Source organism: Peromyscus leucopus, chromosome 23, assembly GCF_004664715.2.
Source record: "Peromyscus leucopus breed LL Stock chromosome 23, UCI_PerLeu_2.1, whole genome shotgun sequence".
In the NCBI taxonomy this organism is placed as follows: domain Eukaryota; kingdom Metazoa; phylum Chordata; class Mammalia; order Rodentia; family Cricetidae; genus Peromyscus; species Peromyscus leucopus.
This window is the reverse complement of record NC_051082.1, coordinates 46,231,156-46,375,334: the sequence shown is the minus strand read 5'-3', so window position 1 is coordinate 46,375,334 and position 144,179 is coordinate 46,231,156. Positions and strand designations below refer to the sequence as shown.

Genomic DNA, 144,179 nt, shown 5'->3' with positions numbered 1-144,179 from the left:
ACCAGGAGGCAGAGCAACCAGCAGGAATGGGCTATAACCTCCAAAGGGTTATATTGCTTCTAATGACCCATTGCTACCAGCTAGACCCCCTCTTAAAGGTTCCACAGCCCCCCTCTAAATAGTGGAAGCAGTTGGTGTGCAGCAGTTCAAAGCATGAGCCTGCTGAGGACAATTTAGATTCTAATCCTAATATAATCCTTCCTTTAATCTCTCAGATGCCTTAAACCCTCAGTGTGGAGACAAGATTTGGAAGACAAGATGGCTTTGGACTTGACCTGGCTGGGGCCATGAGGAAGAGATAAGAAGAGATCACAGACAAACGTACAGAAAAACTGGGCACGGTTGGCTGTGCACTTGGATGGAGCCATGGAATGTAACTGGAAACACATTTATGATAAACAGCATGGATGCGGAGGTGGGCGAGCTGATCTTGGTTCAGGTCTCTGTGGAGGAGCAGTCCCAGGCTGCAGTCATCAAGAAGGAGGGAGCTTTTGTGGTTGATGCTTTCTGCACATGCTCTCAACATCCGTACTTGGACCAGGGGAATACACATCCGCTCTGGACTTCATCAGCTTCCCACAGCAAAAACAGCAGTCAGGGAAAAGTGAGTCATCATTATCAGCAGATGTTCGCTTCATGTGGATATGTAATCTAGCTTGCCTTGTGATCATCCAGCCTCAGTGCCCTGCCCCAGTGCTGGATCACAGGTGGACATTACCAGGCCTGGTTCCGTCTTTTCTTACCACCCCTTCTGCCTTGGGGTTTCTATTGTGATAAAACATCATGACGGAAAGCAACTTGGGAAGGCAGGAGTTTATTTCATTGAGGGAAGTCAGGGTAGGAACCCAAGGTAGGAACTGAAACAGAGGCCATGGAGGAACATTGCTCACTGACTTGCTCCTTGTGGCCCACTTAGCCTGTGTTTTAAATAACTTAGGTGTATGCTGGGCAGCAGTGGCGCACGCCTTTAATCCCAGCACTTGGGAGGCAGAGCCAGCTGGATCTCTGTGAGTTCAAGGCCAGCCTAGTCTGCAGAGCGAGATCCAGGAGAGGCACCAAAACTACAAGGAGAAACCCTGTCTCAAAGAAACTAACTAACTAACTAACTAACTAACTAAATAAATAAATAAATAAATAAATAAATAAATAACAAAAACCTTAGGTTCACCTGCCCAAGTGTGGCACCACCCACAGTGGGATGGGCCCTTCCACATCCCAGTTATTAATCAGTAAAATGTCAGAGAGACTTGACTACAGGCCAGTCTTGTGGAGGCTTTTCTCAGTTGAGGTTCCCTCTTCCCAAATGACTCTAGCTTGTGTCGAGCTGACAACAAACTAACCAGGACACACTCTCTCTCTCCTCTACTTTTCTCCCTTCCGCTCTTCTTTCTTCTCTTCCCTCTCCTTTGAATAACCCACAAATTGCTCATGTAGACCCAAATCTTTCCCTCTATTTTCCTCCTACTGTAAAATCCTGTTTTTCTTGTCTGAAGCACCCTCTCGGACAGCCTCAGGGTGATATTCAGGCAAATATCTGGACTTCCGGTGATGCAGCAAGCGACACAGACACCAGCCATCCTGGGAGCTGGGTGCTCTTCCACCTTGTTCTGCCTGAGTGATGCATTTTTCAGATCCTCGACGCTGTCCATGGTGTTTGTTATTCTGCACGAGCTGGTTGCTGCCCTGGCTTAGCCAGTCCCATGCATCTGCCTTGAGTTCTGGGCACTCACCACCTCCTTCTAGTGGTTTCTGCTGCAGCCTCCTGGGAAGATGCTGCCCTGTCTAGGGGGCTGCTTCCAGTATCTCCCAAATTACAAACACTCTGGGATCCCAAATGGACCTGTGTTAACCCTTGAGCCTCCAGCTCTGTGAGGGTCCCACCCATGGAATAAAAATGTTTATATCTTCCTATATTTTATTCCAGTCCTTGGAGCTGCATTAGCTCCAGACTCTGTGTTGGCTTAGGGAAAGATCTGGGTCTACACGAGCAATCAATCCTTCCAACTTCTGGAAGGTTTCTCTTTGCAAAGTGCTCAGGCTCAACCTTCAGAAGGAAGAAATGCAGATGATCTCTGGTCTCTTAGGCAAATAGTTTCAGCTTCAAATATGTGGATGTGTGTAAATATATCTAGCTGTATTTGAAAGAGTTCCTTCCATATATGTGAACTTACCATTTGAGCATACACACACACACACACACACACACACACACACACACACATGTTCCCAAATAATCATAAGGGCACCTAGATAAAAATTTTTACCATTTGTTCCTTTTAGAATTTTAGTTTTGCTATGGTCCAATATACATGTATGAGCATATATATATATATATGTGTATATATATATAATAGTTTATAATGAATTCTGGGTGTGATATAGTCTTTTAATGTATTTAATGGGCAAAATTTCCTTATATCTTCAACATGACCATTTTTGAAGAAACTGTTCAGTGATCATGTTGGAGTGAAAAGATGTCCAAATCCCATGTGATTTTGTGAGGTACATAGTAGGGTTATGTTGAGAATGATAAAGAAGGATGCTTCAGAATTCAAAAACTAGCAATCGTCAGAAAGATGCAGGAGGGGTGCTCAGCTTAAATATTTTCACATATCCTGCATCAATTACACCTTTGATACTGATACTCGGGCCAGAGAGTCGGCTCAGTGGAGTAAGCCACTTGATGCTAAACGACTACCTGCGCTTGACCCCCAGAACTCAAATGGTAGAACCCATTCCCTCAATCTCTCCTCTGACCTCCATGTGCGTGTGGTGGTGTGTGCATTACATTCAATAAATGCATAAACGTTTTCAACAATCAAGACGAAAATGAATCTCTTGCTTATGTTACCATTTATACAGTAATTTCTCTGCCCTTTGATGTGATGTGTGGAGTTATGCCTTCTTGTGAGCAAGTGGAGGGAGAGATGAAAACTGCTACAAACAACAAAGGGATTCATGTGGCTTCGTAGAAAGCTCATTAGATTAATCTCGGTTCTTGGGGTGATGACCTTTGGAAAGTCAGCCCCAATAACCTGTCGCATAGAAGAATCTGAAATTCAAGGCTAAAGAATAAAAGCATCGCACACATTACTTATTCGGATAAAATGTGAGGAGTTTTTCAGGTGCGTGGTGGTGGAGAGTGAATGTACCCACACCTTCAGTTAGCACTGACTTGGTTTGTTTAATAATCCTCACTCTTGGCAGTGAGAGAGAGGATGCTTAGTTACTTTAAAGACCTGGGGAATAGCAGTAAGATCTTTATTAACACAGGCATTTCTGGCTTCCTGTGTTCCTTCCTTTGATAAGCTCATTATTGCCTTATTGGTCCAGCATCCTTTTCAGGACCGTGGACAGCTCCACCTCCTCCTCACTCTTCCACTGGCAGAATTTTAGAGGAAAACAGACCTGAAAAGTTAACTCTTTCCATCTCCACTTGCCAGAACCGTTGGCCTACACAAGCCACATGCTGACAAAGTAAAAACACAGTCTCTGTGGTGATGTAGTGTAGTCCCAGGAAAGGATTATTTAAAACAATCGGGGTTAAATTCGCTCTATCTTAATATCTGTGTGGATTAGCTTTAGCTTCTTTGTTCTGTAAGATGGGTATAAAGGCATCTTCTAGGCGCAATTTTGAGGTCATATATAAGGCAGATGAAGTGTGTAGTTCAACTTGAAGATAAATAAACAATTCATAAGGGCTGGAGAGATGGCTATGAGGTTAAGAGCACTGGCTGCTCTTGCAGAGGACCTGGGTTCAGTTCCCAGACCCATATGGTGGCTCACAGCCATTCATAACTGTAGTTCCATGGAATCTGATGTCCTCTTTTGGCTCCATAGACACTGGGCACACACACGGTACACACACATACATGCAGACTAAACATCTAAACACATAAAACAAAAATAAATAAATCTCTTTATAAGTTAACAAAATAAGAGTTCCATAGATGATAGTGTCTGGGCTAATGTTTGATCTGCATGCACCTTGCAGAGAGGCAGCCACATAGAAACTGAGGGTGATCTGTGGGAGACCAGCTCCAACTTTTTTACCCCCAGGCTACTCTTGAGGAGAGAGGAATAAGAGACTTAGATAGAAGAATAGAGGAGAGAGAAAAAGACAGAAACACGGGACAGCTCAGAATGACCTGGACCCCTATCCACCAGCCCCTTCTGTCTCTTCTAAAGGGCTTTTTATAGGAATGCCAATGAGTGGAGAAAAACCTCCCCCTAACTCAGCCAAGTGCAGACCCTTCCAAACACCTGGTGACCTTGCACGTGGTCAAGCCATCCTCTAATGCAGCCCCGCTGGGTGGAGCAAGCTCAGATCTCACTAGGAACCTTCGTTGCTCCACAATGATCCAACGCAAGTGAGTGGTGAATTCCATGGGTTCAAGTCCTAACAACGAAGATATCTCACACGATTACCCTTTGAACAAGAGTGACAAAGACAGTGGTTTCCCCCTCAGATCGTACTATTTAAATATTAACAAAACTGTTTCTACATAGCTGGGCTATTTGAACCAAGACCTGGCCACCTTGGCAAGCTAAAGTCTGTATTCCATCTTTTCTAGACTATACCAGTTTCTCCCTTTCTATGTCCATCTCCCAGCCACAGACAGTATTAACATCACAGGCGTCCATTTTCCTCCACTTTGTGCAGGGTGCCGTGTGCCCAGTTCTACATGAGAAGGCAGGCACATACCTGGCTTTCTGAAGCTCCCATCTGAAAGAGAAGATAGGCATGAAATAAACAATTGCCATGAAGTGGGTGTGTTTGTTACAACAACTTTCCTGTTGAGAGAAGTGAAAACTGACATTCACAAGGCCACAAGGACTTGTGCAAAGTGGAAAGAAGTGGCATCAGAGATCTTGAGCCAGGCATGGTGGCACACATTCTTAACCATAGGTAGGTGAATCTCTGTGAGTTCAAGGCAAGCTTGGTCGATATAGCAAGTTCCAAGCTAGTTAGGGCTACACAGTGAGACCCTATCTCAAAAAAACAAAAACATTGCCATCCTAATAGCCAGAGGTTGCCACTGCACTGTATGCAGAATGGCCAAACCATCCCTTCATAAAATGAATTGCTAGAATTTTCTTAGTGCTTAGTTATTCATGTTTGGTCTGTGTATTAGAGTTCTCTAGAATAACAGAATATAACAGAATAACGTTATAGAATGAATATCTCTCTCTCTCTCTCTACACACACACACACACACACACACACACACACACACACATATACACAGACAGACAGACAGACAGACAGACAGACACACATGGGGGGTGTATTAGAATGACTTACAGGCTAGTCCAATGATGGTTGCTTATGAATGGAAGTCCAAGAATCCAGTAGTTGTTCCATCCATGAGGCTGGATATCTCAGCGGGTCTTCAGTAGACACTGGAATCCTAAAGAGGTAGGCTCTAATTTAAGTGAAGGAATGAACTTGCTAGTGAGGCAAGAGCAAGCAGGCAAAGAGCAAAAGCTTCCTTCTTCCACGCCCTTGTACAGGCTTCCAGCGGAAAGCATGGCCCAGATTAAAAGTCAGACTTCACATGTTGAAAGATCTGGATTAAAGGTGTGTTGTCCCTCCTCAAAGATCCAGATTAGAGGTGGATCTTCCCACTTCAAATTAAACAAAAAAAAAAATCCATCACAGGTGTGTGTTGTGGGATATTTTTACACTTTGTACACTGTGCGAAGATATATTGCTGTGATTAGTTTAATAAAGAGTTGAACATCCAACAGCTAGGCAGGGGGTATAGGCAGGACTTCCGGGCAGAGAGAGGAAGAAAGAGGAGGAGGCAGCGGGATCTAGGCACCCAGGAGAAGTGAGACACATGGAGAAAGCAGAATGGACAGTATAGAGATAAAAATAAAAAGCTGTGAGGCAAAACACGCATTAATATAAACGGTTTAATTTAAGTCATGAGAGCTAGTGGGACAAGCCTAAGCTAAGACTGAGCCTTCATAATTAATATAAGTCTCCATGTCATTATTTGGGAGCTGGCTGGTGGGACAGAGAAAGACTCGTTATAGTTGTGCTCCTACATTTTGAAGTTTTAATTAATTCCATAAGTAGTCAATTTGGCAATCAAGAATAGTTACCGCACTCCACCAGGGATGGACATATCAGAATTTTCCTTAACTAACGTATGTTATTTCTATGTTATTAGCTAACATAGAAAGATGAAATCTTCTAGGGGGAGATAAAATAGACATCATAAAACTCTACTCAATCATGCTGGAATGCACAAAATGTTCAAAATGCAGAGTATTTTGGTTTGGCTTTTGATATTTGAACTATAAAGGGTGAACAAAGCTTGCTGAGTAGCAGATTGGCAAATAAAGATGTGTGTGCTTGTCCCCTGTTGTGGACTGTGGCTGTGGTGGCTTTCATGCCCCAGGATAACGAATTGTCACCTAAAACTGTAAGTCAAGAAAACCTTTCTTTTTGTCAAGGTATTTTATCACATCAACAAAAATTATACTAGAACACAAAGCCACCATATATTAACAGAGGGAAGAATTCATCAAGAAGATATAATAATTGTATATTGGGGCTTCAAGTTTCATAAAAGCCAACACTAATGGACATGGTAGGTTTTGTAGGTTCATACACAATAATGATGGGTGATTTCCATACTGTGACCTCATCTCCAGATAGGTCTTTCAAACTAAACATTAACATAGAAAACACAGAGGTGAACAGTGTATCCAACAAACAAAGAATACACCTTCTTAGCAACCCAAGGAACCTTCTCTAAAATAGATTACACTATAGGCCACTAATGAAGTCTTACCAAATGCAAAAGAATCAAAGAAATTTCATATAGCTTATCAGATCTTAGTGAAATGAAACTAGAAATAACAGAATATAAACAAAAAATATAGAGAGAAGTTTACTTGGAGACTGAACAAAACACTCATGACTGACCAGTAGATGGTCATTGAAAACATAAGGGAGGACATTTAAATGTTCCTAGAATCAAATAAAAATAAAACTATAACTTAACAGAACCTTTAGGATAGAATTAAATCAATTCTAAGCAAACCAGTTTATAAATTTGAGTGCTCTCTTTAAAAAATACTGGAACTAACAGATAAACAGCCTAATGATGTACCTCATGTTTGAGAAAACTAAGAACAATCCAAACCCTAGACAGCAGATGCAAGAAATATTAACAATCATGACAGAAATTAATAAAATTGAGACTAGAGCAAAAATACACAGAATAAATCAAATAATTAGACATGAAAAATATAACCAAGCTTGACAAATATGTCTCTAATTAGCTAACAGAAAAAGAAAGACCTAAATTAATAAAATTAAAGATGAAAATGAAGATTTATTAGTTTCCACTGAAACCCAGTCACTGGGGAGTACTTTGAAAACAAACTTTAAAAACCTAGAAGTTCTGGGAAAACTGCCTGAATTCATGGACGTACATGATCTACTAAATGTAAACAAAGAGAATATAAACAGCATAAACAGATCCACAGTCATCAATGTGTTTGAAGCTGTAATATAACATCCCTCAAAGAAAAGCCCAGGAGCAGAGAGATTCCCCAATGATTTCTGCCAAACTTTTAAAGAAGAGTTTAACAATGTTCCTCAAAATGTCCCATAAAATTGAAAGGCACTCCAAGCTCACTTTATGAATGTAGCATTATTTTGATATGGATAGAGACATGGCTAAAAAGGAAAACTATAGATCAAATTTCCTGGTGAACGTAGAAACAAAAATCCCCAGTAAAACTCAGATAAATAACACATTAAGAAAACCATAGAGGCTGGGAGGTGCTAGCGCACACCTTTAACACCCAACACTCAGGAGGCAAAGCCAGGCAGATCTCTGTGAGTTTGAGGCCAGCCTGGTCTACAAAGCGAGTTCTAGGACATCCAGGGCTGCACAAAGAAACCTTGTCTTGAAAAACTAAAAAAAAAAAAAGTCATACAGCATGACCAATTTTAGTTTCATTTCAGGGATGCAGATTTGGTTCAATCTATGCAAATCAAGAAGGGTGCCACAACACAGGAGTAAAAGTCACACGACTTTGACATAATTCTGCATCCCTTTATGGTAAGAGGATCCAAGGGCATTAGGAGAGAACATAGGTCAACATAATAAAAGCTGCACAGGTCAACGCCATAGTCAACACGGTGCTGAACAGGGAAAACTAAACCCACGGCCTCTGAGAGAGAGAAGGCTGAACCACTCACTCACTTCTCCACTCTTCCTCAAGGCAGCACTTGAAGTCAGCTAGAGGAACAAGAGAAAGGAAGTAGAGGAATGGGAACAGAACAAGGAAGAAGTCAAACTTGCCTTTTTGCAGACAACATGACCCTGTACTTAAAAGACCACAAATGCTCTCAAGATGCCATCAGAACACCCACAGACCTGAGAAGCACACTCAGCAAAGGATCAATTCCAAGTATGAAAAACAAACAACACATTTTCCGAAAAAGAAATCAGGGGGAAACTCCACTCACAATAGCTCAAGAACAAAACACACCACACACACACACACACACACACACACACACACACTCCACACATAAAACAAAACCACCTAGGAATAAATAACCAATGTTAAAGATCTTTAAAATGAAAATTTTTAACACATTCAAAGAAATTACCAAAACAAAAAAAAAATTTTAAAAAGATGCTAGGCAATGAAAATATTCCCCATGTTTTTGGATTGACAGGATTAATATTGTGAGAATGGCACATTACCCAAAGCAACCTACAGATTCAATGCAATCATTGTTAAAATTCCAATAAAAGATAACCATGAAAATGTCACTGTGAGGAAGCCCATCTGTACACTGCCTCCTTCAGTGCTTGGGGTGTTCGCCTGAGAACCGCAAGCCAAACTGCCATTCATCGCTCCAGAAGAATTTCAGGACCAGCAGGTATAGTGAAGAAAGGTTGGAAACTGTGCCTCAGCATGGCACTATGATAAATAGAGGCATTCAGAAGAAAGCAGGACATACCCAAGTGGAGGTATGTGCTCACCAAAGGAAAGAAGAAAGTAAGAGGTCCCCAAATGTGAATACAGGCTCCTTATGTGACAGCAAGAAATTAATTGTCTTAGCATTAGCCACAGACACCCTGCTGGTGACTGTCACATTACATCTCAAAATGTTGCTAAGACATTTCTTTCTTCTTCTCTCTTTTGACAAGAGAGGTCTGTGAGATGGCTCCAGAGATGCCTTTGGTGGGATTATAATCTGATGGGATAAAACCAGAAGCCACTAGGGTTGTGCATGGACTTACCCTGGAAATGGGGTTTCTGATGAGATTCCTGGAAAACTGCAGGTTTATGGATGGAACAGGAGAAAGTCTCCAACAGTTGTTAATTACACTGGGGTTCTTGCTCTGCTGCTGGCAAGGGCTTCAGATAGATTCACGAGTGGAGGTCTTCTCTCTGAGTCTCTTCCCTTGACCCCCAACTTTGCCTGCCTTTCTATGCTTCCCCAGGAGCACAAAGGACCCTGGATCTCCAAGGCTGTCATTATGAGAACGAGCAGCTCGGAAGCTATCGTAGCACCCGATCTCAAATTATACTGCAGAGCTATTGAGACAAAAGCAGCATGGCACTGCGCAGAGGCAGACACACAGACCCATGCAGCAGGAAGGACGACTCAGCAACAAACTCACACAGTGACGTCTTTCGACAAAGGTCCCCAAAGACATATGTTGGAGAAAGAAACCAGCCTCTCCAACAAACGCTTCTGGGAAAGTTGGGTTTCCGGATGGGGAAGAATGAAACTCGACCTGTATCTCTTACTCTGTATGAAAGTCAATTTAAAATAAAAACAAATAAACAAAAGAACCTTTAATCTGAGATACGTAATTGGTCAGGACTGTGAATCAATTCCAAGGACTGAGACTAACATGAGGTAGTTTGCTCTGACTCTGTAGTCTTCTAACTCTCCACAGCCACGAAGTTCTAACCCACCAGTCAATCCTGTAGAATCTTTGACACTGGTGGGCTTTGTTGGTTTCTGGAAAGTTCAGTTCACATGTCTTTAACTGGCATATTGGGAATTAGTAGCCCTAGCCTACTGGGCTGCCCAATAGCCACCTTTTGCTCTAAAAGCTTGGGTGTCACCTCTCTAAGGCTCATACATTCCTGACACAGGAACATGTCATTATGTCATAACAGAAAAAAATTACATGTTCTCTTCTGCAATGGCATTTCATGGTGAGATAGCAGGACTTTGATCCCTGGCCACGGGTCACTCACTCTAGCACATCATCCCCTCTGCCCTAAGCCCCTGACTCAGTGAAGAGACAACTTCCTTTTCCTCTCAGGAAAAACCTGGACCAGTTTGGGGTGACCCTGGATGGCAATTGACATAATATTCCTACCAGATTTCAAGTAAGTAAAACAGAAATCCTGCCTGTTGATGTTGACCTTGATGTTGACCTTTGGCAGCCTTGGGCCCAGCATTTTAATGGATCTACTTAAAATGGATCCTCTTTTCTTTGTTCTCATTTCCTGTTTGGGGCTTCATGCTGGAGGCCAGGCCAACCCTCGACTTCACTATGACATCCAGGCAATCCTCCTGCCGCAGCCTCACCAGAGCTGGGGTTACAGGTTTGAGCCACCATGTCCACTTCCTCTTTCCTTGCGAAAACCCTTTTCTGCCAATCATGAGATTGAACATCCGTGGGATTTGCAGAAAGAAGTGGTCAGCTGAGGTATATCCAGTCACTTTAATGTGCATCTGCTCCACCCTGGTGCTGCCCACGAACAGAGAAGGAAGGAGTCCCGAGAACTGTCACAGGGGTGATAATTGCTCCTTTGCTGTGTTCACAGGAGCCTGAGGCTGCCAAAGGCAGCTCTGGATGGTGATCAGGATTCGACACCAAGATCAGCATCAACAGACAGGATTTCTGTTTTAGGTACTTGAAATCTGGTAGGAACGACTATGCTCATTGCCATCCAGGGTCACCCCAAACTGGTCCAGATTTTTCCTGGGAAGGAAAAAAGTCTCTTCATTGAGTCAGGGGCTTAGGGCAGAGGGGATGATGTGCTAGAGTGAGTGACCCTTGGCCAGGGACTAAGGATCTGGAAAACAGAAAGGTCAAGCTAACCGCATTCTAATTCTACTGCATGAAGATAACTCAGAAAACAGAGAAGCCCCAGGAAATGAGAAACTAAAAATCTAGTTCCAAGGACAAGCTGACTCAGCCATTGTTCAACCACCCCTGCCACAATGTAACAATGTAAAAATATTTCTGTTAAGAGATGTGCCTCAAGAACTGGTTAAAGCTGCATGCTTATTGACCCTGGCAGACAGTCCAGGAACTAGAGGCAAGTGTCCAGATTCCCAGCATCAGAGATTCCAAGGCCATGTCTCCTCCGGGCCCTATATGGAGTTTATAGTGATGACAATAAGCAGCAGTCCAGTTGATGCAACAGCACGAGGTTTTTTTTTTTTTTTTTTTTAATTGAAGCTTCTGTACAGAAGGGCAAACTCTGCTCCAAAGAGCAAGAGCCGCATCTTACTGCAGCCCCAAGGGGGCTTTTAAAGGAAAAACCCACAAAAGCCATAAGATTACAATTCCCATACAATTTCGTTTCACAAGATCATGGTCTGGGTACAGAGTGATCACAGAGGGGGTACAGTTACGTCAACAGGTACATTTTTCCTGAAACCTCAAAAGGGGGATATCAGGGCGGGAGTGGAGTTTACACAAAGGTCACAGTGGTCCTTCCTGGAACACCTGCAACTATCCCAGTCACAGTTGAGCTCATCTCTTAACAGAAATCTTTTTACATTGTTACATTGTGGCAGGGGTGGTTGAATAATGGCTGAGTCAGCTTGCCCTTGGAACTAGATTTTTAGTTTCTCATTTCCTGAGGCTTGGGGGGTGTAAGCCTGAAGGGTTAGGGTCTTTTATCACCTCACTCCCAGGTAGGTGACCATGCCTACTTTGGAGAGGAAAAAAAGCCAAAGCATTTCTGACGCTCTCAAAACAGTAAAGCTGGGGTTCAAATCATTTGAAACATAAAATTCCATGTCCTGCGTTCTTTCCTAGCCCAAGTTTTCATAAAGCAAACCAAGAAAAATCAATATGGGGAAAAGGAAGTGGCCTTTAACAACTGTCTAGTCATAATGTGGAACCGTGTACTTAGTCTGTCAAGAGCAGAATTTTCAAAGTAAGCCCGGGCATTTCACAATCTTTGTTTATACTTGATTATTTGACAAGCTCAAGGTTGCCTGGAAACAACTAGCCGGGAAAAAAATGAAAAACTAATATCACACTTTTTTAAAAACACAGAACCTTAATTGAATTTATTACTCGGATAGGAATTCTAGTGTCAAAATTCTAGTTTTACGTGACCCTCGGAGAGTTAGCTTATTTTTGTACCGACCACTTGTATTTGAAATGACTTTGCAGGAAGCTAGAGAGATGGGCTCAGCAGTTAAGGGCACTGGCTGTTCTTCTTCCTGTAGATCTGGGTTCAATTCCCAACACCCACACGGTGGTTCACAACCATCTGTAACTCCAGTTCCAGGAGGTTCGATGCGGTCTTCTGGCCTCCGTGGGTATTAAGAACACAAGCGGTACACAGACACACGTGTAGGCAAAACACACATACATACAAAACAAAATAAAGTGTTTGAAATGGTACTGCAATGCACAAAGTATTGAGACCCCACAGGCCTCACTAATGCTTCTCAGTCTTCCTGCTAGATAGCACAGGCATGGTGCCCGACATCAACTCTTACCTTGATGTGCTTGCCACCTGGTTGGCTAATGGTGTACACGCTGCTTGATTTAGGGTTGGCATCCCAACAGACCCATCACGAATTAGAAGTACGTTAAATCGAAAATGGAGCTAAGACCCCTAGTGTAGTGGGTAGCCATTCCAGCTTTGGTCTGGAAGTTCCAACCCCCATTGAGGTTTTGGTAACTATCACGCCCACAAGGAGGGGCGAAGGGAGGGCCTGAAGACCCGAGATCTGGGACGTGCTGTCTTGCTGCTGGGAGCCTGGACGCTAGAGATGGACGGAGAAGAGTTCTCCAGAGAACATCGTCGAACTACTGCTGCGTCTTTCCCAGAACCCTCAACCTACCTATTCCTTCATTTGTAAGTTACGCCATTAAATAAATCTCCTTGTAACTACGTGGAGTGGCCTTGATAATTTCACCAATACCCTAGCATACGGAAAGTTTGAATGCGGCGACACTGCAGGATTGTCTGTGTGACTTGCTTCTCCTCTGATCACATGGCTAGCTGGGTCCTCCTAGCATCAAGGGAGAGGGCCAGCACGCACACTTCTAGCCAAAATTGCTTGGCCCTGTTGTTTGGGCCTGTGGTAGCATGGCTGAAGCTCAAAATGAAGTTGTGTGCTGCTGCACAAGGTCAGAGAGTGAGAGGGGAAGAACGGTGTCCCAGGATCCCCCCATGACCTCTCTCACCTCCATTAGGTCTCACCTCCTAAAAGTTCCGGCCACTCCCAGTAGCACCAAAAGCTGATGACCGAGCCTTTCATACAGGTCCTTTGAAGGAATGCTTAAAATCCAAACCACAGCAATAGCCAATATGTACTGCTCTTACAGATTTATACATTACACACTTATACATATTATAAAATAAAATAAAATCCAAAAGTCACACCACAAAAAGCCAGAGCCCAGCTGTATAATGGTCTAAAAAGAAGGTTAGCGGAGTAATTGAATTTGCAGAGGAAATGAGTATGTAAGGAGAAAGCTTACAGCACTTGAAGGCTAGTAGGAAACGTAAGGTGGAAGAATGGGCCAGGAACATGGCAAAGAAAGGAAGTGCTCAGCCACGGGTGAGCTGGGGACAGGGACATGGGTGAGCGTTTGGGACAGGGCATGTCGATGGGCTGAAGTGTTTCTGGAGGAGAATAGAGGATACGCCTGGAAGGTTATGCTAGGACAAATCACGGTATACCAGACAGGGCATCTGAGATCCTGACCCCTACCTAAGACAACCCTGGAGAGATTTGGAAACAGGGGTGCTGATGAGGCTTGTGATGCTGTGGGATGACAGGCAGGAGGACTCATGAGGAAGCTGTTGTGTCATGGGGTTGAGAACGCAGCTTGACCAAGGCAGAGGCAACGCGAACACAAAAAGAGAGATTGGACAAGACACAGTGACCACTGCAATCATGTGTGAAGGGCTCCTGTGTGGTGCCGGTGAAGACATGGCTGGGCCTTACTTGCATTTGGAGACTCCTGAGACAGACAGTCAAGGAGTTGGGGAGGGCTGGGAAGATGACTCAAGAGATGTCACAGTTAGCTTCAGTTGTAGACTTTGACATACCTGGGAACCTTCGCTGGGGATTTGCCTCTATCTGATTGGACTGTAGGCACGTCTGTGGGGCATTTTCTTGAGGGCCAGATGTAGGAGGGCTCAGCCCACTGAGGGTGGCACAATCCAGAGACAGGTGAGCCTAGGCTGTATAAGAAAGGTGGCTAAACCTGAGCAGCGAAATAAACTATAAGCAGTGTTTCTCCACGGTCCCTGCTTCAGTTCCTGCCTCCAGGTTCCTGCCTTGAGTTCCTGCCAAGGCTTCCCCGGATGATGGACTGTAACCTGTGAGCCATATAAACCCCATTCTTTTCCAAGTTGATTTCAGTCGGTGTTGTAGTGGAGCAATAGAAAGCACACTAGAACAGTGGGGCAAGCATTGGCCATGCCCTCATGAGCACCCGAGTTTGGATCCCTGAACCTACATAAAGGTGATGTAGCAGCATGCATGTGAATCCCAGCACTCCCACAGTGAGCTGGTGGTGGAGACAGACACACTCACCTGAGCTCTCCCAATACCCAAAGGTAAATTGTCCCAGGAAGAAAGTATTTTACTTTTGAAAGAAACATTACATCTGCGTGTCCTCCGAAAAAATATTGAAATTGGTGTTGTCATGTGCTGGCCTGGGGAGGACTGAAGGTGCTATTCTTGCCACAACCTGGGGGATAATGTAACACGGAAAGTAATTTGGAGATAATCAATTTGCAAGCAGCGCTCTGGTGTCTTTCTTTCACACTCCAATGCTAACACCTCCCACTTGATTGTGGTAGTGAAGGAAGTAATTTCCTGAGAGCAGACAGCTGCCACCCAACAGTACAGGCTGATTCAGATGAGCGTGGGTCCACAGAAACTCATGCTCATGACATGTCAGTCTAGCATAGAGGTAAGCGGCACAGGGACACCCCCAGCCTGTCCCTACGGACAGGCGCTCAACATCTTACTCATCTCAACTTCCTCGCCTCTAAAAGGAAGTGAATACAGCACTGGCCCAAGAGTTTCAGTAAGACTACCAAATAAATCAATCCAGGTCAATTATGTTAACTCCTCCTGGACCACTAGAGTAGAAGCATCCAGAAGGCAAAGATGTTGTTTTGCATACTAACCTGGTGGAGCAGATTCTCTGTCACCGGGCTGGATAAAAAGCTGTTCTACTCAATGCATGCTGACAACAGATGGTGACTGAGAAGTCACGCTCTCCTTAGTGCCTCCTAGTACGCAGGTGCTGTTAGAGTGAGTTCAAAGATTCATCCTGAGTCACTCATGAATAGCAACACTAAGCCCATGAACCCGCCCTGTCAGAAGGCTTCCTCCCATCTACCTTACTGCATCTGTGGAATTATTTTACAGTTTGTGTGTGTGTTTTCCACTATAAAAACATAACTAGGCTTCTGGGTAGGATGGTAGATAGGCGTGTCTTCTCTGAGAGCCTTGAACATATCTATCACGGATATCTTGAGTTCATTTTCTTGGATGCCATCTCACTTGTTTTCCTAGGGAACAGTATTACTCAAGGATTACTAATGTTTGGAGGAGACACACTGTCTTGGGGTGTGTGTGTGTGTGTGTGTGACTTGTTTTTTGCTATGGGACTTGGGTGTCTAGAGCTGGGGTGTTGCTTGGTGTCAGGTCCAAAGGAAACTCCAATCCCTCCAACTCTAAAAGGCAGTCCATGCATCCAGAAATGAGCTCAACCTGGATTGTAGGAAGATTTCTGGGGGTTAGGTAAAAGCCAGCATCCCTCAGGAACTTGTGACACCAGCTCTTTTGTGATGAAAGGTGTGATTTCCCTCCCCTCTGGCCAAAGGGGCAAGTGGCCCCATTGACATACACCTGTGCTGCATACCAAAGCCCATGGGGCCTCCAGGTGCCCTCAGTCCCTTCTCAGAAGTACCTGTTACACGTTTGAAAGCCTGGTAACCTGGCCCTCCTCACTTCCCCGACTTCCCTTCTCTGAGGTACCCAATTGTTGCTAGAGTTTTCCTGCCTGGCCCACAGTCAGGACAAATCTCTCTCACCTGTCAGTCCCACAGCCACTCAGACCCAACCAAGTAAACACACAGAGACTTATATTGCTTACAAACTGTATGGCCATGGCAGGCTTCTTGCTAACTGTTCTTATATCTTAAATTAACCCATTTCTATTGATCTATAAGTTGCCACGTAGCTCGTGGCTTACCGGTATCTTAACATGTCTTTCTCATCATGGCGGCTGGCAGCATCTCTCTGCCTCAGCCTTCCACTTTGCAAAATTCTCTTCTCTGCTTGTTCCACCTATACTCCCTGCCTGGCTACTGGCCAATCAGCATTTTATTTATACAGAGAGATACCCACAGTACCCATTTGTTCTCTTCACAGCAGCTAGGTTTTCCCCTAACCCAGCTAGTCTCGTTATTGACTCTTTTACCTTAACTTACTCTCTCTCTTATTCTCTTACTCCATCCTGATGAGCCGGGGCTCTCTAGAGAAACAGAACTTATAGGGGATTTATCAGAATGACTTAGAGGCTGTGGTTGGGCTAATCCTATGACAGCTGCCTATAAATGGGAGGTCCAAGAACCCAGTAGTTTTTCAGTTCATGAGACTAGACGACTCATCTGATCTTCCGTGTACACTGAAATCTGGAAGAAGTAGGTTCTAATGCCAGTGAAGGATAGGACTTGCTAGCAAGAGTGAAAGCAAGCAGGCAAAGAGCAAAAGCTTCCTTCTTTCGTGTCCTTACATAGGCTTCCAGCAGAAGGTATGGTAAAGATTAAAGGTGGATCTTTCCACCTCAAAGATGCAGATTAGAAATGGGTTTTCCCACCCCAAATGATTTAATTAAGAAAAAAAAACCTCACACAAGTATATCCAATCATTTGGGGTTTAGTCAACTTGTCATACAATCATATCTCCTTATGTCATGATTAATTTCCAAATGAAGCCAGGCAGTGGTGGTGCATGCCTTTAATCCCAGCACTCAGGAGGCTGAGGCAGAAGGATCTCTGTGAGTTCGAGGCCAGCCTGGTCTAAAGAATGAGTTCCAAGACCCTGTCTCAAAACACAAAGAAACAAAAATCCAAATGAAAACAATAACCATGTCATAATTTCGCCTCACATGGTACAACTATTCCGTGTACAATCACACCTGCTATGCTCTATTCTCTGTCTCTTGCTATCTCCACTATCCTCTCCCACTCTCCTGGTTCCCTGCCCTGGCCATGTCCAGGCTGTTTCTGCTTCTTTCTGCTCTGGACCCTTCCAGATGCCTCTGGCTGCTTTCTTGCTCATATCTACAATAAAAACGTTAACCATATCATGGAGTGGTGATGTTAGCAATTGTGTTTTTTTTCTTTTTTTTTTTACTGTGCCCCCTCACATACAGTTGGATCTCTCCAACTCAACAGTCTAGGATCACTGGGATGGTGCTCAAGGCAGTCCTGGGGTGATTATGTGTTGATGTGTGATTTTGGTACCAAAAAATGGTTCCACCTGAGCTAGGACTAGGTGCAGCTTCTGAATACAGGAAGGAACCCTCCACAGAACTAGCAGGGTCTTGCTATAGGACACTCACATGGCTCCAAGCTCAGGCCTTCAGATAGTTGTGACATGGGTTTTGGGGACTGAGGGGTGTGGAGTGTGGGGACCTAGGGGTGCTAGTTATGGAAGGCATACACAGTCCTGTACACATTCTTCAGATGGTAGTAGCTCAGGGTCACAGCAACCTGATTTCTGACAAAGATGCTAAAATCCACATTGGAGAAAAGACAGAATCTTCAGCAAGTGCTGGGGAAAACGGACATCAACACGTGAGAGGATGAAACTGGGTCCTTATCTCTCAGTGGCACAAAACTCAACTCCAGGCGGATCAGGTAGCCCAACACAGGCCCTGAATCTGTGGGAAGAAAAAGTAGAGAGTACACTGCAATTTACAAGCTCTGGAAAGGACTCCAGTAGGACAGGAAACAAGACCAGCAATCAACAAAAATGAATTAGTATGAAACTAAAAAGCTTCTATGAAGCAAAGGGAACCATCACTCAGGTAAAGAGGCAGCCTACAGAATGGGGAAAAAAACTTTGCCATCTACTCATGTGTCTCAGTTAGGGTTTCTATTGCTGTGAAGAGACACCATGACCACGGCAACTCTTATAAAGGAAAACATTTCACTGAGATGGTGGCTTACGGTTTCCAAGGTTTAGTCCATTATCATCATGGCGGGGAGCATGGCGGCTGGGAATATTGGGCAAACCGAGGTGTTGCTGCAGAAGGAGCTGAGGACTCTACATCTACAAAGGCAACAGGAAGTAAACTGAGATACTGGGCGTGACTCGAGCATATATGAACTGCAAAGCCCACTTCCACAGTGACACACTTCCTCCCACAAGGCCACACCTCCTAAGAGTGCTACTCCCTTTGGGGGCCATTTTCTTTCAAATCACCACAACATGTGACAAAAGGTTAGTGTCTATAATATACAAAGAACAACACCAAAAAAAAAAAAAAAGGCTAAAAAACTAAACACCAATAAAACATCTCAATTAAAGATTGGGGCAGAGGACTGAATAGAGGTCTCAAAAGAAGATCTATAAAAGGCTGATGATCATTTTTAAAGTGTTTGATATCCTTAGCTATCCGAGAAACACAAATTAAAACGACTTTGAGATTTCATCTTACCCCAGTCAGAATGGCTAAGATGAAGAAAGCAAATGCTGGCGAGGCTATGGGGAACGAGGAGCCGGTAGTCACTGTGGGTGCCATGCAAACTGGCGCAACTACTATGAACATCAGTGTGTGGGGGGGCCCAAAAGCTAGAAATAGACCTATCACATGACTCAGAGATGCCACTCTTGGGTGTATACTCAAAGGATGTATTTCCTACTGCAAAGCTCCTCCATGTTTATTGCTGCTCAGTTCAAACTAGCCAGAAATGGAAACAGCCTAGACATCCAATCAACTGTTGAATGTGAAGAACCAAAGCACCTCCATTTTAAGCAAGCCCCTGACCCCAGTTTGAAACAGGCCTGAGTTTCGAATTCTCAGAACTGCTGATATCAAGTTAACCATCTGGTAGTGACTGGTTAACCTTGGAATGTCCCAACCCGTGGGCAGCCGATGAAAAAATGCTGACAAACAACCACCCACCCTAGCAGTAAGATGAAGATTAGGTTTCTGGAAAGTCCCTGGAAGGGAGCCAATCAGAATCGTACCCTTCTAGCACCCCTAACTGATGTAACCTTGTGGCTTTTGCCTTTAAAAGCTGAGCTTGCAGAGGGGCGGGCACCTCCTCCAGCCTCCACTGTGTTGATGGCTGGACGGGGTCCCTGCCTAGGCTTGTATTAAAGCCTTGCTTTTGCATTCCAGGAAGCTTATCTTCGATGGATCTGGGCACAACAGAATGCATAAGAAAAATATAGCATACATACACAACAGAATTCTATTCAACTGAAAAAATGATTCTGTGAAATCTGCAGGTAAATGGATATAACTAGAAAAAATAAACAAACAAAACAACAACAACAAACCCCACAATCATTCAGCGGGAGGTAACACAGAAAGACAAATACTATGTGTTCTTTCTCATACTTGTATCTTAGTTTCGAATCTTTATATTTCTGTGTTTAAATTGAAGTACCTATAGTGTTATGCCAGATTGTGACCCCAAAGAGACCACTGAAGACCGAGGATGTCCAGAATGCAACAGCAAGGTTTATCTATAGATACAAGCCTAGACAGGGAACTCATTCCTACACCCAATACAGTGAGGCAGGGAGGAGTTGCTCTTTCTTTGTGAGGCTAGCTTTTTAAAGGCAAAAACCGCAAGCCCTTCAGAGCAGTTGGGGAGGGGGGTTGGGGTTTGGCATGGGTGTAACTTGGATTGGTTTATTTTTATTTTTGAAGGTCTCTGTTCTCTTTTAATTGAGTGAGAGTATGTAACCTTTGAATTTACTGGTTGAGGTTTACAATTATCATTTTGGGGGCTGTCCAGGACAAGTCCCAGGCTTTGTCCTTGAGCCACCATGGGGGCTGGCTGGCCTTGCATGTGCTGACTGTGGGGGCTGACTCAGTGGCCCAGGCTCTGTCCTTGAGCTGCCACAGAGGCTGGCTGGCCTAGCACGTTCACACTGACCCATGCACATTGCTCTAAGTTGGTGAGGGGTCCCAGACAGTAAACAACTGGCTGAACTTTGAATAGTCAGAGTTTGTGCAGAAAGGGAGCTACTGCAAGGACTATGTCTTTTGTTCATGGCCCTCCCAGAAACTGCTTGCTTAAGTCTCAGGAAACTGAAATTGAGGCCTGATCTCTGAGAGAAGACTGAGCAGCCTGTTATGGCATCTGCTTGGTCCTTTCAATAGGAACTAGAAAGAGGCTGAATTGGGGGAGGGCTTAAGGGAGGGGGACTAGTAAAACACAGGTATTGTGAAGGGGGAATGTAATAATAGGGGAAGAGGGTAAGTGAGGGTGGGAATGGGAGACTAGGTCAGAAGGGGGGTGCAGGAGGCATAAACAAAACTAAAGATGTTCAAAATCATCCATGGAAACTTACTGGAAGCTTCCGTTGTGGGGAGAGAGGTGGCACAGATGCCCTGCAGCTGGAGTTGGAGGCTGCTGTGAGCCACCTGACTGTTGTGGAATGTGACTTTAACTATGTGAAGATGTGTTACAGTTGTTTGTGCTACATTTGTTTAATTACGTAAAGATGTGTTGCTGTTTTACCTTGCCTACCTGAGGCCCCTGATTGGTCTAATAAAAAGCTGAATGGCCAATAGCTAGGCAGAAGAGGGATAGGTAGGGCTGGCGGACAGAGAGAATAAGCAGGAGGAATCTAGGCTCAAGAGAAGAAGAAGAAGAAAAGGGAGAAAGAGAGGGACAGCCCAGGGCCAGAAGCCAGGCAGCCGCCAACCAGACATGGAGGAAACAGAGAAGTAAGATATATAGAATGGTAGAAAGGTAAAAAGCCCAAAGGCAAAATGTAGATAAAGAGAAACAGATTTAATAGGAGCTAAGATAAAGCTGAGCATTCATAACTAATAAAAAGTCTCCATGTCATGATTTGGGAGCTGGTTGGTGGCCCAAAAGGAAGTATGCTATACCTGATGTGGGTGCTAAGAACAGAACTTGCGTCTTCTCAACAGTAGCAAGCAGTTTTAGCAGCTGAGTCACCTCTCCAGCCCATTTTAATGACTGTCATTGTTCTGAACTGACCTACAGGCCAGCAAGGCATTGTGTCTCTCCTGTAGACATGCTAATGATCTGGTGATTTACTTTTATTGCCCTGTACAACAGGCTCAATCTCCCTGGGGGTCAAAGAGCAAGAGGCTTTTTCTGTCTCTCTGAGTGGAAAAGGCTGTGCTACCAAGAATCACTTATGAGGCATGCTTTGTCATCCTTAGAGGATTCTTTCTCTGTGTGGTCAAGGAAACAAATGCCATGCTTTTTAGGCCGAGGCCAAGACTCAGCCACAGGTTTTTGGGGGTGTTTTGTTTTGTTTTTTGTCTTTTACTGTAGGAATAAGAAACTCACACATACACTGTGTAGGGTCCTCAATACTGTTCCCCTTGTTAGGAATGGATCTGCGATCTCCTCCAAAAATGACCACACAGTCCAGGATATCTCAGCAAAGTTTTACTTCTGCAGAAGAGCCCGAAGTTGCATAGAATCTGGCAAGCAGGGGCTGGAGAGGTGGCTCAGCAGCTCAGAGCACTGGCTGTAAGGATTATGTCCTTAATCACGTCCCAGCCTGAAAAGCGGGTGTGCTCTCTCTATGCCCTCTCTCTTTCTGCACTCTCTCCTTCTCCCTGCTCTGCACGTGTTCCCTCTCTCTCTCTCTCTCTCTCTCTCTCTCTCTCTCTCTCTCTCTCTCTCTCTCTCTCTCAATAAAGCTCTGGAAAGGTAACCATGGCTCATGACTCTTCTGTCACCAATACATCCAGCATTCTCCTCAGTCAGCATGGCCAATGCGGGTGGTGGCCAGCCACGAGCGCTGCCGCTTAACCAACACTGGCTGCTCTTGCAGAGGACCTGGGTTCAGTCCCAGCACCCACACGGCGGCTCATAACCTTCTGTAACTCCAGTTCTAGGGGATCTGATGCCTCTTCTGACCTCTGCTGGCCTTGAATGCATGTGACGCCCAGACTTACACTCAAGGGCACACACATACACATAAAATAAAGTAAATAAATAAATAAATACTTAAATCAGTCAGCAAGCACATCCAGCAGGAGTCCCACCGGGCTCAAGGGGCCCCATACCTCATTCTGACTGCCTCACACTCTTCCAGGATTGACTCAAAACAGTCCAGTTGCTAGGGAGACTGAAGTTTGAGTTTATATTTTTGACTTCAGGAAAACGCTGAGTCAGGAGGGATTCTTGACAAACGATTTCACAAACTTCTTTAAAGACAGAATTCCCTGTTGTATTTACCTCGACAGAGAAGACAGTGCATTTCATTTAGACTTCCCACACCCTTGCAGGTTTTTGTGTTGGCGGAGGGCATTGGATGTGCTTCACAGTCTCCAGTGCTAACCCATGCTCAGAGGGCTCTCAGGTACCTGCAGACACCTGAGAACCCTGAGTTGTCCCCTGGCTGGTCTCGGAGACCCCTCACAGTGCAGTCTGGTGTGGGAAATCTCCCTGCCCTTCACGGTTTCTGTTTTTCAATTCCGGAAGAAAGGCAGGGAGGAGATCCATCCCTCTGTGACCCCTGTGTGCTGGTCTGGGCACTTCCTGTCTCTCCTCTGACCCTCTTGTCCAGGAGGTTGTGATCACTGGTTCTAACGAGGCCTCAACTGACTCTATGCAGGTGACTTTCTTGCTGGGGTTCTTCCCCTGTCCAGGTAAGCTGCCGCTCTGTGTCACTACACCTGTCTCTCAGGGTCTTCATTTAAGATGCTGAAAAAGCAACCTGGGATTGGCACATGGCTTTCAACCTCAACTTCTGCCCCCAGTGACATACCTCCAGCAAGGCCACACCTCTTCAATCTACCCAAGCAGCAGCACCAAAGGGGCCAAGTATTCAAGTGCCTGAGACTGTGGGGGTAGAAAATAGCTCATCCAAAGTGCCACAGATGTCTTCCCGAAATGGGCACATGTCAGCAGTGTGACAGGGAATGAGGTGAGGCTCTATTGATCTCTGATCTTCAGGGGAGAAGCCCCCACAATTGCCTTCATATCACATTCACTAACCCATTTGTCTGCAGCCACTTCTCTGGGTTCCTATCTTCAGCTCTGACAAGATGTCCTCGGGAGCTGTGAACATCCACTTCTCCTGAGCAGTTGGAATGAGCCCTCACACAGGAAGCCGAGCAGAGATGAACCAAGGGACTTTTTGAGAGTCCTCAGTGCCTTGAAGAGACACATGAAGTCATGATCCAATTTGCTGTGTCTTCTGAACGTATACTGTGGACATTATAAGTTGGAATAGGCTAATTTGAGGATGAAAGTGGAGGCGCTGTCTTACTCTGTGTGAATTGAGTAGGTACTAAGCTGTGCACATGTTTACACACATACACGATAAGTCCCTACTCTGTGTCACACAGCTATCGTATTTTTTCATTTGGTCTCACAGGTGCTTGGTCACAGTGTGGCTATATCTGCTTTAAAGATGAGAATACAGTCAATGAACAATGACCCAGTGTCCTGTAGTTGGCCAGTGATTAAACTGGAAATGCAGTCAGGTCTTTCGTACCCACGGCCCAAAGAGTACTGATGGAGTGCCAGTGGGATGCACAGAGACTCGAGAAGGCGCGGTCCTTAGGGTAACAGGTTGGACTGGAAAACTGAGTCCCCTCTGTCACCTGTGCTACCCTACCCCACATGACTTGGGGGGAGTCCTCTAAGGTTTGGGGTGCTCTGTGAAGCATATTTCATGGGGTATCCTATGTATGTGATTTTGTGGCACTGATTGCTAATTGCATGATGGACTGAGTTCTGGAGAAGATGCTCCATCCAATCCAACAGCTCAGACATTTGCCAAAAAAAAAAAAAAAAAAGAACAGGCTCTGCCCCGACAATGAATCCCCTTTAACCACATTATAGCAGAAATTGTTGGCCTCTTGACCTGGGACTGGACTGGCACATCCCAGTGCACCTGAAGGATGGTGATGCTGTTATTCTGGAATGGGGCAAATATCCTTCCCAGGAGAACACACACACACACACACACACACACACACACACACACACACACACACACGCGCCATGTCATTTCATTTTGCTGTTCTTTGCAGCCCGAAGCCCCCTCTCTCCAGACTCTGTGCTTTTAAAATTCTTTTGCATCCAACAGCCACTACAGAACTGTGCTAGAGAGGGGATACAAGGTGATTGCTGGTCATATTACAGAGCCCTGCTGGCCAGACAGATGGGCTCTCTCATCTCCCGAGAGCCTGAAGTCTGGCAGCAGATAGGGGGTCTGAGCTGGCCACCCAGCCTCTTGTCAGCCTTGAGGTGGTCGAGTCTAGAACTTGCATCTGCCTCCCAGTTGAATAAAGCAAATAACATCCTGCATTTCCAGATAAATGTATGTGCTTATAAAGAAAAAAAAAGAATGTTCTGTGATGGATACAGGTATGGAAATAGGTGCAGCTTTGGTTTCCAACATGGTTCCATCAGGACCATCTAGCTTCGCTCAGCTTCAGGCAGGCACCTGGGAGAAGGGCTCTGTCTCCATAGTTTAATAAATTCTGCCACTTGTTACATTACTGCCATATTACAGGGCTTTGAAGAGGGGGTTGAAATACAAAGCATCTTTATAGACTGACAGCCATAATTTCACAAGCTATTGGAATTCAATATTAGCAATGACTTCTTGGACATAGGAAGTGCCTGAAATTGCCCTAAGGAAAAAAATAATGGTCAATAATTTTTAAAAATTTTTTTATTCTTTCTTATTGTTTGAATTTTTCAGACATGTGCATACTGTGTTTTGACCAAGTCCACCCTCCTTTCCTTCTCCTCCAATTCCTGCCCTATTCCCACCACTATTCCCTCCCAATTTATGAAGTTTTTTAACCCACTGACCCCACTTAGTGCTGTGTTATGTAACAGCTTCCTCAGAGACTAAAACATTCCATCCTGCAGGGAAGCTCCTTAAGCAGGAAGGTGAACAACTCAAAAATAGCTTCAGGAAGTCCCTGAAACTGACCAGATTCACTAGGCCCCTCCTTACCAGAGTGAACAATCAAAGCTGAGAGGCCCTGTTAGTGCAACAGAACTGCAAAGTAGATTCTCAGACAATCAGAGCTGCAAAGAAGACTTTGAGACCCGGCCAGCTGCCTGGAAGAGGCTGGAACCTGCTGAGCTGCCTGCAGGCTGTGCTGTGAGCTCCAGGTTCCCAGCTTTGTGAGTGATACAACCGTCACTGAGTCATTTCTGCTCCTGTAAGTAACCCCTCACCCATTTCCTTAGTCTGTGTCCTACTGCTGTGAATAGACTCCATGACCACAGAAACTCAAAGCATTTAGTTTAGGCTTACTTGCAGTTTCAGAGGCTTTAGTCCACTATCATGATGGGGCACATGGAAGAAGAGAGAAGTAGCTGAGAGTTCTAGATTCGCAGGCAGCAGGAAGAGAGAGCCACTGGACCTGGCTTGGGTGTTTGAAACCTCAAAGCCCACCTCCAATGACACACTTCCTCCGATAAGGCCACACCTCCTAATCCTTTCAAATAGTGCCACAGTGGGGGATCCCTCCCAGGCCCTGGGTTAGGCACAACCACACCCAAACACCTGTTTTCACAGAGAGATCCTTTATTAAACAGGGAAGAAAAGTCACAAGTGGCTGCTTTTTGGGCAGAAAAAGAGCAGCAAATGACCATGCAGGTGTAATTTTTAAGAAGACAAAAAGGGGAGGTCTGTGTTAGAATGGGCTATGACACAGTGGTATGTTTTGATTGGGCATGTTAATTAGGTGAACCAAAGGGGGTTTTTGATTGCTGGACTTTAATACTTTGATAGCAGGGCCTTGGTTTTCAGCCTCAGGAGGAGGAAGTGGCCAGAAAAGGGAACAGACCTTGGTGGCTAGCTAGCTTTAGGAATACAATCTAATGGTTTCTAGCAAGGCAGAGGGAATGGGGGAAGGGCAAGGCCTGTCTGAGCCGTGCTTGCCACACTCGAGCTGGCCAGAGTCCCTTCACAAATATTCAAATCTATGAGCCTATGGGGGCCATTCTCATTCAAACCACCACACCCATGTTCCTGTAAGTAACCCCAATAGTTGGACTTTGGTGGTGTCTGTACTTTGGTCTGTTGTGGGCTCCCTACCTGGGGTGAGTAGTCGCATGTATCGGGTCTGCCCAGGAAAAGTCTGGGTCACACAACATGCTGCTAGGATGTGCATGGAGGTAGGGCCATCGGCTTGATCGTGGGCAGCCTCTCGTGGCAGGACTCTTTTTTTTTTTTTAAGATTTATTTATTATGTATACAGCATGTTTGCCTGCAGGCCAGAAGAGGGCGCCAGATCTCATTACAGATGGTTGTGAGCCACCATGTGGTTGCTGGGAATTGAACTCAGGACCTGTACGTGTATGATAGATTTTTAAGATGCTCCTGCAGTCTACTTCTGCGTATGAGCTTACAGAGGTCTTTTGTTCTTGCTGTTGTTGTTTTATTTTGTTTTTCCAGACCGGGTTGCTCTGTGTAGCCCTGGCTGACCTTGGAACTCCTTCTGTAGACCACACTGGCCTCGAACTCACAGAGATCTGCCTGCCTCTGCCTCCCGAGCACTGGGATTAAAGGCGTGCGCCACCACCACCCAGCGTACAGAGGTCTCTATTCCTTACCATGCTCACCTCTCTAGTCTGCCCTCCCATCCCCCACCCCACTAAATCTTTTTTGCTCCATTATTTCCTGCTCCCCTTCATGCCTCCTGTCCTATCTCCCCTTGCCCTGAAATTCCCCCTCGGTGCTTTATTACCCTCCTGACTTATGGGGGCACTCCAATCTAAACATATGTAAAGGTTCAAGGCTAGCTTCCTTATGAGGAAGAACATGCGATGTCTGTCTTTCTGGATTGCTCACTTCGCAGAACATTTCCCAGTTTCATCCATTTCCCTGCAGATGCCATCGTTCGACTTTTTTTTTTTACAACTGGATAATATTCCATCGCGTCAATAAGAGCACCACATGTTCGTTGTCCATTCGTAAGTTGATGGACATCTGGGCTGTTTCCATTTCCTGGCTATTGTAGGTAGAGCAGCAATGAGCATGTCCAAGCAGGGATCTTTGTAGTGGGGTTTAGAGTCAGTCCTTTGGGCATATGGCCAAGAGTGGTTTAGCTGGATCAGGTAGTAATCTATTTTAGACTTTTTGAGGGATCTGCACACCAATTCCCATAGTGGCTGCACGCCCACCAACAGTGAATAATGGCTCCCTTTCCCCCACATCCAGGCCAGTTGTCTTTTAATTTTATTTTACTTCATCTTATTTTTAATCTTAGCCATTCTGACTGGGGCAAGATGAAATCCCAAAGTAGTTTTAATTTGCATTTCTCTGATGGCTAAGGATGTTGAACATAAAAAAAAAAAAAGTCTCTTAGCTGTTTGTCTTCTTTTGAGATTTATGTTTCATTCTGGGCTCCCATTTTTAATTGGGTTGTTCATTTCCTTGGTATTTAACTTTTGAGTTTCCTCTTTCAGATGTAGATGGTAAACATTTTTTTCCCATGTTGTAAACTGTTTCTTCACTCAGATGAGGTATCCTTGGCGGCACAGAGCTTTTTAGTTTCGGGAAGTCCCATTGTTGAGTCGTTGGTCTTAATGTCTGTGCTACCGCATTCCTTCTCAGGAAGTCCTTTCCTGTGCCTGGAAGCTGATGCTCATTCCTTTCTCCTCTAACAGGTTCGGGGGATTGGTTCTTATATTGAGGTCGTGGGCCTGCTGTCACCTTCTCATTCGTATTTATAGAGTTAACTATCTTCATTATGGGACACGTAGAAAGAAGGAAAAAAACAGCATCATTGTGACTGTAGCCCTCTAAGAGCACCCTGTGGGAGGAGTCCGAGTCAAGAGATGAAGGACCAAGTTCAAAGCTAGCAAGCTCAAGTTGTGCTTTACAAAGTTAAAGGATCTTCCTGCATGGACAGACTGTGTATTATTAGTGGGACCCGAGAATCAAAGGGAAAGGCTTTGGACAGTTACCCGCTGGAACAGGAGTGTGGATTCACGCATCCAGTCACAGATTCACTTACCCCTCACTGTGTTGACTGAGCATTCACTATGTGTCAGATGGTGGCTCTCGCGGCAGGTCCAAGTTCACAGCCTGGTGCAGGTCATGTGAGCGTCCACTGTTTGTGTTCCGACAGCAGCCGGGGACTGTCAGATGGGCCCTCTGTGTTAGAAGACACCGTAAATGAAAGGCGGAGCCGTATCACGCAGACTAGGCTCTTGAGGTACAATCGCCACTGAGGAGAGTGACTGAGGCCCATCCAGAGCCTAAACCCAGCTGTCCTCTGCAGGCTTCCCCATGCATTCCTGGCCCCACAGATGCAGTAGTCTGGGCACGTGCCAGCAATAGAAACAGGAAATAGACACGGTCCGCCCATCGAGGAGCACACAGCCTAGTCGCAAGCCAGCCACACATTTCAGTTGTGTTTCAGACAGCGGTTAGATTCCCAAGTCAACATTCAGGAGGAAATCGAGTACAACCCAAATCACCCTTGAGGGACAGGGGAATTCCTCGGGGAGGTGGGAAGTTAGCTGAAAAGCAGCATGGCTGTAAATACCACACAGCCAGCTTCCCTTCAGATGAGAACAGATGGCAGTCTGTGGCAGAGCACCCACAGAAACACTCGACTTGGCTTGTGTTCCGAGGTCAGGTTCTACCAAAAAGACATATTGTGGCTCTAAACACTTGTGTGCAAGATGCTCCCAATATGGAGGCTGGGGCTGAGACTGTTGAAGGAGCCATGCTGTGAGCATATGCTTATTGTGGGGACTGCCTGGCACTCACTGTGTTTACTTTGTTTTTATCTTGACTTTTCTTTGACTACTTAGTAGCTGAATTCATTGAAGTTGCTGAGCATCTATATGATAAGACTGGACTGAAAAACGGGCATTCGTGACACTAGCTGGAATTGTGATGCTCCTCAGAGGACGGAGCTGCCACGGGAACTCCTCAAGGCTCCTAACTTTCCAGAGAATCCAGGAGAAGGCTCCAGGCTTAGTCTGTATCAATGATAAAGCAAAAGGGTGAGTCTCAATTTGTTTCTCGCTGGACCTCCTCGAAAGACCCTGCAAAACGTGGCCCGCCTTACCGGCCTTGCAGAGAAGAAAGAATTCTAACCACAGAAGGTCACTGCATCCTATTTCCTCCTCCCATAGGGTCCTCTAGGAAGATTAAGGACTGGGATTCCTCCTTAAGCTAAGCCAGGAGCACTGAGCACTCGGCCCTGGTATAAGGGCTCCCCACTACTTGGCCAGTTCCATTGTAAACCCTGAGAAGGGTTGGATCAGCCTCTGTCGTCCATTGCTCCTCCTCGAAACCTGGATGTGCTGGGTCATTCCAATTTTGGCCCTCACTGATCTGCCTCCCCTCCTCCTGGGCTCCCCCGGACAAGCCCCCGCCCCGTTCCCCACCCACACTCCAGTCCCATTCATCCACTGGCTGTTGTTTCAGGCTCTATGCTCTGCCAGATGGGGGCACCAGACGGTCACTTTTCACCGCCATTTTCAAAAGACATAGCTGGGCAGCCAGTCTCAGCTTTACCAAAGAAGATAATTCAAGATTCCAGAGACCCGTCAGCTCTCACGCTGATGCGTCTGACCATTACGGTTGACGGGGTTGCCTCTTGGTTGGACACCAGGGATCGGAAGCCACTCTGTCACTGCTGTTTCCTGCTCAGCAGACGTCAGTACCTTGCAGGATGAGCTGTGGTGGCCTGCATGGGAGGCTAGCTGCAGGACAGACAAGGATGTGCCCCGCTCCAGGGCGTTTGCTGGACACTGGAGACGCCGGTGCTCACTCCCCCGACCACCCACCACCGCCCCAGAGAGGAATGGTCTCCTCATTCCTGCTGTTGGCCTTGCATTTTTACACTGCTTCCTGCCCAGGCAGATTTCCCTTTCCCCATAGAGAAGCCAGTAGAGCATGCCTCTTACCCCACCCCCCCCCACCCCGAAACAGGGGCAGCCTAAACAACCTGCCCAAGACCCGCCCGCTACAGGAGGCCAAGACCATGCCTCTTGCTTTATCTGTATGTGACTTTGAATTGTCAACGTCTCATGAGAAGATGTGGTTATTATTTAGGGGCACATCAACACCATTCTGGTAATTCTTTCTGAGTGGAAGTCTCCGATCGTTTTCTTTCTGGAAATCCCAAGAGTCAAAACAAAAACAAAACAGAACAAGACATACATATGTATGTACACAAGACACAGGCGTGAGTGTGTGTGTGTGTGTGTGCGCACACACACAGCCACACAAAGACACAGAAAGAAGAGAAAGAAACCCTCCCACACACATATATACACATACACACAGACAGACACTCGCATGTACACACACACACACACACACACACACACACACACACAAACACGCAGACATGAATGGAGGAGAATTAACGGTGCATCAGGGTATTCAAAGTTCTTGGGAAAGTTCTGGAGGCTCCGTGTCCCTAAATCTACCCACCTGACCAGAAGCGACTCAATCTTTTCTTAAGAAACAAGAGCGAGCCAGGGCTGGTAGCTTCTAGTTAAATTGCCAGCCTCCCTTTCTGCCTCGTTCAGCCCACACTTGCAGCCTTTGCTAAGCTTCCTCTGTGGTTTCTATGACCACCAGCAGCTTGCTTTTGTCTGCTGAACAGGTAGGCATCATGTCACCACAGCAGGTGACCCTGGAAGCAGATGGTACTTAGGAAGTCCGCAGTCCACAAATGTTATCAATGTGCTGCTTGCCCTGGGAGTAGAGTGCGGATGTGAGTGTCCCCCAGAGGTCCTCCTGTTGAACACTTGGTCCCCGGGGACGTGGAAGGAGGTGCTGGGCACTTTAAGCGGTGGGGCCCACAGGGAAGGCTTTAGGTGAGTGTGCCCTTAAAATGAGACAGTGTGGGCTCAGCCCTTCATTCTGTCTCTGGCATCCTGGCCATAAGATGAGGATTTCCCCATAGAAGAGAGCATGGGCTGCAGAAAGCTGTATCGAGATGGACACCAAAGAAGCCAGGTGACATAAAATGACTGAAGTCTTTCTCTCCTGGAGTTACATAGAAAAGACTAGAGATCTGGAGACCTCAGCAAATGCCCCCAGGACTCAAAAGCGACGGAGTCAAATGGCCCTGGACTAGGAACTCCCCATGGTGACCCCAGACAAACCTCTCTCTCAAGTCAGTAATCTCAGGCATTCCTAACAGTAGCAGAAGGCTGATTGTATTAGTTATTTCTCTTGTTGCTGTGACAAAACACCAGATGGAAGTTTTATTTTTTTCTTTAGAAAAGAAAGCTTTATTTAGGCTCACAGTTTGGGGTCTAGAATCCATCATGGCAGGGAAGGCATGGCCATGACAGTGACTGTGGCTGAAGCAGAAGGGAGAGATATTTCACTTCCAATCTACGAGATGAACGCTGGCACTCTGTGTCCTTCAGTCCTGAATCCCGGTCCCTGGGATGGTGCCATCCACACTGAGGGTGGGTCTCCCCACACCTGTTAAATCTCTGGAAATGGCCTCACAGATACACCTCACGGCTTGTTCCAAAACTGACTCTAAGCCTTCTCAAGCCTACCATCAAGACAAACACGCTGAGCTCTCCACTCGAGAGGGAATACCAACGCAGGTGCTTCGGGCAGCGAGGATGGAGACTGTTAACGTGGAAGGGTAGAAGCTGCTTCTCTAGGCGGTTGGACGCAGCCCAGGATGGCATTCCCTCCAGCACACCCCTTCCAGCTTGCACCAGCTCCACAGCTCCTTCCCTGCACACACACACACACACACACACACACACACACACACACACACACACAGCCACCATGCCCATCACATACTAGCCAGAGCCAGAAAATAAAGCAGGTCTTCCCTGAAAGTAAGAAACAAACAGCAATGGGGGTTGGGGGGGGGAGGGAGAAGGGGAGAGGGGGAGAGAGGGAGATTAAGAATGAAACTTAAAAACTGATTTGTTACGATGAAAATGTACTAAGAGAGGGAAAATTTTAATGTGGGTAATAATAGGGCACAAGCCCTATTTGAGGAACTGAAGTAATTTATAGGTCACACGAAAATGAATAAAAAAGGATGAAAATAAAGATAAAAAATTGCAAGAAAGCCAGGGAGATGGCCCACTGGTAAATGCTTGCTGCCCAAGCCTGATGCCCGGAGCTTGGTCCCTGGAACGCACTTTAAAAGCTGAATGCGCTGGTTCACATCTGCAATCCCAGCACCACTGCAGGGGCATGAGAGACAGAAGAATGGGTCCAAAGCTCAAGGTCCAGCTGGCCTGGAGTATGATGCCAGACAGCAGGACAACGGAGATGCTGCTGCGGATGCAAGATGGAAGGCGAGACTCCTGCAAGTTGTCCTCTGACTAGCACAGGTACACACACACAGAGAGCCATGCACATACATACATTCACATAAACACATACATGCACACACAAACATGCACAGACATATAAAAACATACACACAGACATATAAACACATACACACACACACAGACACGCACAGACACAAACACATACACACACATAAACACATACACACAGAGACACATAAACACACAGACACACACACAAACACATACATACACAGACATATAAACACACAGACACATAAACACACACACACAAACACATACATACACACATAGACAGGCACAGACACAAACATACACACACACATTTACATACACACATAAACACACCTTTACAAACACATACAGTAATTAATAATACATCTTTTAAAAAATGTGTGTGTGCATGTGTTCATATTCATGGGCATGTCCCCATGAGTACAGTGCTCAAGGAGGCCAGAGAGGGTGTGGGATCCCATGCAGCTGAATTCCAGGGGGTTGTGAGCTACCTGATCTGGGCTCTGGGAACTGAACCGGGTCCTCTGGAAGAGCAGTACACACTCTTAACTGCTGAGCCACCCCTCTACCCTCCACATAATTTTTAATTTAATCTTTTTCAATAGAAGAGGATTTCAATCTTTCAACGGCTGCAGGGGAAGTTGAAGTGGTTCAAATGAATGCAGTGGTGAATGATCAGAAGTTTTTACAGAACTGGGAAACTGGGAAGAATCTAAGACGATCAGCAAAATAAGCAAGAGTTCATATATAAACTGATGAAGTAGTTCAGACAGTCCAGTAAGATGAAGCTTCTCGGGCTAAAGTGATTGAACACAAAGAGGCCAATCAATTAAAAGCCAGAGGGTGGGAGTGCCTGCAAAGGGTAACTGAGGTCACCCCATGCTGAAGGGTCCCTGGCAAGCATCAATGGGGACCTTGGCCTTAGGCAGCTTGCCCAGCTTCCCTGTTCCTTTGAGGCACTGGTGCTGGTGGGGTCTGGGGGAGGGGAAAGCCAGTTCTCATCTGGTGTCAGCTCCCCTCATTCTGGTTCAAGCCACAGAGCTGGAGAGAGCCCGTGCTGGGAGAGTCTCCTTGGAATGCCGGTGGCCCCGATATACTTGGAGGACCCCTCTTAGCTCAAGGAAGAGTGAAAGGACAGGCGCTATGGCAACCGACTGTCCTGTGTGCCGTCCACACAGGCTGGTTCTCGCCAAGACACTGCCGTTGCCTTGCTGGGTGTGGAGTTGGAGGGTGTCCCTGCACACATGGGAACCTGAGGCCTGTGAGCTGTTTCTATCTCCTTTTAGGTTCTACCACACAGAGGCACCTGGCTGGCCTCAGAGTGGCCACCTCTGATGCTCAGCTCTCCTGTTTCCATGGAAACCACATCGGGTCTCTCCTGATTTCTGGCCTATCTTCAGTTCCGAACACACTCAGCTTTCCTCAGTGCATCGTATGTACCCTGTATCTCAAATAAAGAGAAGATGAAACCACGGGCTTTGGGTTTTGAATGATGCACCTAGGCGGCCTCCTGAGCAAGAGCCCTCTGTGGCATCCGTGCAGGTGAAGACTTCCGTGGGGAGCAAACGCAACGACTCCCCCATTCTCTAATGGCGATGCACAACCCAACTAAAAGAGGAGAAGATGCTGGATCAACCACAGAAGATAGATGGTTCTAGGCCTCCTAGAAAGTGCCCCTGCCTGGTGGAGTCTGTCAGAGAGTTAGGTAAAGGTGCCAAGCAGCCAACTAGGAAAGATGGTCTTAAGATGTAGAGCTATGACAATGTGGGCTAATGGTGGCTCAGGACCACCTGTCACCTTGCCATGGGATTCTGAAGTCCATGTTCCTCATTCATATATCAGAGTGCACCATGGCTGTGCTTTTCTCTCTCAAAAGGTACTAACACATGAGGTCACTCAGTGAAGGGCAGCTGTGGGGGTCTGAAGGATACGAGCCCCACCCCCAGGCTCATATATTTGAACACTTGGTCCCCAGTTGGTGGAACTGTTTGAGAAGGATCGGGAGGTGTGGCCCTGTTGGAGGAGGTGTGTCCCTGGGGATGGGCTTTAGGGTTTCAAAAGAGCATTCTCTGTCTCAGGTGTGTGGATCAGATGTAAGCTCCTACCTACTGCCTCAGCACCATGTCTGCCTCTCAGCTGCCATGCTCCCCACCAGGACGGCCATGGGCGCACTGTAAGTAAGCACCCATAAATGTTTACTTCTGTGAGTTGCCTTGGTCGTGGTGTTTTGTCGTGGCAATAAAAAAAAAGTGACTAAGACAGCAGCTTTTGACCCAAGTGAGTTGAAAGGGGACTGGACAGTGAAGACCAGCCGGAGGGACTCAGGGAGGGTGTTGGACCCAGAAGAAAGGAGTGAGACTAGAATCATGGCTGTCCTAGAGGACAGTCCAGTAACCAATTTCATCAGCTCAGGAGTCCCCAGTCAGGGAGGAGGGAGATTCTGTCACCCAGTGGATATCTGGTACTGTCTGGAGACAACTTTCTGACTGTCACTGAGGAAAGAAGTATGTTGCTGGAGTTTAATGGGGCCCTCCAGAAAACAGAAGACTCTTGACATCCCATACTGCACAAGGCAGCCCCTTTCCAAGGAACCCAAGTGTCAGCGGCACTGAGATTGAAGATCCCACACTACATGAAGCACATGGCCTAGCTGGTGGATATTTTACAGGTGTGTTTTCCAGGGTGAAAACATCTGAATCTAGTACTGAAAGTGATTTCCCTAGGACCTTGAACTCGTTCTGATATGAATGGATAATAAGCAATGGTAAGAAACAGCACAAGTGTTAACTATTTCCAGTGTGTGTGTGTGTATGTGTGTGTGTGTGTGTGTGTGTGTGTGTGTGTTTTAATTAGACTTAAATAGTTAAAGATCTAGGTTTACATAAACCGTCCCCCTGAGCTCAAAGATTTCACAGAAGTGCTTTAGACGATTGCCCTCTGGTGGACAGAGGGAGAAATGTAAACACTATCAGGGAAACGGGTGATGGGAGGCAGAACGTCTTTAACAATCATTCCCCACTCAGAAAACAAGAAAGCCACCATTATGAGTGGGTTTGCTTTCCTTCTGAGGTGCACATGTTGAAGTCCTAGCCCCCTGAACTCTGTTATATAACCTTTAAGAAAGGATCAAGGTAGATGGGACCCCAATGCAATCTGACTGTGATGTCTTTCTAAAAAGAGATCTGGACACTAGGAAATATGTCAAGGGTGTACCTACAGAGGATGCAGCAAAAAGGGGGCCCTCTGTAGTGGACGAGGCCCACCAGAGAGCATTTCATTAAAAATTTGCATTTTAATCCAGCCCCGGGGAATCTGTGTTACTTGCTCAAATTATAAAGTGCTCCTTTAACAGACGAGTGGAGACAGGTTATTATTCTGAATAATAGAGTATTATTCAGCCCTAACGATGAAGAGAATTCTCATATATGCTGTGCTTGCATGGAAGTCCAGGGGCATTATCCTAAGTGAAAAAAGCAAGATGCACAGTAATAACATTGCATGACTTCACTCACGGGCTGGTTCACAGGAACAGAGCATGGCAGTTGCTGTGTATTGAGCACAGGGCTTCTGTTTAGAACAGTGAGAGTGGCCAGACAGTGGTGTCTCACGCCTTTAATCCCAGCACTCAGAAGGCAGAGACAGAAGAATCTCTGTGAGTTTGAGGCCAGCCTGGTCTGCAGAACGAGTTCCAGGACAGCCTGGGCTATACAGAGAAACCCTGTCTTGAAAAAACAAAAAGAAGAAGGAGGTGGAGGAGGAAGAAGAAGGAGAAGAAAAGAGAAAATGTGGTGATATTTTATTTGTGCTGAAAAGTGATTTTATTTGTATGTTAATAAAGTTTGCCTAGAAATCAGAGGTCATAGCAAGCCATAAACAGAAGTCAGGTGGTGGTAACACATGCCCTTAATCTGATCACATGGCAGACAGAGTCTCTGTGTGGTCAAGGACACAGCCAAGCGTGGTGACACAAGCCTTTAATCCAAATACCAACCATAGAGACTTGGAGGTCTGTATAGACAGGCAGTGACGAGGAAGTGATGTGGCCAGGCTTAGAACCAATGAGAAGGCTGCTGTGGGATGTTCTGTGTGTCCTGTGGGAGCCAGTTCTTGGGTTCCTCGTGGCTTTACCCAGCAGGTCTGCATAGAGGATGATTGGACCATGGGCCTGAGTGCAGGTGTCTGAGATGGTCTGCATTTGGCTGTGCTGGGGGATGGTCTGTATGGCAAGTTGCTCTGATTGGTTAGTAAATAAAACCTGATTGGCCTGTGGCTAGGCAGGAAGTATAGGCAGGACTAATAAAGAGGAGAAAAGAAAGAACAGGAAGACAGAAGGAGTCACTGCCAGCTGCCCACCAGGACAAGCAGCATGTGAAGATGCCGGTAAGCCACAAGCCACGTGGCAAGGTATAGATTTATGGAAATAGATTAATTTAAACTATAAGAACAGTTAGCAAGAAGCCTGCCACGGCCATACAGTTTGTAAGCAATATAAGTCTCTGTGTTTACTTGGTTGGGTCTGAGCGGCTGTGGGACTGGCGGGTGACAAAGATTTGTCCTGACTGTGGGCCAGGCAGGAAAACTCTAGCTACAGAAGGTAGAACAGGAAAGCAATAAAAGCACAGGTTAGACAGGAAGAAGCTCTCTCTCTGGGGGAGGTACAGCGTGGTGGTAAGTTAGGGCTAGTCGTGGCTATTCGCTCTTTCTCTGATCTCTTCAGCTATTACCCCGTATTTGGCTCTGTGTTTCTTATTTAATAAGACTGTTTAGAAATTCGTCTACAAGAAAGTGTTTCATGGTGGATGGGGAGATGGTTGCAGAATAGAACTGATACCATTGAGTCATCACTTGATTTCACAGTGATTTTGTGCTCTGTGCACCCCGCCACAGTAAGTACAACACAGTGTGCTTGTGAGTCCCTCCAGCAGACCCTGACAATCTGGGCCCCTGATGGGGGTTTTGTGTGAGGCTGACACAGGTGGCCCCTAGGTCCAGCACCATCACCTCCTCACCCTGCGACATCTGGACCCACTGTCCAGCCACAGCCATGTGCTGTGTTGGCAGCTCCCCCAGGACAAACCTCTCAGCTGGTTCTGTTTGGACAACAAATACCTCTGCAGCGCTCTCTCTGTGTTTGAGGAATGACCTCTCTTCTTTAAGGCCCTGTCATTAGCTCCGCCTCCACCACCTCATTCACTCACTGTCTCTAAAGCAGCATGAGGAATACTCCCTGGGTTCAGGTTGATGTCAGAGCTCTTCATAGACAGGAAGTGTAAACACTTCAATATATAGTAAGAAACACTCTAGTGGGAAAACGTCCCATAACAGTAACAAAAATCAGTTAATAAAATAAGAAGTATGGGGCTGGAGAGATGCCTCAGCAGTTAAGAGCACTGACTGCTCTTGGAGAGGACCAGGGTTTGATTCCCAGAAGCCACACAATGGCTCACGACCACTGTTACTCCAGTTCCAGGGGAGCTCATGCCTTCTTCTGGCTTCCTCAGGCACCAGGCACACATGTGGTGCGCAGACACACATACAGGCAGAACATCCACCCAAATAAATCTTAATTTAAAAAAACCCATACATTTAGAAAATTTAAAAAGACACTGCCCAAGTTAGTGTTGACTTCAGCATAAAGAGAATGCTCCCCCTTTTTCAGGTTAGAAGGATTATAGATTGATAGTGTTTTGAGGACATGGGCAATGTGCACCAGAAGTCTTACAGAGATACATACCATTCATTAATTCCCACCAGCAGGTCGTTCTCGGGAAACACTGCTTAAGTTTGCAAGGTACTCCTGCCACAATGCTAACAGAAGTAAGGATGCCCCACACTTCCTACGGAACTCCTAGGCATATCATGTGCATGAGCTCTAGAGAGCCACTGTGCATAATGCTGCGGATCAGAACTCTGTTTGTACGTATTCAGATAGGTGTTTGCCATGAAGGAACCACAAAAGCAGTTTAATAGGAATCAGAACTGTTTCAAACGCACAGGTGTGCATGTACATGAGGGGACGTCTAGATGCATTGCTTTTGTGGTTTTCTAAAATTATAATCTCTGCTTATTGCTTATCTGCATTATTTCCTGCGGTGCTTGTGAATTCCTAGGAGCCTTTATTTTTAGATTTCTGTGTTGGCTCCTGAAGAGGCGTGCTTGAAAGAAACCATAGTGATAACGATTGCTGTGTTTGCCAGGCTGATCACTGGTGCAGTATGGGATTGCTCATGGGGGTGGGGTGAGGAGTGAGCTTCAAAGGCAGAAAATGAGTTCAATGTCAAGGAATAAACCCTTCAGAGAGGGAGAGATCCACGGAGAAGAAATGGGAGACTCATGTTTACCAGGCTTTCAGGCACTAAATTCAAATAAATTCACAAGTGGCGTGATGCTATCAGCAGAAACGGTTTCCCTTATGTTCCTCATTGTCTGCCATTTAATGGGCAGCAGTGGTGTGGGAGGCCCCGTACCTGACTGTATGTATCTGCTCAACAAGGATAACTCTATGAGATGGGGTCATGTGACAAGATGATGACCAGAAGGTGCAGGAGCCAGGATTTCTTGGGGTTTTTTTTATTGTATTTTCATAATTGCAAATTTTTATATATATGTATGTGTGTATAAATACTTATCTGTATGAAATGACTAAATTGGCCTAGTTATCTCACCTCCATCTCATTTTTTTGTGATTGAAAAATCTTTATAAACCTGTTCCCATTAATTTCAAGAAAACATTAGATTGTTATTAATTCCAGTCACTGTGTTACATGGTAATTTCTCAATCCTAGCTGAGATGTCACATGATTACTGATCTCTGCATCTTCCTTCCTTCCTCCCCAGGCCCTGGTAATCCCCATTCTCCTCTCTGCTTCTGAGTGTAAATGTTCCGGTTTCCATGTGTCAATGCGAGCGTGCAACATCTGTCTTCCAGGTGTGGCTCGTTTGCACTGTGCACTGCCCTCCAGGTTCATCTATGTTGTCTCAAATGACAGAATGCCCTCGGTTTCAAAGACAAAGGCAGGGAGGGTCACAAAACTCTGGCAACAGCAAGGTTCTGAACACCCAATTGTCAAACTGAATTCAAAGGGCTGAGGAGAGGTACAGTGGTTAAGAGCCCTGGCTGCTCTTGCTGAGAACCCAGGCTTCACTCCCAACACCGAAACGTTAGCTCACAACCTTCTAAAACTCCAGTTCCTGGGGATCCAACACCCTCTTCTGGCTTCTTCAGGTCCCAGGCACACATGTGGTGCACAAAAATACACGTAGGCAAAACACTCATACACATAAAAATAAAATAAAAGGAAAAGAATTCAAAATCAAACCACATAGTAAATCTGAGATGTTTCTCACAGCATTCCTTCCCGTGGCATTGTGGGACTTTACAGCAGCCTTGTTTCTGAATGTGCAGTACTGCGCAGCCCTGGCTCCATGCATCAGCAACAAACATGGCCTGGAGCCCTTGGTTTGGGACTGTTGCATGTCATGAACTGCAGCGTTTTCTGCTCTTACAGACACTTGGGACTTAATGATGGAAACAAAGACTCCCAATATTTTCTTACCATCACTCCAGAGCAGCTATTGTGGGGGGCCAAAAACAGCTTCACCACACAGCTGCCATGACAGGCTTAGAGGCTCAGAAACAACTTCTGGCAGGCAGCACCTGAACCCAAAAAAAGCCAGGAAGTGTCTGCGTCTAAGGGGAAATACCTGACATTCCAAACATTCCCTACACCCCTAGACAAATGTCAGCCAATCAGGGTCCTGAACCCTGGAAATCCCCTCACCCCAGTCTCTGCTATGATAAAATCCCCACCCTATCTGGGCTGGGGCTCTCTGCTCTGACCACTGTGTCGTTGGACAGGCAGAGAGACCAAGCCCCAGAGCTTTTACACGCGGGATTCGGTCTCCGTGACGGTCTTTGGGGGGTCCCAAGATCTGGGCATAATAATATCCAATTGGTATATCTTTAGGTTGTTATTATTATCATTAGAATGTTTGGTTTTTAAATTACTGACATCAAGGGATGTGAGAGGTGGCCCAGCACTTAAAGCTGAGCCTGAGTTTGATCGTCAGACCCCACCAAGTGCTGAGTGGCTGTGGTCATTTGCCTGAAATTCCAGCACTCAGAGGTAGAAATGGGATTCTCTGAATAACCTGGCCAGCAAGAACAGCCATTGAACAAGGTCTAGGCTCAACTGAAAGACCCTGCCTCAGTGAATAACCAGAGGCTGGAGAGATGGCTCAGTGGTTAAAAGCACACACTGCTCTTCTAGAGGAGTCAAGTTCACTTCCCAGTGCCTATATCAGGTTGTTCACAACCATCTGTAACTCCAGCTCCAGGGTATTCGGACACTTCTTTCAACCTCTACAGGCAAATGCAATCATGTACACATACCTCACACACTCTGGATCCCTCATACACAGAGGGCTTTTATCTGCTGTTAGAAATAAACCAGGGCAAGGTGAGTAAGCATTTCTCTGTTGCTGTTTTCAGCCTGGTCTGACAGATGAAATCTCTTTGGTTTAGGAATATTACAAACAGGCTTCCTATGTTCATGAGGGCTAGGCCAGTATCCCCAATTTTGCCTGTATATCAGCTTGTTTCTATGCAGATTTCAGGGTCCACTTCTGACAATTCAGAGTGGAAGGTAGGGATCTGAACTCTTGGGAAGTTGACAAGCTGTCCACGATCTGGCCCCTGAGAGGTACTGGTTAAATTACTTTGTCTGCCAAGGGAAAACTATACATGCTTTTCATAATGGAGATTCTGAGAGACCATGGAGCTTTTTCAAAGCGTTGTTGAGTTTATAAGGACAAGCTTCGGAACTCCTCATTCTTCACTCCAAAGCCAAGACGGCACTGTTCTTTTGATTTGAGGATGCTCTTGTCTCTGGGGGTTACTTCCTATTCCTGAAGCAGCTGGAAGGTCAAATGTACCAGCCAAGCTTTTCAAAGGTCACATTCTTGGCATGTTTTGGGATGAACTCCCTGGGACAGGAACGTGGCTTTGCCTCGTGAGCATAACCTTGGTCTGGCCTGTCTCTGCAGACGCCTGGAAACAGCTGTGAACATCTGCTTGCCTCGATGACCTGGGGAAACCTAAGATGATTCTACAGGCCAGAAGCCAGCACATGACTCAATGGCTATTGTGTCTGTGCAAGAGATCTCCTTCGGGAGGTCAGGCCGTCCTCATCTGTCTCGGTGTCTGGCGTCCATTTCCTTCTTAGAGAAAACAATTTGAACTCTTATGGCTGAGTAATCAATGTAAGCATTGTTCTACATTTACACATGTAATACACAAACATGTTACATATATAAAATTAATGTAAGCATTGTTCTACATTTACACATGTAAAACACAAACATGTTACATATATAAAATTATACATACTCTATATTTGTGTGTCTGTTTCTCTCTTTCCTCTGTAATGCCTGGCATTTAGCCATGATTTCTAGTTTCCATCAGGATCATGGCCCTCTTTTTCAGTATACCACCTTGACATGACTGAAATACTTCCCACAATAAAATAGACAAACAGAGGCCCACAACCATCAGCATTAGAAGTCACAGTAAGGTAATTTCACTTAGTGTAAATTTCATCTCATGACATGTTCATGAGATACAGCCTAATATACTTGATCAATCAGAATGCATCCTATTAACATGGAGTTCAAAGAGAGCCTTTTACTGGCTGAGGCCAGGACAGTTGAAGCCATGTTTGTGATAACCTGGCTGTTGGAACAGAAAGAAGGCGGAAGAGCTTAAATGTCCTTGGAACCCTTCGTGGGAACCAATGTGTAGTCAGAATTCAGAAATCCCTACACAGCTGCTTGGGACTATCACTGCCCCAGAAGTCCACTCCCTCGCAAAACTGAGCCCTTGCTGAGTTTCATGTGTGAATCTGGAAGCAAAACAAGGATTTCCTAGTGCAAGTGCAGCACACAGATGGAGCCAGAGGCTCTCTGGTGCTTTGGAAAGAGTAAAACACACACAAGGGCCTGTGAGAATGTGGATCCCAAGGAACACAGAGCTGGGTGGGGCCTTGCAGGGCCTCACTGTCAGTACACAATATCGACACCACCCTAGCTTCTGAAAAACTGCGGCAGAGTCAAGAGAGACAGAGCGCATTATGACATTCCATCAAGGGTGTCTCTGATCAAAAGAGGAACATCACCATCCCAGCTTGTCTCTGGCTCCTGATGTGGAGGACAGCCTCTCCCTTAGCCAGGGCACTGCTCAGCCTGGGAAGAATGTCACCATGGGAGAACCAGGCACATGGGTGATGCCAGGTTCATCGTTCCTGCCTGAGTCATGTTGTGCATCAGATAGTTACTGGTGGTTGCAAATTAAGTGTGGAGTGGTGTGTGTGTGTGTGTGTGTGTGTGTGTGTGTGTGTGTGTGTATGTGTGTGTAAGATAGAGACTCTGTGACATCTGTGACCACAGGTGGTTTCTACAGTTCCAGGGGATCCAGTGCTCTCTTCTAGCATATATGATGCACATATATACACACACGGGCAAAACATTCATACACATAAAATTAAAATAAATCTTTAAGAAAAAAGCATAAGAAAGACCTACATATACCTGTTGGAATGCACAAGTTCCCCATGCTTTCTATACAAAACTGTGTTTATTTGAGCAACTCATTAGGGGTGTGTGTGTGTGTGTGTTATGTCCAGATTGGGTGAATCATACAGGTCGGTGGCTTAGGCTACCCACATCAGATGTCTCCTCCTTAAATAACTTTCTCAATGGGACACGATGGTACCTGAGTTCCCTCCACCTGTGGTCAAATGTTTTTTCAATTAATTCACTCCATACATCTACTGTTCACCTGCAAGTCACAAAGGAGGAGCACAGTAAAGCTCTGGGCGGTCTGGAAGTCCTGGTGACTGTGTTAGATTTACTAGGTGTCTCTAGTGCAAGCCCTGCAGCATGGCTTGCAGGGAAGCCTATGAAGAGTGAAAGCCCTGTAGAGCTTGCTGGGGGCGGGGTGGAGACAGGGGAAGGGGGACACAAGTGGGCTGCGACCTCCGCAATGAACACTTCCCACAGCAGGGGCTGCCGCCGTGGTCATCACAGTGTCGAGCTCTTCAAACAAAGTGAATGCAAATGCAATTGGTCTAAGAAGCAGCTCAAACCTGTCCTGGAACACAATTTGGCTTTGCCACCACAAATCATTTGTTGATTGTCTGTGTTTAAGATCTAGGCAAAAGGTGGGTACACATTCAATCTCTGCTCACCGCAGAGCTTGCCAAGAGACGCAGAAGTAGGACACAGAGAGCAGGAAAAAAACACAAAAATACAAATCAGTGAGATATTTATAGTACAGTTGGGGGTCAACAATGGCCTATTAGTCCCTCACTCCAGCATACTCCACTTGTCAGCTGTGTGGGAGTTTCAAGGAGTCTCAAGATGAGAAGTGAGTTCCTTACTCCCAAGGAGACCACCACCCCACCCAGAGGGAGTTAAGGCATAATCAGAGTTCAGCTTGACAGGGCCACTCGGAGATGCTGTTCCCTCTTCTGTATCAAGGAGAGATCTATTCACCATTCAGAGAAACACTTAAAATTAAGCCGGGCGGTGGTGGCGCACGCCTTTAATCCCAGCACTTGGGAGGCAGAGGCAGACAGATCTCTGTGAGTTCGAGGCCAGCCTGGACTACCAAGTGAGTTCCAGGAAAGGCGCAAAGCTACACAGAGAAACCCTGTCTCGAAAAACCAAAAAAAAAAAAAAAACCAAAAAAAACCAAAAAACTAATTAAGTCCCCAGATTACCACGAGGCAAAGGAGACAACGATGTGTCATGAGAAAATGTTCTGAGTTTAAGATACATAAAAGAATGTGTGGGAGAGATGGGCTTCGAACTTAGTGTTGGAGATGGGCTGACTGGAACGGGTAGAAAGGAGGAGACAAGGTGACCCAAGCCAAGTAACGAGGCACATTAACGGTGGGAGTGATAGGCAAAGCTGGAAGTGATAAGAGTCAAGTCATTGAGAGCCTTGAGCTAGACAGAAGGTGAACTTCAGTTGTAACCCAAGGTGAGATGGGTCAAACTACCATCTATACATAGGAACCTTCTAGCTGGGTTTCTTATTGACTGGAGCAGATTCTGAGCAATTCTGGAGGCCAGAAGGTATGACAGTGGCTAATGATACTCCAAATTATGGGAGTGTGGTGAAAACGGAATCAAAGGAAGCTGGGAGTTGTAGTCCAGTGGAATGTGTGGACCCTGAGCTCAGGGAAGCCATGGCCATGTTACTGGTGGTAGCTCCTGTAACAATATAGGAAAGGAAAAGGTGAATGAGAGGAGGGGAGAGCAGCCCTGGTGGGGTCTCTTCTGTGTCTTCGTGTCTGCTGCGGTGACAGGAAAGAACACTGAAGACAAATACCCTGTAAAAAACAGAGGTGCATTCGGCTCCCACTTCTAGAAGTCAGTAAGTCCAAGGTTGCAGGACACATGTGGTGCGCATACAAGATACAGGTCCAACACCTGATCACATAAAAAATAAATAAACTCCAAGCTAGGCATGGTGGCGCATGCCTTTAATCCCAGCACTCAAGAGGCAGAGGCAGGCGGATCTCTGTGTATTCAGGGCCAGCCTGGGCTACCAAGTGAGTTACAGACCAGCTGGTGCTACATAATGAGATCCTTTCTCAAAAAAAAAAAAAAAAAATCTTATATTTTTGGTTGTGAGCCTATCCTTTAACGGCTGAGCCATCTCTCCAGGCCAGGTGGATCTCTGGAAGTTTGAGGCCAGCCTGGGCTACCAAGTGAGTTCCAGGAAAGGCGCAAAACTACACAGAGAAACCCTGTCTCGAAAAAAAAAAAATCTTAAAAATAAGATTTGGCTTTCCATCTGTCTCAGTTGGGGTTTCTATTGCTGTGAAGACACACGGTGACCATGGCAATTCTTCTAAAGGAAAACATTTAACTGGGGTGGCTCACAGTTCGGAGGTTTAGTGCATTTTCCTCATGGTGGGACATGGTGGCCTGCAGGCAGACGTGGTGCTGGAGAGGGAGCTGGGAGTGGAGAAGGAGCTACATATTGATCTGCAGGCAACCGGAAGTGAACTATCTCACTGGGTATAGCTTGAGCGTAGGAGACCCCAAAGCTCACCCCCACAGTGACACACTTCCTCCAACAAGGCCACATACTCTAATAGTGCCACTCCCTTTGTGGGGCCATTTTCTTTCAAACCACCACACCATCCTAGGTTTTTTTTGTTTCGTTTTGTTGGTTTTTTTAGTCTTTGTCCAGTTTTACCTAGTCTAGTGATAATCACCTTTCTGGGTAAACACCCATACACAGTTGTCCCACTAACCTTTCTCTGCAGCACCCAGTCAATGCAGATGACACATTTCTTCCTGTAAAGCTAGACTGTTCTGCCCATCCACTGCCTTGCAGTGTCTCGGACAACCTGAACTTCATCATGCTTTCAGAAGAGCATCGACCCAACACTCTGCATCTGTCTCAGCTCTTTGGAAAGAAGGGAAGTCAGGATCCTCCTCCAGGTTTGAGAATGTGGTTGAAACACCTATGATGGTCCCTGCTTCCTACTGGCTGGGGGCACGGAGCCCTTTATCATGTATCCGCTGGCACCTTCTTCATGGAATGGTCTTTCTCATCCTTTGCTAGATCTGGATATCTGGTTTGCAGTTTTAATTCCTGGTACACTGTCATCCCTCACCAGCTATTGCAGAAAGTATTCCCACCATCCCAAAAGTTGCCTTCTAATTTTGTTAGGTTCTTTCTCTTCCAAGCAGAAGCCTTTTAGTTTGGACCTAACCTCACTTGTCTGTGGCCCAAAAAATACAACATGATGTCTTTTTTTTTTTTTTTTACATAGGAGAAAATGAATAATCCAGCTAGTCATGGTCACAATCATCAGATACGAAACTTGGTTCAAGGAGACTATGAACCTAAAACCACATTTGACTTTTCTTTTCTCAAAGATGTTCAAGATATGCTCTTTCCTACTCCTGATACAGTCCCTGCCTTTCAAGATGATGATTTAATATTAGAAGCATCCACAACAAAACCACAAGAGCAATAAACCATCACTACCATCATTACCATTATTAGGGTGTCCTGCGTAGGTTCACAGACACACAAGAAAGTACAAAGAAGGCTGACAAAGGACGAGGGGGCGGGCAGACTGACAGACGACTAGAAAGAAGGATGGTTAACCAATTCCAGCGCCAAGAGTTCAACTGAAGAGCATCCCATAATGACCTTCTCATATCTCTAAGGGGCTGTTGAAAACAAAGGGAATTTCAAAGGATTTAGGGATGACAGGAGCAGAGAGCCATCAGCTAATTCGTCCTAGACCTAAGACTTAAATCTTGAAGGCGCCTTTGCAAATGTTATCAATGTAAAATCTACTGCCAGACAGATACATCAGCAAAGATATTCATAGGGCAGCTGATGATGCTTGGTCCTGTCTCTGTGCATCATTAGGGCTGACTAACATACTTGGGCCTCTGTTGCTGAGATTTCTGTGGGGGGAGGATTCTTTGCAACTTTTCTGGATACATCATCTGCAAAGCCCACATTAAAAACCCATTTTCCTTTTTTTGAGCATAGCATCATCAGTGGTTATAATGGTCCCCAAAGGCAGACACAAAGCAGTATCTCGGATTCAGAGGTCAGAGAAGGGTCTCTCTGGTGGACTAAAGACTTATATGAGGGCCATTTTCACTGCCATAGATCAACGTAAGTTAGCATGAGACCATGGCAGACTATAAAAATGCTAAGATGACATTTCAAATAAGTCACATGAGAATCTAAAAACTGTGATGTGAATAATGAAAATTTCTCAGTATGTCCCTCGTCGCCAGGGTGGAGGCAAGGGAGGTGGGAAGGTATCTGTTGGCCCTAGCTATCTTGTTATGAACTATTAATTTGGTGTTCTTGTTTCTAGAGCTATGTGATGTGAAGAGATCTAGGTTGTAAGAGAGCCTCTGATCTATTAGGAGAAAAATAGCAATAAATGTAATGGTTAAGATATGCTGAAGTGTTACTGTGTGCCAGGCATTGCACAAAGAACCTTGGAGAGCCACTCGCATTATTCATTGAACAAAACTTTAAACAACCATCTCTACCACCTCTATTTTATATCGACACTGAGCTTGAAGCTTACAGAAGTAGCCCAGGCTGGTGAGGTGGCTGAGTGGGTAAAGGTACTTGTTGCCAGGCCTGACAATCTGAGTTTGATCCCCAGGACCTCCTGAAACTCCTGAAAGTTGTCCCTTCTGTGTTCAAGGTTCCTGTTAAGGACCATCAAAGTGATTGCAAATGTCCTCTTGTAAAATCTTCAGGACCCTGTGAAAGCAGGCAGTGGTTGGGCATGGTCCCAGGAGCAGCTCCCAATCCCTTGAACCAGGTGCTTAGTCAGAAACGAGTGAGTGAGTGAACTGAAATCCAACTGCAACCTGCTCTCACACACTAGATCCTCTTGGATCCTTGGTGACAACTCCAGCTTCTCAGACATCAGGTTTGGACAGAAAAGGACCATGATTAGCTGGCTGGGAAGGGAGACGTGGAATGAGAAGATTCTGGAGCTGCTGGCCATGGCTTTCACTTCCTTCAAGCAACCTCAGTGCATGCACCAGACGGTGCTCACCTTCACACCAATCATAGCAAGAAGAGCAGCTCCATAGAGCGGAGCTTGCTAAGGATGGCACCCAACCCATGGGGAAATGAAACAGCAGTGTGCTCTCAGTAGGCTTAGCCTTCCGTGGGCTCATTTCCCCATCATGCATCTTGCATGTACCACATTTACAGTGGTACATCTTGACCCCTCAAAGCTGAAAGGCAAACTGTTGTACACCAGGGCTTGTGTACCTTGAACAAAATGTAGATGTGGATGCACTGAGCGACCCTTGAGAAATTCCCTCCACCCAGGTTGACAGTCAGGCTGAGCAGGCTCTCTGAGGTTGAAAGGGCAAGAGGCACCATTCTTTTGTTTTAATTGTCCACTACATTAAAAAGTGAAGATCTGCCAAAAAGCAATTAAGGAAAACCCTGGTATATGCAAATGTGCACAGTTTTGCAAGCTGACATGCCATGCCTCCACGGACACCATGCAGAATAATTGTGCCTGTCACAAAATAATCACCACACTTGGGAACACAGTTGCATTCCTAGAGCATGGTTGGTGTGTGGCCTGAGTCTGGAACACAATGGCTTTAGGTGAATCAGCCTTCCTGAAGGGTGGTCACCAACAAGTGACTGATGGGCCCAGTCGGACTAACTCTTTTCCTTTAAAAAAGATTTATTTTTAATTATGAATATGTGTATGGGGGTGGATGCATGTGGGGGGACCAGAAGAGGACGTCAGATTCCCTGGAGCTGGAGTTACAGGTGACTGTGAGCTGTCTGATGTGGGTGCTGGGAATTGAACTTGGGTCCTCTGTAGGAGCAGCAAGCCCTCTTAAGCACTAAGCCATCTCTCAAGCCCTCTGGGTTAACTTTTTTTTTGTTTTGTTTTTGTTTTTGTTTTTTGTTTTTTGGAGACAGGGTTTCTCTGTGTAGCTTTGCCCTTTCCTGGAGCTCACTTGGTAGCCCAGGCTGGCCTCGAACTCACAGAGATCCGCCTGGCTCTGCCTCCCAAGTGCTGGGATTAAAGGCGTGCGCCGCCGCCGCCGCCGCCGCCGCCGCCGCCGCCGCCGCCGCCGCCGCCGCCGCCGCCGCCGCCGCCGCCGCCGCCGCCGCCACCACCCGGCCCTGGTTTAACTCTTAAGAGGGGCAATGAACATGTCATGATTCCACCCAGGGCCAGAAGCAGATTCTGGTTAGATTTCAACCAGGAGGAAATGGCTTTCTCTTTATTGGCCCTAACAGAGCCCTGATATCCTCCAAGGCTACTTTTAACATTTCTTCCTCAAGAGTGCAGACTGGGGGCAAGGCCAGTCCTCTCAGACACAAATCTCTCAGCAGGACCTGGACTGCCTTTTGTAGTCTCAGCTGGCTCTTGGGGGGAAGGGGCGCGTTGCTTAAAATGTCCCCTTAGTCCAGATAGCTTCCTGTCCCTGATGACCAGGAGGGCAGCTTAGCACTCCATCAGGGTCATCTCCTTTCTTGGTAGAGACCAAGGCTTTCTTTAAAACACCTGCTGTTTTCACCTTATTTATTGGCTGTTCTTGACCCACAAATGAGCCAAAGCCATTCCCTCCAGAAAGCAATCTTTTGTGGACTCTGGAGGCCTGGTCTCGCTGCCTCTGAGAGCCAGGGATGTAAATGCTTGCATTTGCTAGAGTGCCTCCTCTTCAGATCCCACACACCATGAGCATTGCATCCCCAATTTCCCAGGAAGGCTGAGCAGGGAAAAGGTTGGCTCGACATCAAATCTTTTGAGCAGTTAAAACCGATGTGCTCTCAAGCCACTGCTCAGTGAAGGTCACCTGGCTGTGTAATTAGCCTCTCAACTGCTTCCTCCTGTCCCTGGGGCTGGGGACTCAGTCAAGTGCTTCCAGGTGGACACACAGTGGGTTCTGTTTCAGAATAAGAGTGGCATTGAGACTTAGGGACGCAGGAGAGCCGCTGGCCAGGATTGAAACAAAACATCTCTAAATGGGTCCGTGCCAAGTGAACACGGTAGGCTTTTTTTCCCAACAGAGGGACAAGGCTTGGATTGTGCGGCCCCTAAATAAATAAATGAGCTGAGAAATGAGCACTGAGAGGGGTCTGCAACCGGAGAGTATGTCTGGAACGCATCAGCAGGAAATAAATGTCACCTCTGTTTCCACGTTGAGTGAGACTTTCATAAACTCCCAGAGGCACAGATAAACACAGAAGCCCAAAGAGGAAGCGAAGCCCATGAAAACTAAGGCATCACGACACATTTTTCAGCACCGGAAAGTCAGTTTAAGGACATGGCTTAATTTTCAACTGGTATATAATACTTACCAACTAAACCTTCATTAAAGGAGGAACAAAACACATTTCTAGGGAGTGAGCTCAAGAGGTACCCAGAGTAAGACCCGTCACCGCCAGGAGCCCAGTCTGCCTGCTGCTTTCTGTTGAAGATGGCGGACGTCAGTTAAAACACCTCCCTCCAGAGTTTCTTTTACTTGCTTGTGTAACTTGAAAATCCAGAGGTGGATTGGTTTCTAGGATGTAGGTACATATCGAGGCGCCTGGGAATTTAGGATGTGTCTGCTCAACAGCCACCGCCACTCCCAACGTTAGCTTTATTTATCCCAAGATAAGCAAGAGAGACAGCAGGGGGAAGACGCCAGCCTCCAGCATCGCTCCGAGTCTGTAGGATTTTTAATAGAAAATATCAATTTGGCCTTCAGCTTAGCTTGCCTTTGAACCAAGCACTATAGATGGATAGAGGGCTATCCTGTCTACAGATGTGCACAGCTATGGGAAGGAACAGGCATCTTCCTGGCCATTTCTTTCTGGGTGCCGTTAAAGCAGACAGCTCAAGGTGCTTACTAGAAAATGCTCAATGTTTTGAATTGAGGCAAATCAAAATGGCCACAGGATTTCCTCTGGGGAGAGAAAAACTATGAAAATGTATTTAAAATCATCACAAAGTTCAGATATCCCCTTTCCTTCCCGTCATTTTTCCTCTTCAGTTCAGTTTGCTCTTTTGGGAAAACACCTCTTGAAAATTGTTAGCTTTGCGCATCATCTTCTTCGATGAATTGACTTAGCTGGCTTGGTTTAATGATCGAGCTACCCTTTCCTGTGGTGCATGCCTGGTGCTAGTGGAGATGTGTGGAAAGCCAAGGCAAGTCCCCGAGTGTGGGGGATGCTATGGGTGCCACGGCAGGCCCTCTTAAAAGGTCTGTCCATCATGCAGATAAATCCAGGGCTCTGTAGAGACACTGGCTGCCCTCCCCCTTTGCAAGCCCAGCCCCTCTCCTTGCCTTCTCCATCCTCGCTGCTTCACCCAGGCAGAAATCTGAGAACAGGGCTAACCTGAAGAAACTCTGCATCAGGTGAGAAAAATACGGGTTTGCTCCCCAGGGCTTTTCTTCCTGTTCAAAGAGCTGTAAGTTCAGGGGCCATCTTATCCAAACTGCATTCCTTCTAAAGTTCTCAGAAAGGCTATAAGCATTTTTCCCCCCTTTTCCAAGCTGGTTTGGCAGCCCAAGGAGAGAGGATGCCGTAAACATCTTTGGTCCCAGAAACATCTGCCCCTGGAAACAGAAAAGCAAGCAAGCAAAAAAAGCCCCAAGGAAGTTTCATTTATGAGATTCATCTTTTAAAACTCCTTGGCTTGACACACATGAAATGTCCTTGCCTATGATATGTGAGGGCAGGTCGGAGTCCACGAAGTTCTAGTTCCCATCAGTGCTGGGCCACCTGTCCTTGGCAGAGAGGCTCCACTGGAGAGGAAAGCAGGGGTGGATGTGCTTCAGGGAGGGGAACTCGAGGGAGGAAGTTTCTCTCAAGCCAGGGTATCTATGAAGCTGCAGGCGCTCGCCGCTGGATCGGCTTCAAGAGCTGAGAGTCCCATGTTCCTTGTGACCAGCGGGGTCAGCAGCCTAGAAAAGCAGCTGTTTTTCTGTCCAATAAAAATTTTATGGGCTGGAGAGATGGCTCAGTGGTGAAGAGCACTGGCTGCTCTGGCAGAGGACCAAGGTTTGGTTCCCAGCACCCATGTGGGGAGGGAGGCTCATCACCACCTGTAACTGCCCCTCCAGGGGATTGGATACCCTCTGCTGTCTCTACACACACACACACACACACACACACACACACACACACACACACACACACACACACACACCAGATAAATATTTTAAAAATGTAAATGCAGAAAATAAACCCCAATAATTAAAGAAGACTGGGAATTTTAGCTACACGGAAAGGATCTTTGGACTCGTCTGGGCAGATGAAAGCACCAACTAAGTGACCTAGTCATATGCTCCTGCTTCCTGGGAGGTTTTCTCAAATCACATGACGTCCACTCTACTCCTTAGGGGTAGAAGAAAACCATTTTGTGACCCATGGGAAATCATTCAGGCTGAGTGCAATCTGATAACTAAGGGTTCCTCCTTTGAGCCACTGAGGAACTGAACACTTTTTTTTTTTTTTTTGGTAGATTCTAAAATGGACCGAAGTGGCAACTGGTTATTTTCCCCCAATTTAATAAGATGAGAGAAGAAGACAAGTGCTGTGTTGGAACTTGTGCAGAACTATCTGGCACATCACCAGGGGTCCCCGGAGAAGAGGGATCAGTCTTCTTCAGCGATGCAGAGGAGGAGAATGAGAGCCCGTGAACACTGCTGACCAAGAACAGGAGAAACGGCACAGAGAAATTCAGTCCTAGAGACTTAGCTGTGTCTTTTTTCCCTCCAAAGATAGCAAATTAAAGAGGACACAATTTCCCAGATGCTGTAATTACCTTTCATCCTAGGAAACACTTGGAATCTATCTAGTAGTGAAAAGAATAACACATTTGCACACTCACATGTACATGAACACACTGAAAAGAGAGAGGTCACTATTTAATGAATACTTTTATTACTAACTTATTACAAGTAGATATTTAATCAGTCTGCTTTCAGCCCTTAAAGCACACACAAAATATGAACACAGAATTCTCTTTTAATCTTATATATAGGTATGTATTTTTTGAATCTGTTTTTAATGGAGAATCATACTGTCTATCAGATAGCCTTATGTTTGTAGGTTTGCCCACAAATGTTTGCTAACTTTAACCATTAGGAACAGATTATACATAAACACACAGACTGTCTGACCAGGATCCAACTCAGGACACCTCCGTGCACACAACCTTTATGGCAGCTTCAACTCTTACCCCAACATCCTGTCAGAGGCATGGCTCTTGCTTCCAGTCTAGAGGGAACAACAGAATTTATAGTAGAAGGCTGAGTGCTGAAAACCCTTGACTCATTCCTGCTTAAAGCGAAACTTTTTCTCTGTGGAGAACGGTGTTCACGACAGCTTTTCATGAATACCTTTGTGTGTTCAGACATTTCCCTTTGGTCCTAGTTCTCTGGGGTTTTTTTCCTGTTTATTTAAATCATGAAAGGGCTTGAGATTTGTCAAATGCCCGTTTTCAACAACTGAGAAGAGCAGATGTTTTCTTTTGTTCCATCAATCTGATGCAATAATAACACTGTTTTTTTTTTAAACTGAACCACTTTTAATGGGTTAGAAAGGGTGAATAGGCAGAAGACAGGATACTTCAGGGTCTGTTACTCAATGTATACATGTGAATAACTTAGATCCTCTTGCTATATTGAATCTTTTGTTAAAATACTGTTTATAATGCTTTGCATTTAAAGTCTGTTTTGTCTGAGTTAGTGTATGGCTGTTCTTTGTAACCCACAGAGGATTCATTCCTAACCCCCAAATCCATGGATATTCAAGTTCCTTATCTGAAAGGCTGTGGTCTGCACAGATCCTGTGTGGTCCCACTACACCATCTCTGCTGACTTTAAATACCAAATACAATGTAAATATTATATAACTAGTTATATTGCGTAGGAATAGTGACAAGAAAAGTCTGTACACATTCAGTCCAGACACAACAAACAGAGGGCTGGCCCAGTAAGACACTCGTCAGGCTGAGTTCAGTCCCCAAGACCCATATAAAGAAAGGCTGAAGGAGAAAGCAGATTTCCACAAATTGTCCTGATGACAACCCACCCCCCAAAAAAAAAAGAAAATTAAAAGAATTTTCATTTGGAATTTTTCTTTTAGGACTTATAATTTTTCAATCTACTGACTTTCTAGCTCCCAGTTTCCCCTGAGAACCAGCTGGTAACCTTATTGATGACCCTTGTATATGACAGGTAACTTCTCGATCTATGTATTTTATGCAGATATTTAACTGTTTGGAAGTTGGCTTCTTGGATGTTTATATTCACCTCTCTCATGAAATTTAGTGAGTTTTGAGCTAGTATTTTTTTTTTTTTAATCTTTGTCCCTTCATCTCTCGTCTCCTGGGATGCCCAGAATGCATATCGTGCACATCACAGGTCCCTTAGGCTCTGTTCACTTTTGTCTTTATTATTTGTTTCTCACCCTTTAAAATGTCAGTGATTTGATCTTAAAACTCACTTAATTCTTTCTTCTGCTTGTTCAACTCTACTTTAAAAAATTATGTGCCGGGTGGTGGTAGCGGCGGCAGCGCATGCCTTTAGTCTCAGCACTCAGGAGGCAGAGGCAGATGGATCTCTGAGTTTGAGCACAGCCTGGTCTACAGAGCAAGTTCCAGGACAGCCAGAGCTACATAGAGAAACCTTGTCTCAAAAAACAAAACAAAAAAAAATGTGTTGGGTATTTTACTTAATGTAAGACTGTGTTTGGTGCTCGCTGGAGGCCAGAAAAAGTCTTGAAAATTATTATGGTTCAGCCTTAATAATCTTCTTCCCAACAGCCCAAAAGAGAAGCTACAAACGGTGTGAATTATTTTGGGGGAAAAGAATCTAAGTACACCGAGCTCTTAGTCTGTCTATTTTATTCCTCTGGGATAAAATCCTATCTACACAGCTTCAGTTCTCATGCCTAGCTCCTTCCTTGCCTGATTTCTTTCTACATTTATCTGCTGCCCCTTCTGTGTTCTCTCAATTCTCTCATATTAGATCTGTCCCATCTTGGTCTTTCTCATCTCGTTCTTCCCCATCTGGCTCTTCCTCATCTTCCATCTCATTCTTCTAGCTCTCCATCTAGTTCCCCAGTCAAAATCCCCCTAAGTCTCTGAGGTTTACAGTTATATACCCATGCAATAACAGTGCTCTAGCTAAAGCAAGGTCACCAGACTTAAATTCTTACAGGGTCATAAAGGCAGACAAGAGTTTTCCTCCTGCAGTGACCGTCAGTCAGGCTTTCTTTCACAACCCAAAAGGGGAGTGAGGAGGTCAACTAAGAGCTAAAATCAGTTAATATATCAGAAAAAGGGAGTTTATCTGCTCAGACTACATTCCTCGAGGTGGTTAGGTAAATGGTGGTTAGGAGTCTATAATGTTAGTATAAATACCACTAAAGCTGTATAAGAAAGAAGGGTCTGAGCTTAATTTACCTTAATTCAGGAGACTGTTTGGCCTTGGATGCTTGATAGGTATTTCAGATAAAATACACTGTTAGTAGTTCTTGGAAGCAGACATAGCATACAAGGAAATCATTGCAGGGATTGGCTAATATATATACACAAAAGCTAAAATATTACCAAGACTTCCTAAGCCATGGCTTGACCTTCGGCAAAGTCTTTGACCTTTCCAAGTAGTAGCTTTTGTGATAGTAGCTGAATTCCATTACATTTTCCTGTGGCTTGCAGCAGAAGAGGACATTGGATCCTTTGGAACTGGAGTTATAGATGATTGTGAGCTGCCACATGAGTACTGGGAATTGAACCCAGGTCCTCTGGAAGAGCAGCCAGTTATTTTTTAATTTTTTTATTTAAATCTTTTTTTCAGCCGGGCGGTGGTGGTGTACGCCTTTAATCCCAGCACTCGGGAAGCAGAGCCAGGTGGATCTCTGTGAGTTCGAGGCCAGCCTGGTCTACAAAGTGAGTTCCAGGAAAGGTGCAAAGCTACACAGAGAAACCCTGTCTAGAAAAAACAAAACAAAACAAAACAAAACAACCCAACTTTTTTCATTTTACATACCAATCCCTATTCCCCTCCCTCCTTCTCCACTCCCCCTCCTCCCCCCTCCCCCCCCCATCCCCTCCTTCCAGTGGGTAAGGCCTCCCTTGGGTAGTCAACACAGGCTGGCATACCAAGTTGGGTCCCAACCAAGCCCCTCCCCGCTGCATCACAGCTGAGCAAGGCATCGCACCACAGGGATGGCTCTCTAAAAAGCCGGTTTGTGTACCCGGGATAACTCCTTGTCCCATTGCCAGGGGACTCACAAACACATCAAGCCTTGCAACTGTCACCCACATTCAGAGGGCCTAGTGCAGTCCCATGCAGGCTCCTCAGCTGTCAGTCCAGAGTCCATGAGCTCCCACTAGCTTGGGTCAGCTGTCTCTGTGTTTTTTTCCCATCATGATCCTGTGTCCCCTTGCTCCTATAATCCCTCCTCCCTCTCTTCAACTGAATTCCAGGAGCTTGGCCAAGTGCTTGGCTGTGGGTCTCTACATCTACTTCCATCAGTCACTGGATGTTAAGTTCTACGATGACAATTAGGGTAGACACCAATCTGAGTGCAGGGGAAGGCCAGTTCAAGCAGCCTCTCCACCACTGCTATGAGTCTTAGCTGGGGACATCCTTGTGAGTTCACGGGAATTTCCCTAGCTGCAGATTTCTCCCTAACCCCTAATGGTTCACTGTCAAGATATCTCTTTCATTGCTCTCCCTCTTTTCCCCAACTCGGCCATCTCGAGCCCTCATGTTCCCACCTCCCATCACCTCCCCTCTACTCCCCCTCCCAGTTTATCCAGGAGATCTTGAACCTTTCCCCTTCCTGGGGAGATCCATGTATGTCCCTCTTAGGTCCTCCTCTTTGCCTAGCTTCTCAGGTGTTGTGGATTGTAGCCTAGTTATCCATTTGCCTACAAATTCCTGATGACATTGTTTTTTACTGCTGCATAATACTCCATCGTGTAAATGTACCACATTTTCTTTATCCATTCTTCAGTTGAAGGGCATCTAGGTTGTTTCCAGGTTCTGGCTATTACAAATAATGCTGCTATGAACATAGCAAGTGTTCTTGTGGTATGGTTGAGCATCTTTTGGGTATATGCCCAAGAGTGGTACTGCTGGGTCTTGAGGTAGATCCCCAAATTTCTGAGAGACCGTCACACTGATTTCCAGAGTGCAGCCACTGAAGTCATTTCTCCAGCTCCTCAAATTTACTCAAACCCTTCTAAGGTTTTTGTTATTGCACCTGTGAATTCAAGTACTTTTGGCTCCTTCTCATAATTTTAATCTTTACTGACAATATGTTCACACATCATCTTCCTATGTTGTAAAAGAAGTTTTAATTATTATCATTGCGTCTGTATGGTGTATGTGAGTGCAGATTTTATGCCACCGTATGTGTGGAGACCTAACATCTTTTCAGAGTTGGTTCTTCTTCCAGGAATCACATTTCAGGTCCTTAGGTCTGAACCACATGCACGTTGACCCACTGAGCCAGCCCTGTGTCTTCTGAGTCCTCTGGACATCCTTAGCCATCTGCCTATGAGTCTGCTCAGTAAGGCTAACATGTGAGCCTCATGTGTATTTTATGTCAATTTATTTTTTTTTCTGTAAGAGGGCCATAACTTCCTGTTTCTTTGTATGACTTGTTATATTTGGTAAAACAAACAAATGGACACTATAGTCTCATAATGTAAACACTCTGAAGATCAGATTTCCCTCCTTGTAAGATGCCTTTGTATAAGAAATCAACCAGAAGTGAAAGCCTCCTGCCATCTCACGGTTGTTTTTGAGCCCACATCTTTCTCTGTACATGTTCATTTTTCACTGTCAATAACACAAACAAAAACTGAAAACCAACCAAAAGAAACCATGTTTGAGGTAGGCACCAAGACAATGGCATGCACACCTTTTGCTCGGCACTCAGTGATCTGAATGACGAGCTCATCAGAACACACCCTCCTCTGAAAGGTCCTGATTCCCACTGTGGCTGCAGCAAGCAGTCAGGAGTATTGGTTGCCATCTCCCAGCTTACCACCACATCAATACCTGAAACCAGCTGTGGCACAGCAGATAAACCGTTTGGGGGTGGGGGTGGGGCTCTGACCATCTAAAGTAGGCACTTTAGACTTTCTGCCAGTATAACTGTTACACAGATAGAGAGATGGATCTCCAGAAGTTTCCAATTCTGCCATCTTCCTTGACATCACTCCCAGGCAGACCATACTGTAACGAGGAGGGCCAATACTGCCCTTCCTGTGCAAGCATGAATGTTTCCAACTTTATTGATGGGGACTGAGGAGAATATACACAGTGCTAGAGCTGCACTGATCTTAGCGAATACAACACACCCAGCAGAGCAACTGTAACTGGAGCTACCAGTGGTTTCGTTTATGAGAAGTTGCTATTGGTCCATCATTCACCCACTCTGCCCCTCCGAGAATCACATCATAATGGGTTGGTAGTTGGCTGGCCAGAGCATACGTTTTAATTTTTCTGAGTCTTCCAAAGCAACTAACATGGATCAATTCTACCATCTTCGTATCTTGTTCTGCTCAAGGGCCCCAGAATCTACATAATGCAGCCATCCACCTCCACATTTGTCTTCTCCCAAACCCACAGAGAGAATCCCAGTAGCAAAGATGCCGTCTTCCGTCAGCGGTGAGCTCTTTGCCATCAGCTCTGTCAAAGGCCTCAGTAAACACAGCTTTTCTCAGCCTGGACTCTGCCTTCTTCCAAAGGTTAGAGGAAGGATCTAGGAAGGGGCTGACTCCCCGACTACTCTTCATCAGTACTGCCAGACAAACCAGGAGGGGAGGAGAGCCAGTACCCGGGGGCACCACTCTACCCTAGGGCTTCTTAAACCTTTCCACTCACCATCGCTTTTCACTGGAAGAAAATGTACATGACCCTGGGCCTATGGGGATATAAAATAGGTATATAAATTCAATATTTAGGCTGGAGAGATGGCTCAGAGGTTAAGAGCACTGGCTGCTCTTCCAGAGGTCCTGAGTTCAATTCCCAGCAACCATACAGTGGCTCACAACCATCTACATGAGGTCTGGTGACCTCTTCTGGTGTGCAGACAGAATACTGTATACATAATAAATAAATAAAATATAAAAAAATCCAATATTTACTGATCATGAAAATCAAATAAACTTACTTTAAAATAATTCTCTGGTGTATATAATTTTGCCATCTATTATGAACAAAATCAGAATGCAGATAAAATGAGATGGACTGTGTATTCTGCATAAAGAGACAAATCTGGTTGAACGCCTGACACTGCTACAGAGGCGTTTTTAGGGTTAATCAATATTTTTATTCAATCCAAAGATAAACTAATTTGACACTTACATATCAAGAAATGACAGTAGATAAATATTTAAAGTCTTTACTTCCTGTTATTAAACCATTATGTTTCTGTAAAGGCAGAAAACTGTACGTACAGCAAAAACACTGAAGCTCACAGGACATACCACAGTCTCAAATCTGGGCTGAAGCATTTCAGACACTGTTGGTATTGCGTGGCCTGACGGCATGCACAGTGCAAAGTGCACATGTTGTATGTTCAGAACTGACTGCTATAAAGTCATGTGATACAAGGGTGAGCACTGACAGACATGCCTCGGGTTCTTTACACATTTGAGTTCAGCGTAGATCTCTGGGGACATTCTACACTGAAGCATCCAAGAGGCTCTAGGGTGAGAAAAGACATCTATATTGGGCATGAGCTTAAGGCAAAGTGTGCGTCAGACACTGGTCTACATCTAGCTGGAATCAGTGACTATGGAAGTGGCTAGAAGAGATGAGCATTTGAAAACTCATGTATTGGTGAATTATTATGGCCACTCCACGTAGTTAAAAGGAAGATTTATTTAGTGGGTAACTTACAAAAAAGGGAAAGGTAGGTTGTGGGGTCTGAGGAAGGTGTATCGAAGTTCAGCAGTGTTCTCTGGAGCTCTGCTCGGTCAACCTCCACCGTCTAGGGTCCAGGAACAGAGAGAGCGTGCTGGCCCATCCAGATCTCAGGTCTCCCGGTGCTTCCCTTGGCCCCGCCTTGTAGGTATGACAGTTATGGAAGCCTCAATGGGGGTTGGAATTTCCAGATCAAAGCTGGAATGGCTACCCACTATATCTCAAGCCACGAGGAACCCAAGAACGGGCTCCCACAGGACATACAGAACATCCCACAGCACTCATGCTGACTCCACCCACAACAGTGTTGAGAGGTGGTTGGGTCTATTAACAGGTAATTGGTTCACGAGGCTCCATCTTCACGAAGAAACTGGTGCTTTGTTTAACGAGCACTTGACATTTCTGCACACTCTTGCAAGGTACTTCTGCATATTATTCCTCCTGCCTCTATGGTGATATTTTATTTGTATTAAAATGTTATTTGTATGTTAATAAATAAAGTTGCCCGGGGGTCAGAGCTATTAGCAAGCCATAGGAAAGCCGGGCAGTGGTGGTGTATGCTTGTAATCCCAGCACTTGGTAGGCAGAGCTAGGTAAGTCTCTGTGTGTTCAAGGATACAGCCAACATTGAAGGCACACGCCTTTAATCTCAATACCAATCATAGAAAACCTGGAGGTCTATACAGACAGGCAGTGACAAGGCGGTCATGTGGTTGGGTTTACAACCAATGAGAAGGCAGAACAGAAACTCTATATAAAGACTTTAACACAGGAAGTAGCTCTGGTTCAGAGAGGTAGGACCACCACAGGAGGAAGGGTAAGGTTTTAGCTCTTAGCTCTGACCTCTTGGCTTTCTTCTTTGCATTGGCTCTGTGTTTCTTATTTAATAAGATGGTTGGTTACATCTACATGCCTCCTACTGTGAGCCAAAGCTGATGTATACTTGCCCCAAACTCCAGAAGTGCAAACCAATGTAAACTGCTCTCTGTGCCAGACGCCTATTGTCAGGTGACCTGTCACAGCCAGGGAAAATGAGCAAAGTGAAAGCCTAGGTTACTGGAAACCAGAGGAATCAGATGACTGTCTATTTTTAGCACATTCTGTGTCAATGAAGAAACTGGATTGTGAGAACTATTGGACATTAATCAAGCTGATTTTAGGGCCTATTCAGCTAGCACATTTTTAAATCCAGAGCTAAGTGTGCTTTGGACAGGTATAATTAGTAACCAGTAAAACACAAATTCATTTTGTACTGACAGTAACAGGTCAACATTCCAAACACTCTGTAAATAAGACAGTCCTCATTGGCCCCCATGCTCACCAATATTTAATCTATGGCTATTGGTGTTCAGGCTACATTTTGTTCTCATACTGAGTGGTCACTTGCTCAGGTATGACCACCCAGGGGTATTACTTCCTCTGGGGCTGGGCAGCTGAAGGTCAGGGTTCAAACCTGGGCTACATTCATATTTATGCATGGTACAACTTCTCTGAAGATCGGATTTCTCATCTACAAAGTGGAAAAATGCTTTCATCATATTGGTTTGAGAGAATTATGTGTGCACTGTTTAGCACAGTACCTCATACCCGATTACTTTAGGGTATAGCTGAAGGAGCTGCTTTATGAAACTGTGTAGTGATAAATTTTTGCAACCAGGCCTGAACACGAGTTATCAGGATTCTCTACAGGTACTTAGGAAAGTTATTTAGTCACTGGCAGGGCCAGTGCTGCTGGTACTGCTGAACTCAAGGCCGACAACAATTTTAACCTGCCCTGAGAAACATTCTGGACATGTTTAGGAGGGAAAGCCCCTATCAAGGAGGTGACAGTGCAAAACGAAGTGAGATAGAATTAGGGAACTCCAGGAAGGCTGTACAAATGAGTGCCGGGAGACAGGGATGTGCGAACACTTTCTAGGCCGAAGTGGTTGGACTGGAGAAAGGGAACAAACCGGGCTGCTCCAGGAAGCATGGGTGATGCCGACCTTATTTTCAGTGTGGTGAAAGACCATTGAATAACTAAAAATGCAAGGGGAGCATTCTTACTGCTTTTGTTAGTTTTTGTTTAGAGTCAGGGTCTTGCTACAGTCCTGGCTAGGCTGGAACTTTCTCTGCTAACTTGGCGTGCTACTCATGTTTCAAATGCTGGGATGACCGGTGTGCATTACACCAGCTCTTATTTACTGTCTGAGGAATAATCACTAGGTGGATGGTATGGCGAGGGTAAGAGGCAGAGAGCTAAGTCAGAGAGCTCTGTGATACAGAGATGTCAGTGGCCAGGGAAGACACATTTTTCGTTGTTTTGGTGACAAGCTTTCTTTATATAATAGTCCTGGCTGTCCTGGAACTTGCTCTGTAGACCAGCCCAGCCCTGAACTCATGGATCTGCCTACCTCTGCCTCCTGAGTGTTGGGATTAAAGATGTGGGCCATCATGCCTGGCATGGGAAGGCAGATTTTAAAGTTACTTTACTTGGGAGTTTTGGGGACAGCTGGTGAAGAAAGTTTCATAGCTGAAGATGTTCATTCTCTGGCTCCAACCACCTTACCACCTATACCTGAGAGTCACATGTCCTGCTGTTGCCACCTCCCCAACCTGCCAGCATATATCTTAATGATGCCTTTTCCTCCAAGATAGTCAGGACGTACACAACGTAGGGTACCGCTCATTCTGCTTTCCCTCTGCTCTCACCCACACCCACAGATCCATTCTCCTCTGGCACAAAAGCTACCATTCTTCTGCCAGTACATCCAAGCTGTTTCTAGACACCTGCGCTACCTCCGCTCACACATCAGACTTCAGGCACTTCTTACACTATTCACATTTTTTTCAAGTCTCCAACATCACTTTCTTGGCATCTTCTGACAATCCTTAAGACTGACTTCTGACATTCCTCTTGGGCTTTTGACAGTGCAGCACTGTTACTTGTGCCACACTGCTTCATGTCATTTGTCTCCTGCAGGTTCTACAGGAAGCTGGTTCTCTGCTGCAGTCCAATGCACAGGGCTGTGCTCATATATTGCATACATGTAAGAAATGGAATGAACAACTGAAGTCTTTTCTACAAATATGGAACTTCCCTAAAGTCTGCTGGTCATGGTGTTTATGCCCTGAAATATTAACTTGCGATGCTTCAGACATACACAGAATTCTCATCTTCACTCCAGGGGTACCATTTGGATTCTCACAGATATACTCTTCTTGTCCTGATGGACTTAATTTGTGTGGTGACTCATCAAAGTGAGCCAGGACGAGCACACTTGTGTTCGGGAACATGTTCCCATGTTCCCCCTGCCTCAGTTGATGCTCATCATCCAAATCTCCTGTCCCTCACCGGTGTTGAGATTGGTCACATTTTCATTTATCCTTTCACGTGGGCTCACAGCATGCCTTGTGTTTTAAATTTCCTATTCTTTTTGCTCAATGGTAAGTGAAATTGTGTTATCTATATTCTTTTAATGGTACCTCCACATTACACAAGACTTAGTCCTTTTTAGAAAACTGAAAACGAAGGAGTCTGTGTGCCGCCATTTTAAAGGAGTACCTAAGTTTTGTAAGCAACAACCTCACTTTCCTGTTGCTAAGTCCGAACATTCAGTACTTCAGTCCCTAAATGCACGATCACCTTTATGCTTCCTACAGTGAGTGAGAATGAAGGATTTCATTTTGAAGTAACAAATTTGGTTAAACACCATGTTCTTCAAGAACTCCACTTGTGGAGTTCGAGGAGGCAGGGACACTGAATTTAGGCCCCATAGTTGAACATTTAAGTTGAAATAGAAACAATGTGAAGCACAGAGACATAAAAGTGGTAGTTGTGATGAGTGTCTCAGGAAATGGGGACACAACTTACTTCTGTATTTGAGAAAGTACTCTATCCTGTGCACAGTTTTCCCCCTTCTATGAAGAAAAACTAAAACTTACATGGTCAATGCAGTTCTTTTGAATAGCTCCAGTCTGAGATGCCACTGGACACCCAAAGCAGATGATTAAAATGACTTGTCTTGCTCCTGTAACAGAGTATATGGCAGAAACAACCTGGAAGGGGAAGGCTTTGCTAGGTTCATTGCTTAAGGATATCGTCCATCAGGGGGAGGTGTGGAGGTAGGAGAAGTTCCTGGCTATGTCCTCGGGAGTGTGAGTTGGTCGATTACATTCTGGAGGCAGCTGAGAGCTCAGGCCTGAAGCAGAACCAACTACCCTCACTGCTTGCCTCCCAGTGACCCATGTCCTCCTTGTGGGCCCCACATCCTAAAGGTTCCATACCACCACCAATGCAGTCCCACCTCCTAGAAATCAAGTGGGACTCCAACACTTGGGGCATTTCACTTAGACTCTGGCATCTTCTTTTAATTGCTAGGAGTAAGACTGTCCTCCAAAATGTCTCTTCTGTTGGAGAGGAAAAAGAACTACAGTGTGCCTGTTATTGCTATGAAATAGTCTATGGGAAAGCAAAGCAGGCACAGGGAAGAGAATGCTGGTGTGCAGAGGCAGGGCACATCTGATCAAAACAGCAAGGAAGGACACGTCAGTGTAAAAAGAAGGAACAAAGAATGCCTGACAGTCCTAAGATCTGCAAGGTGCAGTGGGGCTGGGTTATCACAAGACAGACTGCACAGGAAGGCACCAGGATATGGAGGGACTTGTTGGGTACAGCAAGGTCTTTGCTCTTACCAACATGTGGTGAAGGGATATGAGCAGAGGACAGGCATGATCTCAGCATTAAAATACTCATGTGGTCTGCTGTGTTGAGAAGACTGGGAGATGAGGGAGGTAACGTGCAGGTTAATGGAGTGATTTTCAGTTAGCCACATGGTCACAAGAGACACAAAGCCCTCAGTGTAGTGTCCTCGCTAAGCTAGGCTGGTCAGTGAGTACAGTGTATTCAACATAATCTCCATGTATGTATTACTCGGGATAGCTTTATCAATATGAAACTCGATCTGAGGCATCTTTGTTCACAGTTCTATCTTTATCACTTTTACTGTGCCAAGCTACAATCACTGCTTTTCTGGATTATTCCCACTGTGCTGCCCAGTGCCCAGGGAGAGGGATGTACTCAAATAGTTAGCCTTGGAGAAGATCCAAACTTGAAATTCAGAGTTTTATTGAATGCTATCATAAAGCTAAACTACAGACCATATTTACATTTTAAGGAGAGCCAACAAGACTTATATCTGAAATAGTCATACGAGCATGTGAGAAAAGATAGTGCTGGATTTTGTGTGGCCCTCTGGCGGGGTAGACAGCTATCCTGGGACACAGTTGAGTCTGGAGGAGCCAGAGAGTAGACACTGGTCTGGGATAGTTGCACTCACCACAACCAATAGCAAGAGGTCACTTAGGACAAGTGGGCCTGGACTGGAAATGCTGGGATCACCAGTCTAACAAAGTCACACGCCTGCAGGACATTATCCACGAGCAATGTGACAGGTCCACTCTCCAGAAGCTTCCATTCTATAGGACAGACTTGGTCAGTCAGGTGATAAACGCTACACAGCAAAATAAAGCTGAGGTACGGGACAGAGAAAGCTGGCAAGTATGACCACATGGATGTCGTCTGTAACAGACGCAATCACATAAAGGAAATGGAAGCCCAGGAAGCAAGCAGGCCAGGAATGCCAACCTGGCAGCCACCACCACTTTTGAACACAAGACTGGAGAGGCTCACAAGGGGAGTGGGTGATGATGGTGAAATTCAGGAAATGTGAGAACATAGCCCCTGGTTCTGGCATCAGTGTGGAGTGTGTTATAATCGGTTTTGGTTCTGGAACTCCAAGGAGGAAAAGGAGATAGGCTGTCAGCACAGCAAGCCCCTCCCTCAAGTTACTTAAGTGATGCTGTGGCTCAATCTCTTCCTCACTGCGGAGCTGAGTGGCCATGGAGTAGTCTTTTTTAAGGTTTGTTTTTGTTTTCTTTAAAGAGTGTTTTGCCTGAGTGTACATAACATGTATATCACATGTGTGCAGTACCCATGGAGGCCAGAAGGGGGCATCTGGGACTGTAGTTACAAATGGCTGTGCTCTGACATGAGTGCCGGGCATTGAACCCGGGTCCAGTGCTCTGAACTGCTCTGTTATCTCTTCAGGTCCACAGAATGGTCTTCTTAACACATTTCTGACTGATGTCTCAGAACTAGAGGAGTGTGCTGAAAAGGAGCCCCATTTCCAATCTATCCAAGTCCTACTGAACCGATCTCTGGAACTAGATCCCGAGGGGGAGGTACAGATGGCCCTCATATCCACTGAGCCTCTAGGCAGAGGAGAGAGAACTACTCGAGGACGAGTGGAAGGGACCTAAGAAGCATGGTGAGAAGTCAGGTTGACAGAACCACAGCACAGCCATGGGCGGCTTCAACTCCATGTGCACTCACCTCGGGGGTGGGGTGGGGTGTTAAGGAGGGGGAGGCAAGTGATCCAAGGCATGCAGTGTAGGTATGAACTGGGGTGAGAAAACTCAAAATGCCACTCCCAAAAATTACCCTTACTGTTATGGTCAGGCCTATCAGTGTAGTGATTCCTCAGTTCCTGAAATGTTCTAGAATGTTTTTACAAGAATGGGCTCAGATTTTGAGAAAAGATGTTAGCTCTAAAAACTCTGTCTCTCATCTTGAGGCAGGAACACAGGCTAAGGGAGTGGAACAGGGTCTCCCTGCACCACAGGCCTAAGCAGCCACCTAGAGTCCACACCTCAGCCTAAGCTCTCCTCCACAGCACAATCAGAACATAGACATCACCAACAGAGGACAGGGAAGAGCTAAGCAGAGGCACATTTTAAAATGACAACAAAAGACCTTATGTTGTAATTTTGCCCTTTGTGAGTACAAAAAATATAGCTGACTCCATACGTTGATTTATGAAAAATAAATTTATTACATAACACCTTGTTTTTAACAATGTTCAATTTTTTTTATTCAGAATACTTGTGTCATTCATGTAAAATAGTTTGATACAGTACGTTGTATGTTATAGCTTTTTATTTTTCCCTCAAAAATTCTAAGGCTCTCCTACTCCTTCTCCTTTGCTGAAGTAAGGGCACCCTAAAAAAATGTGCGAACAACTTTTTAAAAAGAAAGTCAACTGAACAAAATTTAATAGCACTACACTAACCAGCTTTAAAATCAGGACAAAAGAATGTGAACTGGATGCCGTGCCTTTTTAAGGAGGTTACCACTCATGCTTTTTTCATCTGAAAGCATGCTCACAAATCAGCAACACCAACAAGAAAAATAAAACACTGTCTGTGACAATCATTTTAGTTTGTCTGCTGAACCAAACAGGTTTCTATCAATGACAACATATTTAATTACTATCAAATAGCAGCTTTAAGACCAGTCAAGTCATAGATTGAAAATAAAAACAAACCTCTAAGTTGGAAATGAATCTTTGGGAGTTCTGGAACCTGTCAGTAGGAACTATGTGGTTCTTCTGTACTTTCTAAACAATCCAAGCAATATTCTTGGTCATAAAACACTGATTTCTGTAGAGGATGAATCAACCCACTGATAAGACACTAAAAAGAAAGGTGTACCAAAATAATCTTTTAAGTCTCAGTTATTTTGTTAACATAATCTGTGTTTCAAGTACCAGTTAAACCTTGCGTCTGTGTGTACTATTGGTCAGATAACGTTGTTACACGGAAAGTCACCACACATGAGGACAAACGCTTGCCCTAGCACATTTCACAGCTTCAACTGCTACAGACTGTCACTGAAAACTATGCTTGGTCAGTCTGAACCCTGTCAAGTAAACTATGGAAGTAGCAAACCCACGACACAACTGTGCTAGCACTTTCTTTTCAAGTCTAACTCCAAACTTAGGGACAACCTGGACGCTACCACCCCGATCTGTGACAACTGGTGGGACTTGGCTCCTGGACATGTGAAGATGTGGTTGTACAGTACATTCTCACGGCCCACACCAGGTTCCCGCAGTGCTGCAGTCAGCCCTACAGCATGAGCAACAGTGCACTGACAGACTCCAGCACAGCTCAGTACCGATGTGTTTGATGTGAGTACTGTGGAGGCTGCTGGGAGGTAGCTGAGTATCCCATGCTGCTCTGGGGCTGTGATGTGCTTGGTCCAGGGTTGGGATAAGCAGCATGTGGATTGGAACGCTGGAAAGAAGACGAGGGAAAAACGTGATTCAGGAACTTCTCGAAGTAGCTTGGCCCCACGCCAGCATGGCCGACAGGGGATTGAAGTGTTGTTCCAAGGAAGCAAAGATGTAAAAGTTTCTGCAAGGTACTAGCTTTAAAATTAAAATAATAAAAACAAATAAACAACAAAAGCCTCACAACTGGCCCATACAAAACAAAACAGAACAAAAGCAAATAAAACCCCAAGTCTTCCACCATTTGCTTCTCTTTAGGAAGGTCAAATATAGGACATAAAAGACACCAATTTATATGCTAGGGAGATTTTATCATATCTTGCGGCATGAGTGTGAGGACCTTAGTTTGGATATCCAGAATCCACGTAAAAGCCAGTAGGCATGGTGGCTATCTGTAATCTCAGCACTTGGGAGGCAGAGACGGGATCTCCAGGGGCAGCTGGCTAGCTAGACTAGCCAACATGTGCAAGTCCATGTTCAGTGTGAGACACTGCCTCAGTAAATAAAGAAATAATTCAAGGAAGACACCTGATGTCAACTGAGGGTCTTCACACATCCACATCCATGCATGTGTGCCCAATACACACACATACAAGCACAAAAGCCAGAACACAGTTAAGTCTTTAGTGAGCTGCACCCAACCATGTAAGGGCACTTACTGTTCTGTGAATGACTAAGAGTGTTAGTGAGGATGACAACAACAAAATAAAAACAGCCAGCACTATCCATGCAGTGCTTCTACAGGAAGGCCCACGTTCAGCACACACAGCCACTTCTGTCTTCCCAAACATCACACTCTGATCACTGTTCCTACTCTGCAAATGAGGATGCTAGCTAGAGGGAATTTTTACATTACCTTCCTTCTCACATTTAAGACATGGAGAACATCTAGATCTCTTATCCAAGGCTAAACGGAAGTAAGTGCTAAGGCTAGGGCTGAAAGCCTGTGCTCTTGATCACTACTCTACGCCATTCAGAAACAAAAGCAGCCACTTACCAAGTTCAGATGACTGGCGAAATGCTAGACACACCATATCTAAGAGGATTTTCCAATCTCACTTTACAGGTGAAAAACACGGAAGCCAAGTGTTTTCAATGAGTATGTGCATGTGTGTGGTGTGGTGTGTGTGTCGTGCCTGTGTGTGTATGTCTGTGTGGTCTCTGTGTGTGTGTGTGTGTGTGTGTGTGTGTGTGTGTGTGTGTGTGTGTGTGGTATGTGTGTTTGTTTTTTGTGTGTTGTGTGTGTGTGTGTGTGTGTGTATGTGTGTGTGTTTTTTTGTGGTTTGTGTATGTATATGTGTGTGTATGTCTGTGTGGTCTGTGTGTGTGTAGTGTTGTGTGTGTGTGTGTGTGTGTGTGTGTGGTATGTGTGTATATGTGTGTGTATGTCTGTGTGGTCTGTGTGTGTGTGTGTGTAGGCCAGAGGCTGATGCTGACTACTTTCCACTTATACTGAAGCAAGGTCTCTAATGTGAACTGAGTTCCCGCACTGACCAGTCTCCTGTCTCTGCCTTTGCAGAGACTGGAGCGATGACGGGGAGAGCCGGCCCCAGGCCCAGCACTGACATGGCGCTGGGTCTGAATGCTCACGTGGAGTGCTTTCCTTGCTGCACTGCCTCAGCCTCTCTACAGCTCTCCAGTTACTGGACTGCCAACCATGGACTTTCCACTCCACGCCTGACCCCTTTCTACTTTCCGAGTCTGTAGTCTTCCATGCCTGGAACACGCCACGCTCACATAGCTTTCCAGGCACACCGAGGCTACTTTAAACCACACTTTGCAACCCCAGAACAGCAGGTCAGCACGAGACACTTGGAGTACCTGATAGTCGGAGGTCATGATGAGTCCACCTGAGGTAGTGGTAGGAGGGACAACTCTCACTTTCTTCAAGGGGGGCCCCTGGGTGTGGCCGCTGTCCTGGTTCCCTGGATGGCCAGTCCCGTTCGTGTGGTTGTTGCCCTGCTGCTGCTGCTGGTTCTTCTCAATGGGTTAAACAGGAGACACAGTTCAACTCAGAGGGAGAACCAGAGGTGGCCACATCCAAAGGTCCCAGAGGCGCATAAGGAAGGCACTACTGACTGTAATTTAATACTTACTTTGTCTCCTTTGTCATCAGGTTCCTCTTCTGTTAAAAATTCTCGTTTGGGGTAAGGGATCTGACAACCAGCAAAAACACTATTCACAAGAGAAAAGAAAAGAGCTGTCTCACACGCTGCCTGGTATTTCCAGTGCTTGGCTTAGGTGACTCACTGTCACTTTCTAAGAAGACAGGACTCTGTCTCCATAGTTACAGATATAAGCATCTTTCCCGCAACCTGAGGCAAAGAACCCTTTAACCAATGGCACTGCAGCAGGCGGTTGGAAGGCTCTTCACCGTGTAACCGCATTCACCCAACAGGACAGCTCTCATTAGTGCAAACCAAGTATCTACTACTGCCCAGTGTTTTAGCTGCCCTTCTTTAGCTAAAACCAAGTGGGCAAAGAGGCCGACCCTGGGTGCAGCCAGTCCTCCACAGTGCAGTGAGCAGAAGGAGCCGGGCCACAGCGGAGCAAAGCCATCACTAGTAAGTAAATGGATGACTGTTGAAAAGAATCCATCTCAGCACTGCCTCTGAACCACAAAGACCCAAAACGACACAGGAAATCAGTAAAGCTGTTTCTTCAGGTCCCTCAGGGGCAAGGGAACTTGGTGTGACAACCAGGAGGACGAGCGTTTACAGACGCCAACAGTCAGGAAGTCAGCAAAGCCACCACTTACTCTGACGTGGGAAGTGGGTCTTCTAGGAAGTAGGGGTCCTGCATGGCCTGCTCTGAGGTAATTCGCTTTATTGGGTCCATAGTGAGCAACTTCTGAAGCTGAAATCACAAGTCACAGAATTATCAGTACGTGCTCCTACAAAAACATTAGTGTACTATCCCTAAAGTTCTATGTCAGTACCTAGGGGGATGACATACTTCTAACAACTAACACTATATATGAATGGTAGTTTCTCTCCCAAATGATCAGGAATGAAACACGATTAATAATGCCACAGCGCACACAATCAGCTCATGTGACTACACTTACACTGCCCGACCCTCCCCAGTGCTCTTTCCTTCATTATCCACACAATTCAGAACAACTAAACTTACATTTCCTACTCTTTTTAAGAAAAAGTGTTGGAATATAAACAATGCACAAGCCACATGCAGTCAGTAGATTTGTATACAAATTCAGCATAGCTGCATTATAATTTAAAAAGCACTTCTTGCAGCCATACCAGGTAATCAAGTGCTCAAGAGGCACATGGAGCTAGTGACTGCCCTACTCAACTCTGAGTTCAAAGCCTGACTCAGAATTTATTGACTGAGGGTACCTGGCAGGTCAGTTCACCTCTTTGTAACCATATCTGTCCAGATGGAGAATAAAAATAGTACCAATTACCATAGCTTGTTTCCAGTATTCCTAGAGCCTGACAGATAGAGCTGAGCCCTGTTCCTGGAGCCTGACAGAGAGTTGAGCCCTGTTCCTAGAGCCTAACAGATAGATCTGAGCCCTGATCCCGGAGCCTGACAGAGAGTTGAGCCCTGTTCCTAGAGCCTAACAGATAGAGAGCTAAGCCCTATGCCTAGAGCCTGACAGACGTGAACAGGAACCCAATGACTTTCATTTCCAGCAAGTTCCCAGCTGTTCCAGCTGGACTTGGGTTGAGAAGTAATAAATTAATAGATAAACTGAGATTTAGTGTGATAACTCATAAAGGAGAAAAGGTCATAAAAATATCTTTAAAATGCAGGGAAAGTTAAGAGTCATTTAATTTAATGATCTTTAATCATGTCTGTAGAAGTACCTTAGGAAGGAAAAAAACCCTTTTGGGTATGTTCTTTAAGATACCAACACTTGGCCAGGCAGTGGTAGCGCACACCTTTATTCCCAACACTCAGAGGCAGAGACAGGCAGATCTCTGTGAGTTTGAGGTCAGCTTGGTCTCCATAGAAGAGTTCCAAGACAGACTGGGTTACACAGAGAAACCCTATCTTGAAAGACCAAACAAACAAACAAAACCCCAACACTTTCAGTGGGATTAAATTAGAGCTTCTGGATGAGACTGAGATTATCAATAATTAAGACACTTGGCCCAATAAAATCAGACAGAGCTGGGGTACAGCCTGGAAGTAAAGCACACACAGGCACACATGAGGTCCTGGGGTTATTTAAAAAAAAAAAAAAAAATCAACACATAAGCTACAAGGACAGCCTCTCAGGGTCCACCAGTCTTAGACTATAAGGAAGGCATGGGACTTGGGGATGGGCATGGCAGTCCCAATAATGCCTTTTTATCTGCCCATATTTTGTTAGGATTCATAAGTCTTGGATCTCGAAGGATTTGACTTAATTTCCCAATTTGGGTCTTGTTGCAAATACATTTGACTAAATAGTCACCATACATTTTGGATGTGGTAACGTGGCAAGGTTTGAAAACCCCGATCTAATAGCCAGAGGATGACAGAGAAGCAGAGACAGCGGAGGAAGAAGACAGAGCATAAGCAGAGGAGGAAGAGCTGCTGTGAAGGAAAGACAAAGAATACCCATCTAAGAGTACACTGGAAGACATTTTAAAAGAAATCTTAGGCCAAGCGACATGCATGCGTCCCGAAACCTGTCATACGTTACAAACCTTCCGTGGGAACACCAAACTGAAAAGCGTTTCCAGTTCTAGTGTCACACTGTTATAAACAAAGAGCAACAGCTGGATCCGACCGCCCTGCTGGTGCACTGGCTCTTTTAGAGTCCAGCCTGTGTCCATTTACACAACAAGCATGCCATTTCTCCAGAAAACGGAGTAAGACTGTCATCAAAGGGCTTTCAGGACTCACTTGGATGAGGTAACTTAGGAGTTGAGATTTTGTAAGTCATCTGTAAGTAGCTGACAGTATAAAGCTCTAGGTGTTGTTCAAGGTGACTATCTAAGGAGGACAAGGACTGGACTCCATTCCCAGCAATGCATGAGAAGAACTAAAGTGCAAAGCAATCAGCAGATGGGGTCTCTGGAGGGCAGGAGAGCTTTCTCTTGTAGTTTTTGTAACTTTTGGAAATCGCTCTGATTTGTGCTGCTGTCTCAGGCTTACCAAGTGGAATGCTTTACTATCAGGTTTAACTTTATGCTTTTCCATATACTTGATAAGGCTGCAGTTGGTGTACCTGAAAGAGAAACGCCACGAAACATCCACATTAGATCAGAGCTGAATTTTACATCAGCTAATAGCTTCCCACACACAACTGTTTTCATCAAAACCAATATGGAACACACATCGAAGATGCTCTAAGCAGCATAAAATAGCAGCCTTAAGCCAATTTTATGCTTCATTCAATCTCCACACTAGTCTTTGGATGTTTTTGTTTTTTAAGATATAGTTTCATGTAGCTCAAGCTGGCCTCCAACTCTATGTAGCATGACCCTGAAGTTCTGACCTTCCTGCCTCTACTTCAAGTGCTGAGATTAGAGGTGTGCACTACCATACCCAGCTATAATAATGACTTGTTGATTTTTTTCTTTTTCTTTCTCTTGAGACAGGGTGTCAAGTATCGCTGGTTTCAAACTCACTACAAAACTGAGCATGACCTTGAACATCTGGTGCTACTGTTGGGATTGCAGGCATGTGCCACCAAGTCCAGTGCTGGGGATCAAACCCAGGGCTTCATGCATGCAAAGCAAGTGCTCTACCAATTGAGCCACACTAGCCACTCCAGGAGTGGGAACCAATGATGGAATTCAAGACAATTTCATGACTACATCATGGATAGCACTTTCCCCATAGGAATGATTATTTCTTAATAATTATTTTAAATAACATTTGTGCTAGTGTAAGGTTAAAATTCATTTGTTATATGTGTAAGTACTGGACTTTGCCTACCCCGGTCTTATAGCTAAGTCAAGTGAAACATTCACTTCCCCCTTATTAATACTTGCTTTCAATTCTATACACTTTTTATCTTCAAAATGAGAATTAACAACTTAACAGCATTTATGAGTAAGTAAAATTCTTCAATAAGCTTAAGTGAATGCTGTGGCATGCCGAACATCTAATTTTATTATGACTATACTGGAAAAGTTAAAAATCAACAAAGTGTCCATTTTCTTTCCAACTTACGTATTTCTTCTGAAATCTTTCATTAATGTTGAATGTTCGGGCATCTTTTTTATATCTTCCCAATCTTTATCTGTGAAATACATTGATAAATGTTTATGTCGCCTAGGATCTAAGTCTCAAGAATGCTAACAAAGGTTACCTTACTCTGACCACTTTCTAAGAGCCTGGCTCTCACAGGAAGTGCTCAGCTATAGCTACATCCTGAGCTGTAAGGACAAGCCGTAGCCTTCCAGCTCTACATCTACTCAAGTGTCAGCCTACACCTGTTGCTCTCTTCCACTATGACCTGCCAGTAGCATTCTATCACTAAAAGGAAATGGATCACAAATAGATATTTGCTACTAAATAGTCCTATTTCTATTAGTAAAGCCACTTATTTTTCCTCATTCATCAAATTTCTTGGTTCCATCAGCAAGCAGTATCTTTACCTGAGAAATCTAAGATCTTTTCTCTGACTGGCTCATCACACTTTTCTAGACAACAGCCCTCCTTTCATACTCTTAAGGCTCCTCCTCCTATTACTAAGGCAAATGGTGGGACACAGCACAGATCCCGGTACCTTGGCTACTCCCAGTATTCCTGTTCAATACAGTGTGAGCCACGGAGACAACACCGACGCTCCAGTTAGTCCGAGGCAGCATAAGTGCTGTGGACGTAGGCTGACTAAGCTGCCCCTTCCGAAGCTGTCAGTGGCTGTTATCCAGGATCTGCTAGGTGCAGACTGTACCAGGCAGCTGGGAATGCTGGTTATGTATCTTCTACAGACATCACCTGGTGTAAACTAAATATATACTTGAACTTTAAAAGGGAATTTTCTCCTCAACTACTTATTTGCTCCAATTTCTCTGCTTTGCCAACTTCTCAAGCTAAAAAGTCTTAGGCTAACCATTTAGTTTTCCCTCAATAATATACTTTTTAAAGAACGTTATATATATCGACCTTACTATGTCATTACGGCTGTGGTACTGTTACATGCGACTGATTTCCTGACTTCAGTTAGCCACTCTCACTGAAATTTTTAATGTTCCACAGCCACACTAACCTTTCTGAAGCAGAGGACAAACTCTGCCCACGATTCAAGTGTCTATTACGGATCCGAGTTCACTGCTTGCTTTTTCTGGCTTCTTGTTACCCGAGCCATCTTAACTATTAAACCCATGCCAAGCATCACCCCTGACTGTGGTCCTCGTTACTCCCAATCAGTCCCATATCTCCTTCCCACGGGCCTCAGAAATAGTAACTAACTTGGATACAAGAAGGAAGAAGTAATTCCTCTCTAGCCACTCAAGCCATGTCTACTCTCACAACATCCTAACTACGTAAATGCTTAAGAAGGCAAGAATCGATGTCTAGTGTCTGTCTGTCTAATTTGGTTGTTTTGAGACAGGGACCCTCCATTATGTTGCTCTGTCCTGAAACTTGCTACGTATATCAGGCTGGCTTGAACTCACAGAGATTCACCTGCTGCCGCCTCTGAAGTGCTGGGACTAAAGGTGTGTGCCACTATGTCAACTCATTTTACTCAAGATAGAAACTGGATCACATTAGCACCCCAATGTATAATGAGTAAATGAAATTCTTATTCCAATGAGGTCTTCCCCAAACTATTGGGTGATTCTGGAGAAGGGAAGTCTGTGTACTTGTTCTGCATTTGCTGATAATTAACAACCTACCAGGAACCATGGAATGAAAGCTTCCAGGTAGCTCTATCAGTCTTAAGCTGTAGTGACCTAAAGAGCACCCCCAATAGGACATGATTTCAATCACATACTCGACTAGCCAACATCATTTAGGTGCTTTCCACACATTTTTATTATTCTGGACCCCTGGGCAGTTTTTGGTGGCTGGTGAATTACTGTTTTGTAGTATAACTAGGATCCAGGATGTACCCAGAGAGATGTTAACTCCAGAGAGGGGAACACCCATACATTTTCTCTCTGCTATAAAATCCATGCCTCTTGACTTTCACTCACATCCTGGCTGTTTTACAAAACATTAAAATAATAATAATGATGACAGAGTGAGAGAGCAGAAGAGCTGTTATTCCACAGGATGTGGTTCTGCACAGCACTCTCCGGAACCATAACCTTCAGCCTTTGTACTCAAGCAGCAGCTCTGAGATGTGCTGCCAGAAAAAACCTTCTACTGCTTATTTTAGTTTACACTGGCAGGAATAAAAGGTATCAAGTTAATTGCTAACCTAGCCTTTGTACATATCTCATCATCTCAAATACCAAACAACAAAACAAAACAGCAAACCAAAATGAAACAAACAAACAAAAATCTCATTGAATTAAAAAAACTCCTAAGTATTTTAATGCTAATATTTGAAATCTATGCATTTTGCTATTTCTGTGATTCTTTGAAACATGAAAGTTATAAAAAACTAAGAATCATGTAATACAAGCTTTCATAAGCCAAAAACACAGCCTTTCCAGAGACACCAAACAACAGTGATTGAGAACAAACGACAAAAGCAAGCTGTACCTGCAGGGAATCCCATTACATTGAATATTCTGTCCAGCTGGTCATGGTGATAAGGGTTACTAGTTTTGATGTCCTCTTGTCGACAGTGAAATATTGGTTCTGACGTTAGTAGTTCTGCAAATATACACCCTATAGCCCAAATATCTTTAAAAGAAAAAGAAAAGAAAAACAAAAACAAAAACAGGAAAGAGAAAATAAAAAGGAAAAAGGAAAGGAAAAAAGAAAAAGGAGGAAAATAAAGTGCTTCTTTCCAAAAGAAAATACATTTTTAATTTAATGGGGAGTGTTCTTTTTTCTCTGTTTCTTGCACATTAATAGTAATCCCTGGGCAAATATAACCACTAAATACCACAGGACCCTGTAAATACACTCCCACCCACCAAGCTTTCATTCCTATGATATCTCATCCACCCAGGGACTTCGTAGAAGCCTCTGTTTATTTGCTGGATCTAGGTGAGTTCTAAATGCTTCAAACATTATCATTGCTATACAGTCTGCATATGGAACATGGGGACCACAAACAAATGAAATTAAAACAAAACGAACAGAAAATCCACATGACCCTTGAAACTGGGCACTTGCCAGAATACAGGAATTTTTTTTCATGATAAAATAATTTTATCTTGTTTATTTACCTGCTAAAGTCTATTAAGTATCATCTGTGCTAACACTAACAAGAAAGACAAGTATTCTATCTCATTTCTTTATGCTACAGCAGCAGCAGCACCTTTGCAAAGTTAATTAGAACACAAGAAGAAAAAACCAAACCTATCTTCAAAATGGGTATGCAGGCTAAAAATTAGCAACAATTATTTACAGCAGACAAATTGCAAAGTAAATTTCTTTCATTCACAAGACATGAGTTCACTTTCATCCATACCAAATTCGTTTGTGCTCCAAAGAGCTATTAACAGAGACAAGATCTCTATGTCTTCTTAGAGCAGGAAGCCGCAAGCATCCTTGGCACATAGCTCCTTTGAGGGTGCTGTCTCACTTATATATTTAGTATAGTGTTGTGCACACTGCAGATGCTCAACAGGTGAGTTCTGAATGACCTACACAAAACCTGGGGCAAATGTGAATGACCACAGGGGCAAATTACAAAACTCATTCTATACTGAAGCTGACAACTCAGGCACTTGAGAAACTATTACTTAAGCAGGAAATGAGGGGAAAAAAGTGTTAATTATGAGAATTTCTAAATTTCAACACTGGAACATTTATTACAATTATGATTTTTTAATATTTTCATAACAAAATTCTCGTATTATATATAAATTATCACATTTACATTTTGGAGTGACAAATTAATCTTGCATAAGGATTCATAATTTGACAATGATTTTTTTAATCACATAATTTTTCATATCAGAAAACAAAGAGGGTCAATACTATCATATAGAAAAAAAGTTGTATCGAGAAACAGATTGAGCTATTTTGTTTGAGTATCAGAGGGTACACAGGAAAGCTAATAATTCTTTGTTTTATATATTTAGCTACCGCATATGAATTTGTTCATGTTAACCACTTCATGGACAGGTGAGCTTAAAAGGATTAAGAAATGGGAAATGAATCCTTTTGCACATTTAAAATTCAACTCATAATATACTCCCAAGACAGTAATGATTCACCCGGTTAGTTACTAAGGATCGTGTTTCTCCGTAACAGGTACCCTCTTTTGAAGGAAAAGCACGCTGGGCAGAACAACAGCTGACGGACCGTGATGACTGAAGCCTGGCCATCTCTAACCTTACGACTGCGTCTGTCTCCTGTCTGCCAGTCTTCTAACCCTTCACCTTCACAGTCTTGATTTAATCACCAACCACAAACTCTAGTCAGATGACTGGATATTTATCCCTAAAACTTCCTAAGTCTTTCCAGAAGGTCCCTCTTTTCCTTGCTCATATGCTTCAAAATAAGCCGAACTCACGGAAGGCTCTCTCGTGCCTGTTTAGCTGCCTGCCTAACTCCTTCCCCGAGAAAAGCCCAGCCACTTCTCCAGCACCTGTGTGTAGCTGTGTGTAGCTAGTCAGATGCTGCACCTGTCCCCCACAAAGACGGGGGTGGAAGGGTCTGTTAAACACGTCAATCAACACTTCGACTCTGACAGAAGGAAAATAAGTATCCCTTCTTTCCCTGTTTTGCCTCATGCAATGAGTGCACACTCAGCCACTGGAGGAGGAGCACTTGGGCTCAACTGTACACTTCAGTAAAACTTTCAGTTCCGGTGACAGTTCACTGGGGACTGATCATACCTCTCCTTCAGTTTTCTCCCTAACACCGAACAAACAAAACTGAAAACCCAAACACTCAAGTCTTTGTCTCCTAGATAACATGCTCACTAAGCCCATTCTTTTCTCTCTGGTTTAATGATTCAGCTTCCAGTGCTGTCCACATGGACGAATGTGCATAGCACTGAAATCTGTTTGTAGTGGAGTTTGGGAATTTGGCAGTTTACCATCATCAAGCAGGTATTTCCTTGCCCACTCTCCTCTTCAGTTTAACAAAATCTGCCGAATCCCAGCACGGACCCCCCCTTCTGAATGACACTATGAAGATGGACAGGAGCACATGCTCTAAGTGCTGTGAGTTTAACTCCAAGGGCACTGCAGCTGCTTACTCTTTAGCTACCAGACAGCGAAGTCCAAATGCTAGATAGTGTTCCCAGCAGGAATCTTTAAATGGTGTGGAGAATTTGAGTACTTCACTGAACAAAGCCTTAAGTTACCAATAGAGGTGAGGAGTAGGAATGAAACTATGAAGCAGAAACTAGAGCTCAAAGTTTCCTCTTAATACTACCTCACTTTTATTTAAAAATACTGAAAATGGCAAGTGTATGATCTCTCAGATATAAACAACAGCTAAGAAAGACACCTATGTTATAGCTCATTGAGGTGATGTGTTTATAGAAATGAAGTGCTCTCCAAAAGGCACTGTGGCTAAATCAGGTATGCACAGGCAGGGATCACCACTGCTGAAGAACTAGCACTGGCCTTGATTCCAGTCATCTGTAACCAAGTCAGTTCCCTATGTGACTCCTACTGCAGAAGGCAAACATTTCTACAGAAAGCCATACAACTCTGAGAGCTGATGGTGACGCCAGCATTGGACTCCAGCACTTTCACAGGCACCGAAGGACAAGATGGCGTGTCTGACTGAACCTGCTCTCCAGGTGTCAGCAGGGAAGCCCACCATTCCTATGGGGAGCCACTTGCCACAAAACTGACAAAATCCCTGTGTATATACTTCTCCTTTCCTCCCGGGGAGGCTGAAAACAAGGTCCAGAACTTGCATTCATATTCAAGTTTATGCACTATCTCCCCATTTTTGTGTAGAGGAGGAGGGAGGAGAGAAATAAATACAATTAAAGCTGTACTCTCTCAAGTTGGATAGGCAATTAAAACTGCTGGACTATAGAAAGGGAGAAAAAGATGAAGTCTCAGGTGCTCCGTACACTGGGGGCTAACCTTGGGTAATCACACCACTATGTGTACAATCTAAGATCCTACCAAAAGCAACAATGCTTTGAAATATTCAATTCTTTGGTAAGGAAAAAATAACTATCATAGTAACTGAGAAAGCCATCTTCAATGTGTTTTAAGAGAATTTTCACAATATTCAAATGTGTTTAGATAACAGCACATATTCAAAAACAGTTAATAGTTTAAATATTTTTTCTATTTTTTCCCCTGGTTTTTAAAAAGTAAATATTTTGGAATAATTTTAGATTTATACAAAGCTGCAGGTAGGAAGATTTTTCACATCTGACTTATCTTGATAATTGTTTCTCTATAAAATAAGACGTGACCTCAAAGCAGCTAAGAACATTAGCGAACATAAAGTTTTTGCTAAGAAGCTAGACATGATGGATTCAAGATTAACTCAGAGGATGATGGCAACATCCCTCCCATTTCCATCTGGAGACTACACAGAAATATGAGCAAAATCTTAACAAATATAAATCCATAGTTTTAGACAAGATAGGTTCACCTGTCAACAGAGATGAAGCGCTAGCAGGCTGTGGCAGACAACAGTAAGGTGAGGTCTGTTTGGTGGATTCTAGATACTGTTTGGTGCAAAGCTGACAAGAAGGTAAGATTGTGGCCAGGTGGTGGTGGTGGCGGTGGCGGTGGCGGTGGTGGTGCATGCCTTTAATCCCAGCACTCAGAAGGCAGAGGCAGATGAACCTCTGTGAGTTCAAGGCCAGCCTGGGCTACAGAGTGAGCTGCAAGGGGTAACTCTATTTTGAAAAACAAACAAACAAAAAAGTTGAGAATGTGATGAGGGTGAGGGAGGAAGGTTATCTCAGATGGCATGATCCAGGAAGCTCTCTGGAGAAGACAGTATTTTGACTGAAGGTACACAGATGCAGCAGATGTTTCTGGACCATAGAAGGCAGATGAAAGAGCTCGAAAAAGACCTCGGTCAACAGCATGGTGCCTGAGCAGCACACAAAACTGAGCAGTCCTACAAAACTCTATGGACATGTCAAACTGGGAAGGACTATTGTTTCAACACCTAGCTGCCCCTTCTCTCCACTGTCCACCAATGCCTTCAGATGCTGGATATACAGCAACTGGGCCAAAAGCCAGGAGATTCTTAAATCTGACTGGCTTCAGAAGAGACTCTCCCATTCTGGCATCTGGTCTCCCTGGGGATGACAGCTGACTGTTAAAGAACCAGCAAAGCATAATCACCACCCTACGTATCCCATGATCCAACAGAGTACCCAGGGGTTACCTAAGTAATCAAGGGACACTTACAACAGAGAAGAAATGAAATGCAAATGGAAAACAGCCCGGGAAGAAAACACAGGTTCTTTCCTCAGGTTGCTGAGGAGACAGCTGACATTCAGACTGAGCGTGTTTACTAACAGCAGCCCACAGACTTCCAAAGCAAGAAGAGGGGAGTGCTGGAAGAAACTGGCAAGAAGCAACTTCCTCACTACTACAAGAACATGGCTTCAAAACAAAAGAGAACACAGAGGGCACCTACAGACAAGAAATGTCCTTCACGGGTGTGGTGACCAAGATGAAGATACAGAGGTCCGGACTTCCTGCTACATCTGCAAGTAAAACTGCTTCAAGAAGTGCCACAAGAAAATGTCCGTGACCCTGTAGCCTGTAGCCTGTCCCTCAGCCTGTCCAGGCTCCAGCCCCCCAAAATGGATGTGCAGACAGGCCCTGAGTAAAACAGTGAGCTTCAGTGTGCTCAAGGCTTCAGGGTTAGTGGCACTAAGAAGCAGGTCCATAAGCTTTGAAAGGACCACAGTACAATTATCTTCCAACTCAACAAAAAAGACCAGACAGGTAATAACTCAGGGCACACTGCAAACCACAAACAAATGCTGCAATCCCTGTGTTCAAAGATACTAGAAAAGCTTTTCTTCCCAGAAACTAATACAAGATGCCACGAAAGATTCATAGTCAGACAAGGAGCAACTAAGAAAGGCAGAAAAGTGCACTGGAAAACACCAAGAGGCTCAGCATCTCCTAACACTATATTTAGGAAGAGAGAATAAAGAAAGTCTGAGGGGAAATCAAAAGACCATATACTTTAAGAACTGCCCAGACATATTCGACATGAGCTGAATGACTGTGTCCAGAAAATCACTGTCAAATGTGGAAATGAGAAATGGCATTTGTCTTCAGAAAGGGACAAGCCTAGGTGATCCACAGTAACCTGAGAAGTCTGGCTTGAGACTGGATTAGACACACTTCTACCTAAAGGCAAAAGAAGTATCAGAGCACAACTTGATACCTGTGACTCTAAACCACCAAGTAAATAAAGGTCTTTTCCAGAAATACTACCAATTAGACAATTTACCTCTAAGATAAGATTTCTTTCTTCCAAAGAAAGCCGCAGGAGGAGGAAATAAAAGGTACAATCACAGGATGCAGAAAGCACAACAGTCTAGAGGAATAAAAAGGAAACTGTCTCAGGGAGGTGTGGGGAGGCCGAGGTTACACGGCACAGGGAAAGTGGCTGCAAGCCAAAGGCCATCAACAGGAAGGAGAGGCAGGCCCACTACGGAACAGTACCTCACAGTGACGCTCCTCAGTAGGATGAGGCAGACAAAGGGCTGTGGCCCTGCTCCACCCGCTGTACCATGGAAGCTATCGACAACTCGCAATGGCAGACAGCAGAGGAACCGAGAGAGCTGCTGTGCTGGGACACCACTAACCCAGCTGACAACAGGGACACGGGAAGCAAGAGAACCACGCTCCTAACCCTGAGAAAGCCCTAACTCCCCAAGTGTGCACATCTTCCTTCTTTAATTTCGGAGGTACCTTTTAGATGTTAGCATTTCTTTTGGTGGCAGAAAGAACATTTGTATGAAATTCCAGAACTTAAAATTTTTATTTTCTCTTTTCAAATAAAATTAAAATTTTTACTCAAAACATTCTGAACCTTTTTTGTAAAGAGACGTGTGCAATTCCATGCTCCTGGGTACTAATGCATATATATACAGGTGGTGGAATTCTGGGTTTTTGTTTTTAGAATTTGATCTATTACTTGATTTAAACATGTACAAAAATGTCTCTTTCACAGAAAAAAATTTTTTTTAAGTATTGTAACTTTAATTAGCCCTACTCACCAATTGCTTTGGTATAATGTCGTGCTCCAAGGAGTAATTCTGGAGCTCGGTACCAGAATGTTACAACCACTGGATCCAAATCTGCTAAAGGCTTCAAAGGTGAATTAAATAATCGGGCAAAGCCCATGTCAGCTGTAACAACAAGAAAACCACGTAAGTAAACAGATAGGTCTACTTTACTTACACAGTCCCATTTGCCAGTGTTATTTATCAAGAGGTGCTCAGACCTGGAACAATGGATAAAGCACCTTACTGCTTTTACCGACTGAAATGTGAAAAAGCTTGAGATCACAGTCTTTTTGAATAAACTGTCCCTGAGCTCTTGAACTGGCTAATGACGAGCTCTGTTGCCAGACCTTTGGGGTAAGGCTGCTCCTCTGGCAGATTTTTTTCAGAGGGCCACACCTCTGGGGTTGGGACAGGTTGGGCCATTAAGCTGTCAGGCACAGCAAAGTGGGGCTTTCCGCTGTTTGCATCAACAAGCGTACTCACTGCCATCTCAGAGCTGACAACAGTATTTAATACTATCTTCTCATCTATTTGGCCAGAGTTTCACTAACTTAAAACTCATGGCACTTTTTAAGTTGGAAAATGCTTTATTTCAGTCTTATGCTTTTTCACATGAGATGGAAGTTCAAAAGATCACAAACCCAAGCCCCCAAGTGGCCCTAAAGAGAGTTCCTGACACAAGTACCATGCTATCAAGCTACTTAGGTGCAGACTCTGCCCTGCTAACCCACACTCCGAGGCTTTGCCTCTGTACAACATCACATGCAGGGTCACGCCACACAAAGACTGTTTAGTTCTGTTCTAACAGAGTTTTAATGAAGCAAATTCTCCTTTAACTGACAGCTGTGGATGGGGAAAGCCCAAATTTGGCAAAGAATAAAAACCTTGAATCAGATTATCAAATGTTTCCTTTGAAATGTGAATGCCTGAAGACACAGTATCACCCAAACCTTTTAACAGCACTCACAATTATATAGAAGTGTAATTCTAAAGGAGTTCGTAAAGGTGCCATGCAAAATCTTCTAAACCAGATGATAAAAGACACATTTAAAACTGCTCTTTGGCTGGGACTAGTCTATTCTGCATGCCCTGAACTGGCATTTGAATTAGACACGTGACACCAGATTAAAGAGATCCCTTCAGAAGCTCATCTAAGGCCAAAAGCATTTGGTGGCCCCCAGATGAGCACTGACAGGGTCAGACATCAACGACAGCTCAGGGTACACCAAAGTGCATCATCACATGTTCTCACAACTAAGAATCTGCAAAGTCTGTGTCATGAAAAAGTTTATTTGCTGGGCAGTGGTGGCGCACGCCTTTAATCCCAGCACTCGGGAGGCAGAGACAGGTGCATCTCTGTGAGTTCGAGGCCAGCCTAGGCTACCAAGTGAGTTCCAGGACAGGTGCAAAGCTACACGGAGAAACCCTGTCTTGGAAAAAAAAAAAAAAAAAAAAAAAAGTTTATTTAAAAGTGGAAAGTGAGCTCTGAGAGGCTCAGAAAGGAGGATGAGGAGAGGTGAAGAAGGGCCAACCGAGTTTCACTGGCTGGTGAGGACAGGGATACAGCTACAGGTGCCGCTACTTCAGCGGTTCTCAACCTGTGGGTTGTGACCCCTTTGTGGGTTGAATCCTTTTACAGGGGTTGCCTAAGACCACTGGAAAACACAGATATTTACCTTACAATTCATAACAGTAGCAAATTAGTTATGAAGTTATAACGAAAATAAGTTTATGGTTGGGGATCATGTAAAGAAGAGAACTGTATTACAGGGTCAGAGCATAAGGATGAGAATCTCTACCTTGCATCAGACATTGCAACAGAAACTACTGTTGTGTTCTGTGTTCTTATACTTCTCTATCATAACTACATTAATGTATCACTTACTTGTCTTCTACCCCCAAAACCAAATAAACCAAACATAAGTGACAAACACTGCTTAGCAAAATGACAAGGAGAGAAGCAACCAGTTAGGACAGATTCAGCTGTCCTTACAGACTGTCACCCCGGAGAGGTCTGATGCAGAGGACAGCATAGCACATCAAGATGCAGAATGCCATGAATGCTTTTGCTCTTCGACAAGGCCTGGCTCAGTCCTGCAGGTCGAGAGCTGTGCCTTGATCGGCTCCTTGGCTGGAGGGCCGGTACTAGTGCTTGTTCTCATTAACCTGGCTAAAGGGACTGAGGGAGGAGCCAAAGCAGCCGGGGACAGAGGCTGCTTATCTAGGGTGGGGTCTGGAGAAAGCCTGTGTGGCTTATTTTACAGCTACAGCTCTTCATTCTCTAAGGATCGTCTGACACCTGGGGGGAGGTTTTCCCTTTTATGTACACTCCTTTGAAATGTTTTTGACATCTGGAACTATGACTATGTACATATTGACATAGAAAACAGCTGCCTACAACAATTTTAAAAGTGCACTGAACTGTGACATATCAAAGATGTAACATACCGATTTTTACTCTTCCTCGCTCAGGACCTTCACCCATAACTAAAATATTAGCAGGTTTCTGTGGAAACAAACAAACAAACAAATCTTTTCAATAGACAGCAGTAGTTTTCTTTTAAATAGACAAATGTTAACATAACATAAATCTACTTAAATAAAAACTTGTACTAACAAATTAAAGTGAAATGTAGGAAGCCACGTAAGAAACTGTATGTGCACCCAGCAAAGCCGCACACAGGCCCCAGTGCAGCAGCAGACAGCTTAATCAAGAGGTCTTCACCGTGGAGCACTGGAAACTTACAATGCTGAGGTTCTCTCTTTTTTCCCTTTTTTGAGACCGGATCTCATGATGTAGCCCTGACTAGTCTGGAACTCACTATGTAGACCACGGCAGCCTTGAATTCCCAGTGATCTGCTGGTCTCCATCTCCCACTTTTTGTTTTTGAGAGTATTACTCTGTAGTCCTGGCTGGCCTAGAACTTAGGATGTACACAGCCTGGCTTTGAACTTGTGGTGACTCTCCATGTCCTCCTGAGTGCTAGGATTCTGGCAAGAGTCACCAGGTCTGATGCATAGTTTCAATTACTTAAAAAGTTCTAAGAATTTAAGAAAAATTAATCCCCACAGATCATTGAATACAAAGTAGCAAACTAATTACAGGCAAAAATTCACTGGCTACTCTGTTTGGGAAGCCACAAGACTTCCACCTATGTTTAATATACAGAAATCTAATATGGTCTTTTTCTAAACAAGTTGGCACAGTAATTTTTCATTAACAACAGTTTTGAGGTTTTTGTTTTTAAATAAAAGAGAAGATAAAGTTTAACATGAGATTCTGCCAAAGGGGAACTTTGGTTTTAAACTCTAAAAACCATAGCGGACTGTCACAACCTGTTCCAAGTGGCATTTGAGAGGCAGGGAGGAAGGCAGCGGCATTTGGCTTCTCCCTCAAACCTTACCCTGCTGCCCTCCCCACTGACACAGCTTCAGTTTACCAATCCAACAAAGGGAAGTGAGGCTGGATTGGGATGCCTCTCCAATAATAATCTAAACAACTTGAAAAATCCAATTAGAGGGGCTGGAGGGGTGGCTCAGTGGTTAAGGGCACTGGCTGCACTTTCAAAAGACCTGGGGTCAGTTCCCAGCACCCACATGGCAGCTCACAACTGTCTAACTCCATTTCCAGGGAATCCAACACCCTTATACAGGCAAAACTCCAATGCACATGAAATATAAATAAATAAACCATTAGAAAAATCAAAATAAGAGACTTTTATGAAAGCTGTTAAAGTGGCAACCACTTCACAGGCTCTGCAGCGTCACTGGAGATGGCTGCAAGGCAGTCACAACAGTCTACTGTCCTACTAAGCCCCAAAGGTCAAAATTAGGTCTTTTGAAGAGGCTAAAGGGAAAACAGCTTCGGCTGCTGCTGCTGAAATGGCAGGCTATGGTTCCACCATAGTTCCACCAGGTTACAAGTTCCTGTTCCAAGAGGATGTGACTCAGCACCAGAAACAAATGACTAAAGATCAGTGCAGGCCCTGTCACCACTCTGGATCCCTCCTAACGGGATTCTCAACAGTCAAGGCAGAGAGTTCTTCAAACAGTGCGTTTTGCTATCATCGTCGTCATATTTCATTCCACAAAGAAATTCTGAGATCCTCATCCTCATCATGATTATCATCATCATCACAGTCCCCCCTGGGGCAGCTGGTGGAGTGCCAAAGTGAGTGTACAACCGAACTAACAGTGTGCTAGTGAGCCCGGTGCACTGGTGCTGCCCAGAGGGTGGGACTGCCTTCCTACACTGCAATAACCAGTCAGCGATGGGCAGTCTTGTGGAGCTGGGCAGTGATTCCATTCAGTGAGGGAAATTCTGGCCCTCAACTCACACCACAGGTCCCTGACCACGAGTGGAATTCTCTTCTTGTGGTTCTAAGCCTCCTGATGCATGTCTTCTCCTTAACCTTACTTTGAGTTTCTTCTCATCAAACCCATTTTCTGTCCCATTGCTAGGGTTGTCTTTCTAAAAGACAAATGTGATTATGTCACCTCTGTCCCTGAGATCTTCTCCAGGAGCATGGAAAATACTACATGAAGACTAGGAGAAACAGACCACAAAATGATGCAGACTGGGATTAGAATCAGGGGTTATTTATTCGTTTTAGATAGGATCTCATGTATCCTAGGCTGTCCTCAAACTCATTAGGTAGCCTAGAATATTGTATTTCTAATCCCCCCCCATACCAGGCTTATGTGGTAATGGGCACGGAAGCCAGGACTTTGTGCACATTGGGCAAGCACTCTATCAACTGAGTTATATCCCAACACCAGAACTAGTTTTGTTTGTTTGTTTGTTTTTAATTTCTGTGAATAAAAATTAGGAGAACAAAAGTGTTAGAGTAACAGAGAACACAAATTGTTTTCTAAAAAACTCTTAGATAATTATGTGTTGTTGCTACTAAAACATTTCTGAAGCCGGGCGGTGGTGGCGCAAGCCTTTAGTCCCAGCACTAGGGAGGCAGAGCCAGCCTGGTCTACAGAGCGAGACCCAGAACAGGCACCAAAACTACACGGAGAGACCCTGTCTCGAAAAACAAACAAACAAATCTGCATGGCTAGAGAGGTGGCTGAGTGCCCAGCCAGTTTATTTTTATTCTAAACTGATTGGACTGACCAAGTTTTGAACCTGAGTTTAAAAACAGCTATGGAATAGTTTCTTATGTCAAGGTCTGGCATTTGTGTTAGTGGCCAAATTTCTAGAAATAATTTTTAAAATTATTTATTTTATGTGTATGAGGTTTTATCCCCCTGCGCGCGCGCGCATGTGTGTGTGTGTGTGTGTGTGTGTGTGTGTGTGTACACACACATATAAGTGGGTAAGGACATGTCTATATATATGTACATGTCTGGTGCCCACAGAGGTCAGAAGAGGATCTTGGATCCCCTGGAACTGGAGTTATAGATGGTTATAAGTCACCAGGAGGGCACTGGGACTCAAACCCTGGTTCTCTCAAAGAGCAACAAGTGCTCTAAACCAATGACCATCTCTCCAGCCCTTAGTATTACAATGTTCTTTGCTAGGTGACTCCCTATCTGGTTATGATCCGAAACCAGTCTTGGGCTAAAAGCCCGCTCAGCCAGTGTTTTAGTTTTTCTCACAGTACTTTTTTTTCCCTAAACTTTTACCCAGGCTGACCTTGAACTCCTGGGTTCATAGGATCCTCAGGCTTAACCTCTCAAGTAATGGGACTATGGTGTGCAGCTTGTAGAGTGACTTATTTTTAAAGTTGTTTAGACTTACTTGGACATGTTATATCTGCTGTGTGTGTGTGTGTGTGTGTGTGTGTGTGTGTGTGTGTGTGTGTGTGTAGCGGGGGAGGGAGGGAGAGAAGGAAGGAAAGAAGGAGAGAGGGACAGAGGGCGTGGGGGAGAGGGAGGGAGAGGGAGAGGGAGAGGGAGAGGGAGGGGGAGAGAGAGAGAGAGAGAGAGAGAGAGAGAGAGAGAGAGAGAGAGAGAGAGAGAGAGAGAGAGAGAGAATAGCTGTGTTGCAAGACTAGCTTTGGCAAACCCTTGATATTAGTGTTTATAGTCAGTACTGAGGAAGCCTCCAAAAGCCGACTTGACAGGTGACTTCCTACTTTTGCCTCTTGGGTGCTGGGATCACAGGCATGCTCAAGCCAGTATTTGTATTAATAATGAACCTGATTTAATAAAACAGAAAGTTCAGTAAATCCTTGGCTATTATCAAAAGGATATTTTCAAGGTGTGTGTACCAATTATCCACCTTACCACGTAGTTTCTTTTGGGAAGGCGGAACATTCCACCAATTAACTGGTCAAAGTCGTAACATTAGAAATTTACATACATGTGTTTCATACATCACTGTCACCATTTATCAACCTTACTTCAAAGGCACAGAAACTATAATGGACTATGAATTGTATTTGTTCTGATAAGTGTTTCATCTGTATGTAATGCTAAAAGCTGTGTGGCTTATAAACAGAGTCTGAGAGTAAACATCTTATTACCACATATTACCACATACATCAGCATCATATGTAGCTACATTAAAAAATTGTAGACCTCAAATTAAACCCAAAATTTAAGTTTTAGCTGACAGGAAGTACTAACACTTTTTAAAATGTAGTCTTTCACCCCAAAAGCAAGGTTTGAGAGGTTGGCACCTGAACAGCGACCAGCTTTAAGGGGGCCTGCTGTGCTAAGTGTCCAGATAATGGCTCTAGGACCCGTGTACCTGGGAGACACAAGACAGCTAGATGCTTAAAAAGAGCAAGGACATCACAAGAAAAACCAGAGAACCAACTAACCTGGGTTCATAGGAGCTCACAGAGACTGAACTGACAACCAGCGAGCCTGCATGGGACTGACCTAGGCCCTCTGCATATATGTTACAGATGTGTAATGTGGTCTTGTGGGACTCTGAACAATGGGAGCAGGGGCATCTCTGACTCTTCCATTGGCTTTTGGAACCCTACTACTGATACTGGATCGTCTTGTCCAGTCTGAATACTGGGAGTGCTTAGTCTGACTGCAGCTTGATGTGCCATGTTTGGTTGACATCCATGGGAGTGGGAGGCCTGCCCTTTCCTGAGAGACATGGAGGAGGAGTGGACAGGATGGGGGGGGGGGTGCAGAAGAAAGGTGGTGAAGAGGAACTGGGAGGAGAGGAGGGAGAGGAAACTGCTGTTGGGATGTAAAAGAAATAAATATTTAAAAAAAAAAAAAAAAAAAAAGAACATTAGGGACCTCTCACTCCAAGGAAGGAAGCCACAAGAAGAGTGCTGCCATATGAAGAACATTCTAGATGCATGACTAGCCAGGCAGTGTGATGTATGTAGGAGGATAATGGAGTGGAGCACAGGTCCTTATTGTAGGGGCTACATTAATACTGTTCAGCATTGCTGCAAGCAGTGGTATTTGTCATTATTATTTGGACAGTATCTACAGACAAAAGATTTTTGTTGCCTTTTGTTAAGGTGCTCTGGTCTTCCAAACTCCTCCTCCTCCTCTTTTTTTTTTTTTTTTTTTTTTTTTTTTGGCTTTTCCAGACAGGGTTTCTCTGTGTAGTTTTTGGTGCCTGTCCTGAATCTCGCTTTGTAGACCAGGCTGTCCTGGAACTCACAGAGATCCGCCTGCCTCTACCTCCCGAGTGCTGGAATTAAAGACACCGCCGCCCGGCCCCTTTCTTCTTGAGATGGCTTTACCAGAGCCTTCTGAGAGAACCCACTCTTTACTAGCCCAAGTCACAAAGAGTATTTCTACACTGCAGAAGATCCTCACCAAGCGAGGCAGGGAAGACAAGACTACCGCATGCTCACACACCACCTATGGAGAGATTTCTGTACAGACAACAGGGAAAGTGACCACCATAAATACATTTCCTGGTTGAAGCCAGCTATTGATCAACTCACCAAATCCCTGTGCAACACCCAGTTGGCATGAAGATAGTGAATCCCATCCAGGATCTGGTACAACAGTGACTTCACCATTCCCCGAGGTAACTGAACTGGCTTCTTGTTGGCTTTTGAAGCTCTGTGAAACTTAATTATATGCTGAAAGAAAGAAAACAGCACAAGAAGCTTTATAAACAAGAAAAGGCAGTGTCGCGATCACCCGAGAACTGAGAACCTGTACTACAGCCCAACAGAACTAGCACACACACAGGAAGGACATCCTAACAAGCAAGGTCGCTCCATGTATAGATGGAAGAACATCTCAGGAAATGAAAGAAGACAGAGAGGCAGGACCTAGGGTGCTCTTCATTTTAAAATATAATTAATGTTAATTACATCTGGGGCACTATGGATCTGTTTATCTGGCAGGAATTTCCAAGAAAAGAACCATTTTTTTCCTATAAAGATTCAATAAAAAGGGGGAAAGACAAAATTCTGACTGACTGAACAGCACAGGTGTGGCACCAATTTCTGACACTCACGGGTTATGAAGAGCAATCGGATGTTTCAATAAAACACCCAACATATAGAAACTAAAGAAATGATAACAAGTAGATAGCCAGTTCAAGCTGGATATACCCCGAAACATAAAGGATTCAAATGAGGAAAGAGCCTGCCTGGTAACCTGCAAAGCTTTTCCTGTACAAGTGACTAGACAACTAGAGAGAAATAAAGTACAACTTTATCAATTAAAACACTTTGCTAATAAATGTACAGGAAAAGGTTTCTTCTTTTCCATGTTTCAAGCTCTCGATGATCTTTTTTTGTTTGTTTGTTTTCTTTTTGAGACAGGTTTTCTCTGTGTAACAGCTCTGGCTGTCCTGGAACTCACGCTGTAGCCCAGGCTGGCCTCGAACTCACAGAGATCTACCTGGCTCTGCCTCCCAAGTGTTGGGATTAAAGGCGTGCACCACCACCGCCTGGCCGATGATCTTCTTTATTGTCTGTATAACACCCGTAAATTTCAGGACCATCTCAGGTCAGCTCTGCCTCCTACACCACTGCACACTCATCTCTAGCACATACTACACAGGGGCTTTTCATCATTAAGTAGATTCTTGTGGTTAAAAAGAAAAAGAGAGTAGAAGTGTGATGCTCAAATGCAGGCTAACATCTGTTTTTCTACCTGATGTTTGTTATACAGACTATCGAACAGAAGGAAGAACTAGTAAGCTGTGAACCAAGGAGCTGGATTTCCCAAAGAGGAAAATGTAGCAAAACATCTGAAGTGAAAAGACAAACGTACTCATTGGTGCATACCTGTTTGCATTTGACAACAGCACCAGGCTACATTAAGTTTCTTCTCAGTTTTATACCTCAGATATTATTTAATAATTTAAATATTTATCACCTACCCTAAAATGTGATATCAAGTCTGTGTCAATAAGAAGAAAATCCACCGACTCTCCAAATGTAATAAAAATAGGTTTAATCAGAGAGCACATTAAAGAACTAAAAGCTTCAAGCTTCCCGGAATAAAAACCAAGTAGAGGAGGTAAGATAACTGAAGGTGTATTTTTTCAGGTCACGCTTCAAATAGTACAGTGATTTTTCTAAAAAATAAAATATTTTAAAAACTATAAATCAATAAAATCACATAGCATGGGAATTTCTTGCCTGTATATTCTTCATATTCCAAGGCTAAAAAACCAAATGCACAGTACACAGGCTATAAATCTAAATGATCTTCAAAGCAACTCTTAAGTATAACTTCTGCTGCCTATGTCTGTCAATCCACACATAATATTCCAATTAAAGTAGGAAAAAAAGTAAAGTTGTAAGTTTTAGGGAAATGAGCTGTCCTGTTTTTATTAAAGTAATGTTAAAAATATTCATTTGCCTTCAGTAAGTACTAGTAAAATAATGAAAAAGGCAATGATGAATTACTTATACACATCAAATGCTATGCAATGTAGCTTCTATGTAAAATGCTTGTCATGTCACACTGAATACGATATATAAGTTCTGTCTATGTCCTCAGACATCCGCCCCTTCTGCTCTCACGTCCTATATGGTGTGACTCACTGAGTTTAATTAAGGCTGGCTGCATGAACATGGGTGACAGACAGTAAGGCAAATGTTGATAAGATGCATTTACAGTCTTATCAATATAGTATGAATCTTTCCTGGTACGGGCTAAACCAGTAAACGATAATTACTCATTTGAGAAATCTTCAATACACAATTTGGGTCTAAATATGTAAAAATGCCATAGGCCAAACAAACCTAAGAAACAAACCCACAAAAGATAGCGCAATCTATTTTTGCACTAATCTTGTTTTGTAGTGTAGCAATGATTTTTCTCTATGCAAAAGTATGCCAATTCAAATAGTAAAACATATTATTGCCAATGAAAATGGAATACATTATATTAAATATCAATTGTGAGTAACTAAGAAATCACTAATAAGATTTGACATTTAGCTCATACAGCTTGTAACAGCTTCTATTCCTAACTATTAGGAGACTTTCCTAGCATTAAAGGACAGGGGTGGGGACAGTAGTTAGACCTGTCTATCCTTTTATAGCATGCTTACCCAACAAGTACTATTTCATTTTAAATTCCTTCACACTACAAAATAAAGGAAAATATGTCCTTTCAAAACCTTATAGCGGGGCTGGAGAGATAGCTCAGAGGTTGAGAGCATTGACTGCTCTTCCAGAAGTCCTGAGTTCAATTCCTAGCAACCACATGGTGGCTCACAACCATCTGTAATGAGATCTGGCACCCTCTTCTGGCCTGCAGGCAAACATGCTATATATATCATAAATAAATAAATCTTAAAAACAAACAAACAAACAAACAAAAAACCTTATAGCAAACAGGGTCACCTTTTAAAATCAACTCTGTAGTTAGGAAACAATGTTCTGAGTTGTTCACACTCCTTATTTCTTTATTGTCTGTTACAAAGGACAATGCGCCAGAATCAAAAAGAAATACTGGCAACCTCCCTAGTCTGAAGACCCAAAATACTTCGACATTCAAAACTTTCTGAGAGCTAACATGATTTCACACCATGAAACATTTTTTCATATTCAAAATTATAACATTGTATGAAATTTCCTTCAGGCTATATGTATAAGGTAAAAATAAAATTAAAACACAAGTGACTTTCAAGTTTAGACATGAGTTCAGCCTCTAAGATGTCTCATTAAATATATGCAAATAAATACCCCCACACCTGAAACACTTCTGCTTCGTAGCCTTTTGGTAAGGTGATTTCTAGTCTAATACAGTGGAAGCTAACTGTTCAGTGACTTTCAAGCTGACTGAAAACAACTGCCCTGTCTACCAGCAGTCCACCTTACCCAGAGGTCATGTTCAGCATAGTCAAAGAGAAGCCATACTTTCCGATCAGCATGAGACAGAAACACCTTCTGAAGAGAGATGACGTTGGGGTGCTTAAGCTCTCGAAGTAACTATAAAACAAAGGAGATTCATTCAAAATTTAACACAAAGATAATACAAAAAAAAAAAAAAAAAAAAAAGAATCATACCAAATTAGGTGTGGTAGCACACACATGTATACAAGGATTATGAGCATGCCCTGCTACCACCATGGCAGGCATTTCTACCTGGCTGCAAGGAACTGAACAGAGGTCTTCGATGATGAATGCTGAAGTAGAAAGACCACCTGAAGCCCAGGAGTCCACAGCCAGCTTGGACAACAAAACAGGGCTCCATCACAGACCCCACCCATCCACCCAGCAGCAATTTAAAGGCCACAAAGCCAGCGCTTACTAATGTTAAGCATTCGATCAATTTAACATTTGAAAAAGTGTGATTGCTACACAGGTGCTTTGTGACAGAAAAACCTGCAGGGAAAAAAAAATACTGAAAAGAGGATATCAGTAAATCTGTCATTTGTTGCTTGATTGGTGATTTTAATTTTTTATCAAAATTACAATCTTAGCCATTTTTAAATCTACAAATTGGTGGCATTAAATATATTCAATGCTGTAGAACCATCACTACTATAAACTTTCACCATTCCAAGCAGAAATGCTTTATCTATCAATGACCCAGCTCTAGGTAAACTCTACTACCTGTCCCTAAGGGTTTCTATGGTAGACACCTAGTGGTGTTGGGTTCTCATAACACCTGTCTTTCTCATTTGTGTTGACAGGCATGTACCTGTATTCCCGGTACTGAGGAGGTGGCAGGAGGAGGACAACTTTGGGTATCACTTTTGAGGTGCCACCCATGTGACTGATTGGTTTTTATGTGTATTCATGTGTATCTGTGTGTCTGCTACATGTGCAGGTGGCCATGCAGGTGAGAAGTGGGAGCCGGATCCCCAGGAGCTGGAGTTATGAGCAGTTGTGAACCACCTGATTTGGATGCTAGTGATCAAACTCACTTCCTCTAGAAGAGCAAGTGGCAAGTGCTTAGTCACTGAGCCGGCTTCCCCAACTTGTTTACTTAGTCATCCACCCACCCACCCACCCACCCACCTGCTTACCTATCTATTTGAGACATGTTCTCTTATTGTCCTGGAGTCTGCCACACAGGCTAGGCTGGCTAGTGAGCCCCAGGGATCCATCCATCCCCACCTCCTCTGCAATGGGACTACAAGCACTGGCATGTACTACCATGCCTAGCTTTTTTTGTAGAGTCTAGGGATCAAACTCAGGACTTTGAAAGCACCCTGCCTCATACTTAGCCTTTTGTGTCTGGCTCATTCACTCAGTATTATCTTCAAGGTTCATCCTTGTTGCAGCATGTAGCAGGTTTTTTTTTTTTTTTTTTTTTCCTTTTTATAGTTGAAAACATTCTGTTGTATATAGAGACATTCCTCAGCTTATAACAGACTTACATTCTGTTAAGGCCACCCTAAGTTAAAAAATATCATCATCAAAAATAAATATATTTATTAAGCCAGACATGGCAGTGCATGCCTATATTCCCAGAGCTGGTCAGTGGAGACAGGTGGATCCCAGGGACTAAACTGGCCTTTAGTAGAATTTCTTTTTTTCATTTGTGAAGAACTGGTTAGTCTTTACAAAATAAAATGTTTAAATGCATCCATACTAGCTTTATTCACAGAAACCACTTGTTTTTCCAATTTTACCAATGGAGAAAATTTTTAAATTTTTTTGAGTATAGGTCTACTTTGAATATATCATTCACTATAAATTTGATTTATCCCAGTTATCATATATATTTAATTTAAACTTGTAAAGTACAAAAAATAGTAATATTTAAAAATATACCATGTGTTGGGCTGGAGAGATGGCTCAGTAGTTAAGAGCACTGGCTGCTCTTCCAGAGGTCCTGAGTTCAATTCCCAGCAACCACATAGTGGCTCATAGCCATCTGTGATAAGATCTGATGCCCTCTTCTAGCATGCAGGTATATATGCAGAGCACTCATACATAAAATATAAATTAAATAAATTAAAAAATATATATATATATACCATGTCAATATATGTGAGAGTGAAGAAGAAATTAGGTAAGAAAACTCCTAATATTTTCAAAATGACAGTGCATTCTTTTCTTTAAAAATTATGAATGTGTACGTATGTGCGCAAGTGCAGGTCTGTGTACATGGGGTGCATGTGTGTACAGGCCAGAGGACAACCTCCGGTGTCATCCTCAGACATGCTGCCCACCTCCTTTGAGACATGGTCTTTCACTGGCCTGGAGCTCTCTATCACAGTAGACTGGACAGCCAACAGGCCCCAGGAGCCTCCTGCCTTTCCTGCCTGGGCACTGAGATTACAAGCATGCCCAGTTACGACCATGGCGGGCATTTCTACTTGGATTCCAAGAACTGAATAAAGGTCTTTGTGAGCCAGGCAGTGGTGGCACACACCTTTAATCCCAGCACTCAGGAGGCAGAGGCAGGCGGATCTCTGTGAGTTCAAGGCCAGCCTGGTCTACAGAGTGAGTTCCAGGAAAGGCTCCAAAGTTACACAGAGAAACCCTGTCTCGAACACACACACACACACACACACACACACACACACACACACACACACACACACGGTCTTTGTGATTAAAAGGTAAGTATTTTACCATCTAAATCATCTCCCAACTCTGACACACTATTCTAACATTAACAGTTTCTAAAAGCAAAACCAAGTTCTAAATGTATACCTTAATCATGGTTAATAGTTAAATTGAACCTTACTTATGCCAAATTATTTCAATAAAAATTTAAATTGAAGAATCTTTCTTCAACCAAATTCTTAGAAACTGATAAAAACAGAGATGCTGAGTGAGGCTGGAGTGGGAAGTGCACTGTGAAAGCAGTCTATGGCCCCAGCCCATCCATCAGAGCCACTGACATCTGCTGCACAGCTGGCCAGCACATGAAGCTACAGGGATTCCAGTCCACAGGAATTATGGAAATGAGTGTGACAAACAGCTCACAAGAAAATGAGAGCTTTACAATGTCCTGACTTTGGAAGAACCTCTCAAAATTCTCTCCTCCCTTTACAAATGCTTCCTGATGACTAGCTGCACCAGATCTAGGCCATGCTAATGATATGTGTCACAGTCTAGTCTGGGTAAGGGTAGTAACAGACCAAAGTAAGCAATAGGAATTCTCCTAAGATTTTTATTTGTAATAAATATTATTAAAGCACCAGAATGAGCAGAGAGGTGGGGGTGCATGTCTTTAATTCCAGCACTTGAGAGGCAGAGGCAGGCTGATCTCTGTGAGTTCGAGGCCAGTCTGGTCTACAGAGTGAGTTCCAGGGCAGCCAGGGGTGTTACACAGAGAAACTGTCTTGAAAAAACAAAACAACAACAAACCAAAAAACCCAAACAAACAAAACACAACAACAAAAGAACCAAACTGAGTGTGTGCAGGTTAGTAACAGGAGGAGTCAGAGAGGGTTTATAGAAGGCAGAAAGCAGGTTAAACAAAGATGAATTCTTCTCCTTCTTTACCTTTTCTTATACAAGGTCCTTAAGTGAAGCCTGCTGCTCAGTCCTCTTTAACTACACTCAATTTCATTCTTCTCTTCACCTCTTGACTTATTTGAACCAAATTTACCAAGAAATATACATATATACATATACATATATATATATGTATATGGCTGGATGGATGATGTATCAACAAAGGACCTTAAATAGCCCAAATAACCCCAACCAAAGACAAAGCTAGTGGCTTTGCCCTGCCTGGTGGTGAGTCTCTGATCTGGTGTCACCGGCGGACTGCACAATGACAGTGGTATGGACAGTATGGAACAGACCGTACTTAGACAGTCCTCGAATCTGCTGATCCACGAAGATTTCTTTATCCAAATAGAGAAAAGTCACAAAAGGGAAGTTATAAATGGACTGCATTAAAAATTCCTCCCCAAGTTAATGTAGAATAACTTGATTTCTTTTTTTTTTTTCCTGAGACAGGGTTTCTCTGTGTAGTTTTGGTGCCTGTCCCCGATCTCTCTGTGTAGACCAGGCTGGCCTCGAACTCACAGAGATCTGCCTGGCTCTGCCTCCCGAGTGCTGGGATTAAAGGCGTGCGCCAATGCCGCCTGGCCTTAACTTGATTTCTTTATGTGTAAATGCATTTACATTTATTGAGATATAGGTAAGCACACGCACATTTGATCCAAAATTCAATTGAGTTTATCTACCATTTAGTACCAGCACTTAGGAGGCAGAGTTCTGAGGTCAGCCTGGTCTACATAGCAAGTTTCAAGATAGCCATGGCTGCATAGTGACCCTGGCTTTAAAAAGCAAACAAACAAAAAAAAAAAACATTTTGTCATTTGTTTGGTGGTAGATAAATATGAAAATACATTTGTTAGTGAGCATAAAATTTAATGTGAAGCTTCACAATTTCTTTTTTAAATGCCAGTTCCAACTATATATAAGTTAATTAAGTTGTATAGACTTAGGATATGATTAATTTTAATGTGATGTTTTTATTTAATTGCCAGTAAACTTTTAAAAAGTAATAAAAAAAATAAATAAATGCATGGCCATGAGATGGCTCAGAAGGTGATTCCTGGGTCCTACACAGCAGAGAGAACCCACTCCTGCAAGCTGTCCTTTGACTGACTATACACATGCCATGGAACAAATAAATACACAAACCGCAAATGTCAAACTCAATGAATTCTCACATATTAAACTCTTGGGACCAAACCCAGATCAAAAAAGACCCCAAACATTATCAGCACTAAAAGCTCCCCTTGTCCCTTCCAGTCACTTTATTTCCACCATCAGTCCTAATTAGCCTAACTTCTTACATCACCATGCAAGGTTTAATGAATTTTAGTTTGTTAAGACTGACCTGTGTAAGTAGAATAGAGTTTAATGAACTATCACTGATGTATAAACATCTTATCTCAAGAGTCAAGAGTGGGAAAAATTGGGCTGGAGAGATGGCTCAGCTGTTAAGAGCAATGGCCACTCTACCAGAGGACCCATGTTCAATTCCCAGCACCCACATGGCAGCTCACAACTTTCTGTAATCCAACTCAATGTGACTGGACACCTTTGTACAGACATAAATGCAGGCAAAACACCATGGCACATAAAATTAAAAAAAAAAATCATTAAAGAAGTGGGAAAAAACAGTTAACTGAAATTCACCTAACTTGGAGAAATACCTTAGAAGCCACACTGGAATGAGTGGCTGAACACATTAGGGAAACAAAAGGATCCAGACGGTTTACCACTGTCAGCTGCTTCTCCAAAGTCCACATGATCCACTTGCTAACTGCCCCAATGAACTAGCTGGAGATTGGTTTTGGTTTCCTCTGCGTACTCCTCCACTGTTCCATGTTGATTCCACCGTAAAATTCTCTTAAGGTTCTCAGAGCCACGTCTGTAGGAAATTCACTGGTGGAGACACTTGCCTCCACCCTGGGAGCCGTGCGTAGCCGAAAGCACCTCGGTCCTTCCACAGCTGCTGTGGACAAGGAGCCACTGCTGCCCACTAGCTAGGCTTGTTTGGTGTCTGGAGCGCTGCCTGGAGTTTGTATATTTCTAGGTCTCTTGTTGGCATGCTGAGGGCTGCCCCAAAGGTTTGTGACCACTGGGGGGCCCTCTGTGCTCCTTATAGTGATGTAGCATCTGTATATTTTTGGAAAAAAATTAGGGATGGTCTGAGCCATCATCTACTGCCAGCCACAAAGTGGCAGGACATAGAGGGAAGGATTAACCAAAACTAAGGATGCATAAAAAAAGCCATATAGAAACCTATTTTTTAGTTTTATTAAAAAATAAAGTTAAAACAGTTATAGCCATTTGCCTAGGCCCTTTGGACTCTGGATAAGCAATTAAAGGTCAAATTAAATAGTCCAAAACTAATCTCCTAAGTTGATCAATGTAAATTTCAGTCTCACATTTGAAATGTTATGTTCATGATGCTCAGATGTATTGTTATTTAGTTTGTTAGCTGTAATAAAATACTATCCATGAAAATATAATTTTAAAAACCCTATTTAATGGAGTGACTCTACTTGAGTAGATTAAGCTCCTCCCAGTGCCGTGTGTGTGTGTGTGTGTGTGTGTGTGTGTGTGTGTGTGTGTGGTGTGTGTTCTCCAAAATGATACAGGACTATTGCCTGTTGTGGAATATTACTTTAACTATATTTGTTTGTGCTGACTTTGTTAATGATGTAAAGATGTGTTGCATTGCCTGCCTAAGGAACCTGATTGATCTAAAAAAAAAAAAGCTGAACAGCTAATAGCTAGGCAGTAGAGAGATAGGAGGAGCTGGAGAGGGGAGGGGAGAGAGGGGGAGGGAAGGAGGGAGGAAGGGAGCAACCTGGGGCCAGCTAGGCAGCCAGACACAAAGTGGGACATACAGAATGAAAGAAAGGTAAAAAGCACCAAGGCAAAACTCTGATGAAGAGAAACAGTTAAAATAAGAGCTAGTGGGACAAGCCTAAACTAAGACTGAGCACTGATAACTAATAGTAAGTCTCTGTGTCTTTACTTGGGTGCTGTCTCATGGCCCCAGAAGAAGGCCTGCTACAACTGCCATGCTCTGGGTTGCTCAAGAGAAATGGCTCGGTCCTCTGGCTGAAGACACCAACGTCTACTCAACAAGCATTCTTTCCTTTTCCCATATATTTCTATCACAACCCCAGGCTCACTAATTTGTACTGTGAAGATTTATGAGTCTCTTTTCCCAGCAGTGTAAAATTACTTAAGACTCAGAGACCCAAATTTGTGTTATCTTCATGTTTCCTACTTTAATGTCCTGTCAACAAATGGCCATCCTTTGACGATACATTAGCATGAATCTATGAACTGAGTGTGATTATTTAAATGAGTATTTCTAGATTATAGTAGTCACATTTATATACGGACAGGAAAACTAAAGCAATAACACAGGCAGAGACTGGGATACATACCCATGAAGGTCTGACTACAGAGCCAGGAAACATACATTTGGAACCACAGTTTTTTACAAATTTATTATCAGCCAGGCTGTGGTGGTACGAGCCTTTAATCTCAGCACTCAGGAGGCAGAGCCAGGTGGATCTCTGTGAGTTCGAGGCCAGCCTGGTCTACAGAGCGAGTTCCAGGACAGGCACTAAAGCTACACAGAGAAACCCTCAAATAATAATAATAATAATAATAATAATAATAATAATAATAATAATAAATTTGATGTCATTGTGCATGTGTTTGCATCACTGCATTTTTATGAAGGTCAGAAGGAAATCAGTGGAACTGGTCCTCTCACTCTACCACGCAGGTTTGGGGACTGAACTCAGGTCACATAGCTTGGCAGTAAGCACCGTTACCTACAGAGCCATCTCAATAGCTCAGAGCCATAGCTTTATAAAAGTAAAAACACAATCTCAGAGATGCAATGTTTAGTTTAAGTGTATGCATAACTACTAACTGTATTAACATGAGAATGCTTCCTTTGGAGTAAGGAGATTCTAATTACCACATGGAAAGCTGTGCTTCCGAAAGAAAAATGGACACAGCAATAAGAAAACAACAGAACCTCAATTTTAGCTGGTGTATGTGAAGACATCAGTCCCACTCCTGCCATGGAGAACATTAGCTTTATATAAAAACTGACTGTCATTGACCAGAATTAAGTAACAACAGGAACGTTGAGAATTAGTGATATTTATTGGAGGAGGGTATTCATATAAATAACTGAAATTAATTTTACCCCAAATAAATAAATGTGCACATTGCAAGATCTTCATGACATCTTTACTTCTCCTTAAAATCTTTTTTCTGTAAATACTTGTTTAGAAAAATATTTATCAGCTTTCAATTCATATGATGGGAAATACAGCAGAGACATTATGTCAGCTGATATGGTAATAACAAAAACCTCACTTACTGCTATTTCTCTGCATGCTGACATAGAGATTCCAGTTCCTTCTATTTGTTTTAAAGCGTAGTCTTTATCGTCCTTCCTGTAAAAACAAAATTATTTTAATATACAGGTAGCTCTATGTTTACATGCACTTTAATATTAAGTACTACATAAAAATAAAAACATGTGCTTAACACCAACATCAGTTGGGAAAATCATCTTAGATATGTAGGTCAAGGCAATTACTTGTGGAGGGGTGTTAACAGTACCAGAATGCAAAGCCTTGTCTGGGACTCCAGTTACTTGTGAGGGACAGAATCAGACATCGCTCTCCAGATTCCTAGAGACAAGTTTCCTTCTAATTATGAAATAAAGCTTGATTTCTAAAACCAGTTTCCATGTCAAAGGATCAGAAAAGTCAAGATACACCACTAATGCACAAAATGGTTGTAACTTTAAAGACAAAACCCATTATAATCATACTCTCATGGTGTATAACTTAGGTCACACCCAAGCATCTTTAAGAGACATTCTCTTAGCACCTATTTCTAAGTATTATGTATCAAGAACTGTTCTAAAGCCTAGGAATACACCAGGGTTCGACCTATTACAGTTTCGTGTATCTACTGTCTTGGTAACTAATCTGCTATCACACAATGCCAGTACTACAACAGGCTAAGTGTAAATCCAAGGGTTTTCTGACTTAATCCAGGGGTGACTCTGACAAAGACCCAAGCAAAGACTTCTCGGAAGTTCCATCTACCTGGGGGGATGGCTCAGGTTTTGGGGACTCTGATGCCCTTTATTTTCTTGAGGACCCCAAAGAAGACCAAAAAACAGAAAAGTTGAAGAATATCCCACCTTGATGACTTTTATTAAACTGAACATAAAGTCATACCTTAACAGGAAATGCAGAGGAGTGGGGAGCATACAGTGAGGGACTGATTGAATCTACCCGTTGTAAAAAAAAAAGTTAAGGTCACTTAATGCTTTATTCTTTTAAGTTATTTTTAAAACTTACATTTTTCTTTTACAACGCATTTCTACCAAATCCTCAGGTACACAAATCGCAATTATTCAATTATGACAGTATTTCCCATGGGAAATTGTTTTATGATAATGGATTTTACAACATACTTCATAGTAAAAGCTCCATAGGCCTCATAATATAAGAAAGATATTCTTTACTTTAATACTAATTCTAAATGGTTTTTCAAAGTCCAAAATAAGACATAAAAATAAACACACTGGGACCAAGGTAAGTCTGCTAGACACATTTATATGCAGGGTAGTAACTGATTAAATATTATACAATATATTCTGCATTTTCAAGGTAGAAGATGAGTTGGAGGCCAGTCTGATCTACAGCGTTAATTCTAGGATAGCTAGAGTTACACAGAAAAACTCTGTCTCAAAAAACAAAAACAAAAACAAATTTTATATAAGCTTAAACAAACAGACTTTTTTTTTAAACATGGTAATACTTGAATCTGGGAAAAATGTAAATAACTGAATATATAGGATAAACCTCCAAGTGCATAAAACTACCTTACAGGGCACGATTGTAATATTGGACAGCCATCTCTTACTGTTGGTGGGAGTCAAAAGTTGTATTTGGCCGGGCCGGTGGTGGCTCACACCTTTAGTCCCAGCACTTGGAGGCAGAGGCAGGCAGATCTCTGTGAGTTCAAGGCCAGCCTGGTCTCCAAAGCGAGGTCCAGGAAAGGTACAAAGCTACACAGAGAAACCCTGTCTCGAAAAACCAAAAAAAAAAAAAAAAAAAAAAGTTATACTTGGATTGTCAAGTGCAGAAGAAGGGGCTATACTCAGCCCTTGTGTTGTCCAAAGATTAACTGCATGCAACATCTAACACTTAGGAACTTCATAAATGCTTAGTGGGGCCAGCAATGAACATTTTGGAAACAAACATGAATTTGGAGAACTTGGTTCTCAATGCCAGTTGTGGAGCAAGTCTTGGACTAATTCTAAACTGTGAGAGATTATAAAAAACTGAGGGATGACTCTAGGCAGGCAGTGGTGGCATACACCTTTAATCCCAGCACTGGGAAGCAGAGGCAGTTTGATCTCTGTGAGTTCAAGGCCAGCCTGATCAACAGAGCGAGTTCCAGGACAACCAGGGCTACATGGAGAAACCCTGTCTTGAAAAACCAAACAAACAACAATAAACTCAAGGGCTCTCCTCAGATGTGGTATGGAACTGAAGTTCTGTGTATAAATAAAGAATGATCAACTATAATGACAGACAATAGAATATTACACACACACACACACACACACACACACACACACACACACACACCAGCACAACTCCACAGACAATTTTGTTTGTTCTCTTGATCCCAATTTCCTTATCTCTTCCCTTCCAAAAGAATTAAAGTGTTAGAAATATATAATCTATAGCTTCCACATCTATATTAATTAGTTCATGTATCAAAATTCAAATACAAGAAATTAGTTAAAAAATAGGAAAACCCCACAGGTTACCTGAAAAATCTTGATCTTTCTAGGCAATCAAAGAGGTTTAGAAAAGCTATAGATTTTGTGTGCAGCTTTTGGAAGGCCAAGACCTGCTCCCCTCTCTGTGAACTGCAATACTCTAATTCAGTGCTGCAGTGTACTGAGGATCTCAGGGCAGTGCTGACAACACTCTTGGACAGCATGCAGGAGCTCCTGAAGCAGATGGAGCAAAGCTTTCCTGTTACTTTCTGTGAAGTAATTAAAGCCAAAAATACAGCATTCCACATGCAAGGGAAATCCAGATTGGAAACTGGCTTCCCACTGGCTGCCAACAGAGCCTCCTCACTAAACAAAATCTGAGCAAGCCACTGATGGCCTTACTAGTCTAACAGTTAGATACCCACGTCATACTGAGGCAAACAATACTTAGCATTAGCTAAAAAGGTATAGAGGAAAATGTAGGTGATGGAGAAAGGTGACTCGATGACCTAAATGCTCCTTTAATTCTAGATCACATAAGAATGTCTAAAAAAAATGAAGCACTAAGGAACAATTTTGTAAATACTGGCGGACAACACTAGGAAATCACCACTGATGGTCAACAAACTACTTAGTGGCCTGCTAATAACCCCAAGACATTCCTCACTTCACCATCCTCAAGGACTTAACAGAGTAACAGTCTTCCATACTTTGTGATGTTATAAATTGGGTAACTTGATTGTGGAAGGGGGATCTACAGTGCAAAACAAATCACCACCGTAAATGTTCTTCTAGTGTTCCTCTCCTTAAAATCTACACGGTCACATAAGTAGGCCATACCTAATTTGGACATTGTTTATGGATGTCTTTATCTAAATAAAATCTGACTTTTTGTAAACAAAGGGGCATGGAGGTAAAAACACAATTCTCACCTCAAAGAGAGTAAGAGACAGTTTATTCTAGAAACAAACATGAGTGACTGTGTCCTGGAAACACGGACTCATGTTACCCTGAGTGTCAGTCCAACTCCAAATCAGTTCCATGAAGTTTTATATAAGAGAACAAATTAAATCATAAACCAAGGTAATTTTAAAATACATTGGTGGAAACAGCAGAGAGGTGGGGCACTGCCACGCTAGGGAATCTCTGCTATAGAGATACCCGACAATGTCTGAAAACACTCTTAGGGTTGCAGAAGCCAGGGATCTGTGAGGTTACACACTGAGGTAGGCAATAAATGTCTCCGGGTAGAAGGCTAACGGTAGCCTAAGATAACTTTGGCTCTGGACTTGCAATACTCCAACCTCTTCACATCACTGAAGTTCTCATCAAGTCAATATTTGTAGTTGCAGCTTCTTTTCTGCAACTTTGTCCTGAAGGAAAAAGATCTACAGATAACTGCACATTTGTTAAGACTGAATCCAAACACCTGCCGGCTTTAGGCCACACCCCCTGGCAGTACACTGCTAACAGGAAGACTGCACAGACAATGAAAGGGCTCAGGAGGACTCAGGATCTCTGCCTCTGTATCCCTGCTGTCCTGCAGACCCCAAACCCAATGGTTTTGTTTGTTTGTAGAGACAGACCTCACGGTTGTTCATACTGTCCTAAACTCACTATGGAGCTCAGACTGGCCTCAATCTCTGAGCAATCCTCCTGTTCCAATCTCTTAAGTATGGAGATTACAAGTTATAAGCACAATGCCTGACCCACACACATTCTATCTATACCATCTCCTGAACGCTGAAGGCTGCATGTATTTTCCCTGATTATCTTCTTTAATGAGATCTCCCTTAGGGGAGTGAGCAGTTCCTCAGGACAGCTCTGCTCTGAGATTTTCCATAAGCACCCTTCATGTTTTCAGCAAGTCCTGGAGCAGAATGATATTCTGCAGCATCTACTCCAGTGGACCATCAGATGATGCTGTCTGAAAATAGGAATAGGCAGACTCTCACACTCGAGTACTTTCCTACCTTAGCTCAGAGAAGACATGAGGCAATCTGAGATGGTTTATGCCCAGTACACATAACTAAGAGATTCACTGACCATCAGAGGCAGAAGATTGTCATCATCCCATAATGGGTATTAGAGGGCTTAACCAAGTTCTTGATATCCAAGTCTCTTTCCTGGGTCCAATTTAAAATGAGAATTAAGCAGCTTCCTTCTCTGAACTTATCTAAGAATTTCCAGCTACTCATATGCTTTGGCATTGCTTCATGGGAATCAGAGATCAAAAGCTTCATGACACAGGGGCCAATAACCACTACCCATTTCTTCTGAGAAAGTCAGAGTACACCCAACTAATGAGGCTTCTACTGACTTGGTTTCAAGGTCTTTTTTAAAATTTTATTTTATTTTTAGTTATGTGTATGTACACATATATGCCACATGGCTGTAGGTGCCAAACCAGAAAAGCATCAGATCCTCTGGAAGTGGGGTTGCAGGTAGATGTAAGATGCCTGATGTAGGTTCTGGAAACTGAATTCAGGTCCTCTGGAAGAACAGTAAACATTCTTAACCACTAAGGCATCTCTGCAGCCTGGCTTACAGGTTTTTTTAAACTTCAAGGTCATTCATATTGTACAATATTTTGTTGCTCACTGAAAAAAACACTCAGCAAGGAAGCTTCCCTCATATAATATGCTATGGTTTTTTTTATCTCTCTTGTATTTCCATTCATGCTATAATAATGTGTCATGGGGCAGAAAATGTGATGGTTGATCTTTTTTTGTTTTGTTTTGTTTTTTCAAGACACAGTTTCTCTGTGTAGTTTTGGTGCCTGTCCTGAATCTCGCTCTGTAGACCAGGCTGGCCTAGAACCCACAGAGATCAGCCTGGCTCTGATGGTTGATCTTAAAATTGACTTGCCACAAGTCAGCATGCTCTGAGTAGGAGCCTCAACTGAAGAACTGTCCTGCTTGCCTTTCCTGATATGGAAAGACCCACCCCAAGTGTGGGTAGAACCTTCTTACAGTAGCCCTCATAAAGGACCATGGAAGAAGGAAGATCATTTGACTTTCCTTTTTCAAGCCTGGCCCTCCCTGTCAGAGTGTTGATTTACCCTGCAGCGGCTGCTGGCTGCTGCTACTGTCTCTGATTTCAGAACCGGTATTTCTATTGTTGACTTAAGACCTGGGGTTCTCCAGGATCCTTCTGAGGCCGGATTGGGACTGCTGAGGCACCCTAGCCTTGTGGAATGAACCGACTACTGGGTTCTCAGCCTTCCCAGTGAGACAGCCACTGTGGGACAACTCTAACCACTGAAACACCAAGCCTCAAAGACCAAAAAACTACTGGGTTCTCAATCACAGGTGTGAAATAGCTATTGATAATACTTTAACTTCAGCTGGCTTAATAAATTCTGTATTTTTTCATCCTATCAGTTTTGTTCCTCTAGAAATGCTAATACAGCGAGATAGTGTTCAAGAGCCAAATTCAGTGCATGGCCCATTAATATACTGTCCACAAGCTATGTAGGTTTTTATATATTTAAACAATGGCTTAAAATATACCCACCTATTCACCCTACATACCACAAAAAATGAGACTACATGTGACCCATCATATCTAAACATTTCTTCTCTGGCTTTCTTCAGGGAAAATTTGTTGATCCATGCTACTCTTCTACTTCCTAAAAAGGAAGAAACTGGTGCTGATAAACTATGCCCTAAATAGACACCAGAAACACTAGAAAATTCACACTGAGTTGGTTGTTGATGGGTCCTAATTTAAAAACCAAGTAAGAGGGCTAAGTCTATAGTCTAGTAGCAAAGCACTTGTCTAGGACAGCCCAGAGTCTGGTCCCTAGCATTACAAAAAATAGCACCAGTGGTTTAGAAGTTGAATCTGAAAAAGAAATGTATTAAAATTATATACTCTGAGCCGGGCAGTGGTGGCACACCCCTTTGACCCCAGCACTCAGGAGGCAGAGGCAGGCAGATCTCTGAGTTCGAAGCCATCCTGGTCTACAAAAGTGAGTTCCAGGACAGGCTCCAAAGCTACACAGAGAAACCCTGTCTCAAAAAGCTTAATAAAAAAATAAATAAATAAATAAAAAATAAAAAAAAGAAAGAAAAAAAAAAAGAAAAATTTATATACTCTGATAGAGAGATTCATAGATGACTTCATCCATCAATATTACAAGGAAAACTTTTTATTAAAACTACTCCAGGCCTGGCAGTGGTGGCGCACTCCTTTAATCCCAGCACTCATGAGAAAGAAGTAGGCAGATCTCTGTGAGTTCGAGGTCAGCCTGGTCTACAGAGCGAAATCCAGGACAGGCACCAAAACTACATGGAGAAACCCTGTCTCGAAAAAACAAAACAAAACAACAACAAAAACAACCTGCTCCAGGTCTCATCTCTCTTAAGCATAATCCATGATTAAGATAATAAAGGTCTGTGGGCATTGGTGGCACATGACTTTAGTCCCAGCACTCAGGAGGCAGAGGCAGGCGGATCTTTCTGAGTTCAAGGCCAGCCTGGTCTACAGAGTGAGTTCCAGGACAGCATGAAGAAACCCTGTTTCAAAAAGCAAAATAATAAAGGCCACTCTGATAAGAGCCCAAATGTCAAGGTTTTTCCCAAGACAACTTGATGCTTTCATGTAACTATTCCCCCACCACACCCTCCATGTGTTTTTAGTGTGTCCTGGTTACTATTTTCTTTATTCTTCTGTAAGTATTTTGTTGCTGGACAACAACAAAAAAAATCTACAGCTCAAACAGGAAATTGTAAAAAACAAAACAAAAAAACCTACTGACCTACTGGCTGGGGATGTGGGATGCAAGGACTGAACTAAAGAGGTTGGGCAGGAAAATTCAAGAGTTTTGAGACTGGCCTATGTGGCACAGTGAGACCTTGTCTAAACAGAAAGGGGAAGGGGGGAAAGAGGAGCACTTACCCAATTTTGTGTTCCCAGCCTAAAAGGTGATCTTACCTTTTGCAAAGCACCTCCAATATTCAAGAAAAGTGGAAAGAACCAGGAGAATTCTGAGACTACTATTTGTCAAGTATATAAAGGGCCTTGAACCCCTGTAGTCTAAAGATCAAGACTTTCTGAGGTTTAGTCACACTCCAATTAAGAGGTAGTACAGGCTAACTACATTAGGAATTTTATCTTCAATTATGGACTCCACACAAGTCAAGAAGGCCTGGCCAAATACTGTCTACCAAGGATGCACACTGTTAGTCTAGCGTCTGTATCACCAGAATTACTGGGTTCTGGTTCTGTGTTACACAGTAAGATACTGGAGCCTGGAGAACTTGATGAAGATCAAAGTCTAGCTTAGCACACAGTTCCAGGGGATGGTGGTTTATTTAGTTCACACTTCTGAGCTCCCAGTTACAGCTGGTCATGGCTTCTGGCTAGCAGTCTTTGAGACAATACAGAACACTGTAGGAAAAGAAGGAGAAGTTGTCTTTGTGTTCTAATCTCTTTCCCTTGTATTCTGTGGTGGTGAGTTATCTCCAAGGTCCCAGTTCTTAAACATACTCAGGTGAGTTTCCACCTTTTTACAGCCTCACAATAAAATTCACCAACAGAACCTTGGAGATGATTTCAAAGAACACACAGATCATAGTGCATACATTTTCTTTTGTGAGCTACCCAGCTGCTTTTGTAGTGAACCTGTTTTCCAGGGAGCCAAACTCAACTGCAAAGTGGTTTTCACAAATGGCAAATTTCTGTTGGTCATAGAAAAGTGATTCCCATCTTCATCAAGGCAGGATCTATAGATCCTTCGTGGAAGCTAGTTTTGTAACACACAAAAACAGTCTTAGCTGATGACAAGAGAATGGGTATATATCTAGAGGTGATTTATTACTTTTATTGATACCGAAAAGACACTATCAGCAGCTCCTGCTCCTCTACACTTCCTTGCTATGATGATCTGTGTCCTCAAATTAAACAAACCCTTCCTCCTTCCTCCTTCCTCTCTTAAGATGCTTTTACCATCTATTTTATTAAGGCAACAGGAAAGTAACTAATACAATACAATGTATATGTGTTACCCACATGTACTTACCTTTTTATATTATGTATATGATACCAAAGAGGATTATAAATGCTCATATAAATTAAAACTGCTAAAGTAGCCCAACTTCCTTTTAGATCATAGTGAAACTGAGTTTTAAGGAGGGAAGCCCTCAGCTCCAGCAGCAGCTCTACAGGCTAAGGTTAGCCACCTGTCCAAACACACTAATTTAAAAGGCAAGTAATGGAGAGAAACAAAGAGAAGAGATTGAATGGATGTAGCCATGCTGAGGGAGCAGGAAGACAGATCAAATAACCCTGAGTCCATCTTTAGGATAAAAAGGCAGCCTTTGGACTTAACTTAAAACTGGAACAAAACGTGAGAGACATACACTATTAAGTGGCTTAGCCAAGACGTAGTTTCTTTTTATCTTTTCTTAGTTTGGTTCCACAACATGGTCCAAAGTCCTCCATTGCTCGAGGGGACAGACTAGCTCCCAGGAGATGACTGTTCCTGCAAAGGGCAATCTGCCCTCATAGATAAACACAAGTAGACATATAAACAAGTAAAGGAATAAATGTAAAACAGAATACATCACAGGTCTGGGCTCATCAGTGTTCAAAGGCAAAACTCCTACCAACAGGCTTGGCAGAACTTCTTGTGCTTATTCTGTATTTATAACTCATTAAGGTCAAATGGTTCTAGGTATAATGATGGTTCCTGACATTTTATTATAAAACTGAGTGGGTAGGACCACACAAGTTACTCCCATACACATAACACACAGAAGAAAATGTAATTTAAAAAATTTTAAACCATACTTCAAGATTTGAAGAACTCTGAAGTATTTCCTACATCCTCCTGTCTACAAAAGTATTTATCCTGCAGTTACTGAGATGATTGAGCAGTGGTTAGTTGGAGAGAAATCAGGTGAATATGGTAGAGAGGCTTTTCTTCATAGCTCAATTCCTTTACCTTCTGAAATATTGGTTATGAAAGGTGCAGCCTTCTGGGCATTATCATGGGAAAGACTCAAGCCTTTCTGTGGACAGTGCAGGCTGCATGGCACCGTTTTCAGTGCATCTCACTCATCTACTGAGCATTCTTGTCAGATGTAATGATAATGCTGGGATGATCAGATCAGCACCAGACCACCAAACCATAACCAGACCCCCTTTTGGTGTAAATTTGGCTCTGGGACATGCTTTGAAGTTTCTTCTCAGTCCAATCACTGAGCAGTCATTAGTGGTTGTATATAATGCACAGGTTTAGCTGTCTGTGTGAGAATAGGTTCATTGTTGTGAAGAGTAAGAAAGGACAGTAATTTAAAATGACAATGGTTTTGATTTTCACTTGGCCCATGAGGCAACTATTTATCAAGCTTTTCCTCTTTCCCAATTTACTTCAAATGCTGACTATTGAATGGCAGGCACATGGCGAGTTCTTTGGCTCCTTTGGTAGCTATAAGAGGATCGGCTCTGGTGGCTGCTCTCAGTTGGTTATTGTCAGCTTCTGACGGCTGCCACGGTGTTCTTCTTCTTCAGGGCACTCCTCTTCCCTGGGAAGCTTCTTCACCCAGCACTGCACTGTGTGTCCTTAGCAGTTCCTGGACCAGAGGAGTTGCTGATGTTGCCAGTTGTCTCTGCGGATGTATGACCCATTTTAAACTCAAATAAGAAAATCAGTTGAGCCAGGTGATTGTGGCGCACACCTTAATCCCAGCACTCAGGAGGCAGAGGCAGGAGGATCTCTGTGAGTTTGAGACCAAGCCTGGTCTACAGATCGAGTTCCAGGACAGTCAAGGTTAAACAGAGACCTTGTCTCAAAAAAAAAAAAAAAAAAAAAAAAAAAAAAAAAAAAAAAGGGAAAAAGAAAATCAGTTGAATTTTTTTTTTTTTTTGGTTTAATATCAGGTCCATAGTATAAAAGAAATATAACACTGAATAATGTCATTAGCAAAAAAACAAAGTGACAAATGTACATTCAAGTGACACATAATATAATCACATTTATTAAGAAAGTATTCCAGGCCAGGCAGTGGCAGCCCACACCCTTAATCCCAGCACTCGGAAGGCAGAGGCAGGTGGATCTCTGTGAGTTCAAGGCCAGCCTGGTCTACAGAGCGAGATTCAGGACAGGCACCAAAATTACACAGAGAAACCCTGTCTCGAACCCCCCACCAAAAGAAATGTATTCCAGAATTAAACAACAGATTTAACAATACAAAATCTGCCAAATGAGTAAGCATCCTATTTGGGACTGATGTCAGGAAAAGCAAAGGAGGAGAAACTGAACTATCCATCAATGAGTCAAAGAGTGAACAAATGTAGTACACACTCCCTACAGTGGGCCTCATAAGCACTACACAGGCAAGAAGTCTTCAGCCAAGACACCACACCATGTACTGTTTATATGAAGTTGTCGAGAATAAGCAATTCTAAAAACAGAAAAGTAGACTGAGGGCCACCTAGCTCTAGGATTGGAGGAAATAGGAGTAACTCAGCCCAGGGTTTCCTTTTTGGAGCAGAGGAGAGAAGGGTGCAAAACACTCTAAAATTAGATCACAGTGATAGCTGCAGCTTTATGACTATATGAAAAGGCATCAAACTGCATACTCCAGGGTATTATTGAATTAAATCTCAATAAAGCTCTAGAGAAGCTTCCTGAGCAATATATCTATATATAGCTTCTTTGCAGCATTTCTTCTACAGGTGATATTTTCTCCATAAAAAGAACTAAGATTTAGCTTCCTGCTTAGTGACAAAAGCAAAGCTACATTTTAAATACTTTAAACTAGTAGCCAACATTCCATTCCATTCCAAAAGCTGTCACCCATAATTAAGGAACTGCAAGTAGTTGTACATTCTCCTGGGGGACTAGCAAGCACACGGAACTCAGTGAGCAGTCACTAGTGTAACACAAGCAAATGACACTGGCACTGTGCTTGCTTAGGATGCGGCAGCGCTGAGACCTCTAGCTCTTAAGAGCACTAAGCTGAGCATTTACAACTGAAAACCCCATCCAAAGGGCAGTATCAAGATGAGGCTTAGGTGTTCATCAACCGCTAAATGGATAAAGAAAATCCACAACAGAATTTATTCATTTGTAGAAAAATGAAATTACTGTACCTGCACTAAAACTGATGGAACTAGAGATTGTTATACTAAGTGAATAAGCCAGACTCAGAAAGACATATATTCAAACAGCTCACGTTTTCTCCTATGTGGAAAGTAAACAAGGGATGGGGAGATGAAAGTAAAAGAGATCTAAAGGAAGAGGGGACAGGCAGGGGAAGAGAGAAATGGAAAATATGTCATGAAAGTAAGTGGGCCTCTTTGAGGAGAAGTAAGGGACCAACAAGGAGGGAGGCATGAAAGAGCTCGAAAATAGGGCTAAATAATTATATGTGTATCAAAATGTCATAACAAAATCCACTTGTGTTCGTTAACCAAAAGCTTAATTTTAAAAACCATCGGAAGCACCTTAAAAATAGTGAACTTTCTGCTTATCAAGCAGCTGAGCTACTACACCAGCATCAGAAGGGGCTTGAGTTCCCAATCCTTGCAGGCAAGAAAGGCCAGCACTAAATGCGACTAGGAAAGGAGGTAAGAACAAGGTCAAGGCTACAAGCAACATGACTCAGAAAGGTCAAGTCGAAAGCAGAGAAAGGGGGAAATGAGTAGGGAAGTCATCACTGGGCACACACAATGAGGGCAGAACGAAAGCCAAGCAACAGGAGAGAGAGAGATGACCCAAGAGTCAGAAAACTAAGTCAGCAGAGAATACAAATGGATAAAGGTGAACCACTTGGGTATCCATCATTTATGACAGAAATGAACTATAGGTAGCAACAGTATGACGTCACAATCAGATGTGATAAAAGCAAATACAAACTAAGATGTGAAAATAATGAAATGATAGTAAGTTTGGATACCAACATGGCTCTTTTCGCCAAATAGTAATCTAAAATACACAGAAGGACACTGGTGTGGGAAAGCAAAGCCCAGTACAAAATCTCCACAAGAACCATCTCAACACGTCTGATTTCACAACTGATGTGGTCACGACACAAACAGTATTCTGTACACACCCACTTTTGAGGGGCTTATTCTTGGGGTTTTGATGTGACCGAAACTGTGCCAAGTTGGGGTGCTTGCCCAGCATGCACTAAATACTGGGTTTCATTCCCAGTGATGTAGAACTTGTCCTGGTGGTGTAATCCTGTAATTCTGACAGGGGTCAGAATATGTAGGGACTAGAGGTTCAAGGTCACCAGACTCTGGAAGTGTTGACGAAAGGTAAAATAAGTCTAACTTTGTGGATACAACCGAGGGAGGTTTCTTCCTTGATGGATGGAATCTCTGTAGTCTGCCAAAAATATCACCCACACCAACACCTTCTGGGGTGTTGTGAACACTTGTGGAATTCCACCTCTACATCAAAGTGTGCTATATGCAGAGACAGGTGAGGAGATACATTCAGTACAGTTCTGGTAGCTATATAATGAAAACACAAATGCATTTATCAGGCCAGTACATTAATATTTTATCTGTGAAATAGAATGAGCTGATGAAACATGTGTTCCACATACTCACACAGACAGCTAAGCCTACCAACGGGACAAGCCCAGACATGCAATACTATTAAAAAAATGTATGCATTAATCTGTTTAAAAAGAAGAAAATATTTAAGTGTAGCATGAATTGTTAGTAAATGTAAATTAGTTAGTAAATTGTCTTATTAGTAAAAACAAAACCGGAGCCAGGTATTGGGGTGAACGCTGAAAGATCAGAGAAACAGAACAAGCCACAGCTAACCTCACCTTGATAACTTCTCAGCTGATCCTATTTCCTCAAACTGGAAGCCTCTGCGTCCAAATGGATCTCAGGTGAACTGCTGCTGAAAGCCTAAAAGCTTAACAAACTTAGTTCCTGGTCCTCATGCCTTATATACCTTTCCACTTCCTGCCATCACTTCATGAGATTAAACATGTGTGTCACCATGCCTGGCGGTTTCCAGTGTGGCTTTGAACTCACAGCAATACGGATAGATCACTGTCTGCAGAAGGCTAGGACTAAAGGCGTGTGCTACCACTGCCTAACCTACCACTGCCTAATATAGTGGCTGTTCTGTTCTCTGACCCCCAGATAAGTTTATTGGGGTGTATAATATACATTAAAGTTTCAAGTCTACCACTGCATATGTGTGTGTGTGTGTGTGTGTGTGTGTGTGTATATACACTTCTACACACACACACACAAGGAACCATAGGCAACAGTTAGAGTGAAATTAAACCCAAGGTAGAAGAGGAGAAGGGGTAAGATTTCCCTGGGTATCTTACTGTACTGCTTGAATATTTTATTAAAAGAATAAATTAATTTTTAAAATCCAATTGCATTCAATAATAAAAATATACTCTTCAAAGCCTTTGATCTAAATTCCTACTTAGACAATATGACATTACACTGAAGAACTACATGGGTATTAATTGACATCAACTGACAACTGAAAGAGCTAAATTCTGAGGGCGACTTAAATGTCTATCATCAGAGAAACAATTAAGTACATATTTACATGCATACGTAGCAATATTCTGCAATAATAAAATGATTGAGAATTATATGCTTATGGAAATAGATAATTTTTAAGGATTTACCGTTTTATTATTTCTTACATTGTGTGTGGATTTGTGTTGTGTGTTATGAGTGCACATGCATGTCCTAGCATGTACATAGGGGTCAGAGGACAATTAGGAATCTCTCTACCACCTAAGCCATCTCACCAGCCCAAGGAAATATTTTAATGAAAAGACATAAGACATAGAGATTTTACTAATACACACCAGGGAGGGGGGTGGGGTGGGTTGTGGTGAGTGTTAATTTGGAAGACAACCAAATTAACCAAAATTAACTGTCCAACAGCAGAATTACGGATTTAATTTCTTTATTTCTGAACATTATTCTTCTTATAAATTAGAAGGGAGAACAAAAGCTATTCTGTTTGAAAAGTGAGGTGGGTTTAAAATATGTATTAAATATACATAAATAAAAGGAATCTATAGGTTTAGCTTCAGTAACAGAACCAAAACTGTAAGTAATTACTCTTTTCAGAGCTAACCATGTATTGTGTGACTTTCCCTGTAAAGTTTTTATTCACCAAAGATAATATTGAAAGGGTAACAACAGATAAAAGGAATAATTCCACCCAAGACCAACGAGGCAAACCAATGAGTTTAACTGGGGTTACTCACAGGAGCACGGGTGACTTACATGCAGTTACACCACCAACACAAGTACCTCCCCTCCCCACAGCATTGTTCTCTTTTGTTTTGGTTAGTTTGTTTTTTTGAGACAGGTCTCTCTATATAGCCATGGTCATCCTGAACTCTTGACATAGACTATGCTGGCCTCTGCCTACTGAATAGGTGGGGTTAAAGGCATGTGCCACCGTAGTGGCTCCCACAGCAATTCTAAGTAATTTACAGCTCCTCAGGGAGGGGAGAGTCTCATGAGTAACCTGACCCCTTCCATGAAGGAAAGGTCTTGTGCAGGCTCCAATTTCAAGACTGCAATGACAGATCTCATGCCTGGAAGACATAGTTCTTAGTATCTCTTCCTTCAGTTCCTGGTTTTTTGTTTTGTTTTTTTCTGTCCTCCTGCACAATGTCCCCTGGGCCTTGGAGAGGTGATATTACCTTATCCTAGTTAGGGCGACACACATTGGGCTGCTATGCCACACCAACCGTCACTTATTCTTGGCACTCTGACCTCTGGCCACTGGATGGGCTCATAAGGCTGGTTCATGCTACATGGCCTGGCCCAGAACCAAGGAGGAAATGGGACCACGCTCTCTTCTGCTGTACCTGCCATTAAAGTTGGCTCCCTGGGTCTGATAAGCCACAAACTGGCATAATACCAAACACCCTAACACCTCTCCATGACCACACCTGGCTGCTGATCTGGGGGAACAATTTCCACTAATATACTACTTCCAGGCAGGAAAATGTACACAGCAAACTCCACCCTGTCCATCCTTGAGACAAGCAAAACCATCTTCACCTGCATACTGCTCTAGCTCCATATCCATCTATAGTATACATAATGCTCCTGGGACCACCTGAAACCAAGGTGCACCTACTCCTATATCCACCCACGCCTAAATGGTCTGTACATTAGTAGGGACCAATAACTTCCCTGACTGAACAGTGCACACCTGCACAAACCTTGGCCACTCAATTGGGGAGTGGGTAGGACAGTTCCTGACCCAGCAGATCTTCCTCCTCAGAAGCAGACAGAGTAAGAATCATGTGTATCTCTTTCATCCTTTTGGTGAACTGTTGTACAGGCTTTAAAATCTTCCCGAAGCCCAGAAGCACAGCACTGGACTTTCTGTTACAATCTTTGTATTCCAGCTACTCACAAATCTTTCCATATCTGCTTTGAGTGACCCAAACAGGACCTTTTATCTTTCTTTTTCTCCTCTCTGCTTGACATTTTTAGCATTTTACTAACTCAATTCACATGCAAGGCTAAGTCACACAGATCCTCTCAGAACCTTTCCTTCTTTGTAAAATCATAACCCACCAGCCCCCCCCCCCCCCCACACACACAAAGCCCCCTTATGTGTACCAAGGTTCTTGCTTGGTTAGCTTCCTTCTTAATTCTCAGGTGAACAGTCTTCTTACTGGGTCCAGGTACTGAGCACACATACAGCCTCTGTCATGCTCACTTCCTCAACACCATTTTTACCTCATTTTCTTTCTCTTCACTGTTAAATATTCCCACTGAGGCAAGAAAGAAACACCGAGAAATTAATAGGGACATGAGAGGAAAGGACCCTGTCATCCCAGAGTCTGATTAACGGCTCTTGCCATCAGGGAAGCCAAGTATTCCTGAACAATTTGAGATTTCTTTCATATACAGATATTTTATGTTAAAACAACAGTGAGCCAAGGCTAAGTCCATGTGACCTTGGGTAAGGTCTCATCCCTTTCCCCAGACACTGCTGTTAACAGTAAAAATATGCCTCCTCCCAGTATCCCTGGAGGTTAGACTTTGATGTTGTTGACTGCAATTATATCAGGTATCCCTCAGGAACCATTCAGTAATAAATAAGACAGTGCCTTTAAGCCTCCCCATAATCCTGTATGTAAGCACTGTAAAAACAATGAGCTACATACAATTCCCCCTTGAAGAGCCCCTATCTACTTTTGACTTTCTTCTGAACACCTTTTTCTCCCAATCCTCTTACTTAAACTTCTACTAAACTATTTTGAAACAATCTCCAACTTTGCTTCATGCTGGCTAATCTTAAAGTTATTTTCAGCGTCATAGCCATGAATACTAGTTTGGTCTAACTAAGCTAAGAGCCCTAAAGCTCTACACAAAGTCCTTGTTCTGCTGAGAGTGACAGTGGGGAGCTGTGCCTCCTTTACCTCTACCCCAAAATGCTGACACTGTGTATTCCGAGTTTTTGGATCCCAGGAGGAGCTCTTCAGCATATCTAATGTGTAAATTCTTTCTTATTCATGCCTAGCTTAAGAAATGGTTTATTTCAACTTCATCCAATGTACCACCAGATCAACCTATGTTCCTGCTGATTCCCCCTTTCAGGAGCAAACTCTTTCTGGCAGACAGCTGAGCCTCAGTTTCACACCTTGTCACCATCATCCATAGCCAAAGCCATGCAACTGGTGCCATCACTTCCTTAGAACCCCATCCCACATGTGCTAAGCACTTTCATTATCTCTGGTCTACCAGCCATCTGAGACATCCCCATGTTTGACGTCAAGAGGCCTGACACAGAGGCAAAGGACCCATCTGGATTTCCCACCTTCATCTGCATGTCTGAATCACTCCCAGCAGGGGCTATTACTGCAGCAAGAAGGGACAGCACTGTGTACCATGTGGAGGAGGGACAGCACTGTGTACCACGTGGAGGAGGGACAGCACTGTGTACCATGTGGAGGAGGGAAAGCACTGTGTACCACGTGGAGGAGGGAAAGCACTCTATACCCCCTCAGATGCTCAATCCTCAAACATCTTAGTCCCCGTTGCATGTTTCATCCCTCAAAGCAGAAAAGCAGTGTTCGTCCCAAACTGACCTTGGTTTATATCCAGCTGCTTTAAGCACGAAGTGTTGCACGACTTCTCCTAAGAAGTCTAATTCTGTTCACCCAGACAGAGAAGGCAACAACAAATCAGAAATGAGCCTACCCAAGTCTAGTTTTGTAAACTAATTGGTTTAAGTGGGGTTACTTACAGGCGCATAAAGCAATTTACCTGTAGCTGTACTGCTCAAGAGTCTACCCCAGGGAGGGGAGAGAGAGGCTCCAGGGCCTTCCGAGTCCTCCTCCCCTTCCAGGAGGATCTCCAGGGCCCTGTGTCATCAGAGCGGTCCTGATTTCAAGCAAGTCATATCCAGAGGACAACACCATGAAAGCATGAAAACATCCTGGACAGAACCTAAGATAAAAGTTATTATTTAAACTTCATAGCCATTGTCTTCTCAAGGATTCATATGGGTACTTTTCTTGCTCTACTCTCTAAGCAACTCCACTGTCACGTAAGGGTACTGCCTTAAGTATTCATTAACTCCAAAGTCTATGTCCAGATTCCTCTTTGGGGCACTGAGTGAATCTGTTTAACAGATATTTCTTCCTGGATGTTTGACAGACACCTAAAATTCAACACATTAAAACTCCACTCATCACCTTCCCCACAAGCTTAATCCTCTTCCTATTTTGGCTATCCATACTCACAGCCTTATCCTTGATTCACCTCAATTTTCCTACCACATCTAATAAATCAATGAGTGCAACTGGTCCTTTTCTTCACTCCCTACCCAAGCCACCGTCACGCCACATCTGGATTATCACAGTTTCCTAAGCAGTTCCCTACAGTCATTTTGACTGGGTTACCAAACCATCTCTTTAAACTGGCTATCACTCTCTGCTTAAAAGCCCACACATGGTCCCCACTGCCTGAGAAGTACAAAGTCCAAAACACAATTTTCTTTTTAAATTATTCATCTCTCATATATTGCATCCCAACCATAGCTTAGCCTCCCTCCCCCGTCCCCCACCTCTCCTCCAGATGCAACTCCTCCTCCATTTCCCTTCAGAAAAGGGCAGGCCTCCCGGTTATAACATCAAGTTATAATAAGTTTAGGCACATCTCCTCATATTAAGGCTGGATGAGGCAACCCAGTAAGAGGAAAAGGATCCCAAAAGCAGGCAAAGGAGCCAGAGACAGCCCTGGCTCCCACTGTTAGGAGTCTACAAGAACACCAAGCTACACAACCATGACATATATGCAGAGGACCTAGCTCACACCCATACAGGGTCCCCGATTGTCGGTTCAGTCTCTGTGAGGCCCTATGAACCCAGGTTAGCTGATTCTGTGGGCCAATTTCTTATGGCGCCCTTGACACCCTCTGGTGCCTACAATCCTTCCTCCCCCTCTTTGGCAAGATTCCTTGAGCTCCGCCTAATGTTTGGCTGTGGGTTTCTGTATTTGCTCCCATCAGTTGTTGGATGAAGCCTCTCTGATGATAATTATGGTAGGCTCTGGTCTACGAATACAGCAGAGGATCATTAGAAAAATCATTTCATTGACTTCCTTCCTTCATTTCTTTTTTGTTGATCGTGTTTGGTTCTATGCTAGCTCTCTGGCACAACATAATTTTCAAAAACACACTTAGGTCTCCAAACAACAAACAAACAAACAAACAAACAAACAAAAACAAAAAAACCCAATTCATTTATTTTTATTTCATGTGCAATGATATTCGGCCTGTCATATGTCTATGTGGGGGAACTGGAGTTACAGACAGTTGTGAGTTGCCATGTGGGTGCTGGGAATTGAAACAGTATCCTCTGGAAGAGCTGCCATCTCTCCAGCCTCTCCAACTTTTTTTAAAATGCCTATCTCCCCACCTCTCACTCCTCTGTAGGATTGGCATGGGGATTCTATCCATTGTTTCACCTTACCAAGTTTTTCCTTCACACTTCCGCACAGGCTACTTGGTGGCTCCAAAGATGGGAGCTAAACTTAGCCTTCTCTTCTTAACTCACAAGATCTCAAAATTACCTCAAAAACAAACATGTAACAACTTGACTAGTACATATTACTGTGCTCCCTTTCAACCAGACTGTAACTCCTCCCATGTGAAGAAATTCTGAGTGAGGTATTGCAGTACACTCCTATAATTCCAGCACTTGGGACACTGAGCAGCACTTGGATGACTGGGAGACTCTGGAGAACTAAGAGAATAAGGCCAGCCTGGGCCATGTGGCAAGACTTTGACAAAAAGCAAAGAGGAGGCTGGTGGTGGTGCACGCCTTTAATCCCAGCACTCAGGAGGCAGAGGCAGGCGGATCCCTGTGAGTTTGAGGACAGCCTCATCATACATAATGAGTTCTAGGACAGCCAGGGCTGTTACACAGAGAAACACTGTCTCTAACCCTCCAGCCCCAAAAGAAGCAAAGAGAAAACAGGAGAGGAGAGGGTTAGCTAGAAAGAGAGAAACAGGAAGAAGAAAGGAGGGAATGAGGGAAAGAAATACTTCTGGGGCTACAACTGATGATGCCACCTGTCTAGCTGCTCTGTCACTTTCCAACCCCTAGTCCCAAACAGTCACTGCCCACAACTGGTGCCACCTGCGCGCTCTCCGCTGGCCACTGTACACACCAGCATAACTTCCTCCCTTCCTAGTCACACCTGAATGTCACCCTGAGCCCCTAAGAGTAGACTGGGTACTTCTACGGCAACCTGTAAGTTTACTCTTTTGCAGTTTTACCCTAATATAATGCCTGCACTTCTCAAAAGTCTCTAAATTTCCTAAAGAGTTAAGTCACCAGCTGTTCAGCAATGAATCACCAATATCTGACACAAATAGAACCCAACAAATGATTGACTGCCTTTGAACACCTACCAAATACATTATAGGAACCAATTTACAGAAAGAACTATAGCAATAGAGTAACCAAAATGAAATGCCAAATAATCAACTGATGTAATTTTACACTTAAAACACCTGTCAGTGAGCAAAGTGTACCTGGTTCTGTGTTTGACATCTTCCTTGGAATCAGGTAGAGTCATCTGTTAAAGCACTAGGTGAAGCCACCACAGTGATAACAAGCATTAGCAAGTGTATCCATCCTATGCCCTGCCTGAAACCTCCATGAGTCACTACTTTCTTTAGAACAGAAGCCTTCAAATCATAAAAATGCTTCACTACTACTCCCTATCTTCCTCAAATACAACTTACTTAATAGAAACCACAGCACTGACAAGTTATCTATTAAACTCCTTCAGTGCTCTAGAAAGCCTATAAATTCAGGTATATGCAACATGGGGTGGAGGCCCCACAGAGTTCCTCTTTATAGGAGTAGTTGTTAATTCCAGGGCTATAATGATGTTATGGATTTTAGAGAAATAGGTAACTGAGTGGTAGTTAACCTAAATAATCATTCACATAAGGTAAGTAAACCACAAATTCCATGCCAACGTGGATTCTGAGATCAGTTATATCTCCTTTAATTCCAGAAGTATGGGTAATCCTCATACAGACTCATTTGTAAAGTGCATTTTAAAAGCACTAATGTTCTCAATGGCTCTGTTTTCAAAGAACCTGAACAACCCATTTGGATTCCAGTCTGCCTCTGCCTTTGTTTCTTCCAGCTCTGTTCAGGGTATTGATCCAGCCAGCCTAGCAACCTTTGCTTCTCATGCTATTTTTAGAAGGCACCGAATTTCTACTCTTCTATAATATGCCTCAAGTTCTTAATTGCAACAACATTTAACAATTTGCAAGTATGAATTTCAGGTGTACACACATGCACCTGTCACCATTTGGCAATGTGCCAGCAGCTGAGAGCAACTGCTGCCCTAGAAGAAATCTATACCCTCTCCCCCATAAATACTCACTGGAAAAAAAACAAAGGATATACAAACATTAACTAAAGGTACACTGACGTAGTTACATAATAAACCAATGCAGAACAAACTATATTTTGTGGGGTAATGAGTGAAGAGATGTTGGACTTTCTTATTAAGACAAAATAGGATTTCTGAGGCTACACTTTAGAGCCATATCAGCCAGTGTGTGTGTGTGTGGGGGGGGGTGGTTCCAGCCTGAGACATCAGATGGTCTGAACTGACAGAAGCACTTGTATGGATTTAATATTTCAGAATCACTGTGACAGACCATGGTGTGAGCACTGCTCTAGACTAAGCCAACCTAACACAGCCTTGCATACAAAAATCACAGACACTAGTCCTAAACAAGTTACTATAGATACTCAAAACCAGTGCACAGCTGCTTTGGATGACTCAGAAATTCTAATCCCAGGTTTATACCTAAGAGAACTGAAAACATATCCACAGTAACCCATACATTCAAGTTTATAATAGCATCATCCATAACAGCCCAAGTGGAAGCAATTCAAATGTCCAACTGATGAATGTGGTATATCCACACAATGCAATATAACTTAACCCCAAGAAACAGGCACTTGGCTTCTTTATAGATAAAATGTTCTGGAATGGGACAGTGTTAACAGTGACACAGCCTGAGAATACAGTGAGAAGGTTGAATTTTATAGATCACACCACGGCATCTTATGACAGCAGCAGGGGCTCATTTGGAGACCTTAAATTTTTTAGTGTGTGTGTGTGTGTGTGTGTGTGTGTGTGTGTGTGTGTGCGCGTGTGTGCGCGCGCATTCATGCCTCATGTGAGGTGAAAGGACTTCAAGGAGTCAGTTATTTCCTCCCACTATGGGTCTAAGGGTTCTGGAGATGGAACTTAGGTCATCAGGCTTGCACAGCGAGCATTCTTATCTGCTCAACCATCTCTCGGCCCAGTTTGGGACTTCTGACTACCGTTGTGAAGAATACTGAAAAATCATTGACACCAAAAAGTCTTCAAGTATTAATGTCAAAATAGTAGGTGATCGGGGCTGGAGATGAGAAGGTTCAGCAGCTAAGAGCCGAGTGCGGCTCCTGCAGAAGACTCAGGTTCATTCCCAGAACCATATGGTGGCTCACAACCACCTGTAACTCCAGATGCCCTCTTTGATCTCTGAGGGCACCAATACTCATGTTTACATACCCACCTACGCACACACACATAATATAAAAAACTAAAAATAAATTGCAACAATAAGTGAATGTTATCAATTAGACATATCAGACACTTCTTGGGGTGACAAAGAGTATTGTAGTAACTTCTGAGTAATGAGGAGATGGCCAACATCTATCTCAGCTAGTATGAAGATCAATAGTATATTTAATTTCTAGCAGGAGCTAAGGACAGGAAAAAAGTAAAGCAACTAGAACTAGATTTAATAATAAAAAGGCACTGTAAAGAAAAGGTATCACCAACCACAGGGAATAAAGTATCACCAATTTGGCATCTATCATTCCCACTAACAAATATATCACATTTCAAATGTTTATAAATCAGAATTCACAACTAAAAATAACTCTTGAATGGTCTACAACAGTCTATTTTTCTTTACTATTTCTTTTTTCCTACCTGAAATCCAGTATAGGAGAAATCCCGACCCTACCTCTTGTATCTCCACACATCAGAGCACCAACCAGAGAAATTCCACTAGTTCCAAACCTTTGACTAGAGAAAGAATCTCACCCATCTCAATCTGTAGTCACTGCTGGCTTCCACAGAATGCTAGCTCCAGCTCCCTGTGAGGCCAAGCCAAAGTGGAACAGTCCACTAGCCAGAGCTACAGGCAAAGCTGAGTTAGTTCAATGTGGCAGCTCCATATGCAGAGAAATCCTAAATCAGACCCCTGCATCTGAGAGGCTACCTTAACTGCATGGTCAACAGTGCTCTGATGAAAAGCTGCTACAAACACACAAATAAGCTGTTTGGTACATGTAGATAAATACAGCTCCACTGACAAAATAACAGAGACCTTATCACAGCCAGTGGGGCTTAAACTACTACACACAGCAAGGCACAAAAGAAACTAGAAAAGAAAATAAGGCAGAAAAGCACCGAAGAAAAGCCTATACCAACAGGGCTTTGCAGGGAACAATAAAAAAAACAAACAAACATGCTTTTGGGGGCTGGAGAGATGGCTCAGTGGTTAAGAGCACTGTCTGCTCTTCCAGAGGACCCAGGTTCAATTCCCAGCACCCACATGGCAGCTCACAACTGTCTGTAACTCTAGCTCTAGGGTATTTGACACCCTCACACAGACATACATATTGGCAAAATATCAATGAACATAGAGTAAAAATAAATAAACCATTTAAAAAAGCATACTTTTCCTATTCCTCTCAGAATGACCTGACGAGCTCTTCTCATCTTCCAAGAGTCAATCAAATACTGCCAACTCAAAGAGTTTTTCTGGGAGGTGGTGGCGCATGCCTTTAATCCCAGCACTTGGGAGGCAGAGCCAGGCCAGGCGTATCTCTGTGAATTCGAGGCCAGCCTGGTCTACTGAGCAAGATCCAGAAAAGGCACAAAGCTACACAGAGAAACCCTGTCTTGGAAAAACCAAAAACAAAAAAACAAACAATCAAAGTTTTTTTCCATAAAATCCCAAAGTAATTCAGAGCTTCCTTCCCTGCATTACAATAATAACATTATTATAGTGCTTATTAAAATTGCTATAATTTTTGACAAGTTTGTTTTCCCAGAAGATACTTCCTCAAATTGTGCAATGTTTCATCCACCTTTGCCTTCCCAATGCTTCAGACAGTGGCATACAGAAAGACCCAATAGATAGCTCAGTGAATGAGTTTTTCAAATCTTGGAAGGTTCAGTCAAAGTAATAGCTCACATGAACAAGTTCCAAATGAATTAATTTGCCAACCCTACAGCTAAGAAGCAAACAAACAGAAAATAAAAGAACATGGATCCTAAGCATCAAACCTGAAAATGACTTAAACAAGAGCTAAAAATGCACTACTCGATGCCACATAGGTAAGACATGCACCATAAATACTATGCTTGTCTCTTCCAACCCACGCCCCCCTCCCCAGGGTTTCTTTGTGTAGCTTTGGAGCCTGTCCTGGAACTCGCTCTGTAGACCAGGCTAGCCTCAAACTCACAGAGGTCTGCCTGCCCCTGCGTGCACCACCACCACCTGGCTCCCATCACATTTTTAAAGGGTTGTAAAGAACACTCATTAATACACATCCAAAGAATCAAAACTACAATAAACCCTGAATCAAGAGTCCCTTGTGCTGGTTCCCAACAACAGACCACCATAGGAGCAGGAACTAACTAACCCAAGGCCAAGGTGGCAAAACCAATGGTGGACAGCTGTTTCATCTTTGGGAATTGCCCCCTCCCCCCTTTTTTTAAAGAATTGATGAGAACCAATGTTAAACATGAGTAGGATGGAGAGAAAGCTTAGTGGTTAAGGGTACTTGTTGGTCATGCAGAGGACCTGGGTTTGATTCCCAGTACCCACATTATGGCTCACAATCATCCATAGCTTTAAGCAATCATGTATGTGGTGCACATTCATACACACAAAATAAAATTAAAAAGCACAACAGGCTAAAGTAGAAGGACTGCTTAAGTTCAAGACCAACCTGAACTACAGAGTGAGTTCCAGGTCATCTTGGGTCATATAAACCAGGAGATCCAATAGTATTTGAGGTGTCAGTGGCAGACAGGGATGCTGTCTGGAGTCTTATTAATTATACGAAGCAAAGTGGTTAAGGGCATGGGCTCCATTGTAGCCAGGTGTGGTAGCACACGCTAATCCCAGCACTCAGGAGGCAGAGGCAGGCTGATCTCTGTGAGCTGCAAGCCAGCCTAGTCTACAGAGCAAGTTCCACAACAGCCAGAGCTGTTACACGGAGAAATCCTGGGGGGCGGGGGAGGGGGATATGGGCTCCAGAGTACACATATTGCAAGGACATTCTCAGGTCCTAACTGACATAGTACTCACAGGACAAATCTGCTTACCTTTCAGTTTCTTCATAATTGAACTGAGCATAATAGGATTGATTATTCTTATGAAATTAAATAGATAAATGTAGAGTGCTTCAGCCAGAACCTAGGCTTAATCATTCAAAATTTAGCTGCTATCATTATCTCTCTCAACTGTTTTCTGAATTTTCCACAAACATGGCCCAAAGTCTCCTGTCTCTCCCTCCCTTCCCTATATTCTTTGGCCCACTGAACATAACTATATCAGATTAGGAACACTTTTGTGACACCAAGTCCCAGGGTGTCTCAAGTCCCAGGACAAAAAGCAGAGGCAAGAGTTCAAGACAAAGCTATACAGTGAGACTCTTACCCCTCCCCCAAAATAAATAAAACAAAACTTCTGTTCCCCCTAACCCCCAGAAAACTTGGTCCAAGTTGATTTTTCCAATTTACACACACACACACACACACACACACACACACACAACTTCATTGTGTTACTCTGTAGCCTGGACTAGCCTAAAACTCAATTTTCCTGCCTTAGCCTTCTAAAAGCTGGGATTACAGGCAAGCAGCACCACTTCTGGAGAAATTAAATTTTTTAATTCTATAAATACCCAATGACTATAATGAAAATATAAAATCTTAAAAACAAATTTTGTGTCTTGAAATTTTCCATTTTTTTCCCAAACTTATATTTGGCTGTCTCAATTCTACAAAGGAAATACAGTCGACTTAGAAAATGACCCCCCACTTGGCCCTGCCTTCCTACCCTCCCACGTCCTCTGCCCCTAAGGAGTACTTCTTTTGGTGTTAAGGAATGAAGGACACTATCTCATTTATGGCACATTTAAAAATGAATTAATTCAAGATGCACTGCTTACACATATTGTAACTCTATTAAAATCTGAAATTAGCATGATTATAAAAGGCCCTTTATCTTCGTATATAGTCATGCTTGAAATAATGTACTTCCCCATACTCTGCATTCCTCACAATGTTGATTTTTATCTGGCATATAGTATACAAGAAGGGTAGTTTTTACTAACTCATTATGCCAAAATTATCAAGCTATTTCATAAATTTTAATAATTTAACAAGCTAATTCCTCTAGTCTAAATTATTTTACTAATTGCTTATATTCTGTTTACTGGACAGCTGAAAAAAAAGTTTTTATGTATTCATTTTAACAGCCAAATATGTCCAAGCAAAGGTATCTCCATTATTTAATTTTAATGGAGGGCTCTAGATTCTCTTCAAAGTGTTATTGCTTGTCCAAGTTCTTTGAGGATTATGACATTTCAGTGGCAGAATATATCACTAATTTGAAAGTAAATCAATACCAAAAGCAAATGACTTGGTCATCTTATTATAAAAGATTAAAATAGGGCTGGTGAGATGGCTCAGGGGTTAAGAGCACTGGTTGTTCTTCCAAAGGTCCTGAGTTCAGTTCCCAGCAACCACATGGTGGCTCACAACCATCTATAATGGAATCTGATGCCCTCTTCTGGCATGCAGGTGTGCAAGCAGACAGAGCACTCATACAATAAAAAAAAAAAAAAAAAAAAAAAAAAAAAAGATTAAAATAGTCACAAGTGTTATACCAAATCTAAAAATGCATAAACATATGCTTCACGGACATAAGATCAAAAATCTCATAAATAGAATATAGCACTTTACTAGTCTGGCCTTATGAACAAGCCAAACTGAAAAATATTCCCTGTGGAAAACAAAAACTGTTCTAATTCTAAAACTCTCTTGACATTTGATTCACTACAAAAAATACAAAAGTTCATCACAATAAGCAGAATCATTAAAAGTTGCTGAAAAACCAACCCAAAAGATTACAGCTTTAAAAAAAATTCCCCCAGGGGCTGGAGAGATAGCTCAGAGGTTAAGAGCACCACTGACTGCTCTTCCAGAGGTCCTGAGTTCAATTCCCAGCAACCACATGGTGGTTCACAACCATCTGTAATGAGAGCTACTGCCCTCTTCTGGCCTGCAGTCACATATGTTGTATACATAATAAATAAAAAAATCTTTAAAAAAAATAAATAAATAAATTCCCCCAAATGCAAATATTCATTTGTAATTGCCATAAATAATTAAGAAATACACACTAACACCAGCTGTTTTTAAGATATGCAATTTCTTCTGAAATTATTCTTAACAGCCTAGATGAAAACCTACCATCAAGATGTAAAAAGTATTTAAAGTACCTCCCTCTATATACATTATATACTTAAAAACCCACAATCAAACACATTTGGATATTTTATTAGCATAAATTGGCAATTTATGAAAACAGAATTGGTTCCTTCACAGGGATAAAATATAAAAATCACTAACATTTTTAAAAACACGACAGACTGGTCAAATGTACTACAATAACAAATGTCTTGGGAGTGGAGATTTTATGACCATGTCCCAAACTACGTGATAATGAGGGATGGAAGAATGCTTTAATCCTTTGAAAAATATGCAGCAAATTCAGATGATTCCTTTATAATTCATTAATAAAATGTTGACAAAACAAATATAGTTAGACAAGAACCAACAAGGGCTCTGGACATCATTCACTGCTTTATCCACTCTGCTAAAAAGGACAGTTAAAGCCAAAGGGCACCCAGAACACCAAGTTGTCCACCCCGCCTTCTGCCCACAGCTGCATGGTTTCATCGCTGCACAAAAGCACTGAACACATCATAGGAAAGTTTAATAAAGAGAAGTGTTTAATAAACAGACACTTCCTTTTCCATTATCTAGACTACTAAAGTATTTATAAATAAGCTCCCTTGAAAGAACTCACGGCAGCTTTAACAGTTTCACTTTGTAGTGCTTATGCAGTTCTGAATATGAAAAAAAGTCGTTTTCTAAATAGCGAAATAGCAACTAGTCAAACAAGGGATGGTCAAGAAAAGCTATTTCTAATATATCCAAAAAATTATATAATAAGCTATGACAATCTTTCCAATAATTTCCTAGTGTCAAAGGCAACAATACCTATTTGTACAAGAGGAAAACGGGAAATTAAAAAAATTTCCTCTCCAGCTAAGAATGACTTTCCCTTTTGTTAATATTACAATGCAGTCATCTACTGACAAAGGAAAAATGAGCGCTTAAACCCGGCGGTGGTGGCGCACGCCTTTAATTCCAGCATTCAGTGGGCAGAGGCAGGCAGATCTCTGTGAGCTCGAGGCCCGCCTGGGCTACAGCGCGAGATCCACTACACAGAGAAACCCTGATTCGAAAAGCCAAAAAACCCCCAAACAAACAAACAAAAAAAAAAAAAAAAACAATAAAACAAAAAACAGAGAGAGAGAGAGAGAGAGAGAGAGAGAGAGAGCGCTTAAATTTACTGTTAAGAAGCAAAACTGACAGCGTTGCCAGTCATAGGTTTAATTCCTGTTTCTAGGGGAGAATTTTGAAGCATAAAGACTTCACTGACAGCTGATAAATTCTGGTTAAAGAGCTTGCACAACATAGCCCCTATCTGTTACTTGCTTTTTTCCCCCCACACTACCCACTCTGCACCAAATCCCCATTGTTCTATATAAAAACTCGCAGCTAATGACACCTGAATAGCAACTGCTACATTTACGTTACATGGAACTCTCCAGACCCACATTCACTCGCTGCCTTCTTTCCCCCAATCAAATCCAAATTTGGTCATCAACTGCTCACAATTGATAAGGGAAAAAACGATCCCAGCCTCTATCCAGACTGATGGATGTCACTCCAGAGACGGGTGAGTTAGTCACCAAAAGGTTACCGTAATAAATCGACCAAAGGAAAACATATATATATCTCATATATATATATTCAAACTGACATTTTATAACGATTTAAAAAAAAAACTGTACTGTACTGAAATCCGTACAAAGAGGGTACACTGTCCATGAGACAGACGGTCCTTCTCCCGCTTGCACGCAGGGCTCCTTGCGGGTTTGGATTCCTGGGACACCACTTCCTCCCCACAGCAGGCTGGTCGGGGCAGAGGCAGAGGGGACCCCGGCACCCGGGCCGGGCCACCTGCCTCTCAGCTTCGAGGTCTCCCGCAGCGACAACCCACACTCACCCATCTTTCCTCTTCGCCTTGTAGACGTGCCCGTAAGTGCCTCGACCAACTTTGCAGCCCTCGTATTCAAACAGGTCCTCGACCCGCTCCCGTTCGCTGCTCAGCTTCACTTTAAAGTCATAGTCCATTGTCACGGCCTCCGAGGCCGGGGTGCTGGGGCGGGGAGGGGGGGTCGAGGGCCGCGGTGGAGACCGGGCCGCCGCGCGGCAGCCGCAGCCCCCGAGCTACGCCCGCCGGCCGCAGCACCAGCCCGCCTCGCTCACGCGGCGACGGCAGGGGGGCCCCGCGCGGGCGCCGGGGACATCCAGGGGAGCGCCGGGCGGCCTCCCCGCGGGCGCGCGACGACAGCCGCCGAGGGACGCGCTGGGGGCGGGGAGCAGCGTCCGCCCTTGTCCCCGCGCTCCCGGGGCGCCGGCTCGCGCGCCGCTGGCCGCGCGTGCTGCTGTGGGCGCGGGGCGGCCACGGCTGGCTCTGCGCCTCGCCCGCGCGCGTCCGCGCCTCACCTTCTCCCACGCGCGCTCGGGCACACTCAGGCTGCCATCGGCCCCGACAGACAGCAGCGACGCCACACAACAGCCGGTAGCTCCTCCGAGAGAGGAGGAGGAGGAGGAGGAGAAGGAGGGCGGGCGGGCGCGGAACGCGGCAGCCGCCGTCGTAAAAACGTCGCGAAGCCTCGCGCTGACTCCGCCCCTCCCTGCCAGCGGCTCAGGACCGGGGCAGCCACCCCTTCTGAAACGAAAGGGCCTCGCTCAAGCCGCGGTGCGGAGCTGCTGACAGACTTCACCACGTGGACCAACCCTGTCGGCGGAGCGGCCAGAAAGTGCAAGGCTCAGAATGCACGGGTGGCTGTGTAGCCGCCTCTTCCACGACGTCGCGAATTCAGAGCGTGGCATGATGGGATTGGTAGTCCATCACGCAGCGAGTTTCGGCTGCATGGAGATTATTTTTTTTTTCCAAAGCCATATCTCTGCAATCTAAATTAGCCCATATAAGCTTAGCAAAAGACACTCGTTAGTGAGGGGGTTATTTTGTATTGGAGTCACTTCTGAATTCCAGGATTTAAGCGGGATTATTGCTGCCGCCCACCCCCCAAGCCTCCAGGTTTTTCCTAGTACAGCCTCTACCTGTCTCTAAATACTACAGTAAACTGCGTAATTGTATTTATAGCTTGTCTTCCTTCATCTGACGGTCTATCTCATGACGTTCTCCGAGCTTAGGTGCTAGGCAAGCGTACCATTATACTTTCAGTCAGGTAAAGCTGTTCGCACATAAGTGAAGATTGAACTCTGATTTTCATTTAAATCTCTTGACACAAAAATAGTTATCACCTCGAAGAGAATGGGAGTTTTTTTTTCTAGAGCCAAATATGAGTGGCCACGCTTAGAGACATAGATTTAAGTTACCACCGATTCCAACTTGGTAACAGTTTAATGAAATTTTTATACCTAGAGAACAACTTAAGTGAAGGGGCTGGGCTGATGGCTAGATTGAGAAAACGCTTGCCATGTGTTGTAGTTTGATAAACACCATGTCCACACACAACTTGGGGAGGAAAGGATTTGTATCAACTTAACAGGTTAGCCTGTCATCAAGAAGCCAAAGCACCACTTTTTTGTTTGTTTTTTGAAGTCATCCATGTTTCTGTGTGCCGGTAATACTAATACTAGAGAGGCAGAAAAGGTAGGATCTCTGTAGCGGAATGACCAGCTGGTCTTACTGAAATGGTGTGCTCAAGGTTCCATGACAGCTATCAACCTCTGACCTCCAGACACAGGCAAACACACATATGCTTACACCTGCACACATATGTGCATACACAGAACACTTACACACACATTAGTGGAAACATCAAGTAGGTTGGTGATAGAAAAGCAAGAACGTGTCTGCTATGGGCCTTCCATGTCCTCTGATGGCCAATTCTTAGCTTTTGGGTTGGTGGGAGTTAATCGTCTGTTTATGTATGTATCCCTGAAAGATTTAACTAATATGAAGATGTTAGGTTACAGAGATGAGCCTTTTCGGTGGCTAAAAATAGCCTGAGATTATTTGTCTTCCAATCTGTGACATTCCAGCTCTCCCCAGCTGTGGAAGTTTTAATCAATCCCACCTGTAAAATATTTCAAGATGCAGATTTTTTGTGTGAGGGGGGGGGGCTTCAGTTCACAGCTCCCCCCTGTTGGCCAAGCTCCTTTGGTATGTGGAGTCCTAATGTGTTATGTCCCACCCTGTGAGGAACATTTGTGTCTAAATGATAAGGATGAGGATGAGTAGGCAGGAAAGGCAGGGTTCAGGAGAGAGAAGTAGAAGCAAAGACATTAAGGAAACAACAACCACCACCTGGATAAAGTCAAGTCACATCCATTAGTTATAATGATCCAAGTCTGATTTTCCCCTTCCCCATCTGACATAACGTGAAACGTGATAGGGATATTATACCTACAATTGAAATTACCCAGAATGGGACTGGAGCTGAGTGGTTAGGGGTGCTTACTGCTCTTACAGAGGACTGAGGTTTAGTTCCCAGCACCCACATGGTGTATCACAACTGCTTGTACTCCAGTTCTAGGGGTCCAGCATCCCTTTCTGGAACTGGCAAACACGGAGCACTTACATACATGCAGGCAATACACTAATTTAAAAAAAATGAAAATAAGATATTTTTAAAACAATAGTCAAGAATGCAGTATGAGCCGGGCAGTGGTGGCTCACGCTTTAATCCCAGCACTGGAGAGACAGAGGCAGGTGGATCTCTGTGAGTTCGAGGCCAGACTGGTCTACAGAGTGAGTTCCAGGGCAGCTAGGGCTACTCAGAGCAAACCTGACTCAAAAAAACAAAACAAAACAGAAAAACAATAAAAGATAATGCAGTATGCCCCAAAGAAGTAAATGCAACAGGAGACTGAGGAAATTAGTCTTTTTTTAAACTAACCAACCAAAACCCATAATTTTAAACTAGATGGACCACATATTTCCCTTGTGTCTCAGTGATTTTCACTCTGTGAAATATTTCATTGGATGTTTAGAAAAATTTTTAATTTTTAATTTAAAAAATTTAATCTTAGTGGATTTTTAAAAATCAATTTTATTTTATAAATATAACCTCATAAAGAGTGGTTAGTTTTCCAGACAGTGGTGACTCACACCTTTGATCCCAGCACTCAGGAGACAGAGGCAAGCAGATCTCTGCAAGTTTGAAGCCAGCATGGTCTACAGAGTAAGTTCCATGACAGCCAGCACTACACAGAGAAAACTTCTCAAAAAATCCAATAAATAAGTGTAGAGAGAAAAAGGCTAATTCTACTTTAGGAGAGATTGGTCTTAAAATCTAAGTTACTCTTTTATTTGTGGGTAACAATTTGATTTGCCTAGTTAACTTGGTATTGGAGCAAACTAGTTTGGGGAAGTTAAGTGGACAAATCACATTACAGATGAAATTGAACAATAATATAATAGTAATTCAAATTCCCACCTAACAAAATTGTATGGGAGTTGGGGGAAGCTGTTGCATGTACAAAAATATTATGAAATCAGACTTCTGGGAAATCAGGATTCCACAGATTTTGTAAGCATAATTGATATTTTTAATTTTTTTAATTTTATTTACATAATCAAATCTTATTTTATAGTAGAAAATGGAAAAGTTCAATAGGAGTCACATTGTCTATTCACTTTTTTTTTTGTTGTTTTTTGTTTTTTCAAGACAGGGTTTCTCTGCGTAGCTTTGCACCTTTCCTGGAGCTCACTTGGTAGCCCAGGCTGGCCTTGAACTCACAGAGATCCACCTGGCTCTGCCTCCCGAGTGCTGGAATTAAAGGCGTGCGCCACCACCGCCCGACCACTTTTTTTTTTTTTTTAAGACAGGGTTTCTCTGTTTAATACTGGCTGTTCTGGAACTCAGTCTGTAAACCAGGCTGGCCTCGAACTCAGAGATTTGCCTGTCTGTCTCCCGAGTGCTGGATGAAAAGTGTGTGCCTAGCAGTGTCCATCCACTTTTTATCAGCAAAATAGAACTTGTTTGCTGCAGTGGTGGCGCACGCCTTTAATCCCAGCACTTGGGAGGCAGAGCTAGGCGAATCTCTGTGAGTTTGAGGCCAGCCTGGTCTACAGAGTGAGATCCAGGACAGGCACCAAAATTACACAGAGAAACCCTGTCTCGAAAAACTGGGGGGAAAAAAAGACTTGTCTAATTTTTAAAATCCCAGCTAATTTTACTATAGCACACCTTAAATAGTCACCAGGAAACACAGGTGCTTGGGGTAGAGAAATGGCTCCGTGGTTAAGAACACTGGCTGCTCTTCTACAGGACCCAGATTTGATTCCCAACACCCACATGGGGACTCATAACCCTCTATAATTCCAGTTCCAGGGGAGCTGACATGCTTTTCTGGCTGCTGCGTGCACTGCACACACATAGTGACACACATACATACACTCAGGCACACACACACACACACACACACACACACACACACACACACACGATTAAGTAAATATTTTTTTAAAAGACAGGCTCATAAGTTATAAAAATATAGCAAGCAAGCCAGGCAGTGGTGGCTCACGCCTTTAATCCCAGCACTGGGGAGGCAGAGCCAGGCGGATCTCTGTGAGTTAAAGGCCAGCCTGGGCTACCAAGTGAGTTCCAGGAAAGGCACAAAGCTACACTGAGAAACCCTGTCTCGAAAAACCAAAAAAAAAAAAAAAAAAAAAAAAAAAAAAAAAAAAAAAAAAAGAGGGTACTCAGTACTTTATTCATAAGGAGATAATAGAAGTTTTCCAAAAGATAGATCTCAAATTAAGAAGAATGAATGGGAGTGTCTCCAGCAAAGGAAGTTAAAAGTTTTAGCAAATTTTGACAGTGTTAATTGTCTATACTTAACTACAGATATAGAGGATCAAAGACGAGGCACAATGAGAATTCAGCACAATCAGCCAGTTTAACACATGGATTTAAATTTTTGTCTATTAAAAGAAGCTTTATAATTATTATGTACTTTAGCATGAATGTCCTATTCTTTTTAGAGTTTCCCCTATTCCTCAGGCAGTGGCCAGTTCACATATGAAGGCTTCTGCATTTGGAGAAACATGCAAACAGCATTTGGATAAAATCTAATCAAATTTCAAGTAAAAGAGTAAATTAAATCATAGAAATATTGTTCTAATATCTCTAATTGAGCTTTTCTGTAAATGTTACTAAGAATAGATCAATATTTTTAAAAATATCTTGTTGTAAATAGAGAACTAGAAATCATCTTTTACTGGGATACTGAATTTTGACCTTAATTTATTTTGAGAAATGGTCTCACTGTTTTATGTGTATGGATGTTTTGCCTGGTTGTAGGTCTTATACCTGGTGCCCATGGAGGCCAGAAGAGGGCACTGGATCCCCTGGAAGTGGAGTTACAGATGGTTGTGAGCCACCATGTGGGTGCTGGGAATTGAACATAGGCCCTTTGTAAAGGCAGCATGTCTCCTTAACTGCTGGGCCATCTCTCCAGCCCTGGGCAGTATTCTTAGGGAAACAAAGACAAAAGTTGGTGCCTTTATACCTCCCAGGTATAATAAAGGCCAAGATAAAGGAAAAGAATCAAAAGTGAAGCTTGTTAGGTGGGTTTTCAGTACTCTCTGTGATGGTTAACATTGCCGGTTAACTTGACAGAGTCTAGGATACAATATTCTAGGCTCTAGAATCACTGAAGAGACAAGCCTCTGTGCCTGTGTATAAAAGAGTACCTAGATGAGATGAACTGAGGTGGGAAAACCCACCCTAAATGTGGCAGTACCATTCCATAAGGGGCCTGGGATGGTTTGACTACTTCGTGGGAGTCTGTCAGAGTCCAGTTCTGGCCTGTTGAAGGACTCTTGGGAGGAGGAGAGAGGAATGAAGAAATATTAGGTAGAAAGATAGAAAGAGACGATAAGAAAGACAGAGACGCAGGATATCTTTGGGAGGGCCCTGGGTCAAAACCCAGCCACCCAGAGGTTTATTCAAAAGGGCTTTTTATAATATGCCAAGGGTAGAGGCAAAAAACCTCCCCCTTGCAAGAGCAAAGCACACCCACACCGTACAGCCAAGTAGACCCTTCCAGACAATTGGTAAACACGTCCCCAGCCAAATCATTCCATTGTGCAGCCCTGCTGGGTAAAGCAAGCTCAGATTCTCTGACCCTGAGTAAGGTCTCACTAGGAAGCCTCTGTGGGTCACCACACTACCTCCTCTTTGTTTTCTTTTTTTTCTTTTCTTCTCTTTTCTTCTTCTTCTTCTTCTTCTTCTTCTTCTTCTTCTTCTTCTTCTTCTTCTTCTTCTTCTTCTTCTTCTTCTTCCTCTCTCTCTCTCTCTCTCTCTCTCTCTCTCTCTCTCTCTCTCTTTTTCTTTCTTTCTTTCTTTTTTAAGACAGGGTCTAGTTACATAGGCCTGCCTAGCCTGGAACTCACAGAGACTCTCCTGCCTCTGTTTTGGGAGAGCTGGGATTAAAGTAGTTCACCATCACACAGGAACACTGTGCGTTCCCTTTTTCTGACAGCAGATGCAGTGTGATCAGATGTCTCAAACTTCTGCCACCACAATCTTCCCATCATGCTGAACGGTATCAAGGAATTGTGAATCAAAATCAAACTGTCAGGATAATTATTACAACAAGCCAAACACCTAACACAGATGGGCACCTAGAGTGGAGGAGGTGAGATTATAAACCTGACCATGCAGTTCCTGGGTCTTTTTTTTTTTTAAGATTTATTTATTTATTATGTATACAGAGGAGATCTCATTACAGATGGTTATGAGCCACCATGTGGTTGCTGGGAATTGAACTCAGGACCTCTGGAAGAGCAATTGGTGCTCTTAACCTCTGAGCCATCTCTCCAGCCCAGTTCCTGGGTCTTTACAGCTGGTTTGCAGGAAGAATGTGGAAGAGTTTGGGAGTTTGGGCTAGAAAAGACCTTGAATATGGTAAGCAGAGTTAAATGGGTCATTCTGGTGGAAATCTGGAAAACAGAAATGATGAGACTTGGCTTGTGAAGCTTCAGAGGGGAACAAGGAGTATGAAGAATTAGGAGAGGCTCATCCACCTGACATTCCAGATAAGGACCGGGCTGTATTATGCCCATGTCCTGAAGCCAAAGGTAAGAGACTAATTCACACGGAGGAAACTTCAAGACAGGAGAACATTCATTCTGTGTCATGGTTACTGCTCACTGTTCATATCCAGGTCGACAGTGAGAAGAAATAAGTGGAGTACAACGATAGGAAAAATATGAGACCTGGTTAGGAAAATTGTGTGAATGAATTTAAAATGGTGAATAAAGCATCTGTAACTGTTAAAGAGAAACCTCGATCTCTTCATTGGAACAATACCAAACGTGGCCTGAAGGGAAGACCTCACTTATCAAATACCCACCCCAAGCTGGGCTATGGTGGCACACGCCTTTAACCCCAGCACTTGGGAGGCAGAGGCAGATGGATCTCTGTGAGTTCTAGGCCAGCCTGGTCTACAGAGTGAGTTCCAGGACAGCCAGGGCTATGTAGAGAGCCCCTGGAGGTGGGGGACATTAGTCAGCAGAGACTTGCCCTTAAAATACAGATTCTTGGGGCAGGAGAGGTGGCTCAGGGTCCAAGAGCACAGGCTGTTCTTGCAGGGACTTGGGTTCAATTGTCAGCACCACACGGTGGTTCACAACCATGTCCAGTCCCAGGGGATCCAGTGCGTTCTTCTGACTCCAGCAGGCACTAGGCACACACATGGTACACACACACACACACACACACACACACACACACACACACACACACGTGCAGGCAAACACTCATACACACAAAAAACAAATCTAAAAAAATTAAGTATAAAATACCTATTTTTTCCCTAAATATAACACCAACAGCACAGACCCTGAGCACAGCAATTAATAAATGGGACCTCTCAAAATTGAGAAGCTTTTGCAGGGCAAAAGACACAGACAATAAGACAAAAAGACAGCCAACGGAATGGGAAAAGATCTTCACCAACCTCATATCTGACAGAGGATTGATCTCCACAGTATATAAAGAACTCAAGAAACTAGACATCAAAATACTAAACAATCCAATTAAAAAATGGGCTAAAGAGCTAAACAGAGAATTCACAAAACAAGAATCACAAATGGCTGAAAGACATTTAAAGAAATGCTCAACATCCTTAATCATCAGATAAATGCAAATCAAAACGACTCTGAGATACTACCTTAAACCTGTCAGAATGGCTACGATCAAAAACACCAATGACAGTCAATGTTGGAGAGGATGTGGAGCAAAGGGAACACTCCTCCACTGTTGGTGGGAATGCAAGCTTGTACAACCACTATGGAAATCAGTATGGCGGTTTCTCAGAAAATTAGGACTTGAACTACCTCAAGACCCAGCCATCCCACTCTTGGGCATATACCCAAGGAATACTGATTCATACCATAAAGATACATGCTCAACTATGTTCATAGCAGCACTATTTGTAATAGCCAGAACCTGGAAACAACCTAGATGCCTGTCAACGGAAGAATGGATGAAGAAAATGTGGTACATATACACAATGGAGTACTACTCAGCAGAGAAAAACAATGGAAGTATGAAATTTGCAGGCAAATGAATGGAACTAGAAAAAATCATCCTGAGTGATGCAACCCAAATCCAGAAAGACAAACATGATATGTACTCACTCATAAGTGGATTCTAGATATAAAATAAAGAACAATCAGACTATAAAAAAACACCTATTTTATATATAATGTGGAGTTTCTCTTCTAATTTTGTTGATTTGTTTTTTGGCCTTTTGAGACAAGCTTTCTCTGTGCAATCTCGATGTCTTGGAACTCGCTCTGTAGACCACATTGGCCCCAAACTCAGAGATCTGCTTGCCTCTGCCTTCTTCTTTGGGGTATTAAAGACATTCACCAGTATGTGAAGTTTATAAGTTTTATCTTTAAACAAACTGTAACAATCTTTTCTTTCCATATGGAATTTTGTTCTGCTTGGAGATTAAGAAAGAAAAATCAGAGCCAGAAAAAATATAAATGAAAATAGAGATTTGAAGCCAGGCAAGGTTGAATATACCTTTTATCCCAGCACTCAAGAGGTTGAGGCAGGCAGATCTCTATGAGTTTGAGGCCAGCTGGTCTACAAAGCAAGTTCTGGGACAGGGCAATACATAGAAACCTTGACTCAAAAAACAAAAATAACAACCAAAACAGGAAATAAGAGCCAAGTAGATTTCAATTTCTCAAAATTTCTTCTAACATAACCTCTAACATTTTCTTACCAATTTCCTATTGATTTTTGCTTGTTTGTTTGTTCTGGTTTTTGTTGTTGTTTTGGGAAAGACAATTTATTTCTCTTAAAAACCTCCACCACATGGCTCCTGAGATGCTAATCCATGCTGCATCCAAGTGAGCCACCATGTGGTTGCTGGGAATTGAACTCATGACCTTTGGAAGGGCAGCCAGTGTTCTTAACTTCTGAGTCGTCTCTCCAGCCCTTGTTCTGGTTTTTGAGACAGGATTTCTTTGTGTAACAGTCCTGGCTACCCTGAACTCAATTTGTAGACCACGCTGGCTTAAACTCACAGATATCCACCGCCTCTGCCTCCTAAAGGCATGAACCATTGTCTAGCTTTCCTATTGATTTTTAATTTAATAGCTCCTTTTAACTTTGGTGTAGTTTTTATAACTCATTAACTTTTGTTAACTACCAATTTCATCACTTCTTTCCTACAGAAGTTTGTTTGTTGGTTTTTCGAGACAGGGTTTCTCTGTTGCTTTGGAGCCTGTCCTGGAACTCACTCTGTAGACCAGGCTGGCCTCAAACTTGCAGAGATCTACATGTTTCTGCCTCCCAAGTGCTGGGATTAAAGGTGGGTGCCTTTTTTTTTTTTAATCAAAGCAGGTTGCCTATTAATGATTTTTAAAATTCTCTTGTCTAGGATTTCTAGGTGTGTGTGTGGGGGGTGGGGTGGGGTGGGGGACTATTTCTGCTCCCAGGAAGCTGCTGTCTAGAGGAAAACAGACCCCCACCGACTGGTCTGCATTCTACACTCATGCTCACACATGTCCTTCTTGCTGCCTGAGAGTCACATGTTGGTCCTTCTGCTGTCCTGAAGTATCAAATGTTTGTTTTCTACAAACAGAGGCATAAAGCTAAGTTATCTTAGATCTCCCCATTTTCCAAATACATATAAGTTAAACTAACACAGTTATTAAACGTCAAGCCAGCTGGAGAACCCCAGGGCAGCTTTTCTCCAAACATTTCCTCCTTCCTTGAATTAGATGTGGGAGGAGAGGCAGGAGAAGAAAATGAATGAACCAAATGTCCTGAAAGCAAACAAATAAAAAACCAAACTCATCAGTCAGAAACCAAACAAAAGGGATGACTTCAAATAAACAAAATGCTCTCTAAACAAAGTAAAAAAAAAAAAAGTATCTAGACAAATAGGATCCTTACAACCAGCTCAGAACAAACCAAAGCAAGGCAGGCTCAAGCCCCAGAGAGAATTTACCAGCATTCAGTGTGGAGTCAATACCATAATGTCAGCACAAGTGGCCCATCCTGGCACCAGTCCAGGGATTCCTGAAAGATAATCCTTGGGGCTCCACATTCAGCCACCAAAACCTCTTAATGCAAAAACAGCTCTTGCCTCTAAAAGAGTAAGAGATAGTTTGTCCTGGGGCCAAATATGAGTTACCATGGTTTGGAGGGCAGATTTAGATTACTCCAAATACCATGTTCCATGGTAGTAATAGATTCATGATGTTTTTATATTAACAGAACAAAGAAAACAAAATCAAGACAATTTAAAAATACCTTGGTGGAAAAGCCAGGTGTGGTGGTGCACACCTTTAATTTCACCACAAGAGGCCGTGGCAGGCAGATCTCTGAGAGTTCGAGGCCAGCCTGGTCTACAAAGCCAGTTCCAGCACAGCTAGGACTATTTTTACACAGAGGATCCCTGTCTTGTACAAAAAGAAACTAAGAAAGAAAGAAAGAAAAAAAGAAAGGGTGGGGGTGGGGCCGGGGGAAGAGGGAAAGAATCCATTGGTGGAAACAGGCAGGTAGATTACAGAAAAGCAGCCAAGTGTCTGCTACAGTTCACAGATGCTATCTGCTGACATTATTCATTGAGTTGGTGAAAGCTAGGCACCTTTTTGTACATTCCAAAAGGCCTATCTACTAGTCACAAGGATGTTAGGTCACATAAAGAAATGGGCAATAAGTGGCTATTGGGGGTGGGGGGAGAGAGCCCAGGATAGCTCGGCTTCAATCTGTACCACAATTATGCAAGTTTCAATCAATCAGCCTTGCAGAATGTTTAACATAGGTGCAGCCAGAATAGGGAAAAAAAATAGACTATATCCCAAACTGAGACGTACAAGGAAAGCCTTGGAAGTTCACGAAGCAAAAGGATACTGGAAAAGGCAAAACCAAAGATGGGCTACACAGATAAGTGAGCCTAACACTGCCCCAGCCATGTAGTTCTCTGATGAGGTTGGGGGAAGGGACTCCGAAGCTGCTTCCAGAAGGGAAGTCACAGGAAAGTCAGTCACTCTGATCCTCAGAACAATAATGTAAAAGGGATATATAGACCTTTTGGGCCAATAGTAAGAGAGGGAAAGGAATCACCAGGCGGGACACCCTAAAACCAAATAATTAAAGAAGGGAAGAAAGATTTACGAGTCACAGCACTATGAGCATGCTAAGTCATTTGGCTGATGGGAGAATCAGGAAAGGGCTCTGCCAGGACCACGAGTAATGAATGGTTAGGTAAGTTTGGTGTCACATAATGGGAAAAGGAGATAGAGGAGAGGAAGAGACGGTAGAGTGTGAGAGGGGTGGGAAGAAAGCGGAGAGGGAGGAGGTGACGGGGAAGGATAGCGGGAGAAAGGGAATGAGAATGGTTAATATTGGGAGTTTCAAAGCACTTTCCCA

General features: G+C 43.6%; 1 protein-coding gene across 9 annotated transcripts; it reads right to left on the bottom strand.

The window, feature by feature from the left end:
- Nucleotides 1-67,139: 67,139 nt before the first annotated feature.
- On the bottom strand, nucleotides 67,140-132,823 carry Cdk8 (cyclin dependent kinase 8). Of its 9 annotated transcripts, none has more exons than XM_037198509.1 (13): nucleotides 132,742-132,823; nucleotides 102,838-102,913; nucleotides 94,860-94,970; nucleotides 91,509-91,649; nucleotides 86,077-86,134; nucleotides 83,620-83,751; nucleotides 77,022-77,165; nucleotides 74,535-74,604; nucleotides 73,512-73,584; nucleotides 71,161-71,258; nucleotides 70,499-70,577; nucleotides 70,224-70,382; nucleotides 67,140-68,406 (listed from the first exon to the last, which is right to left on the bottom strand). In XM_037198509.1, exons 2-13 carry the CDS (start codon nucleotides 102,859-102,861, stop codon nucleotides 68,281-68,283), a joined length of 1,215 nt encoding a protein of 404 aa, XP_037054404.1. In that variant the 5' UTR covers nucleotides 102,862-102,913; nucleotides 132,742-132,823; the 3' UTR covers nucleotides 67,140-68,280. The 9 variants fall into 9 exon arrangements, with proteins under 9 accessions (XP_037054404.1, XP_037054402.1, XP_028717895.1 ...); XM_037198507.1 differs by lacking the exon at nucleotides 132,742-132,823 and adding an exon at nucleotides 132,239-132,553 and having other exon boundaries at nucleotides 77,022-77,150; XM_028862062.1 differs by lacking the exon at nucleotides 132,742-132,823 and adding an exon at nucleotides 132,239-132,553 and having other exon boundaries at nucleotides 94,899-94,970.
- Between the last annotated feature and the right edge of the window lie 11,356 nt (nucleotides 132,824-144,179).

Excerpts from the sequence above, each read along its gene's own strand:
- Cdk8 (XM_028862058.2), bottom strand. The coding sequence starts at position 132,366 with ATGGACTATGACTTTAAAGTGAAGCTGAGCAGCGAACGGGAGCGGGTC. Across the intron at positions 94,971-102,837 it reads CAGCATGCAGAGAAATAGCA|TTACTTCGAGAGCTTAAGCA; the intron begins GTAAGTGAGGTT and ends TTTGTTTTATAG. Across the intron at positions 91,650-94,859 it reads ATGCTGAACATGACCTCTGG|CATATAATTAAGTTTCACAG; the intron begins GTAAGGTGGACT and ends TCTTTCTTTCAG.